This window comes from Coregonus clupeaformis, chromosome 1, assembly GCF_020615455.1.
Source record: "Coregonus clupeaformis isolate EN_2021a chromosome 1, ASM2061545v1, whole genome shotgun sequence".
NCBI classification, from domain to species: Eukaryota; Metazoa; Chordata; class Actinopteri; order Salmoniformes; family Salmonidae; genus Coregonus; species Coregonus clupeaformis.
Genome location: NC_059192.1, coordinates 84,730,292 through 84,874,470, shown reverse-complemented (window position 1 = coordinate 84,874,470; position 144,179 = coordinate 84,730,292). Strand labels below are relative to the sequence as shown.

Sequence of the window (144,179 nt, the reverse complement as noted above, 5' to 3'; positions counted from 1 at the left end):
AAAAAGGAGACAGTTTTGAAAACATGTGTAAGCAGTTGGAAAAAACTGTAATGGCTCTCTGTCTACACACTGATCTACTACACTATCTACATTCCATTCACTCACTGTGATTATTACTATGAATAATCTACTCCTAAATAATAGATGAGTTGGCGTTATGGCCAGATCTACCTGTTACGTCATCAGGGAAAACACAGCACTAAGTAATCTGATAGATTAGATGTCTCTCACACACACACACCTTCATGTCATCGGGGAATAACACCTTGCGGGCCTTCTTGAACATGGGCTGTGGTTTGAGTTCCTCGGGGGCGAACTTGCGTTTGCGGGGGTCGAACATCTCCTGTCCCGGTACGCTGGACAGGGCTAGGTCAGCAGGGTCGGGCTCATAACTCATCGGCACCTGGATGGACTCTGGGTCGATGGGGCTGGGAGTGTTTCTGGATGGCAGGGCTGGAGAGGGGGAGGAGAAGATGACAGCAGGATGTTAGAGACATGGAAGTAGGCTATAGAAATGTATTTGATAGAATTATAGAAATTACCTCTGCATATTTTTTGGTTTGGTGTTTCGGTGCACTATTTTCAAGACATTCATGATAAAAGTTTAGCAAAATCAAAGTGACAAATTGAAAGTAATGTGTTTTTATTCCCAGCGTCAAACAATTGCACTGTTACTATAATGTATCCAGTAGTAGTGACAAATGGTGGCCACTGTGTGGCACAAGACACAAAGCTAACACTCACACCCTAAACCAAAGTTTGCCATTGTGTGAAACATACCAGTGTGAGTACCTACATTTCTCACCCTCTTCCCCCTCCAATTCCCATCCAAAATGAACTCTGAACCAACTACTGGACAGAAGCACATCGGTTAAAAAATGGTTATGTGGACAGGGCTCATATTATAAATCCTTATGCACTTGTCTCTTACTGCAGTCCTTACACAAGCATTATGCATGTAGGTATCTATTTGCATTGAGTGGAGACTGGAGACCAGCTGGTGTGAGATGGAAGAGAGAGATAGAGGCTCTGCTCCAGTTCTCCTTTTCAAATGACATCTGAACCTCAATCTCAAATCAAAGTGTATTGGTCAAGTGCACAGGATACAGAAAAGCCCTACAGATCTGAACCTAATGTGACGACAAGGCCCTTCTCTAACTGAGCTGAGGTAGAATAGTTGTATAGAAAACCTTATAGTTTTCACTTTGCATTTGTATTCAAATTCAGATTTACATTTAATTCATAATCACACTAACAAGCGTCCAGAAGGTGTACTTGTACTTCAACCTGCCTTGCGCTACAGAAACAAGAGATACGCCTCCTGCCCCTTTGGGCTGTTCTGGCTCGGACAGGACTTACTCGGTCAAGACATACTTATCTACTTACTTTACTAACCTCGTCCTCAGGCTCAATTGCTACCAGAGAGAGAGCCGGCTGGTGGACGAGATTAATCACACTGATGCGGTCTGAGATTTACAGTATAGATACAGTGGGGGAAAAAAGTATTTAGTCAGCCACCAATTGTGCAAGTTCTCCCACTTAAAAAGATGAGAGAGGTCTGTAATTTTCATCATAGGTACACGTCAACTATGACAGACAAAATGAGAAAAAGAAATCCAGAAAATCACATTGTAGGATTTTTAATGAATTTATTTGCAAATTATGGTGGAAAATAAGTATTTGGTCAATAACAAAAGTTTCTCAACACTTTGTTATATACCCTTTGTTGGCAATGACACAGGTCAAACGTTTTCTGTAAGTCTTCACAAGGTTTTCACACACTGTTGCTGGTATTTTGGCCCATTCCTCCATGCAGATCTCCTCTAGAGCAGTGATGTTTTGGTGCTGTCGCTGGGCAACACAGACTTTCAACTCCCTCCAAAGATTTTCTATGGGGTTGAGATCTGGAGACTGGCTAGGCCACTCCAGGACCTTGAAATGCTTCTTACGAAGCCAGTCCTTCATTGCCCGGGCGGTGTGTTTGGGATCATTGTCATGCTGAAAGACCCAGCCACGTTTCATCTTCAATGTCCTTGCTGATGGAAGGAGGTTTTCACTCAAAATCTCACAATACATGGCCCCATTCATTCTTTCCTTTACACAGATCAGTCGTCCTGGTCCCTTTGCAGAAAAACAGCCCCAAAGCATGATGTTTCCACCCCATGCTTCACAGTAGGTATGGTGTTCTTTGGATGCAACTCAGCATTCTTTGTCCTCCAAACACGACGAGTTGAGTTTTTACCAAAAAGTTCTATTTTGGTTTCATCTGACCATATGACATTCTCCCAATCCTCTTCTGGATCATCCAAATGCACTCTAGCAAACTTCAGACGGGCCTGGACATGTACTGGCTTAAGCAGGGGGACACGTCTGGCACTGCAGGATTTGAGTCCCTGGTGGCGTAGTGTGTTACTGATGGTAGGCTTTGTTACTTTGGTCCCAGCTCTCTGCAGGTCATTCACTAGGTCCCCCTGTGTGGTTCTGGGATTTTTGCTAACCGTTCTTGTGATCATTTTGACCCCACGGGGTGAGATCTTGCATGGAGCCCCAGATCGAGGGAGATTATCAGTGGTCTTGTATGTCTTCCATTTCCTAATAATTGCTCCCACAGTTGATTTCTTCAAACCAAGCTGCTTACCTATTGCAGATTCAGTCTTCCCAGCCTGGTGCAGGTCTACAATTTAGTTTCTGGTGTCCTTTGACAGCTCTTTGGTCTTGGCCATAGTGGAGTTTGGAGTGTGACTGTTTGAGGTTGTGGACAGGTGTCTTTTTATACTGATAACAAGTTCAAACAGGTGCCATTAATACAGGTAACGAGTGGAGGACAGAGGGGCCTCTTAAAGAAGAAGTTACAGGTCTGTGAGAGCCAGAAATCTTGCTTGTTTGTAGGTGACCAAATACTTATTTTCCACCATAATTTGCAAATAAATTCATTAAAAATCCTACAATGTGATTTTCTGGATTTTTTTTCCTCATTTTGTCTGTCATAGTTGACGTGTACCTATGATGAAAATTACAGGCCTCTCTCATCTTTTTAAGTGGGAGAACTTGCACAATTGGTGGCTGACTAAATACTTTTTTTCCCCACTGTAGATCTATACCTAGCTCAGCGCAGCTATTCAGGGATGTACAGAGACAGATTTGACCTCCAGTGCAGATTAAGATTTCATTTCAATCAAGAGAAGACAACATATGCTTCCTAGAAGTGAGTGTAGCACCTGCTAATCAGAAGTGCCTGAGACGAGTGACTAAGGAACAGAACATTACACCAATTAGCTGAAGGGATGTACTGAGAGAGATTTGACCTCCAGGTGAATATTTCACTTCAATCAAGAGAAGGCAATCTGCTTCTCAGAAATGTGTCTTAGGCTGTGTTTGCACACATAGCCCAATTCAGATCTTTTGTCAATTATTTGCATATCTGATATAAAATAAAATAAACATGGAATCTGATCTTTTTACTTTTGATTTATACCACCTCCATATGTGGATCTGAATACTCATATAAACCTGATCCTCCATATGTGACCTCTGTCTGGATGCTCAGATCAGATTTCTTTGCTCTGAAGTTATTTTTTTTTGCACATGACCTGCTGTTACCATGACAACCACCCCAACATTTTAAGGAATTGTTTACACAGCCACCCTAGGAACCCAATTGAGATTTATTTTCATGTCAAATCTTTTTTTCTGACTGTCCACACAGTTTTACATGTGACCCATATCAGATTTCCGCATTCTCACTGATGTAGCCTCTGAAGTAGCACACAGATGCAGTGCTCATTTCCTGTCACTGTCCTTTAAAATTCTAGGGTGGTTGTCATGTGCAAAAGAAACACTTCAGAGTAAAAAATTAATTCTGACCTGAGCATCCAGACTGAAATGGAGCATCAGAATTGTATCAGGATTGAGATCCACATAGGCTGCGTTTACACAGGCAGCCCAATCCTGATCTTTTTTCACTAATCTGTCTTTTGACCAATCAGTAATAGGGCAAAATATCAAAATTGGGCTGCCTGTGTAAACACAGCCATATAGATGTGGTATAACACCTGCCTCTCAGAAGAGAAGTGCTTCAAATGAGTGACTTACGAACAGAACATTGCACTAATTAGTCAAGCTAATTAAGCCATGTTCACACTGCAGACTTTAATGCTCAAATCAGTTTTGTTTTTCAAATCCGTGTTGGAATACAGCAAGTTACAAGTGACTAAATCGGATCTGTGTGTGTTCAGACAGCAGTCATTTGCTGACATGGCTACGCTAGTTGTCATAGTAATGTCGTGTGTGTGCGCAGTGGTGTAGGCTGATTGGTGGTGGTGCTGAAGGTGACAACAATGTCTGCTTTGAATGTTCAAAATCATAGCGTAAGAACACTTAAAGCCTCAAAGATAAGATAATCCAACTTTCAAATGAGTCATTTTTGGCTAGCCACAGCAGTCAACTAGCTATCTAGGTAGCCGTTTAGCTTTCTAGCACATTCACTAATTTGTTTGTAAACAATTAGCAAGCTAGTTAGCTACCACATGTTCTTGTCAAACTGTCAACAGAGTAGCTAGCAAGCAACAGGATATGCTAAATAACAATCTTAAAACCACTCGAGGGCAAATAAATCAGATTTGACTGTTCAGACACAAGTCGCATGGCCAGGAATCAGATTTGTATCTGATTTCAAACCCCCACCCCCAAACATCTTCCCGCAGTGGTGATAGGGGTTGGAAGAGAGTAGTCTGACTGGCCTACATGCTGTTTACATTGTGTGTGGTTGGGTATTGTTGGTCCATATGGCATATAGATTAGATCATTGGTTCTCAACTCCGGTCCTCGAGTACCCCCAACAGTACACATTTGTATTGTTGCCCCAGACAAGCACACCTGATTCAACTTGTCAACTAATCATCAGGCCCTCAATAAGTTGAATCAGGTGAGTTTGTCTGGGGCTACAACAAAAATGTATGCTGTTGGGGGAACTGGAGGACTGGAGTTGGGGGGAACCACTGCATTAAATTCTACAATGTGTGTTAGCTGGGTTCATGTGAGGGTCCCCTGCTCCTACTTCTGATCATGTCCCAGTTCATTTAAGTACAGCACAGTATGTACCTAAAACACAGATCTTACGCAGAGACAAGCACAAGTACAGGCAGCCTGAAGCGAAGCGCAGCGCACACACACACACAGTGTGTACATCACGTGTGTCTGCATTCTGAAAGAGGATACAGCAGGGCTGCCCAATCCTCTTCCTGGAGATCTACTGTCCTGTGGGTTTTCAGTCCAACCCTAATTTAACACACCTGAATCTACTTATTAGCTGCTCAACAAGACCTTAACTAGCTGAATCAGAAACGCTAAATTAGGGTTGGACTGAAAACCTACAGGACAGTAGATCTCCAGGAAGAGGGTTGGGCAGCCCTGGGATAGAGTGTGTGCAACACACTTACGGGTCACACCATCACAACATCTGTTGTGGTGTTGAATTTCACACCTTTTCCATTCTGGGTTTGAGGCCTCTTCTAAGAAACCTAATAAAGCAGTCCTACACTCTATTCTTACTGGGCCTGCATTTTAATGGGGGCACAGACACTAAGGACTGTGACGGATACATGACTCATCTTTTTCCTTCTCATCTATTTTTATGTTGACATATTTGTTCTGAATCCTGACACCATCAGAATGCATTGGTTGGCTCATCCCAACCCAGGGCCAAGTGTCAAATGAACAGACACCTCTACACTGCATCTATTGATTTACTCAGGGTTGTGGGTTCGAGTCGCATGGGGGACCAGTATGAATGAAAATGTATGCACTCACTACTGTAAGTCGCTCTGGATAAGAGCGTCTGCTAAATTACTAAAATGTAAAAACAGTGTCCGTCTAACACCTTACTGATAAATCATGATATGGACTAGTAGGCGTATTGTATTTTGACTTCAAATGATTGAGATTAGGTTAAGATAAGGATGACATGAGAGCAGTGCTTAGGGGGGAATATTTTCCCTAGTGACAAAAGGCAGGGAATGGATGAGTTTATGGTGTACTGTAGGTGCCCCCACCCCTCCTTGTTTCCCTGTGTGTTGGTGTGTATGTGAGGTGTGTGTGTTTTACACACCTGTTCTGGTGAGGCTAGGGAGACAGTTCTGTGCACCCATGCTTGTGTGTACCAATGTGGATGCGCTGGCGTGGTTGCTAAGGTCGATCACCGAGGGAGACGGTGTGGGCGGGGCTTGTGACCTACTTGACGTCTGGTGCTGGGACTGTGATTGTTGTGATTGGTGCTGGTCGCAGTGGATGGCGGTGGCGAGCTCAGACGGAATGCCATTTTCAGACAGGAACTCGTCCAGATCCATGTACTCCAGCTGGAAGTTGTCCTCATCGTAGGTTAGAGTCTTGTTCCACAGCGTGGGGCCCAGGAAGGCTGACTGTGGGGCACTCCTCTCCTCATCCAAATTCTTCTCCTTCTCTCGCTCCTTCTCAAAACCTAGAGATAAAGCCATAAAAACAATGCCGATCTATCACAAGGCTTGTATGATGATATTGAATATGCAGCATATTTATTTCAGTTTCTTGTATCTGTAATTTGGGAGAAGAAAGTATCCTCTATGGCAGGGCTATTCAACTCTTACCCTATGAGGTCTGGAGCCTGCTGGTTTTCTGTTCTACCGGATAATTAATTGCACACACCTGGTGTCCCAGGTCTAAATCACTCCCTGATTAGAGAGGAACAATGAAGAAAAGCAGTGGCACTAGCTTCGAGGTCCAGAGTTGAATTTTTGAGTTCTCTATGGTATCCACCAGCTCATTTTCAGGCTTAGCTGGTTTGGATAACTGGTTTTTGAGGAGCAAAAAGCTAGTATCTGGAAGTGAATCCCTATACCTGCTTTAATAATGTTACTTCATAACAATATCTATCACCCAAAGTATCATACTTGCAATCAATGAAGCCATTGTACCAACATACATCACTGATAGCCACTGTGTTAGCTATATGATTAAATACATTCATTTAAGAGTAATAAAGAGAAGGGATATTTAATTGCTAGCTAATGAACTTGTCAAGTGTAGTCAGCTGACTAATCCCTGAAAACATAGCTACTGTATTGGTGGGGATGGTTTGGCCACATACACACACCTTGGAATTTCCTCAGAAAATTATTCCAAGTATATACTGACGTTTTATGAACTTATCCATACGCCTTTATTTTACCAGGTAAGGACAATGAAGCAAATCATTATCAATTTGATCAAACATTTCTAAAATCAATGTTTAGCCTGGGCGAAGGGGTATTCAACTCTTACCCAACGAGGTCCGGAGCCTGCTGGTTTTCTGTTCTACCTGATAATTAATTGCACCCACCTGGTGTCCAAGGTCTAAATCAGTCCCTGATTAGAGGGGAACAATGAAAAAATGCAGTGGAACTGGCTTCGAGGTCCAGAGTTGAATTTGAGAGCTTAAAGTATATTTTAAATGCATTCTTGGGGCTATTTACCTGGAGCCAAAACAGGTCATATACTATAAAGGGGTTACTGTGTGAATTTGGCAGTAGCTTACAGGCAGCTCGTAGCAGGTAAAATTATGTATTTCATATTACAGTACACCTACTGTAATTACAGTACACCTACTGTAATATAAATACGGTATCAAAGCAAGTACTGTGTAATGACACACAGTACAATACCGTAAAATTGGCTGTACTATACTGTTAAAATCTGAATTAATAAATGGATGAATGAATGAAATTCATTGAGGGGAGGGGTTGTTTGTATTTCACAGTATTTTACTGTAATTACAAGGGATTGGTGCAAGCAGGTTGGCTGCTAGGTAAAGTACTTACACATTAAAGTAGGTTTATTAATGAATATTTGGTGTTATATCTCTTGTACTTCTGGAGACCTTAAAGGCTTCCAAACTGGCAGTGACTACAGGGCAAAACAGACCAAAAGGACATGGCAAAATGCTCAACCATTTGAGGGTTAAAACTAGCTGCCACTCCAATCTGTCTCCTAGACAAAGTTATGGGGCACTATAACCACATAGGAGTTAAAATGGTACAGCATTCTCACTCACAGGTGCAACAGATATAGCCTCTTACAAGGCACACCTCAAAATATGTTAATGAGCCAGAAACAACAATCCCATGCACCCAATGGTGGTTAAAAGGTTTTTGGGCTCCAAAAATACTGTACTGTACTGTATTCTGTGTGGTGGAATTACAGTACCATTCGAAATAAAGCAATTCTTTGCCCAGCCCATAACATTTTTGTTTTACTGTTGATAATACCCCAAATTACCTTATAATTTACCGTTTTCTGTTACAGTGTAGATACAAGTAGCTGATCCTATAAATAAACTACACAATAATACATAAATAAACAATGGAAATAAAAAAGTGTCTCTTTCTATAAAAATTAAAATAATTTCAATTTAAGATAAGTTGTTCTATAGACTTTCAGAATATAATATATATATTTTTTTAAAGTCTTATTTCTTACCTGCATGTTGTTGTTCATGTTTGAGGAAGGGTAGTTTCATGGGGTTCTCCAATAGAGACTTCAGTACGCAGTGATTCGACGCAGGTAGAAAACTTGGATTCACCGGGAGATGTCTGGACATTATTTTATCCATCACTTCTTCCTTCAGCTATAAAAAATGAACTAAACCTGGTCCTGGGGTATTATTCCTTGCAGATAGGCTAATACAAAATATTAAACAAAACAAATCAATCTAAATCCCAAGAACAGGTCAATTTAACTGCCGATGTATGAAGAATGTTTTTTTAACTCAGTGGGCAGATTGCGTGCAAAGCTGGTTCTAGTGCCACCGGCTATTCCAATATGGGCTGTCGTCTACAGCAGAAGACAGATAGCGTTAAATAAGACAGATAGCGTTCACCCATTCCATTCATACCATATGTGAGAACCGAGGTGTGTGACGTCAAACCCTGAGAGATACCGCCCCTCTTTTCTCTCTTTCTCTCTCTCGTGTGTGTGTGTGTGTTATCTCGCTCGGTGTGTGTGTGTGTGTGTGTGTGTGTGTGTGTGTGCCATCATTACAATGAATGAGGCCAGTGTCTAAAAGTGATTAAATGCCACTCAGAAGTTCATTCTGGTCTTTATTCGGGCTGTCGTGAAAGTTACCTATGTAGGCTACTACAGTATATTATAATAGCCCTAGTCCACTGCCCTACAGACTATAATTTCTCTACATGTCAAACAGGGTTCAAAGAAGCAGACAAAGTAGGGCTATTCATCACATGAATGCGCACAGGGAGTAATAGGTATATTGGCATAATATCCGAGTTTGTGTGTAGAAAATCGAATTAAACTGTTATAACATTGTGTAAGCCTACACTGGCCCTTGTTCATAATAGGTGCAAGGTGCCATCCGTTTTGAATTCCCTGTTCTCTATGAGAAACGCATCCTCATATGTGAAACACATGACAGATTAATTTTAAATTAGGCTACCATTTGTTCCCACATATATACATGAACAAATGCATATTGAGACTAATTAAAAGCGCTTTCGTCATGTTTCAAACGAGGAACTGTGAGAGCGCTTTTTTTATATAGAGCACGTTTTTCGTCTGTCACGCTTTGAACGCACGAAACAAACCCTGTTCACCCTAGAACTGAAAATGAAAAGTGAAATGATCGGTCACGTAAGTGGGCGAGGTTGACCTACTTTTGTCCAATAGCAGAGCGAGATATCCTGTGCTCGCTGCTCACCCCCTCCCTAGCCGGTTCTCACATTGAACCCCTCATGTGCTTTAGCCGGGGAGAAAAACAAGTCAATTTCACACAGTACTGGGGAAGAAAAAAGGGCCTGGACTCCTTGAAATAAGCTGTTTAGGCCTACAAAGTGAACAACTGCAGGATCCTCGACCTGAGTGCTGTCTTCCGCTGCCAACATCCTCAACTGCACCACATCAACTGATCACATCACAGCAGTAGTGGTGCGAGGAAGCCAATACAGAAAAAAAAAAGCCTTATTACAACCTGTTTTGTGATAATTGCGTTGTTTTCTCTATAACCTGTTAATTCATATGCCTTGCGACCGTGATATATAGGCCTGAGGCCGAGAAAATTAGTAGACACAGTGGCAAAATGAATTCAAACACACCTTTGTTTCATCACAAAACCGGCGAGCAACCTCTGTCACATGAAGTCCACAAAGCATATTGCATGTAACAAACAGTTACATGACCTACAGCATGGTCAAGCAAGTTAATGTTTCCGACATTTTCGGGCTACTACACAACTATTGATATATAACCATGGAGAGTTACTGCATGTCGCAAAGAAAACAGGAGCTGCCTCCAGTATTTAAGCATCATTTCAACTTCAACATTTCAACATCATCAAATCTCCTATGCCTAGTGACAACTAAAAGATATCAAAAACTATTTAGTCCAGTCAATGTAAGCTAAATATGTGGTTGTCCATGGCACTGATTTATGTGTATGTGTGTGTGTGTGTGTGCATTCCTGCAAGTAGAAAAAAACATGTTGACTCACTCTACTTATAGAGAAATGCCAATGTCATCCGGCTCTCTTTCATGTTGGCAAAACGGTCTATGACTCTGTCATACAGTACACGCTTTTATGTTTTGTTGTTCCTAGGCTACCTGGCTAAAATGCTTGCTCGCTAGCCTAATTTCCTTTTTTTTCTTGGTCCATTTTTTGGGGATGCCTTGCTTCCCTTGGCATCCATGAATCCACCCTACTGCATCACAGCAATCCTTATTACTGGTGGACTTACACTTAGGCAGAAGAGGCAATTGCCTCAGTCCTCACATCATCAATGGGCCTCATGAGCTGGACATTATTTAAAAGAAATCTCCACTTGAGGCCCCCCCTCCCATGCTCCATTCGAAGCATAATAAATTAAAAATTACAAAAATCCCTATCAAAATCCGTCTGTTTAAAACAGCAATCAGCAGTAGAAACAATAACAAAGCGTTCTCCTGGTTCGGTAAGAAGCTGAGGAATGGGGCTGTAGAAATGTAACCACTCTCAAATTCATAGAGAGTGCTATGGATGCAAGGACTGACCATCCATGATATCAAAATTACAATTTTAACCATGTTTTGAGGCTATATAGTGTTTGTTTACATTTACTTTGTTTACAAACATTGGCGTAAAACAAGCATATATTTTGGGTTCTGTGGGGTAAGACAGTTGAACTAAGCACATATGGCATTTATAAGTTATATTCTTCAAGAATCAATGGGTACATATCATTAACAACAATTTATATAGCTACTGCTGATTGCCCCTTTAAGCTAGAGTTTTTTTGCATGGGCTGCGTCTAAATCCACCGCAGCCGCCAATGTCGGCCTTGGTATTTGTCAGACCAGGAGACATCCTGAAAATCGGTCTTCTCACGAAGAACCCTTTATGAAAAGATGAGACCCTGTGTCACGGGACCCGTCTGAAAGTAACTTGAAAAATTAATGGAAGTGAACGGGTAATTCCATGATAATTAAAAAATATAAATAATTCCTGAGCTTTCTTATATCTCTCAGATATAGGACAGACACTTCAAAACATACTTCCTTTTGATTTAATTTGGGACTATCTGTTTTTCCATGTATGAATCTGTTAATACAATACATATTTATTTAGTAAAAAGACAGGTGCTACTGATAATACTGCCATAGTCGCTGAGGCAGAGGCAGAGGACATGTATGTGTAGCCCATGTATCTGATGCTGTCTGGCCAAAAAGATGATGGCATGTCATACTCTTTTTGGCCAGACAGCATCAGAGACATGGGCTACATACACTGAGTGTACAAAACATTAGGAACACCTTCCTAATATTGAGTTGCACCCCTTTTGCCCTCAGAACAGCCTCAATTCGTTGGGGTTTGGACTCTACAAGGTGTTGAAAGCGTTCCACAGGGATGCTGGCCTATGTTGATTCCAATGCTTCCCACTGTTGTGTCAAGTTGGCTGGATGTCATTCGGGTGGTTGACCATTCTTCATACACACGGAAAACTGTTGAGTGTGAAAGTCCCAGCAGCGTTGCAGTTATTGACAAAATCAAACCGGTGCACCTGGCACCTACTACCATACCCCATTCAAAGGCACTTAAATATGTTGTCTTGCCCACTCACCCTCTGAATGTCACACATACACAAACGTCTCAACTGTCTAAAGGCTTAAAAATCCTTCTTTAACCTGTCTCCTCCCCTTCATCTACACTGATTGAAGTGGATTTAAGAAGTGACATCATTAAGGGATCATAGCTTTTACCTGTATTCTCTTCTGGTCTATGGAGGACTAAAAGTGCCACAATTAAATAAATAAATACACCATTAAATAATTACTTAAATGTGTCATTAATTAATTAAAATTAGAATTAAATACATAAATGTGTTATTAAATGTGTCATTAATTAATTCAAATACCGATTCATTTTATGTAAAATACATATATAATTATTTCACTATTTACATTTACATTTCATGATCCTGCATTGCAGTGATTCATGAATTACTTAAAACTGTCAAACTGACCCATCAAAGTCAGTGGGCGGGGCTAACGCGAATCTAGTCTGATCCATTGCTTTGGTCTGAAGTAGAGTAGGCCAACCTGGATAGAGACAATGGAGGATCTCCGTGAACTTTCCAGGGAGTTGGTTAGAGACATTTTAAACTTAGCAGAGGATGTAGAAGCAGGACCTGCTGACCCAGAGCATGTAGCTAGTAAAGCAGAGGAACTTATTGAAGTTGTTGGAGTCATTTCCGCACTTTCCGACGAAGATATCGACCACAGAGTGATTGCAAATCTAGAAGAAGTTGTCCACCGCTTCTCTGGTACCAGGGCACTTCAGGCCCAACACACACAGGGACCGGGCGTTTGGCGTTTGACATACCGAGTGCAGTTCTGGAGCATCAACTTCTTTGTGGAGTTCCCGCAGTTCAAATTGCAGCGATGTTCGGTGTGTCAAAGAGGACCATCAGGAGGCGCATGCAACAATACAGTTTAAGGTATTTACACTAAATTCATGAGTTTTCTGTTTATGAATTGCTGCTCTCATACACTCGGAAAGAATATGACGTTTAAGGTAACATTACTTGATGTTGTGTTTTTCTTGTTTGTACAGAAAGACAGATCTCTATTCAGCTGTGAATGATGAGGAGTTAGACCGTATTGTAAGTGAAATTCACAGAAGTCATCCAAACACCGGCTACAAGCTAATGCGTGGTCACCTGAATGCAAGAGGTGTGCATGTTCCAAGTGAGTAGATAATAATATGGGCATTATTTAAATGTATTTTTAATTTGGAGCTCTGCCCCTTTGAAAGGTGAAGGAAGCCCGCTTATGGAAAGACATCGCCTCTGAGATGTAGAATGTGTAGAAGAAATGTGAAGAGAAACACACATTTCAGGACGGCTGACTTGTATCATCAGGATAGACATGTCCTGTGATTTTTAGCCTCCTGTTTAATAGAGGTGGAGACAATATCTGACAGTAATATTCTCAGCTGTCCGGATGTGCCCTGCTGTAAAGGGTATAATATAATCATAGAAAAGCAAAATATCATAGGAGGCAAAAAATCTCAGGTCATCTCTGTTCGAGCATGTGGTATCTATCTATCTATCTATCTATCTATCTATCTATCTATCTATCTATCTATCTATCTATCTATCTATCTATCTATCTATCTATCTATCTATCTATCTATCTATCTATATATGTGTGTATATATATGTATATGTGTATATATATGTATATGTGTATATATGTATATATATGTGTGTATGTATATATATATATAAATATATATATATGTATGTATGTATATATATGTATGTATATATATATAAATATATATATGTATGTATGTATATATGTATGTATATGTATGTATGTATGTATGTATGTGTATATATATATATATGTATATGTATATATAATTTTTATATATGTGTATATATATGTGTATGTATATGTACAATATCTGACAGTAAAGTACATTTTTGAAGCTGTGGTGGTTCTGTAATAGTTGACTGTTTTACACACATTATTTATTTTATTATGACACCACTATATCCTCAAAATAAGTAGCCAGTGAGTGTGTGGTTATTCATTTTAAATTCCTCCCCTCAGTCTCAAGACTGCAAGAGTCTTTACGCAGAGTCAATGCAGAGGAGTCTACATGAGACGTCTGAGGCTGCGTGTATTAAGGCGACGGCAGTATTTTGTTCCTGGCCCAAACTCTTTGTGGCATATAGATGGCCACCATAAGCTTATCAGGTCAGTGATATTAGCAGATAAACAATGCATCTTTCTATATGTTTCATTACAATTGTTATACAATAAAGTTATATTTTTCATGTGTTTGCAACAGGTGGAGATTTGTTGTCCACGGTGGGGTGGATGGATTCAGTCGTTTAGTGGTCTACCTGACTGTGGCCGGCAATAATAGAGCTCATACGGTCTTACAGAGCTTTATCGCCGCTGTTGAGCAGTATGGGCTGCCATCAAGGGTACGGTCTGACAAAGGGGGGGAGAATGCAGATGTAGCAGAATTCATGATCAGAAGCAGAGGTACCGACAGGAATTCACACATCACAGGCAGAAGTGTCCACAATCAGCGGTAAAGAAATATGTTTGGCAACTAGGCTCACACAACTAACATACTAGTTGAATGTACTTTAGCATATGTCATAAATTAACAATTTCTCAATTTTATCCTAAACACAGAATAGAGAGGATGTGGAGAGATGTTTATGAACATGCCCTGGACCTCTTCTATCAGATCTTTACTTCATTGGAAGATCAGGAGACACTGAATCCAGACAATGAAGTCCATCTTTTCGCTCTGCACCGGATTTTCCTTCCACTGGTTCAGCAAAGCCTCGACTCTTTTCGAGATGCTTGGAACTTCCACGGTCTTAGAACTGAAAGGAATCAGTCACCACAGCAACTCTGGAGAAGTTACAGAGAGCAAGGCCCTGAGGAGGATCCTACTGAGGTTAACAATGAACTTTAAACACTTTCTTAAAATTGTTTCCCCAAAGGAATTATGGGAGAAAAAAAATGGTGCTAAATGTGATACTTTAAATGAAACATTTACTATAGATTATTGTCTCTTTAAAATCTCCCGAGCTTTTAAAGATCAACCTGTGAGCTGTAGTTTCTACAGTGCATACTATGCAAAGCTGTATTATTTTAAAAAACGGAATAAGTAACATTTCATTTCTCACTGCCTTGGTGACCAAAAATAACAATCTTGTGTAAGGACATGTCAAACTAGTTTTAAGTACAAGACTGATTATGCTTGTCATCCATTCAGGTTCCTGAAGAATATGGGATCGATTGGAACGGACCTCACTGCCTTCATCGAGGCACTGTGTCAGTCCCCGAGGTTCAGCTGGCCCGTGAGCTCTCAGATGAAGAGGTTGCAATTTTGCCAGCTCCAGGAGTTTCTGTTACTGATGCACTTAGACTATATGTAGAGACTGTGGAAGTGTTATCAAGAATCTTAGACTGATGTCCAACCCATGTTTTTATTTGTTGTGTTAGAACAAGCAAGGAAAAACTGAAAGTTTACTTTCCTTTTAAAAGAAAGGAAAAAAAGCTGTTTCTTTGAAGCTTCCTGTCTCATTATGGTCCACAGAATGACTAACATGAATGCTGTACTGTTAGCACTGAAGGTGCAGAACAGTTTGATTTTTAGTAAATGGAAGAAAAAAAGTCAACTACTGCACAGTGTGTTAATGTTTTCAAAGACACTGAACTTGTGTCAATTCATCTGAACTGTGTATGCATTGACATTAGGGCTGGGCAATATGGAGAAAATCAAATATCACATTTTTGACCTAACACCTTGATGTCGATATTGCAACGATATTGTAAGGTTGACAATTGGTGCATTCACAAAATATCTTCCACATTTAGATTTCGGATAAATAACTATCATATTGTGGATATAATGACTAAGTGGTAAAAGGCAAATAATAGAACAGCTAGAACAGTCTGGTAAGTTCAGAAAATGACATCACTTTACTGTAATGCAGCCTTTGAAACCAGGAAAAGACTAAACTTACCATGTAACGATATTACACTTCTTCAAAATCTAATGGTGCTTTTCCATTACATGGTACCTACTCGCCTCGCCTCGCCTTTTTGGTTTTCCATTACGAAAAAAAAGTACCTGGTACCTGCTAACATATACTTTTTTTTAGCACCTGCTCAGTCGAGGTTCCAAGCGAGCTGAGGCGAGCCGAGAAGGTAACTTTTGGACATTTTGTCCTGCACCTCACACAGCGTCTCAACATTGGGGCTAGCAGGACCCGAGTCTTCTCTTGATTTTTAGCCGTTGCAATGAAAGTTCTGTTTAACCGTGTAACTAAACCAACGTAGAGGTGAATAGCGCCACCCAGTGTATTGGAATGTGTTCAGTAGCTCTGCATCAATCCATTATACGGAATTGATTTGTCTTGGCTTGATGCAGAGGGTAACCAATCAGGCGTTAGGTTCCGCCTACCAACTTTTGATGGGTCAGTTTGACAGTTTTAAGTAATTCAGGAAGCACTCCAACGCAGGACCATGAAATGTAAATGTAAATAGTGAAATTATTATATATGTATTTTACATAAAATGAATCGGTATTTGAATTAATTAATGACACATTTAATAACACATTTATGTATTTAATTCTAATTTTAATTAATTAATGACACATTTAAGTAATTATTTAATGGTGTATTTATTTATTTAATTGTGGCACTTTTAGTCCTCCATACTGGTCAGTCTATGTCATGAAAATAGTTTTGTATACTCAGTGTATAGTAAGACAGAGGGGCGCTGTTTCGCTTGCTCAGATGCTTTCTCTGGTGAGATAATTTTAGCCACTTGCGAATTGAAGGAAAGTTGGCGGTGCACAGTGCACTGTTCATAAGCTGGAATTGTTTTATTAATTTGTTTGACAATCAGATGAAAAAATCATGACTGGGTTTGTTCATGGCACATTAAAAGGTAATACATTTTTATGGGTCTCAGCCTGGGGCCTCCAAATCACTAAGTCCGACCCTGATACTCTAATGCTACTTTTAATGTAAGATGTCCATGATTGTCCTGAAAGTCGTCTGTCAATTAATGTATTATGATTATTATTATTATTGAAACTCAATGTAGTATTTTACTAAAGTAGTAGACTCTATTTGTCTCTGTCATATATATATATATATATATATATATATATATATACACACACATATATATCCAAGATGGCATAGCAGTGCGGTCGTGTTCTTTGTTGTGTGTCTGTGTAAATAGCCAGTTTTTTGTATTTTCTTTGTTGTGTGTCTGTGTAAATAGCCTGTTTTTTGTATTTTTTGTATTTTTCATACATATTTCCCTATCACACTTTTCATCCTTCTACAAAATATACTTTCCTGCAACCCGCCTCACTCAATGTGTAACGGATTCTATAATTGACTTACTTTTTATCTAGAATCTAGAATCTCCAGTTGAGACCAGCTAGCCAGCTAACTAGCTACTTGCTATTAGCCACTGTTAGCGGTTTTCACCCAGAACATCGGATTTTCTACCGGAATAATTGAATCACTGGACATTAACACCGGATCGCAACTAGCTAGACGCAACCGAATTGGATGTTACTGTTTGGCTAATCACCACTGCCCCTGAAGCAAGCACCAATTAGCCTTGAGCCAGGCCCATATCCCGGCTATCTACCTCTCTGTCTACTGGACGGGAGTAGCCAGCTAACTAGCTACTTACCGTTAGCCACCGCTAGCGGTTTCTCACCATTGTCCATGGCCTGCACTACCTACCAGCCAGCTCTAGTCTGGACTATTATCGGCCAGTCTGCACTGTCTGCACAGCGCGTTATCGACCCAGAACATATCGGTTTTTCTTCCGGAATCACTGATTCACTGGACCTTTAACACCGGATCATCGTAGCTAGATAGCTGCAATCAAATGGACGTTGTTGTTGGCTAATCAGCCCCGAGCTAGCCGCGAGCCAGGCCCTTCTCCCGGCTATCTACCTCTCTGTCAACCGGACGGGACCTCCTAGTGTTGACATGGAGCCCCGCCGATCCAACACGACTGGTCTGCCGACGAAATTGTCTGATGTGATTACAACAGGTTTCCCGTTATGACATCGACCACGAAGATCCATCTGCTAGCCCCGGCCCGCTAGAACACGCTAGCCGTGGCCTCTTGCTCGCTAGTGCTATAGCAGTCCCCGAACTACCTCCGAACTCTCCTATTGCTGTTCACTGGACCTTATGATAACTACGCTATACAGCTGATGCCTGCTGGACTGTTCCTTTATACGGTACCGCATCCTGTTTATGTTTAGCCTCAGCCCAAACTTTGTCGCCATTACCAGCTGTCGTCTTAGCTCTCGAATAACACCTGTGATTGCTTTATGCCTCTCTCCCATTTCAATATGCCTTGCTTATTGCTGTTTCGGTTATTTCTTATTGTACTATTTCACTGTAGATCCCCCAGCCCAGCTCAACCTGCCATAGATAGCTCCTTTGTCCCACACCCCATACACGTGGAGACCGACTCAATCGGTGCCTTCAGTGATGCTATCTCTTTCATCATTACCCAACGCTTAGGTTTACCTCCACTGTACTCATACATCCATATCCTTTTCTGTACATAATGCCCTGAATCTATTCTACAACGCCCGGAAACCTGCCCCTTTTTTTCTCTGTACCCAACGCACTAGAAGACCAGTACTTAAAGTGGTCAGATGACGCAGATGCTAAGCACTCCTTCCGTAGCCTCCAACTGCTCTTAAACACTAGTAAAACTAAATGCATGCTCTTCAAACAAACGCTGCTTGCACCCGCCCACCCTACTAGAATCACTACAAAATAGCCTCCAACACTCTACTCAGCAAATTGGATGTAGTCTATCACAGTGCCATCCGTTTTGTCACCAAAGCCCCATATAATACCCACCATTGTGACCAGTACGCTCTTGTTGGCTGGCCCTCACTACATATTCGTCGCCAAACCCACTGGCTCCAGGTCATCTATAAATCACTGCTAGGCAAATCCCCGTCTTACCTTAGCTTACTGGTCACCATAGCAACACCCACCCGTAGTCTGCGCTCCAGCAGGTATATCTCACTGGTCATCCCCAAAGCCAACACCTCCTTTGGCCGCCATTCCTTCCTTTGGCCGCCATTCCTTCCAGTTCTCTGCTGCCAATGACTGGAACGAACTGCAAAAATCTCTGAAGCTGGAGACTCTTATCTCCCTCACGAACTTTAAGCGTCAGTTGTCAGAGCAGCTTACCGATCACTGCACCTGTACACAGCCATTCTGAAATTAGCCCACCCAACTACCTGATCCCCATATTGTTATTTATTTTGCTAATTTGCACCCCAGTATCTCTATTTGCACATCATCTTTTGCACATCTATCATTCCAGTGTTAATACGAAATTGTAACTATTTTGCACTATGGCCTATTTATTGCCTTACCTCCATAACTTACTACATTCGCACACACTGTATATATATTTTCTGTTTGTATTTTTGACTTTATGTTTTGTTTACGCCATATGTAACTCTGTGTTGTGGTTTTTATCGCACTGCTTTGCTTTATCTTGGCCTAGTCGCAGTTGTAAATGAGAACTTGTTCTCAACTGGCTTACCTGGTTAAATAAAGGTAAAATAAAATAAAATAATAAAATAGACAGAGTTAAAATAGGGCTAAAAGTAAAACAAATTGACCAGCAGATGTTTTACAAATCCTGAGATATACTGTATTTATGTTCAGGTAGCATATCACAACTACACATTTTCTTATTGTGGAAGCTGTAGTCCTCCGATGGAACACTTGCAGGCACATGCACAGATAGGGTTCAACCAGCGCCCGAGATCTTGCCAGTGATGATGTCAATCAAATGTCTCTGTAAGGAGTCAGTGGCACTACTCTTGCTTAAAATGTGTGACAAGTGTTGTATATAGGCCTATCGCCTATGCAAAAAAATGAAAACATTTTCACTACAGATGCAGTTGGAATATTCATAGGGGGTGGTCATTTTTAGCACCTTCCCCTCACAAAGATCTTTGCATGGCGCTGAACACTTGAAACAGTGAGTGGGCGATTCACAGCATGTACAATATTCCTCTGAGCGCTCGGTCTCTCTCGCTCTCGCTCTCTACAAAATGCAAATTCAGAAAGTTGGTCAGATTTCAGCTTTAAGCAGACTATAAATAATTTCAGACAGAGAGAGAGCCCTTTCACATGACTTTGTTTTAATCAATCATGAGATATTGCAATTCAGAACAATGCAATCTATTAGGAATGTCCTATATATCCTTAAGGTCAAAACGGTCTTGTTTTTATGATAGTATATCTTCCTAGTACACATACTCTAATCCACTATATTGTGTGCGCGTGCGTGTGTGTACCAATAACAGATTGAAAATAAGATTAGCATGAACAGCACTGACCTAAATCAGCCAGTTTTTTATGTACTCCAAGATCTTGATCCTACTTTGCCCCGCACACACACACTTTATCTGACAACCCTTTGTTGTGCAATGAAATTAACTGAAAACACAGATTTGGCTTCTCTATTTGACAATAAAACATAGCTGGCTGAAGCCCGGCGCTCACGCTACATTTGGTTAATTTTGTATTAAAGTTATCTTTACCTACCTTTTCTGTCTCTGAGGGCAACTAATTGATCTCTACTTTCATTCACTAATTTTATGGTTCATTTTTCCATAACAGAAACTATGTGAAGAGAAGGAAAATGTTGTGCCAGTAATATAACAGAAGGCTAAACAGCAGCAGTCTGACTTTAAAGGTGTCCCAAATGGCACTCAGTTTCCTATATAGTCCACTACTTTTGATCAGGCACTGTAGGGTGACATTTGGGAGGCAACTCTGGGTTTTAGTGGAATCTCTAGTAAAGCAAGACCAGATGTGTCTCCTCCCAACTAAAGCAGTCAGTCAGTCAGTCAGTCAGTCAGTCAGTCAGTCAGTCGTCAGTCAGTCGTCAGTCAGTCAGCAGCCATAACACTCTCACTATAGAACTATGGAGCTGTGGGAAGACGTGATCACAGATAGCACACACTTACATATACACACACACACACACACACACACACTTGTTTTTTCTATCCTCGTGGGGACCTAAAATGTATTTCCATTTCAAATCCTATTTTCCCTAACACCTAACCATAACCGTTACCCATAACCCAAACCCTAAACCTTAACCCCCTTACCCTAATTCTAACCCTAACCCTAATTCCAACCCTAACCCTAAACCTAAGTTTAAAATAGCCTTGGGGACGTGGGAAAGGGATCATTTTCATTGTTTTACTATCCTTGTGGGGATTTTAGGTCCCATCAAGGATAAAAGAACAAGACCACACACACAAGTTCTCTCCCTCGCTTTCTCTCTCATTCAAAGTTCTGTGTTGCATAGAGCCGTGATGAGGAGTAATTCAAGGTTTTATTTGATTAACTTCAATTACAAAAGTCACCTAGACAACAAACAAACCACAATTGCTTTAAAGTCCCAGTTAAATGGAGATGAGAGGTCATCGTAAAGATCTGTATCCATCTACTATGAAGTTAGAGAAGATCTGTATCCATCTACTATGAAGTTAGAGAAAGTTTAGGCCACAGGTAGCACACAGTATGACAAGTAATAATATGCAGAACACTGGTAATGGTTGGTTGGACATGAACACAACACAATTGACATGTTGTATTAGGCTGTGTTTACACAGGCAGCCCAATGATGATCTTTTGCTTAATTATTGGCAAAAGATCTGATCTGATTGGTCAAAAGACCAATTAGTGGCAAAAGATCAGAATTGAGCTGCCAGTGTAAACACAGTCTTATAGATCTTTGAAATACTGTTTTATTGATTACATAATGAGTTGGCAGCACTACAGGACTCTGAACGGACATGTTATTGCAGTATTTTGAGCAACTGGATAAAGATAGCAATGCTGGGCTCAATTAGTGAGTACTGGTTAAAGAACAGGTTAACTAACAACAGCAAATATGATGATGTTCGATAACTACCCTCGCTATTATATGCTTTTGTTGCATAACTCTTATTAAAACATTAGTTATTTGTTACATTATTACAACCCAAAGACACCTCGCAACGATCTGTCAGACTCTTGTTATCTAACGAATATAAATGTTGCCAGCTAGCTCTTTTTTTCAATCCTTTGTCTTTCCACCAAAACAGTTCTTGTGAAGGGAAAACATATGGCATGTTAGGCTGAGCTTTCAACAGCGAACTCTGGTCTATTGTGACTCAGAAGACAATTCTGAGTTCGCAATGTGGACCTCTCGGAATGGCATTTATAGGTGCAGCTCAGGGAGCAAACAGAAAAAAAAAAATGTCCCCCTCCAGACGACAGCAAAGATAAAGTCACTTCATTCACTGACCAACCTTTGCTGCTTTGGAATAGAAAAATACACATTCTGAACCTGGTATCGAAGGATGAAAAAGGGTTATGACATTGTTTGAATTATTTGAAAGGTTGGATGGTGGAGGTGGAAGGAGAGATGAAGAGAGTGAGTGTTTGGTCATTGTTCCTAAAAGAGTTAATGGGAAAAGAAAGAAGAACATCAATAATAGAGAGGAAGGAGGAGAGGCAATTCCAGTAACTCCATAGAAAAACACAGAGGGAGATAATAAAGAGTTCTGATTCAACTCCATAGAACCAGGAAGCTAGCCTTGTTTTGTACCGCTCAGCCCACTTACGGCTAGTTTCACTGTAAAAAAATGTTTTGTTTCAAACCGCATATTCACCAGAACAGCTAATGTAATGCCATTTAATGAAACACTATGTATAGCTAGTTATATGATTTTAAAGACACAAGGTGTTTGTTGGGGCTCCTAAAGGGTTCCAGCTAGTTGTCTCTGTATCCACTTCAATGGTTCTACTGAGTCTCTATTTGTACAGGAGGACAGGCTGAATGACAGGTGTTGTTTCACAGCTGGCTGAGGGGTATACCATGAAGCAAGTTTGAGTAGTTAGTGAGCTAACTATGGTCAACTCTGAGTTCAACTCGGGATAACCGGTCATACGAATGTGGCTCACCTTTTAGCCAGGTCAATTTCTATGGCAACGAATCCGTCAGAACTAACCTGCTCTGGGGCAGGCTAACTCACGGGTAACGCCACTTATCCTGAATGAAATGACTGAGCCACGAGTTGAGAACCAATGAAATCAGATTCCCTCCCTCTTGCAAAGATTGCGTCATCGTCCCCTTCATTTGAGGAAGATGACTGATTAAATATTTTATTAATCAAATATTTTTTGTTGTAAAAAAATAGTAATGTTAAAATATATCACATTACACATTTAGTAATGGCAGAATGCATTTTAAATGTCACACACAGTAACAGTTTTGTATGACTTAGCTAATACAATTATTTTATTGATAGGAGTGGGGAAAAGGTGCTTGTGGTTGTGCATTGATAAGCACACCAAAGCACACCGAGTCGGCATTAACGATAAGTAATCAAATAAGGATGGCACTTCTAAAAGTCTATTTCACGCCATAGCCTGCTGAATGTGTAAGATAACTTTTCTTTCATTTTGATTTCGGCAGAAATTAAAATGTGGCACTGACTCGCCCATGGATTGATGTTTCAGCATTGTCTCAATGAAGAGTTCCACGTTCAACTAGCCATGTGCGACATGCACGCGCAGTTACACGCCTGCTAGAGTTAGCGGCAGGCAGACGAGCAATATCAAATTACATTTTATTGGTCACATACACATATTTAGCGATGTTATTGTGGGTGTAGCGAAATCCTTGTATCCACAATGGTAGTACAGATGAAGCCTGAGCTGTTAGCAATCCGGAGTAGATCTAGCTTGCTTCGTAGGATACCCTTCAGGTGTGTTCTTTTCTTCTCTATGTACAGGGATGCCTGCCAGGCCTGTCTATTCTCCAACTCCAAGACACACACGATATCTAGTCTATGCATCGCAATACACGTCTATCTAAAGATTCTGTAATGTTATACCCTATTGAATCTGTCCCAGGTCTAAGTCTTGATCTTGGTGGGGTCGGGGATGGGGGTGGCAGTGTTGTCTGCCTGTCCCTCGGCTGGTCCCCCCACCCTTTCTCTCGGGCAGCCCCATCCCCAGAGCCAGGCTGCAGGTCACCGGATGGGTCCACGACGTTGTCTGCGTCACATGACTGGCACGAGGCAAAAATAAGACACAGAGAAACACATCACTCTCAGGTCATCACCCCTGAACCCTGACCCCTGTTCTATTGAAGGGATCAACCTGCTTAACGTCTACGAGCTTCTAATCCTAAATTATATTATTTTAGTGGGTGGCAGTGTGTCAGTGTGCACTGCTCATGTGGGCTGTGTAATGTTGTGGGTTCGATAGATACTGGTTGTTTGACACGGACAGACAGAAGGACACATTCAGAATGATAGAATGCATAGGTGTCATTGAACAATGGTAAAAATGCACAGGTGTCATTGGACAATGTTAATGAATAATGTTGGTTAGACATAATACTGGTGTTCACAAGCCTGGGCACCTGACAGTTCCTGTAATCAACAATGCAACTGTATATCCCTGTTAGGCAAGACAACAACAAGTAGACTAAAGTGGAAACAGACTGGCACCCAGTGTTAACCATAGCCGTGAAGTAATCTTGTTGCCCCCGCTGGCGCTGCAGACAGATATATCCGCTAATACAGGACTATTAACCCTAGGATGCATAGTAAACATGACGCCCCAAGAATGCATATGCCGGGTCAAAATGACCCGATAATGTAATATCTGTGTTTTATTTATATGAGTCTAAAATATTATCCATTTTGTGGAACATAATTATTTTGAGTGATGATTTGGACCTTTCAATAATTATTTTATTGTTTTAAATGTTTTTAGTCGCTCTTCAACAGTTTGATACACATTTCAATGATAACATATTATGAAAATTCATAACAGCTATTGAAAATATTAGCATATTTTTCTTACAATCAATCTTACAATCAAAGTTTCACATTCAACCTTTTAGTGTGAAGAACAAAATAAAACCACCTGCATGTTTTATAATATTTTTAAAAAAATATTTGAAAATCCAAAGTTTATCATCAATATAAATGACAACACTAACAATTGTGAATTTAGAAAACATAAACACTAAAAGGAACAAAGTGTGTGTGCGTGTGTGTGTGTCATGCTTACTTATGCTGTCTTAGTCCATGCATTTGTTACAAACCACAAGCATGTGACTGTGCTCTTTGCAGACGGGCGCATTGCACTGAGAACACCAGCAGCTGACTTTTCTATCCTTTGCACTTGGGCAGAGCTGGCACCTCTTCCTCTTCTGACCCTGGCTGCTCTGAGTGGTGGTGGCATGGCTCTCTTTCATCACCCCACATCTTTCCATTGCCTCAGTTATTCTGTGGAGATGGGAGAACCTTCCAGAAGGACAACCATCTCTGCAGCACTCCAACAATCAGGCCTTTATGGTAAAGTGGCCAGACAGAAGCCACTCCTCAGTAAAAGGCACATGACAGCCCGCTTGGAGTTTGCCAAAAGGCACCTAAAGGACTCTCAGACCATGAGAAACAAGATTCGCTGGTCTGATGAAACCAAGACTGAACTCTTTGGCCGGAATGCCAAGCGTCACGTCTAGAGGAAACCTGCTCATCCACTGTGACGCAGTCGCTGGGGATGAACCTTCCTCTACAGTATGCTAGGAAAAGGTCCCACACATACCAGAAGGCTGCCAGGTGGTCCGTTGCCTCTCTGAACACTCTGGTCCTCTTGTCATCAAGCCTCAGGTAGCGACGGATATCCTCATATCTTCCGACCAACATGGTGGCCTTATACATTGGATTCTGCAGTGGATCCAAAAATAGCTCCCGTGTGGAGACATCCCAGCTTTTCTCCATGCCGGCGAGGAGGGTTAAACCAATAAAGGCCTTTAGTTCCTCTTTGTTGACCTCTCTGCACTCTTTCCCTTTTGCTGTCGCTGTTCTCCATCCTTCTAAATTTGTATACTTTAGGACCTCCTCACTGATGTTGTCACTAATGAACAGCTCCCAGGCATCTTTTGGTGACACAGGCCCTGGGCAGCTCCTCAGGATGTTATGGCTTCTGGTCCTGCCTTTAGTCGGGGGGATGTTCACTCCAGTAAGACCCCTTTTTACTCAGTCTATTTGACAGGTTTTCACTCTCCTCCTCAGAGGAGTCCTCCCCATCTGTAGAATCATCTAGGATAGCTGGACTACCAGGTGCATCCACAACTCCAACTTGACCCACAGGCACATGGTCTGTGTCATCTGAATTGGATACCTCAGATTCTGAGTCAGAGGCACCAATGGCTTCCTCATCCAGCATCTGTAAAACCATTTTGGTTGTATATCTGGCAACATTCTTATGAGCCTCCTTATGAAACTCATTTTACTCAATGAGTTAAAAAGGAGAAATGAAAACAGTGATTAATGAACATTAAAAACAATATATTTAATAAATACTTTATTAATTACATTAATTGTATTGTTGTAGCAAAAAGAAAAGTCAGTTTGACAAGTGCAATGCAGTGAATTCCATAGGAAATACATACGGGTCATATTGGCCCACATATGAAAACTTGGGGTAGTGATGCAAAAACTATTTTTACTTAAAAACAAGAAATGTAAAAACAAAACTAGGATGTTGGAACATTAAAGACACATAATTTAAGGAATTCCTGGAATATTACATTATGACATTTTGGGGGGGATCAATACAGAAAAAAAAAACATTAGGCTGGGTCATTTTGACCCTGCATATGCATTCTAGGGTTAAAGGCCCAGTGCACTACTTTTGTGAATAATTTTTTATTCTCCAGTTTTTTCAAGGGGTGCTGCAGCACTCTCAGCACCCCTACTTCCTGCAGCTATGGTGTAACCCTGTTCAATAGTGTACTAAGGAAATGACCCAATCTCCAGGGCATGTCACTACCTGTGATACCCACATTACTTCCTGGTCTTTCATTTAGTTATCAAACCCAATACGACACATCCCACGATTCCCTGCATGTTTTATGCACAGCCAGCAGGGCTAAGTGCGTGTAAGACTGAGATCAAAGCAGATCTATGTTTGAGTGAGTATATTCTGTGGTTTACTGGAGTTGCCGCTCAATGGCAGCAGTTGAATGTTTCTGTCTGTAGTATTGGAAGTTCCCATTAATGGAATAGAAAAGGGGTGTGACTTTATGGAAATGTGTCACAACATTGATAGGCATTGATTGATTCTGTAGCTGGTATTCAATGGCTTCTTTGATGATGTATGTTCGTTGTGGTTAACCCTCAAGCTACCAACATATTTTACATACATCGATTACCAACTGGGGTCATTTTGACCCCAAGAAGAAACTATTGGAAAAGCAACAATCATAGCAAAATATAAACTTAAAGTATGTAATCAAAACATCCTTAGACGTGATAAAATTTATGTCAAATAAAAAATTACCAAAACACTGTTATTTTATCTAAATTACCGTTAATTTGCATATGCTTTAAAATGAAAATATGAAGAAAATAAATGTATGGTTCTTTTGTATTTTGTACATGATCATCAGAATCACCTTTATTCTCTGCAGGTAATCTGTCTATTTGGTCAAAATCACTGATACAGGTCCCCCTCCACCCTATGGTGGTATGGATAACTTGTAATGATGTCTCCAGAGAAACCTAGATTCAAATAAAGGCCCTATTTATCAAATTACTATAGGCGGAATTAGGTGTTTTTGGCTGGGGTCAGAATTACCCCAAAGGTCTTGATTTTAAAAAAAAATCATATATATAACATATTGATACAGAAACACTAAACAATAATTTAGATTTGTTAAGAACAAGTTGATTGACAAAATCATGAAACATTTGAAGAATTTAAAAAAGTACCGTTGGGCTACGATCAAAAATATGTCTCTGGGGTCAAAATGACCCCCAGTCGGTAGTTTGAGAGTTAATAAGGACATGAGCCTAGAGCGTTTAGAAAATTATCCCTGTAGTTGTTTTGACTTACTTGATGAAGTATTTGACTCCTTCTGCTGTGTAAGCATTTTCCCATCCATATGGTAGACCTGGAAAGAGAGAGCGAGAAAGAGAGAAAGTTTATAAATCCGGGGCACAACTTTCACTGGGGACGGGGGGACATTTTTATCATTGGAATGTGGTACAAAACAAGGCAACAGTGTGCTTTAGGACCATGCGGACGCCTCCGAGCAGTCAGGCAGGCTGTTTGGAGTGTTTATCTGACTGCTGGATAAAAAATGTAATATATCTATATATGTCCACGTTATAAATACAGTATGTTCTTTGTCAAAGCTAGTCAATGATGGTGATCAAGGTCTTTTGGGGGATTTCTAAGCTTATCGTTTTTTTCAGAATATGAAGATCCTTCACACCGCTAACTTGCAAAGTTTCACCTTGTAATTTCATTCATTCAAGTCGAAGTTTCAGTCATCAAACTTCGTCAGAGTTTAGTGAAACTTGCTGTGCAGGTGTGCTTTCTGTTCCAGTGCATCTGCAACAGTCTCTAACTAGATGTTCCTTTCTAGAAAAAACATTTTCCCAGAATGGGTAATATTACTCCCTGGGCTACCTATACTCCAATTTGGGTCATTTGGTAACCCAGTGCTGGTTAAATAGTGGACAGAACACGTTGGGTTATTTTGACCCAGCCAGTTGGATTGCGTTTATACTCTCATCCTGGGTTGGCATAGCAGCGTGGCTTTCAGCTAGATCTTATTGGCCACCCATGAGAGTAATTGTCATTCCTGTTCATCATGTTAACTTTACATACTGCAAATATATATATTTTTTACATTCTTCAATAATATTAAGATAATTTATTACATATTATAATAAGGTATACCACCTTATTGTATCCCAACAATTAGATTTACATAGGCTTTAAGGGAACTCCTAATCTTCTGTAAGTGCCATTGAAGCTAAAAAAATGTCTACGTTCAAACATACCATGTGATAACTATGCAACAGAACAGATTAACAGGAATTACATTTACTCTCATAGGTGGCTAAAAATAACTGTCTGAATGCCATGCCCCAATTAAACTACGCCTCCAGTCTTCTGATCTGACCCGCTGGGTCTAATCTCAAGCACCCATGACAGTAAATGTCATTTTTGTTAATCTGTTCTGTTGTATATTAAGCACATGTTAAGTTTGAACATTTTTTGTAGCTTCAATGAGGCTTACAGATGTGTATGAGTTCCTTAAAATGCAAATCCTAATGTCAGGATAGATACCAATTTATTATAATATGTAATAAATAATTGTAATATTCTATAAGAATGTGTAAAATGCTAAACATTTCAAGGAAACATTTACATTTGCAGTATGTAAACTTAAAGCCCCCTTGCAGTCTTTGTAATTTTATTTTTAAATCATCACTCTATGTCTAGTAAATCACTGTATGTGTTTATTCAAAGCTCATGAACAGTTAAAATCACATTTTCATGAGATTGGATGATATTTGGATGAAACCAGATCAAAGTATGATAAATTATTGTTGCTTCTACATTGTTCAAGTTTGATCATAAAGTTACCTCCCGAGTAGCGCAGTGGTCTAAGGCTGTGCCACTAGAGATCCTGGTTCGAATCCAGGCTCTGTAGTAGCTTGCCGCGACCGGGAGACCCATGGGGTGGTGCACAATTGGTCCAGGGTAGGGCACTGGACCAGTAACTTTTTTACATTTTTAGTCATTTAGCAGACGCTCTTATCCAGAGCGACTTACAGTTAGTGAGTGCATACATTATTTTTTTATTTTTCATAACCCCCGTGGGAATCGAACCCACAACCCTGCCGTTGCAAACGCTATGCTCTACCAACTGAGCTACATCCTTGCTGGCCATTCCCTCCCCTACCCTGGACCAATTGTGCACCACCCCATGGGTCTCCCAGGGTGGTGCACACTTGGCTTCAGGAGGCGGGATTATTAAGGGAATATGGTGACATCACCCTAACTTTTATTTTAATACACCAATGGAAACATGACATTATCTTATCTAATTTAAAAAGTACCGCCTTGTAACCAACATCGGAGAAGGCATGTTTGTGGAGGGTTGTGGTTTATACAGCTAGATAGCTACTCTACTGGGGCCAACATTTGACTGTTGGGTGTCAGCAAGATACGTATACACTGAAAAGATACGTATACACTGAGTGTACAAAACATTAGGAACACCTAATATTGAGTTGCACCCCCTTTTGACCTCAGAACAGCCTCAATTCGTCAGGCATAGACTCTACAAGGTGTCAAGCGCATTCCACAGGGATGCTTCCCACAGTTGTGTCAAGTTGGCTGGATGTCCTTTGGGTGGTGGACCATTCTTGGTACACATGGGAATCTGTTGAGTGTGAAAAACCCAGCAGTGGTGCAGTGGTGCAGTTCTTGACACAATCAAACTGGTGTGCCTGGCACCTACTACCATACCCCGTTCAAAGGCTCTTTTGTCTAGCCCATTCACCCTCTGAATGGTACTCGTACACAATCCATGTCTCAATTGTCTCAAGGCTAATACATCCTTCTTTAACCTGTCTCCTCCCCTTTGTCTACACTGATTGAAGTGGATTTATCAGGTGACATTAATAAGGCATCATAGCTTTCACCTGAATTTACCTGGTCAGTCTATGTCATGAAAAGCAGGTGTTCCTATTGTTTTGTACACTCAGTGTATGTCTCCCCTTTCATCTGTGTCTGGTGTTAGCTAGTTACTGGCTAGCTAGGTTTTCAGCCAGCATGGAACAAAAGGGGGGGACCGGTCATTCAAAACTCTGACGCAGTTAAGTTATCATGTCAACACATCCGTCAGTGTTGCTGTGAACCACGTCACAAGAGACATGGCAAACGGGAGAGAAAAACCTTGACATCATTGATTTATTAAAAAAATATATATATAATAATAATAATAATAATAATCTTCTATATTGTTTGAGTTGCTTTGTTTATCACCAAATTTGCTTGATATTATTTTATTGCAACACTACCCACTGCATCCAAGTTTCTTGACATAGGTGTTTGAAAGAGCTGTGAGTCAAGGCGAGCTCATTAATATATCAATCCTGCAAAAATATTATTGGTGAAATTTTAGTCATTCAACAGGCAATTTTACATGGGAATCAAAATGACTGTTCGGGACCTTTAATGAAAATAACCCTTAAATATATTTGTTATTATTTATTTCCCTGAGCCTCCTTTGGCCCTTGAAATGCTCAGTGTTAAGAAACAAATTTGAAGATATTTACATACACAACCCTGATTGGCTGGTCTAGAGCACACCCCCTTTCACAATTTCAGAGTGCCCCTTTAACATGATGAACAGGAATGACATTTACTCTCATGGGTGGCCAATAAGATCTACTTGAAAGCCACACCCCTAATAAGACACGCCTCCGGGAAATTATCTAAGGATTACATTAAAAAAGACCCAGCTGCTAGGTCAACCCAGCATGAAAGTTAAAAATAACCAACTGATGGTTAAATTAACCCATGTTTGGGTAAACCCAATAACCAATATTTACCCAGTGCTGGGTTACCAAATAACATTCTCACTCGGAATTCAGTATCTCTCTCAGCGTTCTACACCTGAAATGATGACTGGATTGTGAGAAATCCAATGAATCTTCGGAGCCGTGTCCAATCTATTGGTTCTGATTCTATAGTTACAGTCGCCTCTCACCGAATATAATCCTGTCACTCTTGCTGTAAACAGCGAATAGGTGAATAGTTATGCACACTCAAGTTTTATTTTTATTTTTTTGTCTTATTTCTTGTTTGTTTCAACAACAAAAATATATTTTGCATCTTCAAAGTGGCATGTTGTGTAAGTCAAATAATACAAACCCAAAAAAAATCCATTTTAATTCCAGGTTGTAAGGCAACAAAATAGGAAAAATCCAAGGGAGGTGAATACTTTCGCAAGCCACTGTATACACATCACAATAACACAATGCACATACACGGCAACGTCACACAAGTTCTCACCCTCGGAACAAAGAAACACAGGGCACACACTGGTTGAATCATCATTGCTTCCACGTCATTTACAGTGAGGGAATTAAGTATTTGATCCCCTGCTGATTCTGTACGTTTGCCTACTGACAAAGACATGATCAGTCTATAATTTTAATGGTAGGTTTATTTGAACAGTGAGAGACAGAATAACAACAAAAAAATCCAGAAAAACGCATGTCAAAAATGTTATAAATTGATTTGCATTTGAGGGAAATAAGTATTTGACCCCTCTGCAAAACATGACTTAGTACTTGGTGGCAAAACCCTTATTGGCAATCACAGAGGACAGACGTTTCTTGTAGTTGGCCACCAGGTTTGCACACATCTCAGGAGGGATTTTGTTCCACTCCTCTTTGCAGATCTTCTCCAAGTCATTAAGGTTTCGAGGCTGACGAACCTTCAGCTCCCTCCACAGATTCTCTATGGGATTAAGGTCTGGAGACTGGCTAGGCCACTCCAGGACCTTAATGTGCTTCTTCTTGAGCCACTCCTTTGTTGCCTTGGCCATGTGTTTTGGGTCATTGTCATGCTGGAATACCCATCCACGACCCCTTTTCAATGCCCTGGCTGAGGGAAGGAGGTTCTCACCCAAGATTTGACGGTACATGGCCCCGTCCATCGTCCCTTTGATGCGGTGAAGTTGTCCTGTCCCCTAAGCAGAAAAACACCCCCAAAGCATAATGTTTCCACCTCCATGTTTGACGGTGGGGATGGTGTTCTTGGGGTCATAGGCAGCATTCCTCCTCCTCCAAACACGGCGAGTTGAGTTGATGCCAAAGACCTCGATTTTGGTCTCATCTGACCACAACACTTTCACCCAGTTCTCCTCGGAATCATTCAGATATTCATTGGCAAACTTCAGACGGGCCTGTATATGTGCTTTCTTGAGCAGGGGGACCTTGCGGGTGCTGCAGGATTTCAGTCCTTCACGGCGTAGTGTGTTACCAATTGTTTTCTTGGTGACTATTGTCCCAGCTGCCTTGAGATCATTGACAAGATCCTCCCGTGTAGTTCTGGGCTGATTCCTCACCGTTCTCATGATCATTGCAACTCCACGAGGTGAGATCTTGCATGGAGCCCCAGGCCGAGGGAGATTGACAGTTATTTTGTGTTTCTTCCATTGCAAATAATCGCACCAACTGTTGTCACCTTCTCACCAAGCTGCTTGGCGATGGTCTTGTAGCCCATTCCAGCCTTGTGTAGGTCTACAATCTTGTCCCTGACATCCTTGGAGAGCTCTTTGGTCTTGGCCATGGTGGAGAGTTTGGAATCTGATTGATTGATTGCTTCTGTGGACAGGTGTCTTTTATACAGGTAACAAGCTGAGATTAGGAGCACTCCCTTTAAGAGTGTACTCCTAATCTCAGCTCGTTACCTGTATAAAAGACACCTGGGAGCCAGAAATCTTTCTGATTGAGAGGGGGTCAAATACTTATTTCCCTCCTTAAAAAGCAAATCAATTTATAACATTTTTATATGCGTTTTTCTGGATTTTGGATTCTGTCTCTCACTGTTCAAATAAACCTACCATTACAATTATAGACTGATCATTTCTTTGTCAGTGGGCAAACGTACAAAATCAGCAGGGGATCAAATACTTTTTTCCCTCACTGTATACTGAACAAAAATATAAATGCAACATGCAACAATTTCATTGATTTTACTGAGTTACAGTTTATATGAGGACATCAGTTAATTGAAATAAATTCCTTAGGCCCTAATCTATCGATTTCACATGACTGGGAATACAGATATGCATCTGTTGGTCACAGATACCTTTTGTGCATTGAAATTGCCATCGATAAAATGCAATTGTGTTCGTTGTCTGTAGCTTATACCTGCCCATACCATAACCCCACCACCATCATGGGGTACTCTGTTCACAACGTTGACATCAGCAAACCGTTCGCCCACACAACGCCATACACGTGGTCTGCGGTTGTGAGGCCGGTTTGACCTACTGCTAAATTCTCTAAAACATTGGAGGCGGCTTATGGTAGAGAAATGAACATTCAATTATCTGGCAACAGCTATGGTGGACATTCCTGCAGTCAGCATGCCAATTGCACGCTCCCTCAAAACTTGAGACATCTGTGGTATTGTGTTGTGTGACAAAATTACACATTTTAGAGTGGCCTTTTATTGCCCCCAGCACAAGTTGTACCTGTGTAATGATCATGCTGTTTAATCATCTTCTTGAATGCCACACCTGTCAGGTGGATGGATTATCTTGGCAAATGAGAAATGCTCACTAACAGGGATGTAAACAAATTTGGGCACAACATTTGAGAGAAATAGGTTTTTTGTGCATATGGAAAATTTCTGGGATCTTTTATTTCAGCTCATGAAACATGGGTCCAGCACTTTACATGTATTTAAAAAAATAAAAATTTAGGGGGTAGATCAGCTTTAATATTTCAGATAGATTGTAACTTCCATCAATGTAATTGTCTGCATCACTTCCAATCCCCCATATGTTTTTTTTCTCTCTCGCAAATATATATATATATATATATATATATATATATATATATATATATATATATATATATATTTTACATATTAGTCATTTAGCAGACGCTCTTATCCAGAGCGACTTATAGTTAGTGAGTGCATATATTATTTTTATTTATTTTTCATACTGTCCCCCCGTGGAAATCGAACCCACAACCCTGGCATTGCAAACGCCATGCTCTACCAACTGAGCTACATCTCTGCTGGCCATTCCCTCCCCTACTCTGGAAGACGCTGGGCCAACTGTACACCGCCCCATGCGTCTCCCGGTTGCGGCCGGCTACGACAGAGCCTGGATTCGAACCAGGATCTCTAGTGGCACAGCTAGCCTTAGACCACTGCGCCATACATACAGCGGGGAGAAGAAGTATTTGATACACTGCCGATTTTGCAGGTTTTCCTACTTACAAAGCATGTAGAGGTCTGTAATTTTTATCATAGGTACACTTCAACTGTGAGAGACTGAATCACATTGTATGATTTTTAAGTAATTAATTTGCATTTTATTGCATGACATAAGTATTTGATACATCAGAAAAGCAGAACCTAATATTTGGTACAGAAACCTTTGTTTGCAATTACAGAGATCATATGTTTACTGTAGGTCTTGACCAGGTTTGCACACACTGCAGCAGGGATTTTGGCCCACTCCTCCATACAGACCTTCTCCAGATCCTTCAGGTTTCGGGGCTGTCGCTGGGCAATACAGACTTTCAGCTCCCTCCAAAGATTTTCTATTGGGTTCAGGTCTGGAGACTGGCTAGGCCACTCCAGGACCTTGAGATGCTTCTTAAGGAGCCACTCCTTAGTTGCCCTGGCTGTGTGTTTCGGGTAGTTGTCATGCTGGAAGACCCAGCCACGACCCATCTTCAATGCTCTTACTGAGGGAAGGAGGTTGTTGGCCAAGATCTCGCGATACATGGCCCCATCCATCCTCCCCTCAATACGGTGCAGTCGTCCTGTCCCCTTTGCAGAAAAGCATCCCCAAAGAATGATGTTTCCACCTACATGCTTCACGGTTGGGATGGTGTTCTTGGGGTTGTACTCATCCTTCTTCTTCCTCCAAACACGGCAAGTGGAGTTTAGACCAAAAAGCTCTATTTTTGTCTCATCAGACCACATGACCTACTCCCATTCCTCCTCTGGATCATCCAGATGGTCATTGGCAAACTTCAGATGGGCCTGGACATGCGCTGGCTTGAACAGGGGGACCTTGCGTGCGCTGCAGGATTTTAATCTATGATGGCGTAGTGTGTTACTAATGGTTTTCTTTGAGACTGTGGTCCCAGCTCTCTTCAGGTCATTGACCAGGTCCTGCCGTGTAGTTCTGGGCTGATCCCTCACCTTCCTCATGATCATTGATGCCCCACGAGGTGAGAGCTTGCATGGAGCCCCAGACCGAGGGTGATTGACCGTCATCTTGAACTTCTTCCATTTTCTAATAATTGCACCAACAGTTGTTGCCTTCTCACCAAGCTGCTTGCCTATTGTCCTGTAGCCCATCCCAGCCTTGTGCAGGTCTACAATTTTATCCCTGATGTCCTTACACAGCTCTCTGGTCTTGGCCATTGTGGAGAGGTTGGAGTCTGTTTGATTGAGTGTGTGGACAGGTGTCTTTTATACAGGTAACGAGTTCAAACAGGTGCAGTTAATACAGGTAATGAGTGGAGAACAGGAGGGCTTCTTAAAGAAAAACTAACAGGTCTGTGAGAGCCGGAATTCTTACTGGTTGGTAGGTGATCAAATACTTATGTCATGCATTCAAATGCAAATTAATTATTTAAAAATCATACAATGTGATTTTCTGGATTTTTTTTCACATACACATATAGACATATATATACATACATACATACATACATACATACATACATACACACACACATATCCTTTTTTAAATTATATTTCCCTTCATTACTTTCCAACCCCACCACCCCTTCCCCAATTGGAGTAAACCAGTGAAATTCGACAATAATTATATTTTGTTTGTTTTTACTCCTGAACTTCCTCCGATCATTTTCATGATGTCCATCTGGTTTGCTTCTATATGCCATATTTTTCTAACTGTGCTCTTTCACAAAAGCTCTCAACCTATAACCTATATACGTATTATGGACACAGTATGCTTTACATTAGTTATCTTGTTGTTATTAGTTGTTGTTATTAGTCCCATCCTTCAGCTCCATTCAACACCTCCCATCTATCTCTTAACACCATCCATATTGGATTTCTATTTGCCATATATTTTTCAACTGTACTGTGATGTTTTACAAAAGTTCTGAACCTTTCTATTCTCATTGTTTCTACAGATCGTAAATTGAAAATAAACTTTTTTGCTAAAATAATTATTATATTATTGATCGATTGACTATGACTTTTCAGATCACCCAGTAGTGCTATCTGCAGGGTTAGCTCCAGGTAAATATTGCAATCCTTTAGCCATTCCTGGACCTGTGTCCAAAAACAAGCTACAAATGGACAGTACCAAAACAAATGATCTAATGATTCTGTCTCTTGGCAGCAAAATCTGCAGAGCTGGGAAGATTGTATCCCCCATATAAATAACATTCTATTGGTAGCAAGAATTTTATATAATAATTTAAATTGAAAAATTCTAAGTTTTGAATCCGGCGTCGTTTTGCGTATCAATTCATAAACACTATGCCATGGATTCGGTACGTCAAAAATCTCTTCCCAACTATTTTGCAATCTATATGGGACGGCTGTCAATCCTTTGGTCCTTAAATTAAACTGGTATACTTTTTTAGGTATCACAATTTTCTTTAACTAATTATATTCTTTAATGCAAGGCCGACAGACAAGTTCGTTACTTTTTCTCACTTCCACTTTCCTTTTCCATTTTTGCGGTAATGCTGCAATTATTTGGTTGTAATTTTGGGTAGAGCAGACATTTCCATATGTTTTTGTGTTGCGGTAATATTTTTGTTCAGTGTAAATGAAATTACTTTCAACCAACAGGGAAAAGACGTTGAATTGACGTCTGTGCCCAGTGGGATGATATCAGTCAGAAAATCCCTTTGTGTTCCACCGAAAGTAAGATGTGTACATTAGCGATACATTGCACAGACTGGATTTTACTCTGTCAATTAAATGTTGACAGGCATGGCCAGGGGATAAACTGTCTGGTCTCAGGTTTTAGTCAACACATCAGTAACAGAAAATAAAGTGTACTGTAGCTGGTCCACTAACAGTATGTCTGTTTTGTGGAGTAGATTTTATCCAAGTAATTAACTGCTTGGTTAGCCAATGATCTTGAACTGATCTGATTGAACTTGGCTTGACATGTCAAATGGCGCCGGAGGGGATGGCTGCCATTTTATGGACTCTTAACCAACCGTGCTATTTTGTGTGTTTTTTTCGCATTGTTTGAAAATTATTTTGTACATAATGTTGCTGCTACCGTCTCTTATGACCGAAAAGAGCTTCTGGACATCAGAACAGCGATTACTCACCTTGAACTGGACTAATAATTTTTCTTTAATGAGTCGGACGAGAGGGATTTGCTCCAGACACTCGACAGGGCCCTCATCCCCGTCATTCGCAGTAGAAAGAAAAGGAGATATCGCGGAAGGAGATCGGGGTGCTTGTTAAGGAGCCGGTGATGAGTGGCTAATCTGCCTTTGCCATCGGAACTATTGGCCAATTTACAATCGCTTGACAATAAAGTGGACGAACTACAAGCACGTATATCCTACCAATGGGACATTAAAAATTGTAATATCTTATGTTTCAACGAGTCGTGGCTGAACGAAGACATGAATAACATACAGCTGGCAGGTTATACACTGTATCAGCAAGAAAGAACAGCAGCCTCTGGTAAGACAAGGGGTGGCGGTCTATGTATATTTGTAAACAACAGCTGGTGCACGATATCTAAGGAAGTCTCGAGGTTTTGCTCGCCTGAGGTAGAGTATCTCATGATAAGCTGTAGACCACAGTATCTACCAAGAGAGTTTTCATCTACATTTTTCGTAGCTGTCTATTTACCACCACAAACCAATGCTGGCACTAAGACCGCACTCAAGGAACTGTAAACGGCCATAAGCAAACAGGAAAACGCTCATCCAGAGGAGGCACTCCTAGTGGCCGGGGACTTTAATACAGGGAAACTTAAATCCGTTTTACCTAATTTCTACCAGCATGTTAAATGTGCAACCAGAGGGAAAAAAAACTCTAGACCACCTTTACTCCACACACATAGATGCGTACAAAGCTCTCCCTCGCTCTCCATTTGGCAAATCTGACCATAATTCTATCCTCATGATTTCTGCTTACAAGCAAAAACTTAAGCAGGAAGCACCAGTGACTCGGTCAATAAAAAAGTGGTCAGATGACGCAGATGCTAAGCCACAGGACTGTTTTGCTAGAACAGACTGGAATATGTTCCGGATTCTTCCGACGGCATTGAGGAGTACACCACATCAGTCACTTGCTTCATCAATAAGTGCATCGATGACGTCGTCCCCACAGTGACTGTACGTACATACCCCAACCAGAAGCCATGGATTACAGGAAACATCCGCACTGAGCTAAAGGGTAGAGCTGCCGCTTTCAAGGAGCGGGACTCTAACCCGGACGCTTATAAGAAATCCCGCTATGCCCTCCGACAAACCATCAAACAGGCAAAGCGTCAATACAGGAATAAGATCGAATCGTACTACACCGGCTCCGACGCTCGTCGGATGTGGCAGGGCTTGCAAACTATTACAGACTACAAAGGGAAGCACAGCCGCAAGCTGCCCAGTGACATGAGCCTACCAGACAACCTAAATTACTTCTATGCTCGCTTCGAGGCAAGTAACACTGAAACATGCATTAGAGCATCAGCTGTTCCGGACGATTATGTTATCACGCTCTCCGTAGCCGATGTGAGTAAGACCTTTAAACAGGTCAACATTCACAAGGCCGCAGGGCCAGACGGATTACCAGGACGTGACTTCAATGATATTTTCAACCTCTCCCTGTCGAAGTTTGTAATATCAACTTGTTTCAAGCAGACCACCATAGTCCCTGTGCCCTAGAACACTAAGGTAACCTGCCTAAATGACTACCGACCCGTAGCACTCACGTCTGTGGCCATGAAGTGCTTTGAAAGGCTGGTCATGGCTCACATCAACACCATTATCCCAGAAACCCTAGACCCACCCTAATTTGCATACCACCCCAACAGATCCACAGATGATGCAATCCCTATTGCGCTCCACACTGCCCTTTCACACCTGGACAAAAGGAACATCTATGTGAGAATGCTATTCATTGACTACAGCTCAGCGTTCAACACCATAGTGCCCTCAAAGCTCATCACTAAGCTAAGGACCCTGGGACTAAACACCTCCCTCTGCAACTGGATCCTGGACTTCCTGACGGGCCGCCCCCAGGTGATAAGGGTAGGTAACAACACATCCGCCACGCTGATCCTCAACACGAGGGCCCCTCAGGGGTGCGTGCTGAGTCCCCTCCTGTACTCCTTGTTCACTCATGACTACATGGCCAGGCACGACTCTAACACCATCATTAAGTTTGCCGATGACACAACAGTGGTAGGCCTGATCACCGACAACGACGAGACAGCCTATAGGGAGGAGGTCAGAGACCTGTCCGTGTGGTGCCAGGACAACAACCTCTCTCTAAACGTGATCAAGACAAAGGAGATGATTGTGGACGACAGGAAAAAGAAGAGGACCGAGCACGCCCCCATTCTCATCGACGGGGCTGTAGTGGAGCAGGTTGAGAGCTTCAAGTTCCTTGGTGTCCACATCACAAACTAACATGGTCCAAGCACACCAAGACAGTCGTGAAGAGGGCACGACAAAACCTATTCCCCTTCAGGAGACTGAAAAGATTTGGCATGGGTCCTCAGATCCTCAAAAGGTTCTACAGCTGCACCATCGAGAGCATCCTGACTGGTTGCATCATTGCCTGGTATGGCAACTGCTCGGCCTCCGACCGCAAGGCACTACAGAGGGTAGTGCGTACAGCCCAGTACATCACTGGGGCCAAGCATCCTGCCATCCAGGACCTCTATACCAGGTGGTGTCAGAGGAAATCCCTAAAAACTGTCAAAGACTCCAGCCACCCTAGTCATAGCCATGTCTAGGTCCAAGAGGCTCCTAAACAGCTTCTACCCCCAAGCAATAAGACTCCTGAACATCTAATCAAATGGCTACCCAGACTATTTGCATTGCAATACGCAGTGCGTATTTCAGAAATACTTTCTGGCTTTCTATTTCTGTTTCTGCACCTGGTTCTAACGTAGAGAACCAGAAGAGTGTGTGAGTCCCTCGTGCCCTTAGACAGAGCACAAGCTCTGGCCTCGGAAAGAGCAGTGAGAGGGGTCTTGCCACATGAAGCAGGGAGGGCTGAATGCCAGCTTTGTCAGGGGCCTTTGCCCCTAACATCCCGGGGCAGTGGACTGAATTAATTTGACTGTTTCTGAGAAATAAAGCATTAAATAAAGCATTAAAGCTGCTTACAACAAACCCCTCAGAATTTCATAGAGAGAGATTCATCTAGAAAATAAGGGAGAGAGGGAGAGGAGAAAGAGGAGGGATGTGAAATGATCAATAGAGGATAATTGTGCTAGGTTCAGGTCAAGGAGATAATTGTGAAGTGTGTGTGTATATGTGTGTATGTTTGTGTGTAGTGGCTGTAAGTACGTCACTCATTGAACGCTTAAGCCAATATTACAGCTAATAACCCTGCTGGCTCCCCCGGGCCCTTACCAATCCCCAGTCCCTCTGCTCCTCCTCACTCCCTTACCAATCCTCAGTCCCTCCTCACTCCCTTACCGATCTTCAGTCCCTCCTCACTCCCTTACCGATCCTCAGTCCCTCCTCACTCCCTTACCGATCCTCAGTCCCTCCTCACTCCCTTACCGATCCCGTCCCTCTGCTCCTCCTCACTCCTTCCCTTTCCAACTGCCTCTCCTGTGAGAGGAATCAGCCTAATCCAGCCCTGGATAGCTCCTCTCCTCCGTCACCCTGGTGTCACTGTGGGCTCACGTGGCTCACCGTGCGCTGGCCAACCCTCCACAGGTGGCAGCATGGGCCTGACTAATGTGCTGCTCCAGAAGAATATGAACAGCTGCCATACATACTAAGTTAGAACACACACACACACACACACACACTTGGCATCACAGGATGAGTGTGATGAAAATGTGAGAATCTCCTTCGCTCCTCGGTCACGCTCTGCCCAGCCTGCAAGATACGTTTCAGCTTCAGCATGCAGCTAATACCCTTGCACACGCATGCACGCATGCACGCACACACACAGCATGCTGCTTGACACACAGTCAGCATGCTGCTTGTACACACACACACTCTCTCTCTACTTTCTTGTCGCATTGCCAAGTAAAACGATGCCAAAACATGATTACAATATTTCATCTGAGGGAGGAGGGAGTAGAAGTGACACAGTAGGCCTAAAACATAAAGCCAGCCTTGTGTTTTGTTGTTATTAGTGTCGTTATTTAATTCTGACTCTATAAAGGAAGCGCGGCATGGAACATATTAAAGGGGTGCAGCAGGATCTAACATGGGAGTGTTTAACGATAAAGATGTCTGTGTTAGGATGGACACAAAGCTATTCAAATGACAGTACTACACCTGAGCACTACAGAGAGAAAAAACAGGAAGAGAACTGAAAGAGGAAGAGCTAGAGATAGAGACAGGAAGATATATAGAGAGTGAAATACAGAGAAATAGATACAAATACAGAGGGACAGAGGGAGAGATGACTACCTGTAGACGACAGCTCCTCCGTGTGTTAAACCTCCTGTGGGGTTTGGGTCCCTGCCCTTGCATTCTACCTCTGTGTTCGGAGGAGTGGTGCCCCATCCATCAACATCACTCTGGGCCAAAAGAGCTAAAGCTGCCAAGTGACAACTCACCCACAGCTTTCACCCACAGCTTAGAGACAGAAACTACACCCCAAATGACACCCTATTCCCTATATAGTGCACTACTACTAGTCTGGTCAAAAGTAGTACACTTTATAGGGAATAGGGTGCCATTTGGGACACACACTGACAGACAGACTGGGGATTGTCAGGCAGCAGGGTGGTAATACCAGTAACAACACCAAACAAAGCAGGAAATGTCTGACCTTAATCCTTGAACTCTACTTTATATTTTTATTCATATTTCCTGGGCGACAGACAGGGTTGGGAAAAGAGTATCTATGGATTCTAATGACGTTTCATTCTCTCTGGTTGTGTCCCAAATGGCATCCTATTCCCTATGTAGTGCACTACTTTTGAACAGAGCCATATGTGTCCTGGTCAAAAGTAGCGCACTATATAGGGAATAGGGTGCCATTTGGGACAGATACTCTGTCTGCCTCCTGCCTTTTCTGCTGATTGCACACTTGGGCAGGGCTCTACAGTGCGACCATTTTACTCGCATATGCGCCTAAATATTTTGCTGTGCGACCTGGAATTTTTATTTAGGAACCGCCTAGAAAAACATAACCCAGATGATAATTGTTTCAATGATTACTTCCCTGTACCGCAGCCCCTGAGTGCCATGGAGAATACACTGAGCGCATATTCATGTCATGCTTGCACCATTACTACAAAGAAAATGGCTTGTTACCTCAAATACTTTTTATTGTGCTCCTAAATTTATTTCTGTGCTCCTAAATTGTTCTACTTAGGTGCACACGTAGAGCCCTGTGGGCTTAGGGTTAGGCCTCGTATGTAAATATTTGAATAAGACTGATAGATGGAGGATACTTTTTTGGGCATCAACCCATACACACACATACGTAAGCAGTGTGTGTGTTTGGCTAGAGGGAGAGAGGAAGTGGTTGTGGCTGGCATGCAAACACACCAGGATTACTAACCACCACAAGGGATTGGGGTAACACTGCAGCGCACAGTGGACTTATTATTGGCTGGTGATATCCAATAAATGTATACATGATTAGTCAACAAAGTACTTGAATAACAAATTTGACAGACAGGGAGTGGCTGGCGTGCCAAAACTCATGACTACTATACTACTAACCAACCAGCACAGGATCGGAGAGAACTAACCTGTATCGTCTGGGATGCTACAGGACCTCCATTCCAAATCTAACCCTAGCCCTAGATACTTCTTGCATCTAAAATCTATCACATGATATCATTAATAACAGATGGTAGAAGTCATGGACTGACAGGATCGACAACCCATTTAGAGGGAGAACTTATTGTAGTTTATTTGCATCATGTACAACTTCGTGATACAGTCATACAGAGTCATTAAAACTTGTATTTCAACCACTCCACACATTTCTTGTTAACAAACTATAGTTTTGGCAAGTCGGTTAGGACATCTACTTTGTGCATGACACAAGTCATTTTTCCAACAATTGTTTACAGACAGATTATTTCACTTATAATTCACTGTATCACAATTCCAGTGGGTCAGAAGTTTACATACACTAAGTTGACTGTGCCTTTAAACAGCTTGGAAAATTCCAGAAAATGATGTCATGGCTTTAGAAGCTTCTGATAGGCTAATTGACATCATTTGAGTCAATTGGAGGTGTACCTATGGATGTATTTCAAGGCCTACCTTCAAACTCAGTGCCTCTTTGCTTGACATCATGGGAAAGTCAAAAGAAATCAGCCAAGTCTGGTTCATCCTTGGGAGCAATTTCCAAACGCCTGAAGGTACCACGTTCATCTGTACAAACAATAGTACACAAGTATAAACACCATGCAGCCATCATACCGCTCAGGAAGGAGACGCGTTCTGTCTCCTAGAGATGAACGTACTTTGGTGTGAAAAGTGCAAATCAATCCCAAAACAACAGCAAAGAACCTTGTGAAGATGCTGGAGGAAACAGGTACAAAAGTATATATATCCACAGTAAAATGAGTCCTATATCGACATAACCTGAAAGGCCGCTCAGCAAGGAAGAAGCCACTGCTCCAAAACCGCCATAAAAAAGCCAGACTACGGTTTGCAACTGCACATGGGGACAAAGATCTTACTTTTTGGAGAAATGTCCTCTGGTCTGATGAAACAAAAATAGATCTGTTTGGCCATAATTACCATCGTTATGTTTGGAGGAAAAAGGGGGACGCTTGCAAGCCGAAGAACACCATCCCAACCGTGAAGCACGGGGGTGGCAACATCATGCTGTGGGGTTGCTTTGCTGCAGGAGGGACTGGTGCACTTCACAAATTAGTTGGCTTCATGAGGAAGGAAAATTATGTGGCTATATTGAAGCAACATCTCAAGACATCAGTCAGGAAGTTAAAGCTTGGTCGCAAATGGGTCTTCCAAATGCACAATGACCCCAAGCATACTTCCAAAGTTGTGGCAAAATGGCTTAAGGACAAAAAAGTCAAGGTATTGGCGTGGCCATCACAAGCCCTGACCTCAAACCTATAGAACATTTGTGGGCAGAACTGAAAAAGCATGTGCGAGCAAGGAGGCCTACAAACCTGACTCAGTTACACCTGCTCTGTCAGGAGGAATGGGCCAAAATTCACCCAACTTACCAAATACTAATTGAGTGTATGTAAACTTCTGACCCACTGGGAATGTGATGAAAGAAATAAAAGCTGAAATAAATCATTCTCTCTACTATTATTCTGACATTTCACATTATTAAAATAAAGTGGTGATCATAACTGACCTAAGACAGGGAATGTTTACTAGGATTAAATGTCAGGAAATGTGAAAAACTGAGTTTAAATGTATTTGGCTAAGGTGTATGTAAACTTCCGACTTCAACTGTACGTACTTTCAACATACTGTACAGCCTAACCTTTCATCAATATAGCATACAGTACAAGGCAAATATACATTACCTACATTAACAACTTTAGTCATCAAAATAATTTCAGCACTTAAACATGTTTTAATACCAAAGGTATTGTATAGAATATATTGTAATCTTCAAAAATTCCAATGTGAAATGAAATTGGTCAATATCTTGATAAATGCTTTAGCCTGTGGAGTGATCAGAAAGGGTTGTTCATGTTGTTTCATGCAAATTAACTTTTTATTGGGAGGATTTTTGTTCATTTTGACAGTTTTGAAAGCAAATGTAAAATGTAAACAATATAACATTTAACAATGCTAAATCAAAGTGGTTGACTGAGTGTTTGATTAGTAACAAAGACTGGGTTTGTTACAGTTATTGGACCTATGTAGCTACTAGCAGAATGCCATTGAGCCCCCATAATACATTGCTCTTTACAGTACATTACTGTAATATAGAATTCCAGTAGCTATCTTTAAAATGTTGCTGTAAATTTACATCAATTTGTAACAGTTTACATAGGTTTTATGACACTTCATGCAAACTGCGGGTGCTATTACCCTAAACCTCAACCATTACTTTAAAACACACAGCAAGTGTACTGTAGAAAACATTTATTGCTGAGGATACGATATATGAAGGATGTATAAACAAGGACTTTGTATATTGTGTGTGACATAGTAGTCCTGTATGGCTCAGTTGGTAGAGCATAGCACTTACCGCGCCAGGATTGTGGATTTGATTCCTGGCGCCACCCATAAGTAAAATGTGTGCACACATGACTAAGTCTCTTTGGATAAAAAGATTCTGCTAAATGGCAAAATTATTATTATGTGATGTAAGTCTAGGGGGGCCAGTATGAAAAATGTATGCACTCAGTAACTGTAAGTCGCTCTGGATAAGAGCGTCTGCTAAATGACTAAAATGTAAATGTAAATGTAAATAGACAGAATGAGTACCAGGTCAATTCCAGAGGGGTATACTACGAAGCAAGCTAGATCTACTCAGGGGTTTCTAAATTAACCAGCTTCAGTTAGCTTCACATTCCAGCTCAGGCTTCATCCGTACTACGACGGTGGATATTGCTCGTCCACCTGCCACTAACTCTAGCAGGCTTGTAACAGCGCATGCATGAGGCTATTCGAACGCCAAACTCTTAATTGAGAAAATGCTGAAATGCCACATTTTCATTTGTGCCAAAATCTAAATCAAATACAAGTTATCTTGCAAATTCAGCAGGCTATCGTGTGAAATAGACTTTAAGAAGTGTGGTCTTTATTTTCTTACTTTGGTGTGCTTTGGTGTGTTTATCAATGCACAAGCACTTTTTTCCTTCAATCCTGTCGATAAAATAATTTCATAAAGTCATACAAAAGTTTTACTGTGCGTGAACTTTCAAATGCATCTTGTCATTACTAAATCTGTAATGTGACAGTTTAATATTAAACATTTTAACCAAAAATAATAATACATTTGATTAATAAAATATTTAAAATCAGTAGTCTTCCTCAAGTTAAGGGAATGATGATCTTTGCGAGAGGGTGGGCAATCTGATTCCATTGGTCCTCAACTCGCAGCTCAGTCATTTCATTCAGGGTAAGTGGAGTTAGTCATGAGTTAGATTGCCCCAGAGCAGGTTAGTTCTGAAGGGTTCATTGCCATAGAAATTGACCTGGCTAAAAGGTGAGCCACTTTCGTATGACAGGTTATCCCGAGTTGAACTCAGAGTTGACCAAAGTTAGCTTGCTAACTCCTCAAACCTGCTTCGTAGTATAGGGCTCAGGTCAATTCCATTCAATTACAACCTTTGCGCAAACAAAACAGTGTGATTAGGTTGAGTGTGTGTGTTTAGGAGGACTAGGTAAGTAGGTCAATCCAATATCAGGCGACCCAAAGAATGTGTGTGTGTTTGTGTGTCTCAGAAAGAGCATATGGTTGAAACCTAAGGTAAGATGGTTTTATCTCAGCAGTACATACTGTAACCAAGCAACACTGACCCCAGTGAAAATTACTAAGATTTGGATCAGGGGAGAGGAAGAGATTGTCCAAAAGTGCAAACACACACTTACACAAACACTTACATAAACGTCTGTTGTTTTTGTAACGATAGATCCAATGAAACAGAAGCTCATGCCTTGCTTTACTATGGGTTACACAACCACAATAGGGATGATTATTGTCCAGCCATGGTAAAACATTTCACGTTCTAGATGGAAATAATAAATTGGGCAACATTTTATTAGGTAAACATTATGTGAAAGCCTGCCACCTTATCGTCCAATGGAGATGCTTCTGTATAAATGCCTAAATGTCATTTTGTCTACTGTACTGTTTTTGTTTATGCATACATGTGTATACAGATGTAGGATCTTAATTTGAGCCAGGTTGCTACAGCAGGAAAAGAATCCTGCAGCAACAGGAAATGTGAATTATTATGTGGATTATAATTAATGGACATTTTTGTAGGGTTTGATAAATTTTTTGAAAGGGAAAATCAAGTCTGAAATTTCAAAGTGGAAATGACAAACTTCAGAAGCCTTTTAAAACATAAAATACACTACAAGTTATACTTTTCCAGCATTGCAGGAAAGTTCACCTTCAACAGGGTGATCAAATTAAGACCCTACACCTCTAGATGACATAATGTATATTAACTGATACCAATAATGTATAAATGTTGTAATGCATTATACACTGGGTGGTTCGAGCCCTGAATGCTGATTGGCTGACAGCTGTGGTATATCAGAACGTATACCACGGGTATGACAAAACATTTATTTTTACTGCTCTAATTACGTTGGTAACCAGTTTATAATAGCAATAAGGCACCTCGGGGGGGTTTGTAGTATATGGCCAATATACCACGGCTAAGGACTGTATCCAGGCACACCGCATTGCGTCATGCATAAGAACAGCCCTTAGCTGTGGTATATTGGCCATATACCACACCCCCTTGGGCCTTATTGCTTAATTATAGATTACTCCAAATCAAATACTGTACCATGTCAGTCTATGACTGGTTTTAGTGTCTTAAAACTCTATTTGAGTGGTCCACAATGTGGTAATTAAAATAACACTTTGGGTCGCCCGATATCGGATTGACCTAGTTACTGACCTACTTACCTACCCCTCTACAACACACACACACACACACACACACACACACACACACACACACACACACACACACACACACACACACACACACACACACACTTACATGACACAAAATGATAAAAAAAACAGAAAGGACCTCCTTTCACATAACTTTTGCAGGACTTTCTTTCATTTCACAGAATCAATTCATATCATTACCGCCCTCAGAATGCATACTGAGATGATAAAATAAATGAAAAATGGCAGGAGTGTAACATAACAGTCTGGCAGCCTCTATTACTACCATATCATTTCTAGTTCACTGACTCATTTCATCAAGGACAGTACATTTGTATTTGTTTTGTTTAATCTGAAATTCACCTGTGATTACCAGAAATGAAAACAGAAAGAGAGAAAGACTGCGTCCCAATGGGCACCCTATTCCCTATGTAGTGCACTATATAGGGATGAGGGTGCCATTTGGGACTCACAAGAGAGAGACACGTCCAAAGCTAAAGTGATGAAACACCGGCTTGGCTAGCATGTTGTGTTTTGTTCAGATGACAGTCTGAGTTGACACACCCCAGAGTCACCATGACACGTTAGCCTCAGGTGAGAGCATAGAGATAGTTAGAGGAACAACATTGTATCTGTCTCATTAAGGTGTCTGTGAGAGCATGAGCGGCGCCATTGACCCCATCTCTATTTTACATTTTCTTATTCTACTACTTCTATGAGTTAGTAAACAAACTGAAAGGGTGCATACTGCCACCTGGAGTGTGTTTGAACAGGTATAAAGCCAATGTGGCGATTTACTGCCACCTGCAATTATGGAATGTTTGCTCACAAATATAATTCATTGGCTGATCCCTCCTGATTATCTGGATGGAATTATGTGATCCTTCCTTAACACATAGGAAGTCCCACCCAGTTGACTACTTAAAAATGGTGAAAGTCCTCAATGGTGCTGCCCATACTTAAACAAACTTTGGGGCACTAGAGTCCTCTATCTATCTCTATGGGTGAGAGTTAGATCACCTAGCTGATTGGCTGCTTCACCTCTGACTGGGAAAGTTCAAGAGTGGTCAAGTGCCTTGTTGAAAACAGGATGCATGTATAGATACTGGAAGTCTATGGGTATCTGCTAGCATTGAAACGCATGCTAGCAGATACCCATAGACTTCGAGTCATTGCGCTAACGCTAGTTAGCATTGTCTCGCGAAAAAACCTCTAACTTCCTTCATACTGGACACAGAGATAAATGGTATCCATACATTTATCTGACTCTGGCCAACATCCCGAAGTATCCCTTTAACACAGGCTTAACACCTTACAAACATTTTGTACTTTTTAAAACACTTTTAACACAGGCCAGGTCTTGTTGTTACCTCATATCCCAGCGATAATGGCTTGCATTACACCTGGGAAGAAAACACTTCAATTTGCTCAACTTGCCATTGGCTCAACCATTGGCTTAACTTACCCCAAGGCAAACATTTTGACTATATTAGCCCACACAGCTACAAGGATGCACTTTCATGCTAGGTTTAGGACCTCATATTGAAGCTTATAGAGACCCCAACTGATGTATAAAACAATTTTTTTTATTATCTACTTTAGTTTAGATACAAGCATGAAACCTCTAACACAATAAATTAATTTGACTTCGTGAAAATCAGTTTCTTGGACCCAACTTGCTTACCTTTTTTTCCATGTGGTTTCCTCCTTCACAGACCTCATGAAATAATGACCTTTTCCTAAATATTTGGTCAAATTATTAATTTTGCGTATTGTTTCCTAGAAACAAGGGTGGTTCAACTTACCCCTTGGCTCAAATTATACCACTCTCCCCTGCCGCTTTTGATACACATTATCCCAAATGCTAATCAATAAAAAAGTATGTTAAATTCGCTGCTCTGTTTTGCTTGTTTACAGTGGGTCATTCCATAGGGAACTGTCAGAGGCGCTCTCCTATTGTTACATCACCAACATTTGGAGAATAAATGTGCTAACATGGCGTCCATTCTAAAAACCTGGCCAAACTCTCTTAATATACTGTATAGTCCCGTGTAGCTCAGTTGGTAGAGCATGGCGTTTGCAACGCCAGGGTTGTGGGTTCGTTTCCCACGGGGGGCCAGTATGAAAATGTATGCACTCACTAACTGTAAGTCACGCTGGATAAGAGTATCTGCTAAATGACTAAAATGTATGGCTCTGCTTCTCCCTGCTCATAACCTGACAACAACACATGGCGCTTGAATGGAACAATCGGAAACAGTTGGCTCCTGATGCAGGTACTGTATATTGTACTTCCTGAAGAATCTTGTTAGTCAATATCTAATCCCTTTCCATCTCAATCATCTTGTTGGCTTAGTTCTTCCTTCCCTGTGGTTTTGATGTCCTTATACAGAGGGTCCCAATGTGGAATGTTTTTTCACTTTTTATATATTTTGCTGCATCCCATCCCCACTACATCCAAGGCTACAGTATGGTTAGCAGTGTTGGGGAAGCTACTCTGAAAATATAGTTTACCAAGCTACCATTTACTTCACAGTGGAGGAAATTAAGCTACACTAAAGCTACCGATCACTTTGGGGTGATGTGTTAATGAGCAACTAAACACAAAAAACAACTTCTCTGGTTCAAAACAGCCTGTGTGGCATCGATATTAGTCAGAAACATTTATTCCAGTTCCAAAATGGACCAAAAAGTCTAAGTAGTATATTTTTGGTCATAAAGTCAGTATATTCCAAAACTGATTTTTTTCAATTTGTGTAACTGAGGTTGTCATGACTTACACAAGGGTTGGGTTTCGAATACAATCATGCCCACTTGCACACGCTGATTGCACTCTATCCAATCGTATGGCAGACCTGCCAACATAGAGTACCACAGTATCATAATACCAATAACACCAAGCGGTCAAACAGTGAAACGGTTCCAATAGTTTTTCCACCATTCATTTTTCCCATAGGGGTTTTTAGAAACACCAAAAATAAGGGCTATGTTTCGTGTAGGCTTACCCGGTGTGACGTTTTGATAGCCGTGTAAATCTCTCTAGGACAAGGTGACTTTTATCAATATATTCGCCTGTATTTACCCCCCAAAAATGAAACACTAATTAGCTGCTAATGTGGCTATCATTAAGAACTATAAATGCCATGACGATCTGGACGAGACTGTCGAATCGAGGCAAAGGTAAGAATCTCTGGATTAACTATCGAATGTTAGCTAAATGTAGTAATGAATAAATTGCCTACATTTCTTTAAATTGACACAATACCTTTTAGCAAAGGTGTCAGCTAGGGATGACGTGCAGGAGCTTGCAGGGATTTGTAGTTTTGCATGATGTCTACTTTGATGCTCATTAGCATTTTCGAATCTGAGAGTAAATATATCTAAATATATTGATAAGTCACCTTGTCCGATAGAGATTTACATGGCTAACCCCACTGTGGGGCTCTATTACGCAGCACCTCAGACTTGTTTACATAAGACAACACTTCGTCAATGTTACGTTGAAAGAACACTTGGCCCCTAAGCCCATTATGGAGTTGCCACTTGTTTATGTGTTTGATAGTGATCACTCAAGTATGCCACTGTTTGAGACGATGCACACTTGCATCCCAACTGCCACTTGTCAATATAAAAAAAAATCTAAACCCATTCGCAAAGGATCGTATGTTTTGTAACATGATTCGCTATGAAACACTGCCAGAAAGACGCACACTCTGGTAATAGATAGTGAGAAAGTTCTAAAAAGAAAACGGCACTCACCAGTGACTTGATAAGCTGATTTAGCTAACGTGGCCTGCCTGCTCAATGTGCCTGCTAGCTACTACTATCTAGCTTAATTGACAAACACAGAGATGGAACATAGCTAGCTGGCTAGTGATTCTGAGCACTGATAAACAACGTGTAGCAGCTTGTGCTTTAAATACGATAGTTTGACAGCTTGCTGATGATGAAGTTGTAGACTAGTTCTCAGAAATCAGTCCTGAGCGCAGCCAGCAGCAGCTGACTTGACGATACTATCTGCAGTGCACTGACTTGTTTTTCATGTATGTTTTGTAACTTGAGAAATACTGCACCAAACACCTTATTTAGGGGTAAAATTGTGTGACTAACACTTCCTCTGCAAAAACTCCTAAATTAATTACAGATTTCTTGATTTATCTTAGATTAATTCTGACTATTTTGAGGAAGTGATAGTGTCTATGTTGTTGCTATCGTGAATCAAAAGGGACAAACAACAGTAACTGACAGGGTGCGATAAAGCGAACATAACACACCCACATCGAACCACACCCCCAAGACCCAAATCTAGTTTTTCTTGATGAGCAGCAGAACTACACATTCAGCCCCCCTTTAAAGTTGGAATCCTTTGCGATGAAACTGCCACGTCTATTTGCGATATTACAACAGCAAAGACATTACTTCACACCATTTTATTCTCGCGGACATCAATGAACATCATTGCAGGCGTGATAGAACAGCAGAGTATGTACTTATTACGTTGTTGGATGCTCATTTCCTCTTTTTTTTTTACTAAACAAAAAATATCCCAGAAATGTTCCATACGCACAAAAAGCTTATTTTTCTCAAATGTTGTGCACACATTTGTTTACATCCCTGTTAGTGAGCATTTCTCCTTTGCCAAGATAATCCATCCACCTGACAGGTGTGGCATATCAACAAGCTGATTAAACAGCATGATTATTACACAGGTGCACCTTGTGCTGGGGACAATAAAAGGCCACTCTAAAATGTGAAGTTTTGTCACACAACACAATGCCACAGATATCTCAAGTTTTGAGGGAGTGTGCAATTGGCATGCTGACTGCAGGAATGTCCACCAGAGCTGTTGCCAGATAATTTAATTTTAATTTCTCTACATCATTTTAGAGAATTTGGCAGTACGTCCAACCGGCCTCACAACCGCAGACCACGTGTATGGTGTCATGTGGGCGAGCGATTTGCTGATGTCAACTTTGTGAACAGAGTGCCTAATGGTGGCGGTGGGGTTATGGTATGGGCAGGCATAAGCTATGGACAACGAACACAATTGCATTTTATCGATGGCAATTTGAATGCACAAAAATACAGTGATGAGATACTGTGGCCTATTGTGAGGCCCATTTTCTTTATGGTTACCATGACCAACACATGCATATCTGTATTCCCAGTCATGTGAAATCCATAGGTAGGGCCTAATGAATTTATTTCCTCACTGTAACTCAGTAAAATCAATGAAATTGTTGCATGTTGCTTTTATATACATGTAGTTCACCACTCAGTTGTCCCCACTTGCTTCAAGATGGCCAGGATTGTTCCTGTACCCAAGCAAGCCAAGGTCACTGCACTAAATGTCTCAATCAAGCTAGTCATCTTGACTACTTTCTTATGTCATTTTCGCTGGCACCAAAACTTAAGGGTGTTGATAGGGGACAGAATGTGGTCGGACCATCAAATAATTGGTATGCACATTACTCTTACAGAATTTCCGTGAGGGCGAGGATATTGGAAATTTTATCAAAGCCTATTGGATGACAACTTGTTTTTAACCAAGACAGAATAATTTATAACTTACTTTTTCCTACATAACATAGGTACAGCAGATCCCCTTATTGTATGCAACACTTTTACATTTTCCTTTAGAGGCCATGCAATTCAATACTCATCTTTAAAACTAAAACTATTTATGTCAAGAGTTCATCTCAAAAAAGTAAATAGAAGGTCTAACAGAACAGATAGATAACAATAAAATCTGTATCATAGAGGCTCAGAATAAGTTAGAGAAAAAACAAAAAGAAATGGAGGAACTTATTCAAGAAAGATCAAGTGTAATATATTATAAAAATAAACCGAACTGGATGGAATATTGGGAAAAATGCACCCAATTATTTTTTGATCGTCAACATAGAAATGCTACCAAAAAGAATTTCATTTCAGTCTCCTCCATCTCCACTAACTGAAGTTAATTGTAAGGATTTTTTTTCTATAAATAGTGTAAAATTAACAGCTGTACAGAAATACTCATGTGAAGGCCTAATTATAGAGGAGGAACTTCTACATGCAATTAAAGCCTTTAAGTCTGGGAAAACTCCAGGGCTGGGTGGCATAAAAGTTGAGGTATTTCAAATATTTTTCGATGTACTCAAAGGTCCATTATTAACATGTTTGAACCACTCCTATAAAAATGGTAGGCTATCAGATAGTCAGCAAGAAGGTATGATTTCACTATTACTGAAACAGAACCCAGGTAGTAAATATAAATATCCAGTCAACCTAAAAAACTGGAGAACCTTTACACTTCAGTGTTGTGATGGCAAAATCCTAGCAAAATGCATAGCGCATAGAATTTAAAAGGTATTCTCTGATATTATTCATCCTAATCAGACAGGTTTTTTACATGGACCATACATTAGAGATAATATAACACAAGTACTGGAAACAATAGAAAACTATGAAAAATCAGGGGAATCAGGCCTGGTATTTTTAGCTGACTTTGATAAGGCCTTTGATAAAGTACGACTGGAATTTATATATAAATGCCTGGACTATTTTAATTTAGGATAATCTCTTATACAATGGGTTAAAGTTATATATAGTAACCCCCAGGTGTAAAATAGTAAATAATGGCTACTTCTCAGAAAGTATTAAATTGTCAAGAGGAGTAAAACAAGGTTGGACATCGAAATTCTAGCTATTAAAATCAGATACAACAATAATATCAGGGGGCTAGAAATCCAGGGTTTAAAAACAAAGGTGTCATTGTACGCTGATGATTCATGTTTTCTTTTAAATCCATAATTTGGATCCCTGCACAGCCTCATAGAGGATCTAGATAATGTTTCTAACCTCTCTGGATTAAAACCGAATTATGATAAGTGCACCACATTACTTATGTATTGGATCGCTAAAAAATACAACTTTTACATTACCGTGTAGTTTACCAACAAAGTGGTCCGACGGTGAAGTGGACATACTCGGTATCCATATCCCTAAATAAATAAATGATCTCACTGCAATACATTTTAATAGAAAGTTAGCCAAATTAGATAAGATCTTGATACCGTGGAAAGGTAAATACCTGTCTATTTGTGGAAAAATCACCCTGATTAACTCTTTAGTCATATCCCAGTTTACCTATTTGCTTATGGCCTTGCCTACACCTAGCGACTTGTTTTTTAAATTATATGAGCAAGAAATATTCCATTTTATTTGGAAAGGGAAGCCAGACAAAATTAAACGGGCCTATTTATATAATGAATATGAAATCGGAGGGCAGAAATTATTAAATATTAAAGCATTGGACCTCTCACTAAAGGCTTCAGTCAAACAAAAACTATACTGGTTCTCAATCAGATTACAACCTCTCCAAAATATAGATATTTTTATAACAAGCAATTGAAAGCTTGTTGCAATTTCAGTTGAATACACCAGAAAAGACAGAACAAATATTATGGTTAAACTCAAATATACTAATTGATTAAAAAAACATTATTTTTGGAAGACATTTTTAAATAGCCCTGGTGGAGTTATGTCAAACATGCAGTTAACAAAAATATATGGAAATGTCTGCTCTATCCAAAATTACAACCAACTGTTTGCAGCATTACAGCAAAATTGGAGGAGGCAAGTGGAAAGGGGAGAAGGTAAGGAACTTGTCTGTCGGCCCTGCATTAAAGACCAAAATTGTCTAAAGAAAATTGTGATAAATAAAAAAGTATACCAGTTTAATTTAAGGACCAACAAATGTACAGCTGCACCATACAGGTTGCAAAATAGTTGTGAGGAGATTTTCGATGTACCGATTCCATGGCACATGGTCTATGAACTGATACACAAAACGATGCCAGATTTAAAACTTAGAGTTTTTCAATTTAAATTATACAAAATTCTTGCACCAATAGAATGTTATATATATATATATATATGGGGGATACAACCATCCCAGCTCTCCAGATTTTGCTGAGAAGAGACAATCATTAGATCACCTGTTTTGGTACTACCCATATGTAGCTTGTTTTTGGTCGAAGGTTCAGGAATGGCTGAAAAATTTAAACATTTACTTGGAGCTAACTCTGCAAATAGCACTGCTGGATGATTTGAAGTCATAGTCAATCGATCAATAATATAATAATACTCAATAATACTCAGCAAAGGTGTTTATCTTTCATTTACAATCTGTAGAAACTATGAGAATAGAAAGGTTCAGCACCTCCCAAGTGGAGCAGCGGTCTAAGGCACTGCATCGCAGTGCTAGAGGCGTCACTACAAACCCGGGTTCGATCCCAGGCTGTGTCACAGCCGGCCGCGACCAAGAGACCCATGAGGCGGCACACAATTGGCCCAGCGTCGTCCGCGTTATGGGAGGGTTCGGCAGGCAGGGATGTCCTTGTCCCATCGTGCAGTAGCGACTCCTGCGGCAGGCCGGGTACATGCATGCTGACTTTGGTCGCCAGTTGTATGGTGTTTAGTCATATCCCAGTTTACCCATTTATTTATGGCCCTGCCTACACCTAACGACTTGTTTAAAAAAATAATATATTCCACTTTATTTGGAACGGCAAGCCAGACAAAATTAAACGAGCCTATTTATATAATAAATATGAAATCGGAGGGCAGAAATGATTAAATATTCTGGGTTAAGCGGGCAGTGTGTCAAGAAGCAGTGCGGCTTGGCAGGGCCGTGTTTCCGGGGACGGATGGCTCTCGATCTTCGCCTCTCCCGACTGTAACTAACAATTGGATATCATGAAATTGGGGAGAAGAATGTGCTTTTTTTTACAATTATTTTTATTATAAAGAAAGGTTCAGCACAGTGGAAAAATACATGGCAGCTAGAAATCAAAACTGGATCGTCTTCAGAGATAGATGGGAGGGGTTGAGTGTAGCTGAAAGCTGGGACAAAAAAAAAAAAGATTACTAATGTAAAATATACTGTCCATGAAATGTATGTACACTGCTCAAAAAAAATAAAGGGAACACTTAAACAACACATCCTAGATCTGAATGAATGAAATAATCTTATTAAATACTTTTTTCTTTACATAGTTGAATGTGCTGACAACAAAATCACACAAAAATTATCAATGGAAATCAAATGTATCAACCCATGGAGGTCTGGATTTGGAGTCACCCTCAAAATTAAAGTGGAAAACCACACTACAGGCTGATCCAACTTTGATGTAATGTCCTTAAAACAAGTCAAAATGAGGCTCAGTAGTGTGTGTGGCCTCCACGTGCCTGTATGACCTCCCTACAACACCTGGGCATGCTCCTGATGAGGTGGCGGATGGTCTCCTGAGGGATCTCCTCCCAGACCTGGACTAAAGCATCCGCCAACTCCTGGACAGTCTGTGGTGCAACGTGGCGTTGGTGGATGGAGCGAGACATGATGTCCCAGATGTGCTCAATTGGATTCAGGTCTGGGGAACGGGCGGGCCAGCCAATAGCATCAATGCCTTCCTCTTGCAGGAACTGCTGACACACTCCAGCCACATGAGGTCTTGCATTAGGAGGAACCCAGGGCCAACCGCACCAGCATATGGTCTCACAAGGGGTCTGAGGATCTCATCTCGGTACCTAATGGCAGTCAGGCTACCTCTGGCGAGCACATGGAGGGCTGTGCAGCCCTCCAAAGAAATGCCACCCCACACCATGACTGACCCACCGCCAAACCGGTCATGCTGGAGGATGTTGCAGGCAGCAGAACGTTCTCCACGGCGTCTCCAGACTCTGTCACGTCTGTCACATGTGCTCAGTGTGAACCTGCTTTCATCTGTGAAGAGCACAGGGCGCCAGTGGCGAATTTGCCAATCTTGGTGTTCTCTGGCAAATGCCAACGTCCTGCACGGTGTTGGGCTGTAAGCACAACCCCCACCTGTGGACGTCGGGCCCTCATACCACCCTCATGGAGTCTGTTTCTGACCGTTTGAGCAGACACATGCACATTTGTGGCCTGCTGGAGGTCATTTTGCAGGGCTCTGGCAGTGCTCCTCCTGCTCCTCCTTGCACAAAGGCGGAGGTAGCGGTCCTGCTGCTGGGTTGTTGCCCTCCTACGGCCTCCTCCACGTCTCCTGATGTACTGGCCTGTCTCCTGGTAGCGCCTCCATGCTCTGGACACTACGCTGACAGACACAGCAAACCTTCTTGCCACAGCTCGCATTGATGTGCCATCCTGGATGAGCTGCACTACCTGAGCCACTTGTGTGGGTTGTAGACTCCGTCTCATGCTACCACTAGAGTGAAAGCACCGCCAGCATTCAAAAGTGACCAAAACATCAGCCAGGAAGCATAGGAACTGAGAAGTGGTCTGTGGTCACCACCTGCAGAACCACTTCTTTATTTGGGGTGTCTTGCTAATTGCCTATAATTTCCACCTGTTGTCTATTCCATTTGCACAACAGCATGTGAAATGTATTGTCAATCAGTGTTGCTTCCTAAGTGGACAGTTTGATTTCACAGAAGTGTGATTGACTTGGAGTTACATTGTGTTGTTTAAGTGTTCCCTTTATTGTTTTGAGCAGTGTAGTATGTATAGGTATTATTTTCCATTAGTTTACTCCAATTACGGGAGGTGTGGTAGGGTTAGGGGAAAATGATAAAGAAGGAAAATATATTTAATTAGTTTACTCCAATTAGGGTAGGGGTGGTTTGGCTAGGGGAAAAGAATAACATAAAAAATATATAGATATGGGGGATTGCAGACAATTACATTGATAGAAGCCAGAATCTATATGCAATATTAAAGCTGATATTTTTTCTTTTTTCTTATAATAAATAAACCACTGCACTAAATTATTATCGCCCCGTAGCAATCACTTCTGTCATTATGAAGTGCTTCGAAAGGCTAGTCAAGGACCATATTACCTCCACCAAACCCGACAACCAAGAGGAACACCTATGTGAGAATACTGTTCAACGACTACAGCTCAGCTTTTAACACCATAGTGCCCTCCAAGCTGGTCACTAAGCTCAGGGCCTTGGGTCTGAACTCCTCCCTGTGCAACTGGATCCTAGATTTCCTGACGGGCCGACACCAGGTGGTGAGGGTAGGCAGCAACACCTCCGCAACCCTGATCCTCAACACGGGGGCCCCCTAGGGGTGTGTGCTCCGCCCCCTACTGTACTCCCTGTTCACAACTCCAACTCAATCATCAAGTTTGCTGACGACACGACAGTGGTAGGCCTGATTACCAACACCAACGAGACATCCTACAGGGAGGAGGTTAGAGCCCTGGCGGAGTGGTGCCAGGAAAATAACCTCTCCCTCAACAAAACAAAGGAGCTTATCTTGGACTACAGTAGACAGAAGAGGGAGGATGCCCTCATCCTCATCGACAGGGCCGCAATGGATAAGGTCAAAACCGCAATTGATAGGGTCAAAAGCTTCAAGTTCCTCGTGGTGCAAATCACTGAGGACCTAAGACCCTCACAAACTGCACCATTGAGAGCATTCTGTCGGGCTGCATCACCACCTGGTATGGCAACTGCTCCGCCCACAACCCTATGGCTCTCCAGAGGGTGGTGCGGACAGCCCAACGCATCACAGGGGCCACACTGCCTGACCTCCAGGATTGCTCGTCCTCTGACCGCAAGGCACTACAGAGGGTAGTGCGTACGGCCCAGTACATCACTGGGGCCAAGCTTCCTGCCATCCAGGACCTCTATACCAGGCGGTGTCAGAGGAAGGCCCTCAAAATTGTCAAAGACTCCAGCCTACCTAGTCATAGACTGTTCTCTCTGCTACCGCACGGCAAGCGGTACCGGAGCACCAAGTCTAGGTCCAAAAGGCTTCTCAACAGCTTCTACCCCCAAGCCATAAGACTCCTGAACAGCTAATCATGGCTACCCGGACAATTTGCACTGCCCCCCCACCCCCACCCCGTCCCCCTTTTTTACTCTGCTGCTACTCTGTTTATTATTTATGCATAGTCACTTTAACTCTACCCACATGTACATATTACCTCAATTAACTCGACTAGCCGGTGCCCCCGCATATTGACTCTGCATATTGACTCTGCACCGGTATATAGCACCGGTATATAGCCTCCCTACTGTTATTTTATTTTACTGCTGCTCTTTAGTTATTTGCTTTTATTTTTTTTGCTTAACACTTTTTTTTATTTGTTTAACTTTGCATTGTTGGTTAAGGGCTTGTAAGTAAGCATTTCACTGTAATGTCTACACCTGTTGTATTCGGCGCATGTGGCAAATAACATTTGATTTGATTTGATTTATTACCATGATATCAGACTGTTGAACAGCCATCACTAGCTGTCTACCAGGTGATGCACACTCACTCACACAAATCACACACACACACCTCATACTCACAAACACACCACATGCACATCGACACACACACACACACACACACACGCGCTCAGCCAACGCTGCTGTATCATGTTATAGAGACATTGAACCACTGGTCACTTCCCATTTCACACTGTGTATTTAAATACTGTAATCCCAACATAGCTTATTCTAATAGTTCTACTACTGTACAGTGTATTTTAGTTACACTGATTATACGCACCGCATATTTATTTATATACTGGATTCTTGACATAGTTCACTATATATTGTATCTACTGCTGTACATTCTTAGTTTATCTGGAGTAAATACCCCAGGTGTACATACAGTATGTATAGTTCCATTTTGTGCTATTTGGGTTGTTAATTGGATTCGTCCCGCCCTTCTTAATTTCTTGTATTTTTTTGTATTTTTCTTTACATTGTATTTTTCTTTACATTGTGATTGCTTGACATTTGACTGCATTGTTAGGAGCTAACAACATAAGCATTTCGCTGCACCGCTATTACACCTGCTAAACTGTGTACGCGACCAATACACTTTTATTTGATTTACTACCCAACACTGCTGGTTAGCTACTGACTTGACCACAGGTGTATGTATGATGACCACAGGTGTATGTATGATGACCACAGGTGTATGTATGATGATGTTTTTGTATTGACTAAGGTCTTATTGTACATTTCTAGATACACTGGTACAATTCTGGAGAAAAAATATCATTCAAAACACATCTATAGGAAGTAGAACATTGCGAACATTGCATTGTATTGCATTTCATGTCGCATGAAAGATCAGTCTGTCCGTCCACTAGACGATGACTACAGAGAAAATGTGAGTAAATATGGACGGAACACTCAACTCCACTGGTCACAGAGGCTGAACATCTCGAGATTGCTTAGCACTCAGTCAGCCCCTGGTTCATTCAACTCCACTAGACACAGAGACTGGAACATCTCGAAGTTGCTTAACACTCAGTCAGTCCCTGGTTCATTCAACTCCACTGGACACAGAGGCTGGAACATCTCGAGGTTGCTTAACACTGAGTCAGTCCCTGGTTCATTCAACTCCACTGGACATAGAGGCTGGAACATCTCGAGGTTGCTTAACACTGAGTCAGTCCCTGGTTCATTCAACTCCACTGGACACAGAGGCTGGAACATCTCGAGGTTGCTTAGCTGCTGTATTGTCTCTTATTCTGCTGTCTGATACTCCAGTGCAAGGATGTCGTTCATTTTCTTACAGGCTGCTCCACTAAAAAACAACTATTGAGGTTGTGTGTATAGTAACTACAGAGGTGGTTTGGTATCTGTTTTCCAGTTGGTTTTGGTTGGCTTGGTAACTATGGAGGTTGGCTTGGTGTATGATGAGCTGATTGGTTTTGGTTATCCGGTTGGTTTTACTTGGCTTAGCAACTAGGTGGTTTGATGTCGGTTATGCAGTTGGTTTTGGTTGGCTTAGTAACTATGGAGGTGATTTGGTTGGTTTGGTGTCTGTTATCCAGTTCGTTTTAGTTGGTTTTGAAACTACGGTGGTGATTCGGTGTCTGTTGAGCTGATTGGATTTGCATGCTAGACCAGGGATAGAGACGACATGCAGGCATGCAGCAAGTCGATTCGTAACACGACGAGTCGAGATGACAGATCACTTACAGTCCACCTCCAGGATGGCTCTAACAGTCCGTGTGAGTTCTTTAGCCTCTGCGGCTAGCGTAGCCGTCGTCCACTGGGACTTCTTCCCCACGCAGGCTCCCAGGGGCTGAGAGGAGGCGCCGGTCTTCACGTCACCAGAGCTGCAGAGAAACAGACAGGTAGAGAGTTAACCTCTCAAGCTGACAGCACTTTTACACTGTTTTTATCATGGCTGTATTCATCAATCTAGCAAGAGAAAATGCTATGGATATTGGCTTTCACCTGGAATTGTCTTTTTATGTCTGACACAAAATAATGATGAGATAATAAGGATATGGATAGGCTATATAGGATGAAGTCAGAAGTGTTGCAGGAAAATAATGCACTCTTTCTTAGGGATGTTATCGTAATGAGTAGATGACTTGGCTGTACTACAGTTGGTTGGGAATATGGTGGGACGATGGCAGGTCATGACACATGTCATACCTAATACTTCATAACTGAGAGTATAACCTTGTCTCAAGTTAAGCGGTTGGTTACAACTGTAAACATTGTGGAGACCTAACACAACTAGCAGAGTTGTATTGTGGGTGCGTCTACTCTCCCTATTTGACCTAGATAGTTTGTGTGTATGTATTGATATGTAGGCTACGTGTGTTTAAATGATGTAGTTCTGTCCTTGAGCTGTTCGTGTCTATAAAATGTTTCATGTTTTGTGTGGACCCCAGGAAGAGTAGCTGCTGCTTTTGCAACAGCTAATTGGGATCCTAATAAAATACCCTCCACCCACACATTTTTTTTTTTTACCATAGTCTGAATTCAATTCAATAGTGTTGCTAGAAAATACTGCAATGCTGCCGACCTTGCCACCTAAATTGATGGAAATAATGTTGCTGTAAGAATTGTTATTGCCACAGTTAACGGGCTATATCAATATTAGAGAAACAAATTATTGTCTGACAGTGACTGATGGAGTAATTATATATTATGACAATGAGTAATGGATATAATTCTCTTTGTCTACCATTACCGAGGTGTAAACAACATGTCAACCTACATTTCATCTGTTACAACTACTGCCCTACAAACGGCCAGGAACACATGCAGTTCTAGGAAGAAAACGTCTTGTCAAAAGTGTTGTTTATCTAACATATGGTCTGGTTACTTAAGACAGAAGGTTACTTAAAAGTCCAATGCAGCCATTTTTATCTCAATATCAAATCCTTTCTGGGTAACAATTAAGTACCTTACTGTGATTGTTTTAAATTAAAATGGTCAAAAAAGAAAAAAAGCTTCTTAGCAAAGAGCAATTTCTCAAGCAAGAATTTATCTAGGACTATCTGGGAGTGATCTGGCAGTGACAGGTAGCCTAGTGGTTAAGAGTGTTGGACCACTAACTGAAAGGTCGCTGGTTTGAATCCCAGAGCTGACTAGGTGAACAATCTGTTGGGCAAGGCATTTAACTCTAATTGTGCCTGTAAGATAAGAGAGTCTGTTAAATGACTAAAATGGTCTGAGTGGGGAGGGGAAAACTGGATGTTATTGGCAGAGAGGTTTGGAATTCTCTTTCTTATTGGTCTATTAACACATTTACCATTTGGTGATGTCACTAGGCAGGCCAGTACTCCATCCCACCAAAACAGGCTGAAATTTCAGGCGGTCTTTTCAAACAATTCTTATATTAAAAGGGCATAATCATCATTTTCACAATTTCACAGTATTATTCCAACCTCAGTGTTGAAATATATATATAAAACACAAGAAAATCACATTTTTGACTGCACTGGGTCTTTATAGAAACGGAAGTTGGGAGGTTGGTCAGGGACGCGAACGTCTTCGAATCGTGTCGGGGACAACTTTAGCATCTTAGCTAATTAGCAACTTCAGCTAACATCAACCAAAAGCATTTTACAACTACTTAGCATGTTAGCTAATCCTTACCCTAACCCCTAACCTACCTAAAGTTAGCCACAATTTCTAAGCAAATGTTTACCACAAATGATAACACAAAAAGACGTATGATCCTGTACGACTGCTAATATGTATGATACTGTACAACCACTGGACCATTTGTAACATATCATACAAAATGAAGGGACAAAAAAAAAAAAAGAATATCATACAAATGGATGTGAGACAGCATTGTTATGTCACAAATCCATGTGAGACTGACTGGACAGCTATATTGAGGTTTTCCAGTGACCTACAGATTGACAATAGAACACTGGGTTGGGGGTAGCACAGGGGGTCTTTGTAAAAAGGGTTTCAAACTGACACAGACTAATGCATGTTACTCACTGACACAGACTAATACATGTTACTGAGTCAGATTTACAAAACAGGATGTTTTCTAGGTCTTCAGCGTGCCAGAACTAATCGTCACCCCACGTTGTTTGTTAAAAACTGCACAAACTGCATCTCAATACCCAAGTGGAAAATAAATATATTTAAATATACTTAAATCATACTTCATTAATATATGTAAGTATATAGAATTATGTCCGTGATAAATATACTTTAGTATATTTAAAATAATCTAAATCTAAATTGGAAAACATTTTAATACATTTAATGTAAACTTTAATAGTGTTTTTTTTAGCATTTAAGTATATTAAATACTTTTAAAATTATCTAAATTGTAACACTTTTTTGGTACTTAAGTATATTCTTAGTATATTAGATAAAGAACAAAGCAAAGTACATTTTATGTATATTTCTCATAAATTAGAAGTATACAAAAATTCAAATTCAGTGTAAATGTAAGTTTGATGTAGCTGACCAATCAAGGTCATAGTATCAGCGGCGGATGCCCATTAGAGCGTTAGGGGCAGCGCCTCACTTGTGATTGGTCAACCCAAAAAACATATATCATTCATGGTTTATGTTTTAAATTCTCATAAAAGTGTGATAAATGTATATATTTTACTGTTTCAAAAATACATATTGTTCAAAACAAGCTGTTCAGTTACTTACTACTCTGCCCTTAAGTGACTGCCAGCAGTGGCAGCTCCGCCTCCGTGGGTTCACAGGCCGTGCGAACATTACTTGGATTGTGTTGCCAGCTATTTGCTATGAGGGAGAACAGCCCCAATGAAATCACAGGTTTTCATAGCATAAATTATAACAGCACAAAGTAAATGGGCCGTACTGAGGCGATCAAATGTGCATCGGTTCAGTCAGAACTTCTGGGTCTGCTCTAGTCTCCTCCTCCCAATGAGTCTCTCGCGCCAGACGGCTTACTTCCTTCTGCACATGAGACTACAGTAGATCTGCTCTGTCAGGTACAGATGGCGCTAAAGCAAATTGTAATAAACGTTTAAATAAATAATCATAATGGTCATAGGAGTCTGGGATCTAATAAACCCGGACAACTATACTGAACAAAACCATAAACGCAACAATCACAAAGATTTTACTGAGTTACAGTTCATAAAAGGAAATCAGTCAATTTAAATAAATTAATTTGGTCCTAATCTATGGATTTCACATGACTGGGCAGGGGTGCAGCCAGGACCACCCATTTTTAAATTCATTAAAAATCCTACAATGTGATTTTCTGGATTTTTTCTCCTCAATTTGTCTGTCATAGTTGACGTGTACCTATGATGAAAATTACAGGCCTCTCTCATTTTTTTAAGTGGGAGAACTTGCACAATTGGTGGCTGACTAAATACTTTTTTCCCCCACAGTATCTACCTTTGATAAGCAGCTAGCTGTAGCTGGTACTGTAGCTTGCTAGCTAGTTAACGCCCATGCCAATTTCAAGACTATTATCTGACTAACTCGGACATATGAAGTTATTTCAGAATTAATGTTAACTGGCTAGCGCATCATGCTTTGTGACATTATGTTAGCTAGCTATCCCCAGCATCTTTGTTGCGTTCTTCCTGGTTCACTCGTTCGTTCATGATCTTGGCTGCTCATTCTAAATAGTATAATCTAATCTGTTCAAAACAGTGGTGGCATGTGCAGCAGTGGTCATTCGGTTTTTGACATGCAAAAGTGAAATAGGTGTATTTATGCTGTTGTTCAAATGCACAGATTGCTTTATACAGTGAGGGAAAAAAGTATTTGATCCCCTGCTGATTTTGTACGTTTGCCCACTGACACATAATTTTAATGGTAGGTTTATTTGAACAGTGAGAGACAGAATAACAACAAAAAAAATGATTTTTTTTTTGTTATAAATTGATTTGCATTTTAATGAGGGAAATACGTTTTTGACCCCCTCTCAATCAGAAAGATTTCTGGCTCCCAGGTGTCTTTTATACAGGTAACGAGCTGAGATTAGGAGCACACTCTTAAAGGGAGTGCTCCTAATCTCAGCTTGTTACCTGTATAAAAGACACCTGTCCACAGAAGCAATCAATCAATCAGATTCCAAACTCTCCACCATGGCCAAGAACAAAGAGCTCTCCAAGGATGTCAGGGACAAGATTGTAGACCTACACAAGGCTGGAATGGACTACAAGACCATCGCCAAGCAACTTGGTGAGAAGGTGATAACAGTTGGTGCGATTATTCGCAAATGGAAGAAACACAAAATAACTGTCAATCTCCCTCGGCCTGGGGCTCCATGCAAGATCTCACCTTGTGGAGTTGCAATGATCATGAGAACGGTGAGGAATCAGCCCAGAACTACACGGGAGGATCTTGTCAATGATCTCAAGGCAGCTGGGACCATAGTCACCATGAAAACAATTGGTAACACATTACGCTGTGAAGGACTGAAATCCTGCAGCGCCTGCAAGGTCCCCCTGCTCAAGAAAGCACATATACAGGCCCGTCTGAAGTTTGCCAATGAACATCTGAATGATTCAGAGGAGAACTGGGTGAAAGTGTTGTGGTCAGATGAGACCAAAATCGAGCTCTTTGGCATCAACTCAACTCACCGTGTTTGTAGGAGGAGGAATGCTGCCTATGACCCCATAGAACACCATCGCCACCGTCAAACATGGAGGTGGAAACATTATGCTTTGGGGGTGTTTTTCTGCTAAGGGGACAGGACAACTTCACCGCATCAAAGGGACGATGGACAGGGCCATGTACCGTCAAATCTTGGGTGAGAACCTCCTTCCCTCAGCCAGGGCATTGAAAATGGGTCGTGGATGGGTATTCCAGCATGACAATGACCCAAAACATACGGCCAAGGCAACAAAGGAGTGGCTCAAGAAGAAGCACATTAAGGTCCTGGAGTGGCCTAGCCAGTCTCCAGACCTTAATCCCATAGAAAATCTGTGGAGGGAGCTGAAGGTTCGAGTTGCCAAACGTCAGGCTCGAAACCTTAATGACTTGGAGAAGATCTGCAAAGATGAGTGGGACAAAATCCCTCCTGAGATGTAGTTGGCCACCAGGTTTGCACACAAGAAACGTCTGACCTCTGTGATTGCCAACAAGGGTTTTGCCACCAAGTACTAAGTCATGTTTTGCAGAGGGGTCAAATACTTATTTCCCTCATTAAAATGCAAATCAATTTATAACATTTTTGACATGCGTTTTTTCTGGATTTTTTGTTGTTGTTATTCTGTCTCTCACTGTTCAAATAAACCTACCATTAAAATTATAGACTGACCATGTCTTTGTCAGTGGGCAAACGTACAAAATCAGCAGGGGATCAAATACTTTTTTCCCCTCACTGTACATCTTCACAAAGAAACTACCAGTAGTTTGAAAACTTGTCTTCATATTTCTGTCATTCTGCTTTGTTGACAAATCCAACCATCTCGCGCCCCAGTTGTGGCTGGAATGACAATTTACAAGTAACATTTTTGATTTCGCACTTTAGTTGTTCACATTATGGTGAAAAATTAACATTATAAAAAAATAAAAGTACATTATTCAGTTGGAAAATGAACATCAAAACATTTGAATAAGCTAAATATGAGGAACAACATATAAATCAAAATTTCAGCTGCAGAAAAGGATGCTGGGTAATATGCAATTTCTTTTGCTATTTTTTTTGTAAGTATACCTAAATATATTTGTGGACACTTAAGTAAAATATACTTTTTGAAAGTATACTTAAGTATATTTTCTTGAGATATTAAAAAGTATACTCAAGAAGCATGTTCCTCAGCTGTGCATGTCCCTAACGTGGAATAAGCAATCATTATCATTGTCAACTTTCTCTTTCTCTGCACTCTTCTGAACAGGAATTCAGAAAGTACCTCAAAACTCATTATTGGCATTGAAACTATACGTATAGTGTAATTGATCACTCACAAGCAGAATTTCATAAAACAAATCTATGCTTCAGCTTAAAAACAACTCCAAGTGTATTTTGAATGAACGTACTAAATTACAATTAAAGTGTATGAAATTGAACAGTGGTGTAACGTACTTAAGTAATAATACTTTATAGTACTACTTAAGTCGTATTTTGGGTATCTATACTTTGCTATTTATATTTTTGACTACTTTTACTTTTACTTCACTACATTCCTAAAGAAAATTATGTACTTTTTACTCCATACATTTTCCCTGACACCCAAAAGTACTCGTTACATTTTGAATGCTTAGCAGGACAGGAAAATGGTCTAATTCACACACTTATCAAGAGAACATCCCTGGTCATCCCTACTGCCTGATCTGGCGGACTGTGTTGGAGTGTTGGAGCGTGCCCCTGGCTATCCATAAAAGAAAAGAAAAAAGGAAATTGTTCTGTCTGGTTTGCTTAATATAAAGAATTTGAAATGATATATACTTTAACTTTTTATACTAATGTATATTTAAAACCAAACACGTTTAGACTTTTACTCAAGTAGGTTATTACTGGGTGACTTTCACTTTTACTTCAGTAATTTTCTATTAAGATATCTTTCCTTTTACTCAAGTATGACAATTGGGTAGTTTTTCCACCACTGAAATGTAAGAACACTTTTAATGAGTGTGTTTAACTGTAATGATAGTGAACATATTGTTTATTAAAGACTGAAAAACAATTAAATTCAAGTAAACTTTTCATAATAATGAAAAAGAACATACAGTGCCTTCGGAAAGTATTCAGACCCTTTCACTTTTTCCACATTTTGATACTTTACAGCCTTATTCTAAAATTGATTAAATAAATAAAAATCCTCAGCAATCTACACACAATACCCCATAATGACAAAGCGAAAACAGACTTATAAACATTTTTGCAAATTTATTACCACCAAGACTCTTCCTAGAGCTGGCCGCCCGGCCAAACTGAGTAATCGGGGGAGAAGGGCCTTGGTCAGGGAGGTGACCAAGAACCCGATGGTCACTCTAAAAGAGCTCCAGAGTTCCTCTGTGGAGATGTGAGAACCTTCCAGAAGGACAACCAACTCTGTAGCACTCCACCAATCAGGCCTTTATGGTAGAGTGGCCAGACGGAAGCCACTCCTCAGTAAAAGGTACATGACAGCCCACTTGGAGTTTTCCAAAAGGCACCTAAAGGCTCTCAGACCATGAGAAACAAGATTCCCTGGTCTGATGAAACCAAGATTGAACTCCTTGGCCTAAATGCCACGCGTTACGTCTGGAGGAAACCTGGCACCATCCCTACGGTGAAGCATGGTGGTGGCAGCATCATGCTGTGGGGATGTTTTTCAGCGGCAGGGACTGGGAGAAGAGTCAGGATCGAGGGAAAGATGAACGGAGCAAAGTACAGCGAGATCCTTGATGAAAACCGGCTCCAGAGCACGCAGGACCTCAGACTGGGGCGAAGGTTCACCTTCCAACAGGACAACGACCCTAAGCACACAGCCAAGACAACGCAGGAGTGGCTTCTGGACAAGTCTCTGAATGTCCTTGAGTGGGCCAGCCAGAGCCCGGACTTGAACCCGATCGAACATCTCTGGAGAGACCTGAAAATAGCTGTGCAACAATGCTCCCCATCCAACCTGACAGAGCTTGAGAGGATCTGCAGAGAATGGGAGAAACTCCCCAAATACAGGTGTAAATTTGAGTAAATTAATTTTTTCACTTGTGTATCACACTACAGTAGTGTAGATTGTAACAAAAGTAAAAATGGGCCGCAACACACCTGAGCCTTCAATGTCATTTATCTACCGTATCATCGTGGTATATCAGGTACGGCCAGGGGTTTTTCCAGGTCAGGTCACTTTGAACAGTTTTTCTATCTCAACACCTCATAATAAGGCCTCATCTAATAAGTTCAGAGCTGTATGTTTTATAACCAGGCAGGAATGGAAACAGTGGGGAACCCTTAGCAACAATAATTATTATCATTCTGCGGAGTCTGATTCAGAGCTATACTTGAGCATGTTGGAGGAGTGGGAGATGAGAGGAGAACTCTACTAATGGGCTCTGCTGTCTGCAGGGTCCCTCATTACAGACATACCCACTGACATAGGTCATGCTGAGGTGTCTTGGTCAAGCACACGCATACACACACACAGACAGGAGTAGGCACGCAGACACAAATGTACAAGCACACACAATGATAGATGAAGACACACATATACACGAGGGAAATCTACAGGAGGTCTTAGAGACTGGAGCTAGTTAGAGACTGCTAACAAGGTCCACTCGCGTGCGCACACACACACGAGGGAAGCTACAGGAGGTCTCACAAATTAGGTCTTAATAGATACACTGCTTAGGGCTGATGGGACTGCCATTACACATAAGAACATACTATATTTTTAACTTCACTGAACGATATACTGAAAAGGTCTAAGGAAAAACTGTCTGTTTTAAAACAGGATAAGCTTGTATACTTTCTTTAAAATTTGAAGTGGGTAAGATTGGTCTGAGAGCTCTGCTGTGTCTGACAACCTGTTGCTACTAGCAACAAGTTAAATGGCACGTCGTCTTTTGTCACCACACCAAATTTCCTGCCCTTACGGAAAAACCACATGAATTTCATATGTGATCACGTGTGAACATGTGATCTCATGTGATCACGTGACAACACGTGAAGCAACATGTGATAACCTACAATTACACATAACAACATGTGAGCACATGTGAGAACATGATCTCATGTGAAATGAATGTGAAATAAATGTGATGACATGGGGATGCAAAATGTCAACGTGATACTTGTCTAACAGAACACAGAGGGTGTTCTTTAATGGAAGCCTCTCAAACTTAATCCAGGTAGAATCAGGAATTCCCCAGGGCAGCTGTTTAGGCCCCTTACGTTTTTCCATCTTTACTAACGACATGCCACTGGCTTTGAGTAAAGCCAGTGTGTCTATGTATGCGGATGACTCAACACTATACACGTCAGCTGCTACAGCAACTGAAATAACTGCAACACTTAATAAAGAGTTGCAGTTAGTTTCGGAATGGGTGGCAAGGAATAAGTCCAAATATTTCCAAATCTAAAAGCATTGTATTTGGGTCAAATCATTCACTAAACCCTAAACCTCAACTACATCTCGTAATGAATAATGTGGAAATTGAGCAAGTTGAGGTGACTAAACTGCTTGGAGTAACCCTGGATTGTAAACTGTCATGGTCAAAGCATATTGATACAACAGTAGCTAAGAAGTATGTCCATAACTAAGCGCTGCTCTGCCTTCCTAACAACACTATCAACAAGGCAGGTCCTACAGGCCCTAGTTTTGTCGCACCTATACTACTGTTCAGTAGTGTGGTCAGGTGCCACAAGGAGGGACTTGAGAAAATTGCAGTTGGCTCAGAACAGGGCAGCACGGCTGGCCCTTAAAAGTACACGGAGAGCTAACATTAATGACATGCATGTTAGTCTCTCCTGGCTTAGAGTGGAAGAGAGATTGACTTCATCACTGATTGTTTTTTTAAGAGGTGTAGACAAGCTGAATGTACCGAGCTGTCTGTTTGGAATGCTGGCACACAGCTCGGACACCCATGCATACCCCACGAGACATGCCACCAGAGGTCCAGAACAGACTATGGGAAACGCACAGTACTACATAGAGCCATGACTACATGGAACTCTATTCCACATCATGTAACTCAGTCAAGCAGTAAAATCAGATTTAAAAAACAGATAAAACTACACTTTATGGAACAGCGCAGACTGTGAAGAGACACACACACACACACAGGCACACACACAGCATTCGCAAACACATGCTAACACACGCACTCTACACACACACATTTTAATATTGTTATTTTGCTGTATTATTGATTTTGTATTGTAAATATGTTATGGTAGAGTAGTGTGTAATAAGGTGTTGTGTTATGTATTGTTTTATTGTATGTCAATTGTGGTTGGACCCCAGGAAGAGTAGCTGCTGCCTTGGCAGCCGCTAATGGGGATCCGTAATAAATACAAATACAAATATTCCTCCAATGACGACATCCTCCCAGCAGCTAGCTAGCAAGCTAACGTTAGGCTCCATGTTTTTAGCTTGCTAAATAAATAGCTAGCTGCATAAATAGATACGCTAGGACAGGGCTGTCAAACTCAATCAGCGCACGGCCATTTTGAAAAACAACAAATTCACGGGCCATTGTTTTATTAGAAAAAATATGTCCCTTTATAATGTCCACTTATGTACATAGGATGCTGTATATAGCATTTTAACATACTAAAACAAAATAAAATAACATTCGTCCATCCTTTGCTGCTATGCTTGCAGATGTGCATAATATGCTGCGACCCTAATCAAAAAGTATTTAACAACTCCAAATAACAAAAACTTAGCTATAGGTTAAACATGTTTTAAATTTTTTTGCACCGCATGGATCACCGTTTTTCTCTCTCAGAACGATCTTCTTGACCCTAATCAATCAGACTTCAAGACGGGTCACTCAACTGAAACTGCTCTTCTCTTTGTCACGGAGGCTCTCCGCACTGCCAGAGCTGACGCTCTCTCCTCTGTTCTCATCCTCCTAGGTTTTATCCTCTGCCTTCGACACAGTGAACCATCAGATCCTCCTCTCCACCCTCAGGGCTGGGCGTCTCAGGCTCTGCACACTCTTGGATTGCATCCTACCTGGCAGGCCACTCCTACCAGGTGACGTGGAGAGGATCTGTGTCTGCACCACATATTCTCACTACTGGTGTCCCCCAGGGCTCGGTTCTAGGCCCTCTCCTCTTCTCGCTATACATCAAGTGACTTGGCTCCGTCATATCCTCACATGGTCTCTCCTATCATTGCTATGCGGATGACACTCAACTACTTTTCTCCGCCCCCCCTTCTGACACCCAGGTGGCGACACACATCTCTGCAGATATATCAGCTTGTATGTCGGCCCACCACCTCAAGCTCAACCTCGACAAGATAGAGCTGCTCTTCCTCCTGGGGAAGGCCTGCCAGCTGAAAGACCTCTCCATCACGGTTGACAACTCCACAGTGTCACCCTCCCAGAGTGCAAAGAACCTTGGCGTGACCCTGGACAACACCCTGTTGTTCTCGGAAAACATCAAAGTAGTGACTCGCTCCTTCAGGTTCATGCTCTACAACATCCGTAGAGTACGACCCTACCTCACACAGAAAGCGGCGCAGGTCCTAATCCAGGCACTTGTCAACTCACCGTCTGGACTACTGCAACTCGCTGTTGGCTGGGCTCCCCGCTTGTGCCATCAAACCCCTGTAACTTAACCTGGCGGGCTGCAGCGTTCTGGATTTCAACCTTCCCAAGTTCTCCCATGTCACCCCGCTCCTCCGCACACTCCACTGGCTTCCAGTCGAAGCGGGCATCCACCACAACAGTGTTTCCCAACCCTGGTCCTTGAGTACCCCCAACAGTACACATTTTCATTGTATCCCTGGACAAGCACACCTGATTCAACTTGTCAACTAATCATCAAGACCTCAATGAGTTGAATGAGCTACAACAAAAATGTGTACTGTTGGGGGTACTGGAGGACTGGAGTTGGGAAACCCTGCACTACAAGACCATGGTGCTTGCCTACAGAGCAGCAAGATGAACTGCCCCTCCCTACCTTCAGGCTATGCTCAAACCCTACACCCTAACCTGAGCACTCCTCCTCTGGTCTCTTGGCCCTCCCACCCCTACAGGAGGGCAGCTCCCGCTCAGTCCAGTCCAAGCTGTTCTTGTCCTGGCACCCCAATGGTGGAACCAGCTTCCCCTTGAAGCTAGGACAGCAGAGTCAAGTCACTTGGCTCAGTCACCTCACCTTTCTGGTAGAAATAGTTATAAATTGTTGAAGTTTAGTCACTTTTGAGGACACAAGCTCAAGTACACAGTACAAATATGATAAAAATATGAAACTATTAAATATTTGATATGATGTATTTCCTATTCACCAAAACTGTATGAATAAGGCTTGAAATAACTTCTTTTTTCTAAATGTAGTATAATACATTTATAAAATGATTAACTATAACATTCCACCTTGCTTATAACTGTAAAATACATATTTGTATATTTAGTGTTAGAGAAAATGTGCATATTTTCGAAAGGTCTCTCTTGATCAAAACGGCTGCCTCAAATCAAATCGTATTTGTCACATGCGCCGAATACAACAGGTGTAGACCTTACAGTGAAATGCTTACTTACAAGCCCTTAACCAACAATACAGTTTTAAGAAAGAATACCAAGATGTAATTAAAGGATAAAAAAAATAAAAAAAACAATTCATAAACAAATACAATATAAAATAATACGAAATAAAAGTAACAAATAATTAAAGAGCAGATTTTGGTTTTCACTGAATCTCCATTTGGATATTTCACAGCCTCCATCGCTGTGAACATCTTACGGAGCTGTAGCTTGGCTTCCTGAACTCGTTAGGAACTCGACTTTCATCTCATATTAATCTTGTCCATCTATGACCAACAGAACGTTTTATTTGTTTGAAAACTATGAATTATTTTAGATTACTGGCTATACTGTATGAGCAAAAAAGATTATCATTAGCACTCACCTCAGTTGAGCTAACATTTCCCCAGCCTAATCGCTACCAAATTTCCAAATGGAGATTCAGTGAAAACCAAAATCTGATATTGATTGATTTATCTAGACGAGTCCCCCACGATTGTCTCAAAGCGGCGCGATTGCACTGTCCCAATCAAAATGGTGCTGAAATGATATAATCTAGGTGACCACACTACCATTGCTTTAAATTAGTATAGCGGTTGGATATGACTTTGGGAGTTTGAGTATAAGCAATAATTTGATACATGCCTTCAACTGCATTAACCTACTGTATTCCATTATTTCACCAAGTTGTTTTCCTCTCTGCGCCTTTTCTAGGCCCAATGGCTGTTTCGTCATCTCCTCACTCCGCTCCCTCCCGCCTCCACCGCGTTGTTCTTAACACCAGTTTATAGAAATCTGGCTTTTTTTCAAGTTCGGGCTCATTTAATTTCTGTGATGTCGGACCAGGGCTCGGGCTTCAGCTCACCTGGCTTTGGTCGGACGGGGATGGAATTTTCAGTTCAGTTGAGAACTGCATTCGGGTCTCGTGTGCAGTCCGGCAGTCTCAATTATGCATGTGCCTTGAACTTTGTGTTAAGTAAATACGCTAGGCTAAAGGCTTCCATGCGACAACCTGTTTGGATAATGTGCTATTTAAGTGTTTTGCCAATCTGATGATGCTCATGTTGTGTATTTTGTGCAATTGCATTAGTGCGACATTGGGGGAAAATGTTGTAATTTCCCGGGTCTTGTAATTACATTTTTCGTGAAATGTGAAGAGTGGTCCCGGGACAGTCCCAGGATCCCGGTTACTGGTGTTAATCCCTAGTGTGGATTTACAGTATGTTCTTGGTAACAAATCACCATCTTGTGCACTCTAGACCAAATATTAATGCACTCCAGACCAAAAGGTTGTAAATTCAAATCCCGAGAGCATTTCTGCACATTAGATTCTATCTGATCTGCGCTAGCAGACATCAGGGACTATCCAAATAGCCTGGTTTTGAAGGAGAGAGGTAATCTCCTCTCTCAAGACAGGCGCTTGGACCTCGGAGACCATTGACGTAATGATGCTACGAAAAGGAGGAGGACGCACAGCGAACTGCAGACCCGTACCCCCTCGTCACCGTCCTTATCACCCATGGTGAAACTGTGCATGCCTGCCACTGGACTGAGCACACTGCCAGTCTCCCATATGTCATCTTCCGAAGGGGCAGAGTGCCACCCTGAGGACTGGGATGATTCGTTCATGCTTGTTTTCATATCCACCACTCTCGAGAACCGTGTGTCTGAATGTGGGGCAGGAACTGTGTTTATTATGCCCACACCTGGACGATACAACACTCTCGATACCCATGAACACTGAGGAACCTTGGGTTGTAACAATGTGCTTTCGTGGTACCGCTGTTCTGATAACTGGACCACACCGGGTTCGGGGACCTCTGCAACCAGTAACTTCCCCCATTGACCGAGCCACTTGGGAGCACTGTAAATGCCACAGTAAATGCTTGGGGAGGAGGGCCCTGAAAACACGCACCCTCCCCCGGCCTCCAGTTAGGGTCACGAGGTCTGCTTCTTGCCCCGCGCCGCGGAATAATCCACTTTCACCCCGCTCTCCTTCGACCCAGCACAGTGTTTTTGCCAAGATGTCTGCCGCTGCCCAGAAGCACCAATACGGTCAGAAAACGCCTCTGGCCTGGAACCTTTCCATTACGCCTCAGAAACTGCCAAGCCACCCCTGCGAAGGACTTTTGTTTGTCCTTGAAACAGGCCTGTAAGGACTCCATAGCCGAGCCAAACAACCTTGTTGGTGAAACTGGCTCATCCAAATACATCCGCCTGTCCCTCTCAGGAATCCAGGACAACGTCAACTAGAGGTGGCGCTGAGCCTCCATACTTTTCCACACAGCCAGGATAGCACAGCAGGACAGACACAGCACAAAATCAGCCGTAGCATGGATTTTGTCGAAAAGCTCTGAAGTTGGCTTCCCCACCTCCATGGTCTTATTCAGTTCCTGCAGCAAATCGATATGATACATCTGCAGCATTGTGACCACATTCAACGACCGGGCCATCACACCCTTTGCCTGGTACACTTTGTCCAGCTGATCCGCCGAGAACTGGCACTGTTTATTCGGAAGCACAGTGCTAGGATTAGCCCCTTTGTTAGCCTCTGGAGCTAAGTAACTTGCCAGCTTTCCATCCATTGGCGGTGTGCAAACGAGCCCTGTCTCCTCCATACCCTCTACATTCATGAACTCGCCATAACCTGATAGCACCAGCCTGGCTGATTGAGGGGAATCCCAGGTCGCCTTTAGCTCATCGGCGAAATCTTTAAACAGGGGTAAGTGACGCTTCACCGCTGCAGGGACATGAGGTAAATACCTACCCCCAAACCTGGCAGAACTCCGCTGCGGGGGAGAAGATGACCAATCCACCCCAAGGTGATCTGCCGCCCCACGACACAGCTCCATCAAAGGCGCATTAACCACAAATGGTTCAATCTCCCCCGCCGAATGCAAAAAAAACATTGTTTCCCATGGAAAATCCACATCATCACATGTGAAGTGTTCCAAAAACACATGTACAAAACATGTGGAAATGTCACGTGAAATCATGTGATTTTCCACATGTGAAATCATGTGGGTTTTTCGTAAGGGTGTATACACTGTGAATTAATTAGATTCTCTGAAAGATAGCCCACTCTTGAAGAAAGAAGTACGGAAGCAGACATGATTCCCTCTCTATTCATTAGAAAACTGTGCACAATACACATTCTTACCTATAGCTCTTCACGGGACCTTGGTTTTCAATGAGGAAGTCTTGGACATTCTGAATGGGAATGAATGAAAAGATCAGTATTATTTGAGTTGATAGATGCGTCTCAAATGGCACTCTATTTCCTATATGGTGTACAACTTTTAACCAGGGCCGATACATAGGGCTCTGGTCAAAAGTGGTGTACTATATAGGGAATAGGGCGCCATTTGGGACGCATCTGATAAGACCGCTTTTCTGTACACTACAAACCTATTTATCAGACCTGGGTTCAAATACTATTAAGGTATTTCAATTACTTTCACATACATTTCAAAGTAAATATTTGGATTTTAATATTTTGAAATATAGTTGGAAAGTATTGGCATGTATTTGAAAATCCTCAAATACACAGACAAGTGTATTTTCAAATACAAATATTAAAATACTCCCATGCATTTAAACCCAGGTCTGTTTGGTTCTAGGGGTATTTGCAATGTTTTTGGAAACAAGTATTTGAAAATTCAGCTACATTATTTGAAAATACTCAAATACACCAGAAAATAAGTCTTTAAAAATACAAATCCTTAAATAAGCATGTATTTCAACCCAGGTCTGCTATTTATAAACTTGTCATTATTCAGAGATGTAAATGCTCATTTCAGTTTGTCTTTATATTTCATTATTTTATTTTTGAGGATGTGAATGATCTGAATTCAAATCTGTTTCTCCTTCTCAAATCTGTTTCTCTTCACACATTGTAGCCTACATATGAAGTAATGTTCTTCGAGAAAGATTTAGTTTTGACATTCAGTAATCACAGTACACACATACAGTACCTCCACGAAGTTGAGCAGTTTACCCATGGACACCTCAAAGCCCTTTTTAATCCCCTCGTTCTTCCGTAGTTGACACTCCAGAACGGCCACTCTCTTCTTCAGCTCCTCCGCCTCATCCTATCAGGAAGGACAACAACACAGGGATGACTAGGTCAGCAGCATTGATTTTACTGAATGGCCTGCATCTGTATGGGTTTTCATTCATAAGTTGAAAGATTGGTTGTATTTTTAATAGGGCACGCTTTTATTTAAATTTTTTGATTAATCGCATTGTCTGAAAGCGTTCAAAATACACTGAAAACATCCAAAATGTATACAGCTAAAAACAACAATGCGAAGTCAAAACAAGTTGACATTGAGGTTAAAGAAAGTGTGCTTTATCAATTTACCAGATTTTGCTAACTGTTACTTTGGACAGCATCAAGGCGTCAATATTTTTGCAATGCTTTTTGTATAACAAATCTTGAATTACAGCTCAATTTGAGATAATTCTGAATTTGTGATTCATCCTGGGATTAACAGCCCAAATTTTCAATAACGTTACATATTTTCAATGAAGTGTCATTCATTGATGATAGTTTATTTTAAAACTATAGCAAAAGTTTCTATTGACTTTTCTGTGACTGCCAAAAGTGTGATACTTCTGTTTCATTTATTTATAAATTATCACACACTTTTCCCATTGACTCAGAGTACTATGTACAGTGGCTTGCGAAAGTATTCACCCCCCTTGGCATTTTTCCAATTTTGTTGAATTTTGGGGGGGGGGGGGAGTTGTATCATTTGATTTACACAACATGCCTACCACTTTAAAAATGCAACATATTTTTTGGGGTGAAACAAACAAGAAATAAGATAAGCTTGACACATCTAGCCACTGGGATTTTTGCCCATTCTTCAAGGCAAAACTGCTCCAGCTCCTTCAAGTTGGATGGGTTCCGCTGGTGTACAGCAATCTTTAAGTCATACCACAGATTCTCAATTGGATTGAGGTCTGGGCTTTGACTAGGCCATTCCAAGACATTTAAATGTTTCCCCTTAAATCACTCAAGTGTTGCTTTAGCAGTATGCTTAGGGTCATTGTCCTGCTGGAAGGTGAACCTCTGTCCCAGTCTCAAATCTCTGGAAGACTGAAACAGGTTTCCCTCAAGAATTTCCCTGTATTTAGCGCCATCCATCATTCCTTCAATTTTGACCAGTTTCCCATTCCCTGCTGATGGAAAAACATCCCCACAGCATGATGCTGCCACCACCATGCTTCACTGTGGGGATGGTGTTCTCGGGGTGATGAGAGGTGTTGGGTTTGCGCCAGACATTTTTTTTTTTGCGCCAGGCGTTTTCCTTGATGGTCAAAAAGCCCAATTTTAGTCTTATCTGACCAGAGTACCTTCTTTCATTTGTTTGGGGAGTCTCCTACATGCCTTTTGGCAAACACCAAACGTCTTTGCTTAATTTTTTCTGTAAGCAATGGCTTTTTTCTGGCCACTCTTCCGTAAAGCCCAGCTCTGTGGAGTGTATGGCTTAAAGTGGTCCTATGGTCAGATACTCTAATCTCCGCTGTGGAGCTTTGCAGCTCCTTCAGGGTTATCTTTGGTCTCTTTGTTGCCTCTCTGATTAATGCCCTCCTTGCCTGGTCCGTGAGTTTTGGTGGGCAGCCCTCTCTTGGCAGGTTTGTTTGTTGTGGTGCCATATTCTTTCCATTTTTTAATAATGGATTTAATGGTGCTCCGTGGGATGTTCAAAGTTTCTGATATTTTTTTATAACCCAACCCTGATCTGTACTTCTCCACAACTTTGTCCCTGACCTGTTTGGAGAGCTCCTTGGTCTTCATGGTGACGCTTGCTTGGTGATGCCCCTTGCTTAGTGGTGTTGCAGACTCTGGGTCCTTTCAGAACAGGTGTATATATACTGAGATCATGTGACACTTAGATTGCACACAGGCAGACTTTATCTAATTATGTGACTTCTGGTTGCACCAGATGTTATTTAGGGGCTTCATAGCAAAGGGGGTGAATACATATGCACGCACTACTTTTCCATTATTTATTTTACAGGTTGTAATACAACAAAATAGGAAAAACGCCAAGGGGGATGAATAATTTTGCAAGGCACTGTAGGCTACGTGCCAAAAGTGCAACTGGTGATATAATCATGGTTCAGGTACAGGTCTCCCGAACAGGATGGAGAAAACCTGGAACGGATTCACAGACAAGATGATTGGGGATCTGGTGCGGACTCACAGTATGGAAGGGTGGGGAGTGACAGGAGAGAGAGGGAAAGCAAGGGGGAGAAGGAATTAAGAATGATGGGAGGGGTCTAAACTTATTTTACTCACACAGTGAAGCAGTAAATCCTGCAGACTCGGACAGGGAGAGGGGGGAAATCAGGAGCAGAGTTTTCTCAGCACAGGAGAGAGGGAGGCACCTGGAACGGACTCACACGGGGAGGAAAGGAAGGAACCAGGAGCAGGGTCCAGCAGGGTTTGGGTGGGCTCGACACACTGGATGACAGGATGGACAGAAGGAAATACAGATAAATGGAAGGAAGGGAGAGGAAGGTACTACTTCCTATGAAGACAGGGGAAGTGAGAGAGAGAGAGAGAGAGAGAGAGAGAGAGAGAGAGAGAGAGAGAGAGAGAGAGAGAGAGAGAGAGAGAGAGAGAGAGAGAGAGAGAGAGAGAGAGAGAGAGAGAAATAAAGTCATTGTCATCCTACAAGAAACATGGTATAGAGGAGACGGACCCACTGGTTGCCCTCTAGGTTACAGAGAGCTGGTAGTCCTATCCACCAAACTACCAGCTGTGAAACAGGGAAGGGACTCAGGGGGTATGCTAATTTGGTATAGAGCAGACCTAACTCACCCTATTAAATTAATCAAAACAGGAACATTTTACATTTGGCCATAAATTCAAAAGGAAATTATCTCAACAGAGAAAAATGTCCTCCTGTGTGCTACCTATATGCCCCCACTAGAATCCCCATACTTTAATGAAGACAGCTTTTCCATCCTGGAGGGGGAAATTATTCATTTCTAGACAATCATTCATTTCATTTCTGGTCCTCTGTAGCTCAGCTGGTAGAGCACGGCGCTTGTAACGCCAAGGTAGTGGGTTCGATCCCCGGGACCACCCATACACAAAAAAAATAAACATGTATGCACGCATGACTGTAAGTCGCTTTGGATAAAAGCATCTGCTAAATGGCATATTATTATTATATTATAGACCCAGGGACATGTACTAGTCTGTGGCGACCTAAATGCCAGAACTGTACAGGAACCTGACACCCTCAGCACACAGGGGGACAAACACCTACCTGGAGGTGACAGCATTCCCTCCCCCATATGACCCCCTAGGCACAACTACGACAACATAACCAACAAAAACGGGTCACAACTCCTGCAGCTCTGTCGCACACTGGGTATGTACATAGTAAAAGGTAGGCTTTGAGGGGACTCCTATGGAAGGTACACCTATAGCTCATCTCTTGGCAGTAGTACTGTAGACTACTTTATCACTGACCTCAACCCAGAGTCTCTCAGAACGTTCACAGTCAGCCCACTGACACCCCTATTAGACCACAGCAAAATCACAGTCTATTTGAACAGAGCAATACTCAATCATGAGAAATCAAAGAAATGCTATAGATGGAAGGAAAGTAGTGTCGAAACATACCAAAAAACAATTAGGCAACAACAAATTCAATCCCTTTTAGACAACTTCCTGGACAAAACGTTCCACTGTAATAGTGAAGGTGTAAACTTGGCAGTAGAAAACCTAAACAGTATATTTGACCTCTCAGCTTTTCTATCAAATCTAAAAATATCTAACAGAAAACCGAAGAAAAGTAACAACAGTGACAAATGGTTTGATGAAGAATGCAAAAACCTAAGAAAGAAATTGAGAAACCTATCCAACCAAAAACATAGAGACCCAGAAAACCTTAGCCTACGCCTTCACTATGGTGAATCACTAAAACAATACAGAAATACACTACGGAAAAATAAGGAACAGCATGTCAGAAATCAGCTCAATGTAATTGAAGAATCCATAAACTAACCACTTCTGGGAAAATTGGAAAACACTAAACAAACAACAACACGAAGAGCCATCTATCCAAAACGGAGATGTATGGGTAAACCACTTCTCCAATCTTTTTGGTACTATAACAAAGGACAAACAGCAACAAAATATACATGATCAAATGCAAATCTTAGAATCAACCACTAAAGACTACCAGAACCCACTGGATTCTCCAATTACATTGAATGAACTACAGGACAAAATACAAACCCTCCAACCCAAAAAGGCCTGTGGTGTTGATGGTATCCTAAATGAAATGATAAAATATACAGACCACAAATTCCAATTGGCTATACTAAAACTCTTGAACATTTACATTTACATTTACATTTACGTTATTTAGCAGACGCTCTTATCCAGAGCGACTTACAGTTAGTGAATACATATATATATATATATTTACTGGCCCCCCATGGGAATCGAACCCACAACCCTGGCGTTGCAAACGCCATGCTCTATCAACTGAGCTACATCCCTGCCGGCCATTCCCTCCCCTACCCTGGACGACGCTGGGCCAATTGTGCGCCGCCCATGAGTCTCCCGGTCGCGGCCGGCTGCGACAGAGCCTGGATTCGAACCAGGATCTCTAGTGGCACAGTTTGCACTGCGATGCAGTGGCTTAGACCACTGCGCCACTCAGGAGACTCTATCCTTAGCTCAGGAGAACATAATCCTTAGCTCTGGCATCTTCCCCAATATTTGGAACCAAGGACTGATCACCCCAATCCACAAAAGTGGAGACAAATTTGACCCCAATAACTACCGTGGGATATGCGTCAACAGCAACCTTGGGAAAATCCTCTGCATTATCATTAACAGCAGACTAGTTCATTTCCTCAGTGAAAACAATGTACTGAGCAAATGTCAAATTGGCTTTTTACCACATTACCGTACGACAGATCACGTATTCACCCTGCACACCCTTATTGACAAACAAACAAACCAAAACAAAGGCAAAGTCTTCTCATGCTTTGTTGATTTCAAAAAAGCTTTTGACTCAATTTGGCATGAGGGTCTGCTATACAAATTGATGGAAAGTGGGGTTGGGGGAAAAACATACGACATAAAAAAATCCATGTACACAAACAACAAGTGTGTGGTAAAAATTGGCAAAAAACACACACATTTCTTTCCACAGGGCCGTGGGGTGAGACAGGGATGCAGCTTAAGCCCCACCCTCTTCAACATATATATCAACGAATTGGCGAGGGCACTAGAACAATCTGCAGCACCCAGCCTCACCCTACTAGAATCTGAAGTCAAATGTCTACTGTTTGCAGATGATCTGGTGCTTCTGTCACCAACCAAGGAGGGCCTACAGCAGCACCTAGATCTTCTGCACAGATTCTGTCAGACCTGGGCCCTGACAGTAAATCTCAGTAAGACAAAAATAATGGTGTTCCAAAAAAGGTCCAGTTGCCAGGACCACTAAAACAAATTCCATCTAGACACCGTTGCCCTAGAGCACACCAAAAACGATACAAACCTCGGCCTAAACATCAGCGCCACAAATAACTTCCACAAAGCTGTGAACGATCTGAGAGACAAGGCAAGAAGGGCCTTCTATGCCATCAAAAGGAACATAAAATTTGACATACCAATTAGGATCTGGCTAAAAATACTTGAATCAGTTATAGAACCTATTGCCCTTTATGGTTGTGTGGTCTGGGGTCCGCTCACCAACCAAGAATTCACAAAATGGGACAAACACCAAATTGAGACTCTGCATGCAGAATTCTGCAAAAATATCCTCTGTGTACAACGAAAAACACCAAATAATGCATGCAGAGCCGAATTAGGCCGATACCCACCAGTTATCAAAATCCAGAAAAGAGCCATTAAATTCTATAACCACTTAAAAGGAAGCGATTCCAAAACCTTCCATAACAAAGCCATCACCTACAAAGAGATGAACTTGGAGAAGAGTCCCCTAAGTAAGCTGGTCCTGGGGATGTAGCTCAGTTGGTAGAGCATGGCGTTTGCAACGCCAGGGTTGTGGGTTCGATTCCCAAAGGGGGTCCAGTATGAAAAATTAAAACAAAATAATGTATGCACTCACTAACTGTAAGTCGCTCTGGATAAGAGCGTCTGCTAAATGACTAAAATGTAAAAAAATGTAAATGTCCTGGGGCTCTGTTCACAAACACAAACAGACCCCACAGAGCCCCAGGACAACAACAACAACACAATTAGACCCAACCAAATCATGAGAAAATAAAAAGAGAATTACTTGACACATTGGAAAGAATTAACAAAAAAACAGAGCAAACTAGAATGTTATTTGGCTCTAAACAGAGTACACAGTGGCAGAATACCTGACCACTGTGACTGACCCAAACTTAAGGAAAGCTTTGACTATGTACAGACTCAGTGAGCATAGCCTTGCTATTGAGAAAGGCCGCCGTAGGCAGACCTGGCTCTCAAGAGAAGACAGGCTATGTGCAAACTGCCCACAAATTGAGGTGGAAACTGAGCTGCACTTCCTAACCTCCTGCCAAATGTATGACCATATTAGAGACACATATTTCCCTTAGATTACACAGATCCACAAAGAATTTGAAAACAAACCCAATTTTGATCAACTCCCTTATTTATTTGTGACCTGTTGCCACAAGAAAAGGGCAACCAGTGAAGAACAAACACCATTGTAAATACAACCCATATTTATGTTGATTTATTTTCCCATTTGTACTTTAACTATTTGCACATTGTTACAACACTGTATATATACATAATATGACATTTTAAATGTCTTTATTCTTTTGGAACTTCTGAGTGTAATGTTTACTGTTAATATTTATTGTTTATTTCACTTTTGTTTACTATCTACTTCACTTGCTATGGCAATGTTAACATACGTTTCCCATGCCAATAAAGCCCTTAAATTGAAATTGAAATTGAATTGAGAGAGAGAGAACAGAGGGTATAGTAGAGCCCCTCAGATCTAGCAGAGCTCCCTGTGGTTGATACCTTACACCAAGATAATAATACATGCGTTTGAGGAGTAGACTGTTATTTATTCCAACAGGGGAATGTTGTGTAGTCTGTTACCTAAGACTGGGCAGGGGTTTTAGGCTCGACAGAGAAAGAGGAAAGAGAGAAGGGGGTCTCAAATCCGAGAATGGCGGTTGACAGGTTTAATGGCAATTCTACTTCTCAAAAGTAGTCTCTGGTCCAAAGTAGTGCATTATGGGGGAAAATAGCTATGTTTAAAAGTGTGTAGGCTACAGTAGCTCTGGTCTAAAGAAGTGCACTACATTGGGAATAGTTGCTCTGGTCAAAAGCAGTGGTGGAAAAAGTACCCAATTGTCATACTTAAAAGTATAGATACCTTAACAGAAAGTTAGTCACGTAAAAGTGAAAGTTACCCAGTAAAATATTACTTGAGTAAAAGTCTAAAAGTATTTGGTTCTAAATATACTTAAGTATCAAAAGTAAATGTAATTGATAAAATATACTAAAAGTATAAATAATTTCAAATTCCTTATATTAAGCAAAGCAGACGGCACCATTTTCTTGTTTTTAAAAAATTTATGGAGAGCCAGGGGCACACTCCAACACTCAGAAATAATTTACAAATGATGCATTTGTGTTTAGTGAGTCCGCCAGATCAGAGGCAGTAGGGATAACCATGTATTCTCTTGATAAGTGCGTGAATTTGACAATTTTCCTGTCCTGCTAAGCATTCAAAATGTAACGAGTACTCAAGGAAAATGTAGGGAGTAAAAAGTACATTATTTTCTTTAGGAATGTAATAAAGTATAAGTAAAAGTTGTCAAAAATATAAATAGTAAAGTATATAAATAGTAAAGTAAAGTACAGATACCCAAAAAAATTACTTAAGTTGTACTTTAAAGTATTTCTACTTAAGTATTTTCCGCAACTGGTCAAAAGTAGTACAATACATGGGGAATAGTGCCCCTGGTCAAAAGCAGTGCTATAGGGATTATAGGGTATGACTTGAGACCCAGTCTGTTACCTTAGCCTGGCCCGGCTGCTGCTGTTCGGTCCTCTGGGTCTTGAGCTCGGCTATCTCAGCCTCCAGGAGATGGATCACCTCCTCATAATCCATCTCCATCCCCCTGGCCTGCTTCTGGGCTGCTACAGCCAGGTGGATCCGGCTCCGCAGAGCACGGCTCTCATCCGTCCCAGACCTTACCTCCTACCAGGAAGAGTGACGAGAAGAGGACAGGAGAGTCAAACAGGCACAGGAATATGCTGTAGGTAAAAGTTCAGTGCATTTTGAACTTGTGATGGAACATTTTACTGCTTGAATGAATGAATGAAATAAACAATTAATGAATAAATGAATGAAAAGAAGGATGCTACATTATTTAATATTTTAGAAACGGTGCTTTGCATTAATATCTTTCTTCAATTATTTTGGCCTATTCCAGAGGAATTTTAGCTGTCTTTTGTCATTCTCTGCTAGAGGATAACAGTGTTCTGAGGTGTGTGACAATGACCAGCACAAACAGGTCTCCAGTGGTAGAAAAAGTTATAATTTGTCATACTTGAGTAAAACTAAAGATACCTTAATAGAAAATGAATCAAGTAAAGGTGAAAGTCACCCAGTAAAATATTACTTGAGTAAAAGTCTAAAAGTATCTGGTTTAAAATGTACTTAAATACAGTGGTGGAAAAATTGTGATACTTCAGCAAAAGTAAAAAGTACAAGTAAGTGCAATACATCAAAATCCTTATATTAAGCAAACCAGGCGCCACCATTTTTTTTTTAACGGACAGACAGGGACACACTCCCACACTTTTGTGTGTCATCCCTGATGTATGGAGTATAAATTACCTTAATTTCTTTAGGATTGTAGTGGAGTAAAAGTACAAGTTGTGAAAAATATGAATAGTAAAGTAATGTACAGATATCCCGAAAAATTACTTAAGTAGTACTTCAAAGTATTTTTACTTCAGTACTTTACACCGCTGCAGGTCTCCCTCACTCATCATCACACGCTAGAGAAAACGAGCTAGAGTAAAGTAACACGCAAAAATAGAGACTCAATACGCTAGAGTGGTCAACACGCTAGAGGAGAGTCAACACGCTAGAGTAGTCAACATGCTAAAGTAGAGTCAACACGTTAGAGTAGTGTCAACATGCTAGAGTAGTCAACACTAGAGTAGTGTCAACACGCTAGAGTAGTCAACACACTAGATTAGAGTAGTCAACACGCTAGAGTAGTCAACACGCTAGAGTAGAGTCAACATGCTAGAGTAGTCAACACGCTAGAGTAGAGTCAACACGCTAGAGTAGTTTCAACACGCTAGAGTATAGTCAACATGCTAGAGTAGAGTCAACATGCTAGAGTAGAGTTAACACGCTAGAATAGAGTAAACACGCTAGAGTAGAGTCAACATGCTAGAGTAGTCAACACGCTAGAAAATAGTCAACACACGAGTAGAGTCAACATGCTAGAGTAGAGTCAACACGCTAGAGTAGAGTCAACACGATAGAATAGAGTCAACATGCTAGAGTAGTCAACACGCTAGAGTTGTCAACATGCTAGAGTAGAGTCAACACACTAGAGTAGAGTCAACACATTAGAGTAGTGTCAACACGCTAGAGTAGAGTCAACACGCTAGAGTAGTCAACACGCTAGAGTAGAGTAGTCAACACGCTAGATTAGAGTAGTAAACACACTAGAATAGAGTCAACACACTAGAGTAGTCAACACACTAGAGTAGAGTCAACACGCTAGAGTAGAGTCAACATGCTAGAGTAGAGTCAACACACTAGAATAGAGTCAACACGCTAGAATAGTCAACACACTAGAGTAGAGTCAACACGCTAGAGTAGAGTCAACACGATAGATTAGTGTCAACACGCTAGAGTAGTGTCAACACGCTAGAGTAGTGTCAACACGATAGAGTAGTCAACACGCTAGAGTAGTCAACATGATAGAGTAGAGTCAACACACTGGAGTATTGTCAACACACTAGAGTAGTGTCAACACGCTAAAGTAGTCAACACACTAGATTAGAGTAGTCAACACGCTAGAGTAGAGTCAACACGCTAGAGTAGTCAACACGCTAGAGTAGAGTCAACACGCTAGAGTAGTTTCAACACACTAGAGTAGAGTCAACATGCTAGAGTAGTCAACACGCTAGAGTAGAGTCAACACACTAGAATAGAGTCAACACGCTATAATAGTCAACACGCTAGAATAGAGTCAACACGCTAGAATAGAGTCAACACGCTAGAATAGAGTAAACACGCTAGAGTAGAGTCAACACGCTAGAGTAGAGTCAACACGCTAGAGTAGTCAACACGCTAGATTAGAGTAGTCAACACGCTAGAATAGAGTCAACACACTAGAGTAGAGTCAACACGCTAGAGTAGAGTCAACACGCTAGAGTAGAGTCAACATGCTAGAGTAGAGTCAACACGCTAGAGTAGAGTCAACACGCTAGAGTAGAGTCAACATGCTAGAGTCAACACGCTAGATTAGAGTAGTCAACACGCTAGATTAGAGTAGTCAACACACTAGAATAGAGTCAACACACTAGAGTAGTCAACACACTAGAGTAGAGTCAACACGCTAGAGTAGAGTCAACATGCTAGAGTAGAGTCAACACGCTAGAATAGAGTCAACACGCTAGAATAGTCAACACGCTAGAGGAGAGTCAACACACTAGAGTAGAGTCAACACGCTAGAGTAGAGTCAACACGATAGATTAGTGTCAACACGCTAGAGTAGTGTCAACACGATAGAGTAGTCAACACGCTAGAGTAGTCAACACGATAGAGTAGAGTCAACACACTAGAGTATTGTCAACACACTAGAGTAGTGTCAACACGCTAAAGTAGTCAACACACTAGATTAGAGTAGTCAACACGCTAGAGTAGTCAACACGCTAGAGTAGAGTCAACACGCTAGATCATTTTCAACACGCTAGAGTAGAGTCAACATGCTAGAGTAGTCAACATGCTAGAGTAGAGTCAACACGCTAGAATAGAGTCAACACACTAGAATAGAGTCAACACGCTAGAATAGAGTAAACACGCTAGAGTAGAGTCAACACGCTAGAGTAGAGTCAACACGCTATATTAGAGTAGTCAACACGCTAGAATAGAGTCAACACACTAGAGTAGTCAACACACTAGAGTAGAGTCAACACGCTAGAGTAGAGTCAACACGCTAGAGTAGAGTCAACACGCTAGAGTAGTCAACACGCTAGAGTAGTCAACACACTAGAATAGAGTCAACACGCTAGAGTAAAGTCAACACGCTAGATTGACCTACAGCTAGGTACGGCTAGGAGTTTTTCCAGGTCAGGTCAGGTCACATGGTCAGGAAAAACTACTGGGCATTTTCTATGCAGAGCATTACATAATCTTATGTAGGTTAGTCTGTCAGGTTGTCTCTCTCTCTCTCCAGGGTAGGCCCATCATCCATCATGTGTCACTAGTGTGTTGACTCTACTCTAGCGTGTTGACTCTACTCTACCTGATACTATGATAATATGGTAGATAACCAACACAGAAGGCTCACGTTTGTTGTGGCCAATCTATACAAGCTGTAGCGTGATACTGAGGTGCAGTTCATGGTTTTAACAAAAAACGTGGGGTGACGACGCCTCTGAAGACCTAAAAAACATCCTGTTTCGTAAGCCTAGTGGCATAAAATGCATTAGTCTGTCAGTGAGTTCGAAGTTCAAACCCCCTACCCAGTGTTCTATTGTAAATCTGTAGTTATGTGGAAAACCTCAATATAGCCGTCCAGTTATAACAAAGTCTCAGATGTCTTTATAAAAAAAGTTTTCTGTGTGTGTGTGTGTGTGTCAACACGCTAGAGTAGTCAACACGCTAGAGTAGAGTCAACACACTAGAATAGAGTCAACACACTAGAAGAGTCAACACGCTAGAATAGTCAACACGTTAGAGGAGAGTCAACACACTAGAGTAGAGTCAACACGCTAGAGTAGAGTCAACATGCTAGAGTAGTGTCAACACGCTAGAGTAGAGTCAACACGCTAGAGTAGAGTCAACACGCTAGAGTAGTCAACACGATAGAAAAGAGTCAACACGCTAGAGTAGAGTCAACACGCTAGAGTAGAGTCAACACACTAGAATAGAGTCAACACACTAGAAGAGTCAACACACTAGAATAGTCAACACGTTAGAGGAGAGTCAACACACTAGAGTAGAGTCAACACACTAGAGTAGAGTCAACACGATAGATTAGTGTCAACACGATAGATTAGTGTCAACACGCTAGAGTAGTGTCAACACGCTAGAGTAGAGTCAACACGCTAGAGTAGAGTCAACACGCTAGAGTAGTCAACATGCTAGAAAATAGTCAACACGCTAGAGTAGAGTCAACATGCTGTAGTAGAGTCAACACGCTAGAGTAGAGTCAACACGCTAGAATAGAGTCAACACGCTAGAGTAGTCAACACACTAGAATAGAGTCAACACACTAAAATAGTCAACACGCAATAGTAGTCAACACACTAGATTAATGTCAACACGCTAGAGTAGAGTCAACACGCTAGAGTAGCGTCAACACGCTAGAGTAGAGTCAACATGCTGTAGTAGAGTCAACACGCTAGAGTAGAGTCAACACGCTAGAATAGAGTCAACACGCTAGAGTAGTCAACACACTAGAATAGAGTCAACACACTAGAATAGTCAACACGCTATAGTAGTCAACACACTAGAGTAGTGTCAACACGCTAGAGTAGAGTCAACACGCTAGAGTAGCGTCAACACGCTAGAGTAGCGTCAACATGCTAGAGTAGCGTCAACACGCTAGAGTAGTCAACACGCTAGAGTAGAGTCAACACGCTAGAGTAGAGTCAACACGCTAGAGTAGTTTCAACACGCTAGAGTAGAGTCAACATGCTAGAGTAGTCAACATGCTAGAGTAGTCAACACGCTAGAGTAGAGTCAACACGCTAGAGTAGAGTCAACACGCTAGAGTAGTCAACACGCTAGAGTAGAGTCAACACGCTAGAGTAGTCAACACGCTAGAATAGAGTCAACACACTAGAGTAGTCAACACACTAGAGTAGAATCAACACGCTAGAGTAGTCAACACGCTAGAGTAGAGTCAACACGCTAGAGTAGAGTCAACACGCTATAGTAGGCAACACGCTAGAGTAGAGGCAACACGCTAGAGTAGAGGCAACACGCTAGAATAGAGGCAACACGCTAGAATAGAGGCAACACGCTAGAGTAGTCAACACGCTAGAGTAGTCAAAACGCTAGAAAAGAGTCAACACGCTAGAGTAGAGTCAACATGCTGTAGTAGAGTCAACACGCTAGAGTAGTCAACACGCTAGAGTAGTCAACACGCTAGAATAGAGTCAACACACTAGAGTAGTCAACACGCTAGAGTAGAGTCAACACGCTAGAGTAGAGTCAACACGCTATAGTAGGCAACACGCTAGAGTAGAGGCAACACGCTAGAATAGAGGCAACACGCTAGAATAGAGGCAACACGCTAGAGTAGAGTCAACACGCCAGTGACACATGATGGATGATGGGACTACCCTGGAGAGAGAGACAACCTGACAGACTAATCTACATAAGATTATGTAATGCTCTGCATAGAAAATGCCCAGTAGTTTTTCCTGACCACGTGACCTGACCTGGAAAAACTCCTAGCCGTACCTGATACTATGATAATCCGGTAGATAACCGACACAGAAGGCTCACGTGTGTTGTGGCCAATCTATACAAGCTGTAGCGTGATACTGAGGTGCAGTTCATGGTTTTAACAAAAAACGTGGGGTGACGATGCCTCTGAAGACCTAAAAAACATCCTGTTTCGTAAGCCTAGTGGCATTAAATGCATTAGTCTGTCAGTGAGTTCGAAGTTCAAACCCCCTACCCAGTGTTCTATTGTCAATCTGTAGGTATGTGGAAAACCTCAATATAGCCGTCCAGTTATAAAAAAGTCTCAGATGTCTTTATAAAAAAAAGTACATGTTTTCTTCCACAAGCTATTTCTCTGTCTGTGTCTGTGTGTGGTCAATGCTGATCCCTGCTGTTGGCTAAAAATAAACACCTAACTCTCTGTGACCTACATCTCCCCTGGTGTTCCCTACATGGAACATGCACACACACACACACACACACACACACACACACACACACACACACACACACACCAGTAAATGGACACATACGCATAGGTACATTCACTGGCCCCACACACACACACCAGACCATCTGTTCCTGTGGCTGGAATACTGGGGATTCTATATATTCTTCGAACCGACGTTCAGAGAACAGAAGGAGAGAGAGCGAGAGAGAGAGAGAAAGAGAGCGAGGCATAAGACCACTTAAGCTGGGATACATCTCACAGTCATGTGAATGAGTTGCCTGAGTTAGCAATGACCAACAGCATCAGTACACAAAGTACACAGGAAGGACACAATAGGGCAGAGCAACATACAAGCCGTAACTGTAAACACTGAGTAAGCCCTCAATATTGTATCTTTACATACTGTTAGTCTGTGTCTCTCCTTTCCCCCTCAGCTCAACAAAATAGCCTTAATAAAAAATCTAACAGCAGGACTTTTCCCTGGCTCTATTCAATACATAATTCAGTTATTTTTCTAGTAAATTATGTATTTTCTTGATCCGCTTGTGTCATGTTTTCTGTGTGCTGGCTGGGGTGACAGTAGGGATTTAGTTATGTAATGCTTCTACCCTCTGAGCCTGAAGCTGCTGAGTCTGCTCTTAAAGGTAGCATCCCAAATGGCACCCTATTCCTTATATCGTGCACTTAGCAACTGTCATCGAAATTGTTTAAAAGGTTTTAAAAACATTTAAATATTCAATCCCAGGCTGTGTTGCAGCCGGCCGAGACCGGGAGACCCATGAGGTGGCGCACAATTGGCCCAGCGTCGTCCGGGTTAGAGGAGGGTTTTTGCCGGCCAGGATGTCCTTGTCCCATCGCGCTCTAGCGACTCCTTGTGGCGGGCCGGGCGCATGCACGCTGACTTTGGTCACCAGTTGTACGGTGTTTCCTCCGACACATTGGTGCGGCTGGGAGTTGCAGCGATGGGACAAGACTGTAACTACCAATTGGATATCACAAAATTGGGAAGAAAAAGGGGTAATAAGTAAAAATAAAAAACATTCTAATTAATGCCTATGCCCTCCAAGGACCACCCATGGCTGCATCCCTGCCCAGTCATGTGAAATCCATAGATTAGGGCCTAATTCATTTATTTTAATTGACTGATTTCCCTTATATGAACTGTAACTCAGTAAAACCTTTGAAATTGTTGCATGTTCCGTTTATATTTTTGTTCAGTGTCAATGTTAAGTGTAGCCTACACCTCTATGTAATATAGTAGCAACGATTATTTATGTAGCAGAGGCAGTAGCCTATGTCGGTCTGCAAGAGGGACTCCGACAAGAAGCTCCTCATAAAATGTATTTGTAATCTTTATTTACAGGGGTTTGCCTGTACTTCTCTCCACAACACACTATCACAATTAGTGATAGCCTACATTTGAATGGTAGCCTAAGTCTACAGTGTGCCACCCTGCCAAGCCTTGTGAAGTGAGTGATTTAAGTTTTTTCGCAAATATGGTTTTGCATAGGCTATTACGGTGCTTGTAATAAAAGCTTCTCCGGTGAAAGCACCTGCATGTGATTGGGATGGCGAATAGAACGTGCCATTTTACTTTTGTCATTATATCAAATGTAAGGTCAACTACAAGATGTAGGTTACAATTGTAGCAAGTGATATGCTAATGTCTCCTCATCAGGAGAGGGCGTAGTCACTCTATGGGTAGCCTCTACCAAGCTTTCACCTCACCGGCCTGAAAGTCCAGGCTATTCTATGGAATACTTGACCTGGGGAAAGGTTATTGGGGTTCATGCATGTTCCTGGGTTGTCATGTTCTATGTAGAATTAGCAGTTGGATTAAATATTAATAATCAAAGAGAGAAGTTGTTTGGCCCATCTTTATTTCCAAGCCTTACACAATCAAGGCAAAACACTTGACCAACGAGGCAAGAAATGACATGCTGTAAAAGATGTGCAGGCTAAACGGCGTTTGCTGTTGATTTGCTACAATTAAATACGAGTTTAGATAATTTTTCATTGTATGTACATTGAAGTATTATTTGAGTTGATTGACAGGTGTACTTAGAACGATAAACTTTCCTCTAGTGTGGATGCTCACCAACGTGGTTTAGAGTCCGGACTCGCGATAAACTTCTTTAAAATAACTAACAATGTTACTGCAATACTGCCATCTGTAGGATGATAACGAGAGTGCTTTACTTGGCTAAGGACACTCTTATGGAAAAGTGTTTGTTCACGTCCATCTACGTCAACATTTGCAATTGGCTGATGCAGAACTTGTTCCAGGAAAGAATCACTGTCATCTGGTGATGTTGCCATAGGGCTAACGCGTGCCAGGTTATCTGATGGGACCAGCTACAATAGCGTTCTATCACGTACAAGTAAATCAATTATTTTAATTGACTGAGTCACATTTTGAGACGGAGAAACTGTTTAAATTTAAAAACTGTTTCTAATGTTCGCAAGTATGACCCCACTGTGTTTGTGTGTATGTGTGTGTGCATTTGTCTGCATGCGTGTGTGTGTTACAGTGTAGAGCAGGGCTGCCCAATCCTGGTCCCGGAGGGCCGAAACACTTCTGGTTTCCATCACCTCCTTCTAATCAGGGACTAATTCAGACCTGGGACAACAGGTGAGTACAATTAACTACCAGGTAGAAACAAAAACCAGAAATGTTTTGGCCCCTCTAGGACCAGGATTGGGCACGCCTGGTGTAGAGCTTAACCTGATAGCCAGGCAGTGACTACATAATATGCAATCAGTGTTGTGACGAACATGATGTACAGGAGGAAGATAGAGGGATACGGAGCAACCAAATAAATATGTTACTATCCCAGTGCCTGTTGGGATATATTACACTTGGATATTGATCTGTGTGCTTTATGCATCATAGGATGCGTCCCAAATGACACCCTATCCCCTAAGTGCACTACTATGGGCCCTGGTCAAAAGTAGTGCACTATATAGGGAATAGAGTGCCATTTGGGACCAATCCTGAGAGGAGAAGAGGTGTGCTGTGTCAATGACTCACAATACAGAGAGGTTCTATTTAGGGTGCATACGGCTCTATGTTCCCTGTAGTCTCACACTTCATACAGTAAGCCTACACTGTAGCGTCCGTTTCTCCCTCCTACACACGGTGAGTGCCGCGGTGCTACTACAATACAGTACGTGCTTAAACCCTGTGCTCTCAACACATTCCGAGAGAAAGGATGCTTAGGGGTGATGACGACATGCATGGAGGGGAAGTTTGAAAGAGAGTGTGACTGCTCTAGGGTCCTGTAGCAGTACGGATTAAGGAGTTCATAATGAGGGGTTTGTTTGTTTCAGTAAGTGATGCTCATGTGGTTTGGTGTATGCAGTATGTGATGCTCATGGGGTTATCAGTTAATCGGGCGTGTCCGAACACCCCTTGTTGCATTCTACCGTAAATAGCAGGGGTTTTGGGTATGCAAAAATAGAAAGTGTTATAGCATGTGAAATGTCCAATTTAGCAAATGCTTTAAAATGCCAGGATGTCATACTAATTTCGGCTTTTCATCTACAAAAATGATCTGCGCACTGTTGAGGAAGAGAATTGCCTTTCTATAATCAGATAAGAGGACGTGCTGTACCAAAACGAACGAATGGTGGGAATTAACACAATTACGCATTAGATTATGCAATCTTGGATGAGCCTAGTTTATATTTGTTGCTTACTGTGTGCTTTTTTACTAAACAGTACGTTCTAAATAGTATGTAGTAAGATTAGTACAGAACACAGTACGTCGTTAGTAAGTAGTAGGCAAGGAAGATTTCGGACATGGTCATCCACAAGACAAACCTGGACAATCTTGTATTATTGTATGAAATCCACAGTCTAAGACCAAGAAAACTCCATCGCTTGTTGAATATAAACTGAAATCTAGATACAGTGCCTTGCAAAAGTATTCATCCCCCTTAGCGTTTTTCCTATTTTGTTGCATTACAACCTGTAATTTAAATGGATTTTTATTTGGATTTCATGTAATGGACATACACAAAATAGTCCAAATTGGTGAAGTGAAATGAAAAAGATAACTTATTTCAAATAATAAATAACGGAAAAGTGGTGTATGCATATGTATCCACCCCCTTTGCTATGAAGCCCCTAAATAAGATCTGGTGCAACCAATTACCTTCAGAAGTCACATAATTAAATAAATAAAGTCCTCCTGTGTGCAATCTAAGTGTCACATGATCTGTCACATGATCTCAGTATATATACACCTGTTCTGAAAGGCCCCAGAGTCTGCAACACCACTAAGCAAGCGGCACCATGAAGATCAAGGAGCTCTCCAAACAGGTCAGGGACAAAGTTGTGGAGAAGTACAGATCAGGGTTGGGTTATAAAAAAATATCAGAAACTTTGAACATCCCACGGAGCACTATTAAATCCATTATTCCAAAATGGAAAGAATATTTTATTTTATTTCACCTTTATTTAACCAGGTAAGCCAGTTGAGAACAAGTTCTCATTTACAACTGCGACCTGGCCAAGATAAAGCAGAGCAGTGCGATAAAAACAACAACACAGAGTTACATATGGGGTAAAAAAACATAGTCAAAAAATACAACAGAAAATATACAGTGTGTGCAAATGTAGCAAGTTATGGAGGTAAGGCAATAAATAGGCTATAGTGCAAAATAATTACAATTAGTATTAACACTGGAATGCTAGATGTGCAAGAGATTATGTGCAAATAGAGATACTGGGGTGCAAAAGAGCAAAATAAATAACAATATAGGGATGAGGTAGTTGGGTGGGCTAATTCAGATGGGCTGTGTACAGGTGCAGTGATCGGTAAGGTGCTCTGACAACTGATGCTTAAAGTTAGTGAGGGAGATAAGAGTCTCCAGCTTCAGAGATTTTTGCAATTCGTTCCAGTCATTGGCAGCAGAGAACTGGAAGGAATGGCGGCCAAAGGAGGTGTTGGCTTTGGGGATGACCAGTGAGATATACCTGCTGGAGCGCAGACTACGGGTGGGTGCTGCTATGGTGACCAATGAGCTAAGATAAGGAGTGGATTTGCCTAGCAGTGATTTATAGATGGCCTGGAGCCAGTGGATTTGACGACGAACATGTAGTGAGGACCAGCCAACAAGAGCGTACAGGTCACAGTGGTGGGTATGGGGCTTTGGAGACAAAACGGATGGCACTGTGATAAGACTACATCCAATTTGCTGAGTAGAGTGTTGGAGGCTATTTTGTAAATGACATCGCCGAAGTCAAGGATCGGTAGGATAGTCACCACCACAACAATATGGCACCACAACAATATGGCACCACAACAAACCTGCCAAGAGAGGGCCGCCAACCAAAACTCACAGACCAGGCAAGGACGGTATTAATCAGAGAGGCAACAAAGAGACCAAAGATAACCCTGAAGGAGCTGCAAAGCTCCACAGCGGAGATTAGAGTATCTGACCATAGGACCACTTTAAGCCATACACTCCACAGAGCTGGGCTTTACGGAAGAGTGGCCAGAAAAGCGCCATTGCTTAAAGAAAGAAATAAGCAAACAAGTTTGGTGTTCGCCAAAAGGCATGTGGGAGACTCCCCAAACATATGGAAGAAGGTACTCTGGTCAGATGAGACTAAAATTGAGCTTTTTGGCCATCAAGGAAAACGCTATGACTGGCGCAAACCCAACACCTCTCATCACCCAGAGAACATCCTCCTGTGGGGATGTTTTTCATCGGCAGGGACTGGGAAACTAGTCAGAATTGAAGGAATGATGGATGGTGCTAAATACAGGGAAATTCATGAGGGAAACTTGTTTCAGTCTTCCAGAGATTTGAGACTGGGACAGAGGTTCACCTTCCAGCAGGACAATGGCCCTAAGCATACTGCTAAAGCAACACTCAAGTGGTTTAAGGGGAAACGTTTGCGGCAGCTGTCCCCAAAATGAAGACTGTCCCTGAAACAAAGACAGTTCTGCCAAGTTGTTCTGCGGGAGTTAGTCGAGGGAGGCCCCGCTCTCTCGCTTACCCAGATGTTTAGTTAATTTCATTCCGATCTCTTTTGCACTATTGTAGCCTTTTCTGTAGCCTGTCAACTATGTGTCTGTCTATCCCTGTTCTCTCCTCTCTGCACAGGCCATACAAACGCTTCACACCGCGTGGCTGCTACCACTCTAATCTGGTGGTCCCTGCACGCACGACCCACGTGGAGTTCCAGGTCTCCGGCAGCCTCTGGAACTGCCGTTCTGCGGCCAACAAGGCAGAGTTCATCTCAGCCTATGCTACCCTCCAGTCTCTCGACTTCTTGGCGCTGAAGGAAACATGGATTACCACAGAAAACACTGCTACTCCTACTGCTCTTTCCTCGTCTGATCATGTGTTCTCGAATACCCCGAGAGCATCTGGTCAGCGCGGCGGTGGCACAGGAATCCTCATCTCTCCCAAGTGGACATTCTCTCTTTTCCCCCTGACCCATCTGTCTATCTCCTCATTTGAATTCCATGCTGTCACAGTCACTAGCCCATTCAAGCTTAACATCCTTGTCATTTATCGCCCTCCAGGTTCCCTTGGAGAGTTCATCAATGAGCTTGATGTCTTGATAAGTTCCTTTCCTGAGGATGGCTCACCCCTCACAGTTCTGGGTGACTTTAACCTGCTAATGTCTGCCTTCAACTCATTTATCTCTGCCTCCTTCTTTCCACTCCTTTCCTCTTTTGACCTCACCCTCTCACCGTCCCCCCCTACTCACAAGGCAGGCAATAAGCTTGACCTCATCTTTACTAGATGCTGTTCATCTACTAACCTCACTGCAACTCCCCTCCAAGTCTACGACCACTACTTTGTATCCTTTTCTCTCTCGCTCTCCTCCAACACTACTCACTCTGCCCCTACTCAGATGGTAATGTGCGTCGCAACCTTCGCTCTCTCTCTCTCCCGCTACTCTCTCCTCTTCCATCCTATCATCTCTACCCTCTGCTAAATCCTTCTTCCTCCGGTCTCCTGATTCTGCCTCCTCGACCCTCCTATCTTCCCTTTCTGCATCTTTTGACTCTCTATGTCCTCTATCCTCCCGGCCGGCTCGGTCCTCCACTCCTGCTCCGTGGCTTGATGACTCATTGCGAGCTCACAGAACAGGGCTCCGGGCAGCCGAGCGGAAATGGAGGAAAAATAGACTCCCTGCGGACCTGTCATCTTTTCACTCCCTCCTCTCTACTTTTTCTTCCTCTGTTTCTGCTGCTAAAGCCACTTTCTACCACTCTAAATGTGAAGCCTCTGCCTCTAACCCTAGGAAGGTCTTTGCCACCTTCTCCTCCCTGCTGAATCCTCCTCCCCCTCCCTCCTCCCTCACTGTGGATGACTTCGTCAACCATTTTGAAAAGAAGGTTGACGACATCCGATCCTCATTTATTAAGTAAAATGACACCGCTGGTCCTGCTCACACTGCCCTACCCTATGCTTTGACTTCTTTCTCCCCTCTCTCTCCAGATGAAATCTTGCGACTTGTGATGGCTGGCCGCCCAACAACCTGCCCGCTTGACCCTAACCCCTCCTCTCTTCTCCAGACCATTTCCGGAGACCATCTCCCTTACCTCACCTCGCTCATCAACTCATCCTTGACCGCTGGCTATGTCCCTTCCGTCTTCAAGAGGGCGAGAGTTGCACCCCTCCTCAAAAAACCTACACTCGATCCCTCCGATGTCAACAACTAAAGACCAGTTCCCTTCTTTCTTTTCTCTCCAAAACTCTTGAGCGTGCCGTCTCTAGCCAACTCTCCTGCTATCTCTCTCAGAATGACCTTCTTGATCCTAACCAGTCAGGTTTCAAGACTGGTCATTCAACTGAGACTGCTCTTCTCTGTGTCACGGAGGCTCTCCGCACTGCTAAAGCTAACTCTCTCTCCTCTGCTCTTATTATTCTAGACCTATCTGCTGCCTTTGAAACTGTGAACCATCAGATCCTCCTCTCCACCCTCTCCGAGTTGGGCATCTCCGGCCCTGCTCACTCTTGGATTGCGTCCTACCTGACAGGTCGCTCCTACCAGGTGGCATGGCGAGAATCTGTCTCCGCACCACATGCTCTCACCACTGGTGTCCCCCAGGGCTCAGTTCTAGGCCCTCTCCTATTCTCTCTATACACTAAGTCCCTTGGCTCTGTCATATCCTCACATGGTCTCTCCTATCATTGCTATGCAGACGACACACAATTAATTTTCTCCTTTCTCCCTTCTGATAACCAGGTGGCGAATCGCATCTCTGCATGTCTGGCAGACATATCAGTGTGGATGTCGGATCACCACCTCAAGCTGAACCTCGGCAAGACGGAGCTGATCTTCCTCCCGGGGAAGGACTGCCCGCTGCATGATCTTGCCATCACGGTTGACAACTCCATTGTGTCCTCCTCCCAGAGTGCAAAGAACCTTGGCGTGACCCTAGACAACACCCTGTCGTTCTCTGCTAACATCAAAGTGGTGACCCGATCCTGCAGGTTCATGCTCTACAACATTCGCAGAGTACGACCCTACCTTACACAGAAAGCGGCACAGGTCCTAATCCAGGCACTTGTCATCTCCCGTCTGGATTACTGCAACTCGCTGTTGGCTGGGCTCCCTGCATGTGCCATTAAACCCCTGCAACTTATCCAGAACGCTGCTGCCCGTCTGGTGTTCAACCTTCCCAAGTTCTCTCACATCACCCCACTCCTCCACACACTCCACTGGCTTCCAGTTGAAGCTTGGATCTACTACAAAACCATGGTGCTTGCCTACGGAGCTGAGAGGGGAACGGCACCTCCTTACCTTCAGGCTCTGATCAGACCCTACACCCAAACGAGGGCACTACGTTCATCCACATCTGGCCTGCTAGCCCCCCTACCTCTATGGAAGCACAGCTCCCGCTCAGCCCAGTCAAATCTATTCGCTGCTCTGGCACCCCAATGGTGGAACAAGCTCCCCCACGACGCCAGGACAGCGGAGTCACTGACCACCTTCCGGAGACACTTGAAACCCTACCTCTTTAAGGAATACCTGGAATAGTAATCCTTCTACCCCCCCTTTACTACCACTGTCTTGTGTAAACTAACACCTGACTTATTTCACCTGCTAGCACTGACTTGTTTAAAGAAATTTACTTATTGTGATCGAGATGTAGTTGTCCCTGATTGCACTGACTTTGCTCACAGCTGCTTGTTTGAAGAAGTGTACTTACTGTGATCAAGATGTGGTTGTCCCACTGGCTATCCTAAGTTGAACGCACCAATTTGTAAGTCACTCTGGATAAGAGCGTCTGCTAAATGACTTAAATATAAATGTTGAAATGTCTTGGAATGGCCTAGTCAAAGCCCAGACCTCAATCCAATTGAGAATCCGTGGTATGACTTAAAGATTGCTGTACACCAACGGAACCCATCCAACTTGAAGGAGCTGGAGCCGTTTTGCCTTGAAGAATGGGCAAAAATCCCAGTGGCTAGATGTGCCAAGCTTATAGAGACATACCCCAAGATACTTGCAGCTGTAACTGCTGCAAAAGGTGGCTCTACAAAGTATTGACTTTAGGGGGGTTAATAGTTATGCACGCTCAAGTTTTCTGTGTTTTTGTCTTATTTCTTGTTTGTTTCACAATAAAAAATATTTTGCATCTTCAAAGAGGTAGGCATGTTGTGTAAATCAAATGATACAAACCCCCAAAAACAATCCACTTTAATTCCAGGTTGTAAGGCAACAAAATAGGAATAATGCCAAGGCGGGTGAATACTTTCGCAAGCCACTGTACATGTATTTCGAAGATTGTATGTTAGTCGTATGCTACCTCTTCACGACCGGTCGTTAACAAATCTTGAGTTGGACTCAAGCACAGGAGGTTGGTGGCACCTTAATTGGGGAGAACGGGCTTGTGGTAATGACTGGAGCGGAATCAGTGGAATGGTATCAAATACATCAAACACATGGTTTGCAGGTGTTTGATGCCATTCCATTTGCTCTGTTTCAGCCATTATTATGAGCCGTCCTCCCCTCAGCAGCCTAATGTGGACTCAAGTGTCTGGTTTGTTCTCTGCATCTTCATAAACACCAAGACTCAGAACCCTTCAGAATAAAACGCATGCATGTACAGTGAGAGAAAAAAGTATTTGATCCCCTGCTGATTTTGTACATTTGCCCACTGACAAATAAATAACCAGTCTATATATTTAATGGTAAGTTTATTTGAACAGTGAGAGACAGAATAACAACAAAAAAATCCAGAAAAACACATGTCAAAAATGTTATAAATTGATTTGCATTTTAATGAGGGAAATAAGTATTTGACCCCCTCTCAATCAGAAAGATTTCTGGCTCCCAGGTGTCTTTTATACAGGTAACAAGCTGAGACTAGGAGCACACTCTTAAAGGAAGTGCTCCTAATCTCAGCTTGTTACCTGAATAAAAGAGACCTGTCCACAGAAGCAATCAATCAATCAGATTCCAAACTCTCCACCATGGCCAAGACCAAAGAGCTCTCCAAGGATGTCAGGGACAAGATTGTAGACCTACACAAGGCTGGATGGGCTACAAGACCATCGCCAAGCAGCTTGGTGAGAAGGTGACAACAGTTGGTGTGATTATTCGCAAATGGAAGAAACACAAATGAACTGTCAATCTCCCTCGGCCTGGGGCTCCATGCAAGATCTCACCTCGTGGAGTTGCAATGATCATGAGAACGGTGAGGAATCAGCCCAGAACTACACGGGAGGATCTTGTCAATGATCTCAAGGCAGCTGGGACCATAGTCACCAAGAAAACAATTGGTAACACACTACGCCGTGAAGGACTGAAATCCTGCAGCGCCCGCAAGGTCCCCCTGCTCAAAAAAGCACATATACAGGGCCGTCTGAAGTTTGCCAATGAACATCTGAATGATTCAGAGGAGAACTGGGTGAAAGTGTTGTGGTCAGAGGAGACCAAAATCGAGCTCTTTGGCATCAACTCAACTCGCCCTGTTTGGAGGAGGAGGAATGCTGCCTATGACCCCAAGAACAACATCCCCACCGTCAAACATGGAGGTGGAAACATTATGATTTGGGGGTGTTTTTCTGCTAAGGGGACAGGACAACTTCACCGCATCAAAGGGACGATGGACGGGGCCATGTACCGTCAAATCTTGGGAGAGAACCTCCTTCCCTCAGCCAGGGCATTGAAAATGGGTCATGGATGGGTATTCCAGCATGACAATGACCCAAAACACACGGCCAAGGCAACAAAGGAGTGGCTCAAGAAGAAGCACATTAAGGTCCTGAAGTGGCGTAGCCAGTCTCCAGACCTTAATCCCATAGAAAATCTGTGGAGGGAGCTGAAGGTTCGAGTTGCCAAACATCAGCCTCGAAACCTTAATGACTTGGAGAAGATCTGCAAAGAGGAGTGGGACAAAATCCTTCCTGAGATGTGTGCAAACCTGGTGGCCAACTACAAGAAACGTCTGACCTCTGTGATTGCCATCAAGGGATTTGCCACCAAGTACTAAGTCATGTTTTGCAGAGGGGTCAAATACTTATTTCCCTCATTAAAATGCAAATCAATTTATAACATTTTTGACATGCGTTTTTCTGGATTTTGTTGTTGTTATTCTGTCTCTCACTGTTCAAATAAACCTACCATTAAAATTATAGACTGATCATGTCTTTGTCAGTGGGCAAACGTACAAAATCAGCAGGGGATCAAAACTTTTTTCCCTCACTGTAAGTGTGCATGCTTGTGCAGAGCTCCCTCTGGTGAATGGGCAAACAACTAGGCACCCCCCAAAAAATCGAAACAAAACCAGCTAACTTCCAGTAAGTATGCTTCAGATGTACAGTGGGGAGAACAAGTATTTGATACACTGCCGATTTTGCAGGTTTTCCTACTTACAAAGCATGTAGAGGTCTGTAATTTTTATCATCGGTACACTTCAACTGTGAGAGACGGAATCTAAAACAAAAATCCAGAAAATCACATTGTATGATTTTTAAGTAATTAATTTGCATTTTATTGCATGACATAAGTATTTGATACATCAGAAAAGCAGAACTTAATATTTGGTACAGAAACCTTTGTTTGCAATTACAGAGATCATACGTTTCCTGTAGGTCTTGACCAGGTTTGCACACACTGCAGCAGGGATTTTGGCCCACTCCTCCATACAGACCTTCTCCAGATCCTTCAGGTTTCGGGGCTGTCGCAGGGCAATACGGACTTTCAGCTCCCTCCAAATATTTTCTATTGGGTTCAGGTCTGGAGACTGGCTAGGCCACTCCAGGACCTTGAGATGCTTCTTACGGAGCCACTCCTTAGTTGCCCTGGCTATGTGTTTCGGGTCATTGTCATGCTAGAAGACCCAGCCACGACCCATCTTCAATGCTCTTACTGAGGGAAGAAGGTTGTTGGCCAAGATCTCACGATACATGGCCCCATCCATCCTCCCCTCATCCTGCAGTCGTCCTGTCCCCTTTGCAGAAAAGCATCCCCAAAGAATGATGTTTCCAACTCCATGCTTCACGGTTGGGATGGTGTTCTTGGGGTTGTACTCATCCTTCTTCTTCCTCCAAACACAGCGAGTGGAGTTTTGACCAAAAAGCTCTATTTTTGTCTCATCAGACCACATGACCTTCTCCCATTCCTCCTCTGGATCATCTAGATGGTCATTGGCAAACTTCAGACGGGCCTGGACATGCGCTGGCTTGAGCAGGGGGACCTTGCGTGCGCTGCAGGATTTTAATCCATGACGGCGTAGTGTGTTACTAATGGTTTTCTTTGAGACTGTGGTCCCAGCTCTCTTCAGGTCATTGACCAGGTCCTGCCGTGTAGTTCTGGGCTGATCCCTCACCTTCCTCATGATCATTGATGCCCCACGAGGTGAGATCTTGCATGGAGCCCCAGACCGAGGGTGATTGACCGTCATCTTGAACTTCTTCCATTTTCTAATAATTGCGCCAACAGTTGTTGCCTTCTCACCAAGCTGCTTGCCTATTGTCCTGTAGCCCATCCCAGCCTTGTGCAGGTCTACAATTTTATCCCTGATGTCCTTACACAGCTCTCTGGTCTTGGCCATTGTAGAGAGGTTGGAGTCTGTTTTGAGTGTGTGGACAGGTGTCTTTTATACAGGTAACGAGTTCAAACAGGTGCAGTTAATACAGGTAATGAGTGGAGAACAGGAGGGCTTCTTAAAGAAAAACTAACAGGTCTGTGAGAGCCGGAATTCTTACTGGTTGGTAGGTGATCAAATACTTATGTCATGCAATAAAATGCAAATTAATTACTTAAAAAATCATACAATGTGATATTCTGGATTTTGGTTTTAGATTCCATCTCTCACTGTTGAAGTGTACCTATGATAAAAATTACAGACCTCTACATGCTTTGTAAGTAGGAAAACCTGCAAAATCGGCAGTGTATCAAATACTTGTTCTCCCCACTGTATGTGTAAGGTCAGATAAACTATACTAAAATCACCTGTTTGACCCTGTTCAGTTCTTCCTGCATCTGCAGGTGAAGTCTCTCTGACTCTGCCAACTGCTCCTGGAGAATGTAGAGACACAGGAAGAAAATTATATATATTCTCTACAGTCGTGGTCAAAGGTTTTGAGAATGACACAAATATTAATTTTCACAAAGTCTGCTGCCTCAGTTTTTATGATGGCAGTTTGCATATACTCCAGAATGTCATGAAGAGTGATCAGATGAATTGCAATTAACTGCAAAGTCCCTCTTTGCCATGAAAATGAACTTATTCCCCAAAAAACATTTCCACTGCATTTCAGCCCTGCCACAAAAGGACCAGCTGCCATCATGTCAGTGATTCTATCATTTACACAGGTGAGAGTGTTGACGAGGACAAGGCTGGAGATCACTCTGTCATGCTGATTGAGTTAGAATAACAGACTGGAAGCTTTAAAAGGAGGGTGGTTCTTGAAATCATTGTTCTTCCTCTATTAACCATTGTTACCTACAAGGAAACACGTGCCGTCATCATTGCTTTGCACAAAAAGGATATTGCTGCTAGTAAGATTGCACCTAAATCAACCATTTATCGGATCATCAAGAACTTCAAGGAGAGAGGTTTAATTGTTGTGAAGAAGGCGGCAGGGCGCCCAAGAAAGTCCAGCAAGCGCCAGGACCGTCTCCTAAAGTTGATTCTGCTGCGGGATCGGGGCACCACCAGTGCAGAGCTTGCTCAGCAATGGCAGCAGGCAGGTGTGAGTGCATCTGCACGCACAGTGAGGCGAAGACTTTTGGAGGATGGCCTGGTGCCAAGAAGGGCAGCAAAGAAGCCACTTCTCTCCAGGAAAAACATCAGGGACAGACTGATATTCTGAAAAAGGTACAGGGATTGGAGTGCTGAGGACTGGGGTAAAGTCATTTTCTCTGATGAATCCCCTTTCCGATTGTTTGGGGGATCCGGAAAACAACTTGTCCGGAGAAGACAAGGTGAGCGCTACCATCAGTCCTGTGTCATTCCAACAGTAAAGCATCCTGAGACCATTCATGAGTGGGATTGCTTCTCAGCCAAGGGAGTGGGCTCACTCACAATTTTGCCTAAGAACACAGCCATGAATAAAGAATGGTACCAACACATCCTCCGAGAGCAACTTCTCCCAACCATCCAGGAACAGTTTGGTGATGACCAATGCCTTTTCCAGCATGATGGAGCACCTTGCCATAAGGCAAAAGTGATAAATAAGTGGCTCGGGGAACAAAACATCGACATTTTGGGTCCATGGCCAGGAAACTCCCCAGACCTTAATCCCATTGAGAACTTGTGGTCGATCCTCAAGAGGCGGGTGGACAAACAAAAACCCACAAATTCTGACAAACTCCAAGCATTGATTATGCAAGAATGGGCTGCCATCAGTCAGGATGTGGCCCAGAAGTTAATTGACAGCATGCCAGGGCGGATTGCAGAGGTCTTGAAAAAGAAGGGTCAACACTGCAAATATTGACTCTTTGCATAAACTTAATGTAATTGTCAATAAAAGCCTTTGACACTTATGGAATGCTTGTAATTATACTTCAGTATACCATAGTAACATCTGACAAAAATATCTCATAACACTGAAGCAGCGAACTTTGTGAAGACCAATAATTGTGTCATTCTCAAAACTTTTGACCACGACTGTACACACAAATGTTCCTGTTTTCTGACCTACTAGTGTTTGATTTCTCTAACTCCTGTGATACAGTATGTACCTGTAGTTTCTTGATCTCTCTCAGAGCCTCGATGTGGTCTTTCCTCAGTCTCTCCATCTCTTCCAGGTCATCAGAGTCAGACAGTGAAGGCTGATAGATACAGGACGACAGGGACAAAGGGACATTATTAGACAGACAGACAGACAGACAGATCTGACACTGAAGGCTGATTTGACAGTGAAGGATTATACGGAGAGACAGGAAGACAGAGGGACATGAATAAAGGCTCTACTTCACACAATCACAGCAACCGCACCGGAACATGTCACTAACACCTTGTCAAAGGCTTTACATCAAACAGGAATTACCATCATTTATAGCATCAATACAGGAACACAACATCATAATTAAAGGAACATGTTACTAAATGATTTAGTTACAGCCTGTATTACACACACACACACACACACACACACACACACACACACACACACACACACACACACACACTCTACAACATAGGAACACATGCATATAGGCCAGTGATTTTCAAACTTATCCTCGGGGACCCCTAGACATTTCACAATTTTGTTGTAGCTCTGAACTAGCTCACCTGATGCACCTAACATGGTATTGATACTTACAGTAGTTGACAAGTTGAATCAGGTGTGCTAGCTCTGGAACAGTTCAAATACATGGAACAGCTGGGAGTCCCAGAAGAGAGGATTGAAAACCCCTAATATAGAGTGTTACTGAGGGCTTTACTGCAAACATATATTGTACAATCACACTACTACACACATTAAACACCTTCAAGCAGACATCCATAACCACTACTACACTTTACACATAGATGTTTACTACAGCAAACAGCAATGCAACATCAGAAAAACACTCTTTGTGTTAGCGCAGGGATGGGCAACTCCAGTCCTCGGGGGCCTGATTGGTGTCACACATTCCCCCAGACATATGCAGTAGCTAACACACCTGATGAAACGAATTGCCTTCTAAACTAAAGACCATGATTAGTTGATTATTGGAGTCAGGCGTGTTTGCTGCGGCTGGGGCAAAAGTATGTCACCAATCAGGCCCCGAGGACTAGAGTTGCCCATTGCCGCGTTAGGATAAGACAGATCTGCAAATCATCATACCCATTTCAAATTTTGCAGTCTGATGTGCACCTAACCAACTACAGTACATTAGCTTTGACGTATTTACAGAAGAAAACTCTTGAGGCTGAAGTGTACAGTATTAATATCTCCTACCGTGTTGGTGGGTGACTCTAGGAGACTGGAGAGGTCATCTGACATGAACCTTGAGCCTTGACCTCCGACCCCTGACTCCTCAAACTGCAGCTTGAACAGCTCCCGCGTCAGTGTCTCAAAGTCTGCACACAGAGTAATAACATGTGTTTTATAATCACAATCTATAAATATAGATGCTCATTGCACATTTTGTATGGTTTAAAAAAACATAAGAAAAGACTGTTACCTGTTGTTATGGTTTCAATACAAACATGCTACAATATACATATGTATTGTAGAGGTAGTTCTCTGGATGAAAGAACATTTATTATAATGTCTTCTTTCAATAAAATCAACAGACTTGTTTAGATAAACTTGTGTGGTCAAGATAACCCACATTAAAAAATACTAGAAGTATACTATGGTATAAATACTATAGTATTCACTGTAGTGTTTTTGCATACTTTACTGTAGTATTCACTGCAATGTTTTTGCGGATACTGTAGTATTTACTGTAGTATTTAGTTAACTATTGTATAAATACTGTAGTAAAGAAAACTGTAGTATATAATATAGTAATTCATGTAGTGTTTTTGCAGACTGTACTACACTGTAGTATTTACTGTGGTGTTTTTCCAGGCATTACTGTAGTATTTACTATAGTGTTTGTGTTGTATTATCTTTGACACAGAAGTGGAGGCTTTCTCCTTCAGGAAACCTACTGGAAAAATACTAAAAGAGCACATTTTCCATAACCTGTAAGTAGGACTGGACTCTGAACAGATAATTCAGCGCTTCTGCTATTTTTTATAACCTGTAGGGAATACAATATGGTCTATACTTGCCATGTAGGTTTCTCACTTATGGGTGGCACAAATTGCAATATGGAGGAAGGGAATGGGCAGGGTATATGCAAATTAAATACTGTAGTATTTACTATAATAAAAAAAGTGTAGTGTTTTTGCAGACTGTAGTGTTTTTCCGGACATTATTGTAGTATTTGCTACAGTGTTTTTTTGTGTGGATAATACTATAGTATTTACTGTAGTATTCCACAAAATTCTATAGTAAGTACTACACATGATTGAGAGATACTACAGAGTGTATTATAGTATTCTACAATATACTACAGTTTACTATAGAATTCTATAGTAAGTGCTGTAGTATTCTATAGTAAACTGTAGTATTTTTTCATGTGGTTGCTGACGCATGGCAGATCTTACAATGCCTGGATAGGTATTTTACGTATTAGCTAACCACATCATATGTTATAGCAATCTGGTGCCCGACGGCACAGTCGATGATGTGACATGCAATCATGGATTGATGCATGCAATGTCTGAGTAGGAGAACGTGACCACAGACAGCGAACGGGTTAGCTAAGGAAAAGGAGTAAGGTACAGTAAATGTCAGAGTTAGAAAGCTAAGGTAAAGGTTAAGGAGCTAGTGTAATGTTGGATTTGTTCAGGTTAGTCAGCGTAAAGATCTGGGTTAAAATGAGGGTACACTGTAAAAAAATATTCTGGATCAATCAAAAATAATGTTTGCATCAACTAGTTTTGAGTGAGGTTTTCTCATTTGAAAAAAACTACATTTGTTGAAACCAAATATATATGATTCAATGCCGACTTTTATATTTGATTACTAACAAACCTAGTTGCAACCTATTTATTTCAACACGCAACTTACTTTTCCCCTTTGGTTAAACCTAATAAATAACATAAATACTAACTAATATTATATATATATATATATATATATATATATATATATATATATATATATATATATATATATATATATATATATACACATACATACACATACAACCAATTTTTTTTCTTAAAGTTGTACCAAGTTGATTTTCACTTAGGAATTACCTATCCACATTTCTTCAATTGTGTTACAAGCAATTCAATCTAAAAACCTGTCAATCAAGATATTAAGTTGGTTCCATAACATGAAATAATGACTCCAAACACTTTCTTTACATAAGACTTTCACAGTAAAGGGACATTTCACCGCTGCTCTTTCACTGTATATGTCCATTAATGTGATCGGACCTTGCATCCACGAACGTGCGTGTGCTTGGCCGGTGAGCGCGTTCCTGTAAGACGTTGAGTTGTAGGCTAGCGCGAGGACGCGCACTTTGAAAGGAGGGAGTTATGTAACGACCCTCTGTTTATAAGCGCGGATATCGACTCTGCCACGGGAGCATGCTTTTGGGGCACAGTCGAAGGCGCGCTGGACTTCGGGCTAGAAGGTTGTCAGCAAACCACAATATCCAGAATTTATAGCAATTTCAGGACAGAGTACCGCTCCTGTCGAGGTGGATCCAGCTGAGAATGGGTGTCAACAGGTAGCTAACGTTACTCACTGGACCACCCACTCGTTCATAGTACATCAGCTTGCGAGGCACTATTTATTTTTGTGTCGACAACAACTGTAAAGTTTAGTCATGGATTGGTGCTCAGTACCTGGATGTGCAAACTACAAGCATGAACAGACTGCTGAGGTAACGTTTCATTGATTACCTTACTAAGGTGTCGAGCAGAGGTAATGTAGCTAACTTAGCTAGCGAACTACATTTGTTTATCTAAACCAAAATCTAGCTAGCTAGCTAGCTTTCATAATACTCTGGCTAGACATTCCAAGGCAAATCAATGTAATTAGCCAGCTGCTATCTGACAATGTGATTTGTAACGTTGCAAGATAACGTTAGCTAAAGCCTACCGGACCATATCTAACCATTTGCTAGCTAGCTAACTAACTACCACAGAGGTTAACGTGACTGGCCTATGTGTTCTATTTACGGAGTCCGATCCCATCAAGATCCGCAACGGTATCAGGCTCAGCACCAGGAACTATTGTCACACTCCAGCCATTGGGCTTCCGGCATTGCCATTAGCAATTGAGGGAACGCTTCCTTTGAAATCAATGAAAGCTGCTATATTGCCCACGTTACGTCACGTCCAATAGATAGGTTAACTGACAACGTCACGAAAATGATGCGCTCGCTTAAGTTGGGCAGAAGTCCGTGTTATTGTGATTTTGGATGGCCAGATGATTAGCAACAATGACAATAAGCTGCCATGTGGGGAATCGTAGGTGACTCGTTTCAGCTAGTTTTATCTTGTTCTTGATACCATGTCTTGTTTTGACTGATGTCACATCTATGCTAATATGGCAAACATTTGCTAGCTAGCTAACAACAAATGTAACGATGTATTTGAGAGACAATAAACATTGGAGACGAAATATAGTTTACATGTCAACAATCTAAGACAACCCTGTCTGTTTTGCCCGATAGCGCACGTGTCGGATATGTTGCTAAAAACCAACCTGTCTACAGCAGCCTCCAAGCTCAATAATCGAGGTTCAATTCTCGATGACTGACGCGTGCATTTGGAAAAAAATTTAATAAAGTTGATTTCGGTTGGTTTCTGGTGTAGTAGGTAGAACGTCACATTGACACAATGCTGATGGCAATGTGTGTAGTGTAGCTGACTTGTAAGTCACCTTTGCTAAATCTTTCCATGACTCCATGATGAGCAAATAAATATACTGGAGCTAGGCATAAACATGGTCCGTGTCTTGTTGTCATAGTTGGTGTGTTTATAATTAGGCTACAACTTCTACTGTAGTTTTCTCTGTATGGAGGCTTAGTTTATTGTCTAAATTGGAGAAAAGCAGAGTTATTAGTAAGGATGGGATGGTGTGGGTGACTGACTGGTGTCTGTTGGGGGTGGGTATTGTGTGTGAAGGTTAGTATGCATGATCTATTGACACAGGGGAGATGGGTGGATATAGTACCTTGTTTTAATGTGTATTGATGGGGACAAAGTAGTAAAATGTTGGCTAATCACCTACTACTGCTGCTGATGATGACCTTGACACCAGCTTCAGTAGTAGATTCTTTAGACCCATTGGATGAAACCTTTCCGCAGGGAACAAGTTCAAGCTCAACATCATCTGACTCGGAAGAGCCTGAGTGTCTATGAGTCCAAGGTCATGGAGCTCATGAAGTTCTGCCAGACCAGTTGCCATTGCCCAACACAAGATGAGGTTCACCAGCTGAATAACATTTTGCAAACACCTCATACATATTCAGTTAGACTGATGTTGTAGTACAATACAGAGCACCCCCAACAGTACACACTTGTATTTTAACCCTGGACAACCACACCTGATTCAACTTGTCAACTAATCATGAAGCCCTTAATGAGTTGAATGAGATGTGCAACTCGAACCTTCAGCTCCCTCCACAGATTTTCTATGGGATTAAGGTCTGGAGACTGGCTACGCCACTCCAGGACCTTAATGTGCTTCTTCTTGAGCCACTCCTTTGTTGCCTTGGCCGTGTGTTTTGGGTCATTGTCATGCTGGAATACCCATCCATGACCCATTTTCAATGCCCTGGCTGAGGGAAGGTGGTTCTCACCCAAGATTTGACAGTACATGGGCCCGTCCATCGTCCCTTTGATGCGGTGAAGTTGTCCTGTCTCCTTAGCAGGAAAAACACCCCCAAAGCATAATGTTTCCACCTCCATGTTTGACGGTGGGGATGTTGTTCTTGGGGTCATAGGCAGCATTCCTCCTCCTCCAAACACGGCGAGTTGAGTTGATGCCAAAGAGCTCGATTTTGGTCTCATCTGACCACAACACTTTCACCCAGTTCTCCTCTGAATCATTCAGATGTTCATTGGCAAACTTCAGACTGCCCTGTATATGTGCTTTCTTGAGCAGGGGGACCTTGCGGGCGCTGCAGGATTTCAGTCCTTCACGGCGTAGTGTGTTACCAATAGTTTTTCTTGGTGACTATGGTCCCAGCTGCCTTGAGATCATTGACAAGATCCTCACGTGTAGTTCTGGGCTGATTCCTCACCGTGCTCATGATCATTGCAACTCCAAGAGGTGAGATCTTGCATGGAGCCCCAGGCCGAGGGAGATTGAAAGGTCTTTTGTGTTTCTTCCATTTGCGAATAATCGCACCAACTGTTGTCACCTTCTCACCAAGCTGCTTGGCGATGGTCTTGTAGCCCATTCCAGCCTTGTGTAGGTCTACAATCTTGTCCCTGACATCCTTGGAGAGCTCTTTGGTCTTGGCCATGGTGGAGAGTTTGGAATCTGATTGATTGCTTCTGTGGACAGGTGTCTTTTATACAGGTAACAAGCTGAGATTAGGTGCACTCCCTTTAAGAGTGTGCTCCTAATCTCAGCTCGTTACCTGTATAAAAGACACCTGGGAGCCAGAAATCTTTCTGATTGAGAGGGGATCAAATACTTATTTCCCTCATTAAAATGCAAATCAATTTATAACATTTTTGACATGTGTTTTTAAGGATTTTTTTGTTGTTATTCTGTCTCTCACTGTTCAAATAAACCTACCATTAAAATTATAGACTGATCATTTCTTTGTCAGTGGGTAAACGTACAAAATCAGCAGGGGATCAAATACTTTTTTCCCCTCACTGTATATATATATTTTTTACAAGTGTACTAAATGATTCCAGCTGCATTAGAAACCAATAAAGTGTTGACTTCAACTTCTGGATCAATTTATGTGATATTCATTCAATGTATTTGGAAGTAACTAGCTACAATCTTACTGCTAAAACAAATGATGCAGGGAGTTGGTGTAACATCTCAAATTTCATTTGTTGGCAAGTAAATGTTTCAATAAAACAGCACATTACTCTGTCAATGTAGCAAATAAGTAGACAAATCAAATCCAATTTTATTGGTCACACATATTTTAGCAGATGTTATTGCGGGTGTAGCGAAATGCTTGTGTTTCTAGCTCCAAAAGTGCAGTAGTATCTAACAATCACAACACACAAATCTAAAAGTAAAAGAATGGAATTAAGAAATACAGTGCATTCGGAACGTATTCAGACCCCTTAACTTTTTCCACATTTTGTTACGTTACAACCTTATTCTAAAATTGATTAAATCGCTTTTTCCCCCTCATCAATCTACACACAATACCCCATAATGACAAAGCAAACACAGATGTCGATTTTCTTTGCACATTTATAAAAAAATTAAAAACAGAAATATGACAAATATGACAAGTATTCAGACCCTTTACTCAGTACTTTTTTGAAGCACCTTTGGCAGCGATTACAGCCTCAAGTCTTCTTGGGTATGATGCTACAAGCTTGGCACACCTGTATTTGGGGAGTTTCTCCCATTCTTCTCTGCAGATCCTCTCAAGCTCTGTCAGGTTGGATGGGGAGCGTCGCTGCACAACTATTTTCAGGTCTCTCCAGAGATGTTCGATCAGGTTCAAGTCCGGGCTCTGGCTGGGCCACTCAGACTAGGGTCGTTGTCCTGTTGGAAGGTGAACCTTTGCCCCAGTCTGAGGTCCTCAGTGCTCTGGAGCAGATTTTCATCAAGGATCTCTCTGTACTTTGCTCCGTTCATCTTTCCCTCGATCCTGACTAGTCTCCCAGTCCCTGCCGCTGAAAAACATCCCCACAGCATGATCCTGCCACCACCATGCTTCACCGTAGGGATGGTGCCAGGTTTCCTCCAGACGTGACGCTTGGCATTCAGGCCAAATAGTTCAATCTTGGTTTCATCAGACCAGAGAGTCTTGTTTCTTATGGTCTGAGTCCTTTAGGTGCCTTTTGGCAAACTCCAAGCGGGCTGTTATGTGCCTTTTCTGAGGAGTGGCTTCCGTCTGGCCACTGGTGGAGTGCTGCAGAGATGGTTGTCCTTCTGGAAGGTTCTCCCATCTCCACAGAGGAACTCTGGAGCTCTATCAGAGAGACCATTGGGTTCTTGGTCACCTCCCTGACCAAGGCCCTTCTTCCCCGATTGCTCAGTTTGGCAGAGTCTTGGTGGTTCCAAACTTCTTCCATATAAGAATGATGGAGGCCACTGTGTTCTCGGGGACCTTCAATACTGAAGACATGTTTTGGTACCCTTCCCCAGATCTGGGCCTCGACACAATCCTGTCTCGGTGCTCTACGGACAATTCCTTCAACCTCATGGCTTGGTTTTTGCTGTGACATGCACTGTCAACTGTGGGACCTTATATAGACAGGTGTGTTCCTTTCCAAATCATGTCCAATCAATTTAATTTACCACAGGTGGACTCCAATCAAGTTGTAGAAACAGCTCAAGGATGATCAATGGAAACAGGATGCACCTGAGCTCAAAATCAAGTCTCATTGCAAAGGGTCTGAATACTTATGTAAATAAGGTATTTCTGTTAAAAATAATAATAATCTAAAAACCTGTTTTCGCTTTGTTATTTTGGGGTAGTGTGTAGATTGATGAGGAAAAAAATATTTAATCAATTTTAAAATAAGGCTGTAAAGTAACAAAATGTGGAAAAAGTAAAGGGGTCTGAATCCTTTCCGAATGCACTGTATATAAATATTAGGACAAGCAATGTCAGAGTGGCATTGACTAAAATACAGTAGAATACAGTATATACATATGAAATGGGTAAAGCAGTATGTAAACATTTTTAAAGTGACTACTGTTCCATTATTCAAGTGACCAGTGATTCCATGTCTATGTACATAGGGTAACAGCCTCTAAGGTGCAGGGTTGAGTAACCGGGTGGTAGAAGCAGAGCTGCCATGTCTGTCGGCTCCATCTTGCTATATCATGGCTTGTATTCAAGACAAAGTGAATTTGCTCTGGTGACCGAAATGAGTTCACACAGCAGTATGCTGGAACAGTTACGGCAATGTATGACATATATACAGTAGAAGAAAAATATACTACTATCGCCTATATTAAACACTACAGTTCTACTAAGTGAGAACTTGCATATGGTGTGTTTGGGTGGTGCAGTGAGGTGTTCGGAATCACTTTCATACAAAGGGCAGATTGTTGTTATGGGAACTTTCACATCTTCCCTTGTGTCATCAACTTCTTTGTATCCAACAGACTGTCCATCATGTGAGGGATAAATTGTTTGAATGGCCCCAACAACACAAGCAGGCAAGGGGATTCGATGCCCTCTGCCTAGCTTCCCCCACGTAGAACTCCAAAAATAACCTGTAAGCCAGCAAGCTGTATTGTCTGTAAGAGAATGACTAAAACGCTATTAGACTTTTATGGGCAATAGTTGTGTACTGTCTGTATTCCTACTGTGCTGCTGAACACCGTATGCTGGAAACGCTTGGTTTGTTATTTTACCTAAAACATAACCAATCTTTGTTAAACATAAATAGCGAACGTGTTTTTGCATGGATTCCGCATCACGGTTAGCTTTTACCAGCTAGGACCACTATCTCTTGTCCCGAAATCTCGCTTAACTAACAGGTTTAAGTCTGCTTGAAAGAGCCGCTAACCTAGCTAAGCTGCTAGCCATCAAGAGACAGGTTGAAGCCTGCTTAACAGAGATGCTAAGCTTCTAGCCATCAAGCTAACGAAGTTGGTACCTGATGAGTTTTGCAATGGAGCCCTCTTTGTCTGGAGAACTAAATGAACGGTTCCAGTGCTGTAGGAGCTGTATCTATTACGCTTTGTTTCGGGACAAATCGAATCACTCAGAGTTCCAATGCGGCAATTGTTTACTTGCCAAGGATTATAGGCTTGAGGTGGCTTCCTTGAGCACGCAAGTAGCCAGCCTACGTAAGAAACTGTGGAAAACGCAGAGTGGAATGTTTACATTTTCTACGCTGGTGGCTGGACGGCATTTGCGCTTGTTGGATACATCTCCGCCTTGTCATTTGTCGTTATCCGACTGGCCGGTGTTGCCCGGAGCTCCACCATCTGATAGCGCCATCGAAGGAGCACAGCATGAGCAGAAAGGCAATCAACGATGGTCGCATGTCACGAGCCGTGGAAGCCGAAGACAGCGACCTCCCGCAAAGCAGTCTACACTCCCAACGAGAGGCCTGGAGCGGATACAAATAACGAATAGTTTCGCCGTTCTGGAGCCTGATCTTCCTGCACCTTCGTAGCTGGGGGTGCCTGTGTCTGCGGCCGAAGTGCCTACTACTACGATTTCGAAGTCGACGTCGGCAACCTTCCAGTCCCTGCTCTGGATCGAACGGGGCTTCTCCATCTGTCAGAGGCCTGCATCCTGCGAAGCGTGGGAGTGGGCGAATTTCCTCGTCCTTCTCGCCAGCTGTGATTTTGGGCAGCTCCATGGTAAGAAATGTGACCGTTCCTGGTGCTCGAGTAAATGACATTACTAAGCTGCTCCCGAATGTACTATGTAAGGACATGGAAATCGATTCTATCGTGGTCCATGTGGGTTTTAATGACATTATGAAGGGCAGCTCTGAACAGTTGAAACTGGATTTTAAAGAGCTGATTGACTCTCTGCTAAACACTAACAAAAAACCCATAATATCTGGCCCTGTGCCCTCTCTGAATCGTGGCATTGAACGCTTTAGTAGGATTCTTGCTCTTCACAACTGGCTACGTGATTATTGCAGCTCAATGGGTGTAACTTTTGTTAACAATTTCGATACCTTTTGGAAACAAAACACGTTTTATAAGGAGGATGGGATCTACCCAAATCATTTGGGTTCCTGGATCCTTTCACAGCATTATAAGGCTGCGTTGAGACAATGACTTAGCAATGACCCAAGCCTAGCTCAGCTAATCCCTACCATTGTGACGCAGAGTTGTCAAAATGCTTCAGCAAATGTACATTACATCAGGGGCGTCGGTAGTCACAATATAAGTAACCTAATTTATGTCCCTCTAACTGCCCTGAATGCCACCGCTGATCCTACAGCTATTGTGTGCAGAACCAGATTTATACTGTTGGCACTGAGCCGATGTACCCGAGGAGGCAGTCCACTGTGTGCAGCTCACTGTGCACTAACATAAAGAACATGAGCACATCTACTGCTGCTAAGCTTCCCAGTAAAGCAATAAAAACAAGTAAGCCCACATTAACATATGTAGCTTAAGAAACAAGGTTCATTAAATCAATAATTTGCTAGTAACAGATGACATTCATATTCTGACTATCTCTAAAACTCACTTAGATAATACCTTTGATGATACAGTGGTAGCAATACAAGGTTATAACATTTACAGAAAATATAAAAATGCCAATGGTGGAGGTGTTGCTGTGCATATACAGAACCACATTCCTGTGAAGATTAGAGAGGATTTCATGTTAAATACTGTTGAAGTAATATGGCTACAGGTTCATCTGCCTCACCTAAAGCCAATTCTGGTGGGAAGCTGCTATAGACCACCAAGTGCTAACAGTCAGTATCTGGATAATGTGTGTGAAATGCTTGATAATGTATGTGATATCAATAGAGAGGTATACTTTCTGGGTGATTTTAATATTGACTGGCTGTCATCAGGCTGCCCACTGAAGAGAAAGCTTCAAACTGTAACCAGTGCCTGCAACCTGGTTCAGGTAATCCGTCAACCTACCAGGGTGGTTACAAACAGTACAGGAATTAAATCATCAACATGTATTGCTCATATCTTTACTAATGCTGCAGAGATTTGTTTGAAAGCAGTATCCAAATCCATTGGATGTAGTGATCACAATATAGTAGCCATATCTAGGAAAACCAAAGTTCCAAAGGCTGGGCCTAATATTGTGTATAAGAGGTCATACAATACGTTTTGTAGTGATTCCTATGTTGTTGATGTAAAGAATATATGTTGGTCCGTGGTGTGTAATGAGGAGCAAACAGACACTTGACACATTTATGAAATTGCTTATTCCAGTTACTAATAAGCATGCACCCATTAAGTAAAGGACTAAAAACTGTTAAATCCCAGTGGATTGATGAGGAATTGAAAATGTGTATGGTTGAGAGGGATGAGGCAAAAGGAATGGCAAAAAAGTCTGGCTGCACAACCGATTGGCAAACGTATTGCAAATTGAGAAATCATGTGACTAAACTGAATAAAAATAAGAAGAAACTACACTATGAAACAAGGATAAATGACAAAGAATGATAGTAAAAAGCCTTGGAGCACCTTAAATGAAATGTTGGGTAAAAAGGCAAACTCAGCTCCATCATTCATGGAATCAGATGGCTCATTCATCACGAAACCAACTGATATTGCCAACTACTTTTAATAATTTTTTCATTGGCAAGATTAGCAAACTTAGGCATGACATGCCAGCAACAATTGCTGACACTACACATCCAAGTATATCTGACCAAATTATGAAAGACAAGCATTGTAATTTTTGAATTCCGTAAAGTGAGTGTGGAAGAGGTGAACAAATTATTGTTGTCTATTAACAATGACAAGCCACCGGGGTCTGACAACTTGGATGGAAAATTGCTGAGGATAATAGCGGACGATATTGCCACTCCTATTTGCCATATTTTCAATTTAAGCCTACTATAATGTGTGTGCCCCTAGGCTTGGAGGGAAGCAAAAGTCATTCCGCTACCTAAGAATAGTAAAGCCCCCTTTACTGGCTCAAACAGCCGACCAATTAGCCTGTTACCAACCCTTAGTAAACTATTGGAAAAAATTGTGTTGGACCAGATACAATGCTATTTTACTGTAAACAAATTGACAACAAACTTTCAGCATGCTTATAGAAAATGACATTCAACAAGCACAGCACTTACACAAATGACTGATGATTGGCTGAGAGAAATTGATGATAAAAATATTGTGGGGGCTGTTTTGTTAGACTTCAGTGCGGCTTTTGACATTATCGATAATAGTCTGCTGTTGGAAAAACATATGTGTTATGGCTATACACCCCCTGCTATAATGTGGATAAAGAGTTACTTGTCTAACAGAACACAGAGGGTTTTCTTTAATGGAAGCCTCTCAAACATAATCCAGGTAGAATCATGAATTCCCCAGGGCAGCTGTCTCGGCCCCTTGCTTTTTTCCATCTTTAATAACGACATGCCACTGGCTTTGAGTAAAGCCAGTGTGTCTATGTATGCGGATGACTCAACACTACACACGTCAGCTACTACAGCAACTGAAATAACTGCAACACTTAACAAAGAGTTGCAGTTAGTTTCGGAATGGGTGGCAAGGAATAAGTTAGTCCTGAATATTTCCAAAACTAAAAGCATTGTATTTTGGTCAAATCATTCACTAAACCCTAAACCTCAACTACATTCGTAATGAATAATGTGGAAATTGAGCAAGTTGAGGTGACTAAACTGCTTGGAGTAACCCTGGATTGTAGACTGTCATGGTCAAAGCTGGGGAGAAGTATGTCCATAATTAAGCACTGCTCTGCCTTCTTAACAACACTATCAACAAGGCAGGTCCTACAGGCCCTAGTTTTGTTGCACCTAGACTACTGTTCAGTAGTGTGGTCAGGTGCCACAAAGAGGGACTTGGGAAAATTGCAGTTGGCTCAGAACAGGGCAGCACGGCTGGCCCTTAAAAGTACAGAGAGAGCTAACATTGATGACATGCATGTCAGTCTCTCCTGGCTCAGAGTGGAAGAGAGATTGACTTCATCACTGCTTGTTTTTGTGAGAGGTGTCGACGAACTGACTGTACCGAGCTGTCTGTTTGGAATACTGGCACACAGCTCAGACACCCATGCATACCCCACAAGACATGCCACCAGAGGTCTCTTCACAGTCCCCAAGTCCAGAATGGACAATGGGAGGTGCACAGTACTACATAGAGCCATGACTACATGGAACTCTATTCCACATCAGGTAACTGATGCAAACAGTAGAATCAGATTTTTTTTAAACAGTTAAAAATACACCTTGTGGAACAGCGGGGACTGTGAAGAGACGCACACACAGGTACATACATATAGACACTCACTCTACACACACGTACACATGGATGTTATATTGTAAATATGTGATAGTGGAGTAGTGGCCTGAGGGAACACACTAAATGTATTGGGTAAAGTGTTATGAAATATAATTTCATGTAATATTTTAAATTGTATATAACTGCCTTAATGTTGGAGGACCCCAGGAAGAGTAGGGCAGCAGCTAATCGGGATCCTTAATAAATACAAAAAATAGAAATACAAATGGTGTAGAATACGAGACATCTCACAGACACGTGAGCTAGCTAGTTAGCTACAACACACAGGTATAGTTACTCCCCAAAAAAAGCCAAAGTCATTCCTTTACTCTTCGTCATCATCATCAAAACATTTATCCAGTTTTGCTCCTAATGAGATGCACTGAGGCTAGCTAAGCTAGCTAGCTATAACGTTAGGCTAAAGTACATTTTGTGTATAGCAATCAAAGCTAGCTAGCTCAACTTGGCTAGCTTGGCTTGTAGTGATACTAGCAAGCCCGGTTATGGCCGAATCGATCACAAAATGATACTGTACTGAACAACACTGCCTCGTGTAAAAAGAGAGATTATATTGCCATCTAGCTACCGACTACAAAACAACTTACTCGTTTGTCATTTGCCCTCCTGGTCCAGCTGGTCTATGCTGCCGTCACCAGTTGATATTGGAGGTTCTGAAGGACATCTCCAGCACCCCTCTATCCATATGTGCATAGAAACTTTGATGGTCTGTCACACACACACACACATGATTCATGGGGTTTGCAGTGACCCTCTCCAGTAAGAACTGTCCGCGATCTAATTTGTTGCAGCACAGACTTATTTTTCTGTCAGCATGGCTGGACAGCACTCGCAATTCTTGCTCTCTCTCTCTCTCTCTCAACTCCTCTTCAGCATATTCCAGCTCAAATTAATAGCCCTGTATGTCCCTATGTAAAAGAAATCAAAGACTGTTTTGTAGTCCAGCTCTTGTTGTAAAAATAATCATCTGAAGCAGCCATTGTAATTATTTAGCAATCTCGGATATACAGTGCACGTGAACATAGCTCCTTTGAACCCCTAGAAACTAGTACTGCCCCCGTTTTGAAAAGCCTGCCTTCGAGAGTGGGAACACAATTGGACAAGCAACTAGGGCTACCGTCAGGCTGCAGTCTTTACAAAGCCAGGTAAAATGAGTCAACCTAGACATCCTGCAATGTCGTGGCATATAGGAACATCATTGAGACAAGTCCAATGGCTCTATTGAACAAGGCCAACCATATCTACTCACTGCAAGCATTTTCGTCCAATCGGCGAACACAAAGGCCACAATAATTGTTACAAAACACGTTGTCATTCACTTTTAGATCAGACAGCAGGCTCAATCAAACAATGTAATTGGTTGAACTCTCCGAGCGCGAAAATATACAAATACCACTATGGTGCATAATTATGTCTGAAACGCCTCTCATCAATTATAATTATGTAGGGAGACTGGAAGAACACCCCAAATAGTGTCTAGCAGTGAAGTTTCACTTCATCTGGTTACAAGATTGTAACCAAATGGTGACCATCTCATCAATGGAAACCTTTCCAGGCTCTTTAGGATCACAATACTTACACAGATATACTGTAATTTAAGATTCAGTGCAGGCAGTGAACATACAATTTTTTTTTTTTTTTTTATCTAAACAGAACACATTCACTCCCACCGGTGGCCAAAAAATAAAGTGAAAGCCACCCCCCCCCCAATAGGCCACGCCGCCAACTCTTCTGGTAGGCTGCCGCCACTACATTGCACCCACCACTATTCAATGTGAATGCGCATGAGGTGTTGAAAGTGTTATAGGCTTTGAGGTTTTGATTGATTTGGTTTTCGACTTCAATGTTGGTTCTGTTTGGGTGTGGTTTGCCCTGATTTGGAATCATCTTCATTGGTCAGGATGTGTTGCACCTGTCGCCTGGTTAGTCAGTTGTTAGTTTCCCCTGTGCTGGCACAGGTGATATTTAAGAGTGGCTGGCCCAGTGCACCAGTTAGCAGGAGAGATGTTGGAAGAGCGACACCGCTGTTTAGCGCTTTCTCTTTAAGTTGTGAAACAAACCCTTTTATCTTGTCTCACCTGCTTGGTTTGTTCCACGGTTATTTGCACTCCCCTACCTAAGTTGGTGTGGGTTTTCTTTTCCTTTAGTTTCTGATATCAGGCTAATCTAGTGGGCATCCATTGTGGGTGTGTGTTAAGACCCTACTTGAGTTTGCTTGGTCAGAACCCAGTCAGTAGGCACCCCCATGGATGCCTTTCAGAACCAATTTTAAACCCCTGCGTGTTTCGTTCTGGTTTTCAACGTCATTTGGTAGTTCCCTATTTCTGTTGAGCCACGATTTTTGGCTTCTTATTGGGGAACGTAACAAAAGCAATTTAGAAGCTTTCATTCAATAAAAAAAAAAATCACATTGATCTGTCAAATTCGTTATTTGATTTCAGACAAATTGAATAGAATAAGGTGAACGAACCAAAGTGTAATTTTGGATCATACCAATCAGAAAAAGCACTTCAGATGAACAACAGTGCCGTCCCACTTTTACAGTGCAGCTTAGGATCAGGATTTGTTGGTCTAAGCATCAGAAATAGCTGGAGATTATCTGTGTTACCTGTGTATGGTTAGAGTTAAGGGTCAGGTAAGGTAAGGGGTTATCTTGCCTGTGTAGAATAATAGTTAGGGTGAGGTAAGGTTATGGTGAAGTGTAGTCTTACCTGCATAGGCCACTGTCAGAGCAGAGTTAGGGTTAGAGCTAGGGTCAGGTAAGGTTTTGGTGAAGTGTAGTCTTACCTGCATAGGCCACTGTCAGAGCAGGGTTAGAGCTATGGTCAGGTAAGGTTATGGTGAAGTGTAGTCTTACCTGCATAGGCCACTGTCCCAGCAGGGTCTGTTCGTAGTCTGGCCCTCAACGTCTGTCTCTGTGCCTCTGTAGGATTCAGTCCCAATGCATCCAGAGCCTGCCAACACACACACAGAGCTTGCACACACCGTATCAAAGACACACACCCTACCCTCACACATTTATACACACACAGAGTAGTAAACACACACACACCTAGCGTGACTGAGCATGCTGGATGCGAATACTGCCTATCGATTTTGCCATGATGTTGTGGGAGAGGGATTGGAGCAGCTTGGACAACATGCGCACGCACACACACACGCACACTGGCTTGACTGTACACTCTTAGAAAAAAGGGTTCCAAGTAAAACCCTTTTGGGTTCCATGTAGAACCCTCTGTGGAAAGGGTTTTACATGGAAGCCAAAAGGGTTTTACCTGGAACCAAAAAGGGTTCTTCAAAGTGGTCTTCTATGGGCACAGCCAAAGAATCCTTTGAGGTTCTAGATAGCACCTTTTTTAATAAGAGTGTAGGCATCAGTGTGATTAGGCCAGAGCAAATGACATCCCAGCAGCAGTAAAAGCTTATTGAGCAGTGTCTCTGCAGGGAGGGGTCAAAGTCAACACAATCATTACACTGCAATGACCCTAGTGTCAACCATACTGTACACACACATCTACAGACACACCAAGACAATTCCAAACATTCCAACGCACACTCACAAATCCTCAGGTACAGGCACATACAGTCATACCAGTGGAGGCTGCTGAGGGGAGGACGGCTCATAATAATGGATGGAACGGAGCAAATGGAATGGCATCAAACACATAGAAACCATGTGTTTGATACCATTACACTTATTCCACTCCAGCCATTACCACAAGCCCGTCCTCCCCAATTAAGGTGCCACCAGCCTCCTGTGAGTCATACAGTTATTACTTGTTAAACAAAAGCTCTTTCTCTGAGCAATTGTATTAGTATAAAATCATTATTTATTTTCTGCATACATTATAGCTCAGTATTTGTGTTATTTATTTTATACAGTATATTTTGCTTTTTATCAAGGGTGCCAATCATTATGGACCTGACTGTACAGTACACCAATACACGCTAATAAATACACACACTGACCTGCTCCAGCCTCTCCAGTTTGAGGCGACAGATGGAGCTGAGGGAGCACTTCCTGTGTGGTGTGTGCTGGCTGCTGATTGGCTGACAGGTAGGGTAGGATTCTGAGTAGCGGGACACAGGTAAGCAGGTGGATCAGTGACTGGCTATGTTAATGTTTATCTTCTTTGATGTTTACGACAAGTGACTTATGTTTATTGCATTTACATGTGGAAATAGAAAAGCTTATAAAATGGAGAGAGAAAGAAAGAAAGAAACAGGTCTGCGTTCAGTACATAAAAGCATAATAGAACGCTCAACTGAACGGAAATGCTGTACTGAATGACCAGTTGAAAAACAGGGAGGGGTTAGGTTGTGGGTTCAAAATGCACAGCTGCCCTTTAAATGCGTCACTCATTCCTTCAAGCAACACCCCGGCACACCCACCAAAAGGAGCAAATGTATCTCAAAGTCTGTTCAAGAAAGTTTTGGGAAAATACGTAGTTCAGTAAAAACCGCTCAGCAATGTAGCAAACATTTAAGCAAACTGAACGCACCCCAGGTGAGCTACAGGGGTAAACAGACAGCTTCACAGAGTCTGGAGCGAGGCATAATTAGAGAGGAAGGCACAGAGAAAAGACAGAAAGAACGAGGGAGGAAATTACTGTTGTGATGGACGGCTCTGCTTCACAGCTTTTCAACCCCCAAAATTGTATTTGTTAAAAAATCTACCAAGTTCACGACATAGCAAGATGATAGACAGATGCAGTCCTCTGTACAGTCCTCTGACAGACAGATATAGTCCTCTTTAGCTCTGTTGGTATAGCATGGTGTTTGCAACGCCAGGATAATGGGTTTGATTCCCGGGACCACCTGAAAGTAAAATGTATGCAAGCATGAATGTAAGTCACTTTGGATAAAAGCATCTGCTAAATGGCATATGTTGTTATTATTATAACAAATTGAAAGTTTGGAAGTGGTGAATCGAGGTAGTTCAGGTAGTTAGTGTAGGTAAAGCAGGTAGTTAATTTAGGTAAAACAGTTTTAGGTTACGTTGACAAATGCAGTAAACGTGTCGAGGTAAAATGTAAAGGAGTCATATCTGATTATACTGCTGCACCAACTGAACATTAACATGCTGGGCAACACTTGAAGGAAGCCTATGTGCCAATCATTCACATCTCTGTGTCAACTGATCATTAACATGTTGAGCAACACAAAACATCCAGACAACACCACTCATCATCATCCCAAAGTCGCTCGAATAACATTATTCTGAGAAGGGATTCCATCTGGAAGAAGACAGCGTGTTGTTGAGACGGAGGCAGACAGGATGTCTTGTTTTTGACACCTTCAGATACAAGCGTGGGATGAAATGTCCCCTAGACATCCAAGGCCAGATTAGCATTTTTCCACCTACTAGACAGGTCTTGTTTTGACACCTTCAGATTAAGCGTCTCCTGCCTACCTATATCTCCTCCTTCCCGGCTGCACGCCACACCACGCTACATCTGTCCCTCTCTACCAGTCTACACGGCAAAATCTCCAAAGTGTTAAAAAACAAACACATTTTATTCAGAGTTCAATCAACACTGAATGTGTTGAGTCTTTGGACCCATTTAGGCATCGGAACAGTGTTAAATTAACACACTGCTAAGTGTAAAGCCTTATTCAAATATTAACACTCAGTGTAAAATTGAATATTTTTTACACTGGAGAATTTGCTGTGTATCTTTTCTTCGTACCAACGCAACAGTCTCCGATATATTCATCTGAGCTCAGGTTCCCAAATGTTTCCCTATTCCCTATATAGTTGATTACTTTTGACCAGGGCTCATATGGCCTACTATAGAGAACAACATAGGGCGGTATAGAGCAGAGTAGAATATACTTAATTTTCTCACCAGAGGGAACTTTGGTACCCCACATAACCTTACAGAATTGCTTTGAACTGCTTAGAGTGGTATAGAACAGAGTAGAGAGTAAATGTAGAGTAAAGTAAATTTCTTTAGAACTGTACAACCCAGCTCAGAGCAGCTTAAAACTGCCTAGAACAATAACACAGAACAGATACACACCAAAGCACAGAACAGTTGAGAACCCTTGAAATTACACAGAGACACACGTGGAGCGAGGTGCGCGTGTGTGCTTGACAAGATATCATGTTAGAACTGGTTTCAAATGTAGGTTTCAAGTATAGGTCACATCATTACTTGGGCTGGTTGTTTGCCTGACTCACTGACTGAGTTTATGACATGGCTCTGTCCTCTGGAGAGAGATAAGGGCTAAGGCACACCCTCATTTGACTATTATCTCTTCTTTACCACCTGCTGTCACCTGTTTCCAAGTATAGTTCCTACCTAGAGGTGTGGTCCCAAAGGGCACCCTATATAGTAAAGTACTTTTAACCAGATCCCTATGGGCCCTGGTCAAAAGTAGTGCACTACATAGGGAATAGAGTGCCATTTGGGATGAATTCAAAGTGAAGGTGTACTGTATGTGAGGGCGGGACTGGGACATGTCCTAAAGCCATGGGACACCATGTTCCCAAATGTACATCAACAACAACTCACTACACCACTTTCTGGTCTGGCTGCTTTAAGAAATGTCCGAATAGTTATATTAGCCCAGAGGCAACTGTGAAGGTGAGAGAGAGAGAGAGAGAGAGAAGGAAGGATAGAGAGAGAGAGAGAGAGAGAGAGAGAGAGAGAGAGAGAGAGAGAGAGAGAGAGAGAGAGGGATAAAGAGGAGAGAGAGAGAGAGAGAGAGAGAGGGAAGGATAAAGAGGAGAGAGAGAGAGAGAGAGAGAGAGAGACCTTAAATTGAAATTGATAGAGAAGTAGACAGGTTTCTCACCAGGCTTGGCATCTGTGGTGCTGGGACTCTGAGCGGGGGAGGAGACACACGTCTGTTCTGTCCTCATTCGAACCTGCAGGACACAACCACACCAACCATTAATACCATATAGGAGGAATAACCATATTCACAGAAGACTTGAGTGGTGTGTGTGTGAGTTGAACGTGTGTTTGAGCCTCAGCCTCTAACCTGGCTAAGGTTGACAGAAGGCAGGGTCTCGCTGGCGGGGTTGGGGGTGGAGGTGATCTTGGGCACCACCAGGAGAGCCCCAGGGAGGGCTGCAGGGAGTGTGGTTCTCCTGTGCTGGAGCAGTGATGCAGGGGGAGGCAGGGCCCCCAACACGGCCAGGGTCTCTCTCCTGGTGGAGGGCACTGCGGGGGCTCCGCTGGCTGGGCCCTGGGGGGTGATAGGGCTCTGGGGGCCACTGCTGGAGGAAGCAGAGCTGGAGGAAGACCTGTGTCTCATAAATGCTATCTCCACCGTAGGGTCTGGTCTGGAGAAGGACAGACAGAGAAGGGAGAATGGATTGGATTACTTTTAATGTAGTTAATAGGGATACATCCCAAACGGCACCCTGTTCCCTATAGAGTGCACTATTTTTTACCAGGGCCCATAGGGATCAAGTCAAAAGTAGTGCACTATTTTAAAAAATATGGTGCCATGAACGCATCCTAGGTTACAGTTCACACAATTACTACAGTAGAGATGGATGTGTTTACTCTCCTTCTACTCTATCTTTATACAGGAACCCCCTTGAAAACAAGATGATGTGGACCTCAGGAGGTTTATCCTGTCAATACATATTCAGGTAAAGTCATACAGGTGCGCCCCACCTGAGTTTGGTGCGTGTCAGGATACTTCTAGCCTCCTCATAGGTCACTCCGATTAACGACTCCTTATTAATCGACACCAGCTGGTCTCCTGGCTGTAGTCTACCGTCCTGGAATGCAGATAGATAATATTGTTAGGTCATTAGCCTATAGTTTGACTATAAAAAACATGGTTATTGTCAGTTGAACACTTTCCTATTTAAAATATGTCTATTTGAACACCTCTTTTGCGCTTATTAACTAACAAATGTTTCCTGTCTCACATTGTCTCGCACTTTATTATGTCTTCCCACAAAACACTCTGTAAAAACCCATGTATAACACCTGATTCCCCCTATATCAGAAGGTAAACATAGTGACAAGTCACCCTCTGGCAGTCTCCTCCAGGTACTATTTCCTGAATCAACACCATTGGTCCCTCGGCTCGGTTAGCTCCGCCTTTGATGATGAGGCCCAGGCCTGTTCCCTTTGAGACGCATATCAACTGAATGACGCTGTCGCTAAGGAGAGAAGAGGAGAGAGGGAGACAGAGGGAAAGAGAGAGATGTATAAAAATAGGGCAGGGAAAGAGAGAAAGAAAGGGACAGTCACAGAGAGAGGAAGAAGAAGCGAGAGAGGGCAGTGATGAGGGACACTATCTCAGACTAGCACACCGACTGTGAGCATGATTCAATAAATACACAAAGACACACAGGCTTCATTCAGACTGTCCCTGAACGAACCTCTCTTCCTTTGTATTTGTCTCTGTCTATCTCTCTCGCTATAAATGTGGGGGTTTCTCTTCTGTCAGAGAGCAACGGGACTGTTCAGCATCATACACACATTCAATATATTTTTTTGTGTTACACAACTAGATCTTATACAAAAGGATATCAAGGATAAACTGTTACAATCTTTCGATCTATCCGTCTACCAGTTATTTTTCTGACTGTTTTCCACAAAGTGGTCTTGGTGACACAAGGACATCAGGGATATAGAACCTGGCCATATATCCATCTGGTTCTTTGGGAAAAACATTATGTGTGGATTTTAAATTATGAGGACAAACAGACATTTACATTTTTGTCATTTAGCAGACGCTCTTATCCAGAGTGACTTACAGTTAGTGAGTGCATACATTATTTTATATTTTTCATACTGGCCCCCCGTGGGAATCGAACCCACAACCCTGGCGTTTTCAAACGCCATGCTCTACCAACTGAGCTACATCCCTGCCGGCCATTCCCTCCCCTACCCTGGACGACGCTGGGCCGATTGTGCGCCGCCCGAGACAGTGACAACAAGTGCAATATCCCCGGTCCTTCAACTGTCTGGTTCTATTTCTGACTGACACTTACTTGTTGAAGACATGCTGTGTAGGGGTTGTGTTAGGGTTCGACGTATAGGGGGGCCCAGTGGTATAGAGGGGTCCAGGGGTGTAAGGGGGTCCTGTGACCCCCTCTTTAGGGCTGAGGAGCTGGGTGGTGGGACTGGTAGATCTGGAGGAGGAAGAGGAGGAGGCCGTGTCTGTCTTGCCTCCTGAAGAGAGAGAGAAAGGGCAAAGAATGAGAGAGGGGGGGGGGGGCAGAGCATGAGAGAGAGGGGGAGAGAGAGGGAGAGAGAGAGAGGGAGGGCAAATAAAGCGATAGAGAGAGAGAGAGGGCAGGGACAGAAAGAGAAGAGAGCCGAGAGAAAAGGGGTTAGGTGTGAATCACACATTGTGAGGTGTAAAAACAGCTCTTTCTATTAGCATAGAGAAACACCAACACACACGTTAGCCACATTGTTGCCCAAAGTTCTCATTGATGTCAAGTCTATTACACATGCATCTCTCAAGGTAGGATTCAGCGCTCTATTATTTTAAATAATAGCGTGTTGGATTTGAGTGTCGGTGAAAGGATATTTGGAGAGGGAGGCGGATTGTGAGAGGAGCTGGGCTAGCACTCAGCTGGAGAAGGTGAAAACAATTGTGAATATGGATGAGAGTAAGGATTGTGAAAGGGAAAATGGATGAGAATTAGAAGGAGTGCGAAAGTAGGAAGATGATGGTTAATAGACTATAGTGTTACGTGGAGATGAGGAGGGGAAGGGGGGATAACCCGGTCCTAGGTACAGTGGGTGAGTCCCAAATGGCACCTATTCCCTATATAGTCCACTACCTTTAACCAGGGCCCTTTTCCCAAATGGGTGCCATTTGGGACACAAAGGTCCTAGGTAAAGAAACTCACCTGTAGAAAGCTGTGTAGGGGAGACTCTCCCTGAGCTTCCTTTAAAACTGCTGTGGGAGCCATACTTATTCATCAACTCTATGAACTCCCGCCTGGAAGACACACACAAACTGTCAATTTACCCATAGTGCAGTAGATCTCTGTCTCCCTCCCATGGTCACAGAGATACATTGATTTCCAGTGACATCTGACAGGTGTAGACTCATTAAAAGTGGCTTCTTTGTTAGTGGTTTAGATTAGGATTATTTGAGCTACATCAAATCAGGCTGCTAATCCAGTTTAATCTTGCGGTAAAGAGTCTACTGTCTTATGTGTTCAGGTAAAAAGTCTAGGTGCTTGGAGCCCTTGTTGGAGCCCGGCCATAAACTAATAATTATAATATGCCATTTAGCAGACGCTTTTATCCAAAGCGACTTACAGTCATGCGTGCATACATTTTTGTGTACGGGTGGTCCCGGGGATCGAACCCACTACCTTGGCGTTACAAGCGCCGTGCTCTACCAGCTGAGCTACAGAGGACCACAAGTATGTTTTGGACAGCGGGATTGACCTCTTGGCACAAACTGTCTGATCTGGGATTCAGTCTTGTGCCATTCAGACTAAAAGATTAGGGTTCCTCAAGAGTTCTTTGTGGAACCATATTGACCCAAAGAACCATTGAGCCATTCAGTGGTTGTTTGCACTTCAGAAAAGGGTTCTTTCATCTTTTAGTGATAATTAAAATATAGGGGTGGCGGCTCATTTGAATACAGGCGTGGTTTACTCACAACTCTTTTTGTGCAACGGTGAATGACAGTGTCATTCCAGTTGATCTAATCTGTTGTGTTATACTATTATATGTTAAAAATGATATGGCCAGTGACAGTGTCTTGTGAAAGTGTCAATTGAGAACTGTTGTGTAAATCAGTGGTTATCAATTCTCTCCTCAGGGACCCCCAGCTGTACCAGGGTTGGCACACCTGATTCAACTTGTCAATTAACACAATAATAACACCTATGGAATTTTAACAATATAATATGGCTAACCAGACAAAATAAACCTGTATGGTTGATCATATACGGTTCTTTGTAGAACCTTTGAGATGGAGAAAGGTTTTTTCTCCATAAACGTTCTATAAAGAACCATTAAAAGGGGTTCTATACAGCACCAAAAAGGGTTGTAACCATAGCAGAAACTTTTTTGGTGCTATATAGAACCTTTTTTAAATAGTTATTTATATAACTGTAGGAAAGGGTTCTTTATAGCATCATAAAGGTTCCATTTAGAACCGTGTGAGCATGGTTCTTCATAGAACCATCAAAAAAGGGTTTTATATAGCACCAAAAAGGGTTCCGCTATGGTTACAAGCCAAAGAACCCTTATTTGGCACTATATAGAACCATTTGTTTTTAGAGCGTATATAGGGCCCAGAGTATTTCCTGATCACGGGCCCTAGGTATAGATGTCTGGTCTTGATAACTAGTGTTGTAAAATTGGCCCGTGTTGTAAAATTCTGGTAACTTTCCCAAAATGTCCTGGTTGTCCAGAAACCCTGTTTGGTATATTCCTGGAATCAGGAGTTTTGGAAAGCTACCGGAACTTTGCAACCTAACTGTGAACTTGTAGCCAGCCAGCAAAGGATGGACTAGAAGCTACTAGCTTGCCTCCATCATACCAACATGTAGGGTACTGCACTGTACTTGCTGAAGTCTGTAGTTGTTACGTAACTACAGGGAGTGAAGGTTCTTCATCCTAGTTTTTTCTGGGAGAGAAGGGTCCACCTCAGGACACAGTGGGCCCGGCAGACAGATGACAGACAGACAGGGGCCAGTAGAGTGCACAGGGGCCAGTAGAGTGCCAGGTCCCTTTATGTCAGGCCCGGTGTACAAGACAGGGTGAGACGTGACAGAAGACTCGGTCTCGGACAGTGAGGACTTGTAATTTCTTCCCGAGACCAGCAGACTAAAAAACTCATAATTATCTGCTTCCATTTAGTCAGGCATAAAACCGCTTCTTTCTTGAAGCATTATCTGAACAGCCTTTATATCTATTATAGACGTTTGCGCAGTGGCGAACCTATAGGCCTTCAGTGTGTGACAGGTTCATGATTCTGAAAGGAAAGCAACCGTAGTATCAGCACACTCATGTAGGAGAATGCACTTTCTGTAAAACACAAAGGGCCAGTGGTGTAACGTTAGTGGATGGTATACACAGGTATAAACCTATACCCACCTTTTAGAGGTTTTAAAAATAGGCTCTATTTGACTCAACGTTCCATGAGGTACACTAAAGTATTGTTGGCAGAATAGATGGATGCAGTTCAATGCATGATTCATATAATTCACCAATACATTTGGTAGTCCAAAAAATATTGCTATCAGGTTGTAAATCACAGCTGGCCTGTTACATTGTTTGCTGCCTCCATTCAGGATGCTCCATTTCAGTTTTAATGACTCAATATTCTGGACAAAAACGGACGAATGTAACTAACGCTGGGAATGTCAATACAATCAAACTTGCAAGGGCAATGATCACAAGTCAATCATAACGTGGCTAATAGACTAGCTTATCCATTTATGTAGCAAGCTAAAAACACGGAGCCTAACGTTAGCTAGATCACTAGCTAGCTAGCTAGGTGCTAGGAGGATGTAATGTCATGCCATTGGAGGAATGGGTGAGTGTCTGACTTTTTCCCCTCATATCGTTTTTCGGTGGCTATACACAGCTAGAGATGCAGGTGTCATTTGGTTAGCTAGCATGAACTTGAACGACTGTTATCCAGTTAGCATATCTCTTGCGTTCGCAAATGCACTCTGGCTATCTACTTCGATTTCGGAGCAAGCTCGTCTGAGTGTGCCAGAGCGCAGAACAACTGATGAAATCACGAATGCGCAACACCTGCTGAATACGACTGGTGTCAGTAAACGCAGGCAAAAAAAAGTAATAGTTATTCAAGAACGCTCTAGATAACATGTTAACAGCCTAACCAGCTCTGCTGCGGCGAGTAAAATGGTCAGAATGAGGTGTTCTCTCATTTGTGTCTGGAAGTAACTAACTAGCAAGCTAGCCAACTTTAGCCAGTTAGCTTGGGTGCTTGGTTGGGACATGCAGATGGATGAGGAGGCTACAATTCCACATCATTTATCAGTGCAATTTTGACGGCCAACTAGCTGGAAAAGTTTGAGAGGGTTTATCTAATGTTCCTTCTTTAGATTTTAGCTCACCTTGCTCTGGCTAGTATTAGTTGTTGATATTGTATTAGTTGTTGATATTGTTGTTGTGCATAATTGAGGGAGAGAGAGCCTACCTTTTCATGGTTGTTTGATCAATAGGACTGTAAAGTTCCCAAATGTAAGAGGACTCCAGTGGTGTTTACATATTTGCAGAAATCCATTCAGGTGTATTTTGTGGCTTTTGGCGAATGCGTTCTAACGATCTAAAGTTGCACTGTTGCAACTGCCTGTAAACACACAGTAAGATTCAAAGTGAATGATGGCAGGCCCATGTGGCAAATGGCTTGTTTGTATAAAGGCCTACTGTAGCTCTGATTGGCTATAGTGCACCGGTCTGTGTAGACTCCGGTCTTGGACATTTACATTACATTTTAGTCATTTAGCAGAAGCTCTTATCCAGAGCGACTTACAGTTGAACAAGACAGATGTTTTTATTCCATTTTATTTCCTGCAGTGTCTATATTAATTGTCCAAACGCATGTCAGCTTTCCACTCTATATTGCTATAGAATATTCACAAATTCCCAAACATTCTAAGAATTTGTGAAAACGTGACCATATTTAAGTGGTCGCTTGTCAGAAAATGTTTTAAAAAGTGTAATTCTTCCTGGGCTTGTATATGAACAGATTTTAATCAGATTTGATGTTATTTTTATTTATTTTTTATTTTATCTTTTTCGGGGGGAATGGATCAGCTTAATATTGCAGATAGATTGTATCTTCTATCAATGTAATTATCTGCATCACTTCCAATCCCCCATGTTTTATATATATATATATATATATATATATATATATATATATATATATATATATATATATATATATATATATATACTCCCCTTTATTACTTTTCAACCCCACCATCCTTTCCCTACTTGGAGTAAATTAGTGAACAACAATGCCCAGGCCTCTACTTCCGGTCTATACTTACTATCTACACCTTATGGACAGAGTTAATTTTACAATAATTCTATTATATATATTTTTATTTTTATTTTTATTTTTATTGCTCCTGAACTTCTTCTACTCTCAACCTCTCCGATCATTTTCATGATGTCCATCCGGTTTGCTTCTATATGCCATATCTTTCTAACTGTGCTCTTTCCCAAAAGCTCCCAACATACAACCTATATACTTATTATGGACACAGTATGCTTACATTATTAGCTATCTTTGTTATTATTTGTTGTTATTTGTTATTAGTCCCATCCTTCAACTCTATTCAATACCTCCCATCTATCTCTTAACACCATCCATATAGGATTTCTATTTGCCATATATATTTCAACCGTACTGTGATGTTTTACAAAAGTTCTGAACCTTTCTATTCTCATTGCTTCTACAGATTGTAAATTAAAATAAACATTTTTGCTAAAAGTATTATTATATTATTGATTGATTGACTATGACTTTTCAGATCACCCAGTAATGCTATCTGCAAGGTTAGTTCCAGGTAAATATTGCAATCCTTTAGCCATTCCTGGACCTGTGTCCAAAAACAAGCTACAAATGGACAGAACCAAAACAAATGATCTAATGATTCTGTCTCTTCACAGCAAAATCTGCAGAGCTGGGAAGATTGTATCCCCCATATAAATAACATTCTATTGGTAGCAAGAATTTTATATAATAATTTAAATTGAAAGACTCTAATTTTTGAATCCGGTATCGTTTTGCGTGTCAGTTCATAAACAATCTAAATGGGACGGCTGTCAATCCTTTGGTCCTTAAGTGAAACTGATATACTTTTTTATTTATCACAGTTTTCCTTAACCAATTATGTTCTTTAATGCAAGGCCGACAGACAAGTTCCTTACTTTCTCCCCCTTCCACTTTCCTCTTCCACTTTTGCGGTAAGGCTGCAATTATTTGGTTGTAATTTTGGGTAGAGCAGACATTTCCATATGTTTTTGTCAGCTGCATGTGCGACATAACTCCACCAGTCCTACCGATGATATCATTTACGAAGATTATACCTTTTTTAAACATTCTGTCAAAAAATAAAGGTTTTTTGTCAATTAGTATATTTGAATTTAACCACAATATTTGTTGCATTATTTGTTCTGTCGTTTCTGGAGGATTAAATTGAAATTGCAACCAACTTTCTACGGCTTGTTTTAGAAATAGTGACATTTGGGAGATTATTTCCTTTTCAAATAACTGAAAGTGAGAGGTTGTAATCTGAATAAAGGGAAAAAGGCCTTTCTTGAACATTGGGTGAGACAATCTTACTAATTTGCTTGAGAACCAGTTCGGATTTAAGTATAACGTTTGTATGACTGAAGCTTTTAGTGATAGGTCTAATGCTTTAATATTTAATAATAATAATAATTTGGTTGTAATCCAGAGAGGTTAGAAAATGTATCTAGATCCTCTATGAGGCTGTGGAGGGATTCTAGTTGTGGATTTAAAAGAAAACATGAATCATCAGCATACAATGACACCTTTGTTTTTAAGCTCTATATTTCTAATCCTCTGATATTATTATTGGATCTGATTTTAATAGCTAACATCTCGATGGCCACAATAAATAGATATGCCGATAGTGGACAACCTTGTTTCACTCCTCTTGACAGTTTAAAACTTTCTGAGAAATAGCCATTATTTACTATTTTACACCTAGGGTTACTATACATGATGTTGACCCATTTTATAAGAGATTCTCCAAAATTGAAATGCTCCAGGCATTTATATATAAACCCCAGTCGAACTTGATCAAATGCCTTTTCGAAGTCTGCTATGAATAGCAGGCCTGGTTTCCCATATTTTCCATAGTGTTATATTGTTTCCAATACTTGCCTTATATTATCTCCAATGTATCTTCCATGTAAAAAACCTGTCTGATTAGAATGAATAATATCCGACAATACCTTTTTAATTCTATGCGCTATACATTTTGCTAGGATTTTTGCATCACAACACTGAAGTATAAGGGGCCTCCAATTTTGTAAATGGACTGGATCTTTATATTTTCCACTTGTATCCTGTTTCAGTAATAATGAGATCAGACCTTCTTCTTGAGTGTCAGATAATCTACCATTTACATAGGAGTGGTTAAAACATGCTAATAACGGTCCTCTTAGTATATCAAAAAAGGTTTGGTATACCTCGACTGGTATGCCATCCAACCCTGGAGTTTTCCCAGACTTAATTGCATCCAGAAGTTCCTCCTCTGTAATTTCACCTTCACATGAGTCTTTCTGTGTGGCTGTTAATTTGACATTATCAATAGAAAAAAAATCTCTACAATTAGCTTCAGTTAGAGGAGATGGGGGCGACTGAAAATAAAACATATGCTTAAAGTACTTTGTTTCTTCCTTCAAAATATCATTTGGTGAATTATGGGTGACTCCGTCAATTGTAACCAGTTTCATTAAGTTCTTTTTGGTAGCATTCCTATGTTGAAGATTAAAAAAGAATTTTGCGCATTTTTCCCCATATTCCATCCAGTTTGCTTTATTTTATAATATATTACACTTGATCTTTCTTGAATAAGTTTCTCCATTTCTTTTTGTTTTTCCTCTAATTTATTCTGAGCCTCTATGTTACAGTTTTTATTGCCATCTATCTGTTCTGTTAGACTTTCTATTTCCTTTCTTAGTATAAACTATTTTGACCTAAATTGCTTTTGTTTTCGAGATGAGTACTGAATTGCATGACCTCTAAAGGCACATTTAAAGGTGTCCCATACAATAAGGGGATTCGCTGTACCTATGTTATGTTGGAAAAAGTCAGTTATAAATTCCTTTGTTCTAATTATAAATAAATTATCATCCAATAGGCTTTGATTAAATTTCCAATATCCTCGCCCACGTGGAAATTCAGTAAGAGTAATGTATATGCCTATTATATGATGGTCCAACCGCATTCTGTCCCCTATCAACACTTTTTTTTACTTTTGGTGCCAACGAGAATGAGATAAGAAAGAAGTCAAGACGACTAGCTTGATTCAGTCTCCGCCATGTATATCTCACTAGATCAGTATATTTAAGCCTCCATATATCTACTAGTTCTAATGTATCCATGACATTCACAATTTCCTTAAGAGCATGTGGGTGATTGTTTGTGGTGTGATTTCCTTTACGGTCCATTGAGCTATTTAAAACAGTATTATAATCCCCCACCATAATAATATTGTCTTGAGTTGCTTGCAGGCTTGATAATTTATTATATATATTGTCAAAGAATTGTGGATCATCATTATTTGGTCCGTAAAGGTTAATGAGCCATATCTGTTTATGGTCCAATAACATATTTAAAATAATCCATCTACATTGTGTATCTCTTTGTACAATTTGCACATTCGGATCGAAATTACTATTAATTAATATCATCACCCCTTTTGAATTTCTTTGCCCATGGGAGAAGTATATTTCCCCCCCCCATTCTTTTTTCCACGCTACTTCATCTCGAATTATTGAATGAGTTTCCTGTATACAATAGATATTATATTCCTTCTCTTTGAGCCATGTAAATATTGTTCTTCTTTTGTTATTATCAGCTAAGCCATTACAATTATAACTGGCTATACTTATTTCACCATACACCATAATGAGATACAAGTTTCAAGTCTATTTATTATTATATATGTTTGTAAATTTACCAATAAAAAATAGCGTAATGATTGAGTGTCCATATAGCTGTACCGTGATATTTGCATTGCTACGGAGTAACCCTTCAATTGTTCTCCACTAATTCCCCCGCTAAAGCCCCTCCCCATCCCAAGTTGAGCCGTCATTCCAGTGATCAGCATCCCACCCACGTCCCTCCGTATCCCTAAGGCCCCGAGAGGCCAGGACCCATCCATCGAAAACAGCACACAGTACCACCCACAAAACAGAAGCAGATTAACCGCCAAAAGCATTTCCAATGCTTTCACCTCTATATATATATATATATATATAACTATTTTTTTAAATTATGCATATCCTATTTTCCATCATTATCAATTAATATGCGTAATAATGTCGGCAGTTCACGCGTAGGATTCTAACATATAACCCGGATTGCCATTGTATAAGATTTGATGTTGCTAAAATGCTGTCAGTTCCACTTTAAATGTAACAATGTTTCACACGCAAGTTATTTTCAAAGAGATGGCTAACAACATCAAGCATGCTGCAATAAAAAAAACACAGATCATTTGAAACTTAACTTCTTGTTGAAAGTTATTCTTTAAAATGGAGAAGCTAACAAATTAGCAACATCCTTTTTGATAACACCTGCTGGGAAAGATTTTGCGCAGTGACCTGTTCGCCTTCAAGAAGGCATACATTTCCATGTTTTTGTAAAAACGGTTCCACCCATTAAGTCAAAATGTGATTGGTTGATTCCACTGTCACTCCAAAATGTTGCCCTAATACAGCTGAATGGCAGGTGCCTTTATCTAGCTTCTGATGGCCTACCCAATGGCTGATTTAGATAGCTAAACTTATCTCCCCAGAGACCAGCAAAGAAAAATCCTGATTGGATATTTTTTTCTCTTCAGTGTTAACCCTTTCCTTTCCAACAAAAACTGAAGAGATTAAATCAGAACATCATTGAAAATAATAATATAATAATTATTATATTATTATAATCATTATTTTATAAATCCTTAGTCCTTCTCTGAAGACGTAGAAGGCCCATTGTTCCCCACTGTGTTTGGGTTAGTAATAATTTGTAGAGCGTCTCTATTTTCCCTCAGCATGCATCAATATGTTGTTCTGAAATATATACACAGAAATACTGGACATTTTGAACTCTTATTATGGTGGTGATTTGACAAAATTCCAATCATGGTCTTGAATTGGACTCGCATTTTTCTGGTCTCGGTCTTGATTTGGTCTTGGACCCCCTTGTCCCGGTCTCGGTCTTAACTCGGTCTCGCCCCTCCGGTGTTGGTCTTGACACAGACTCGATTTTCTTCGGTCTTGGTCTTGAATCGGTCTCACATTAGGTGGTCTCGAACAAAACACTGCTTTGAGCTCTTTGTTTCAGAGCAGCTCTGCTTTCAGATCAAGTCTTGATTGATGAACTTTAGATGTTTCTATATATCACTTTGGCTATCTCTCATTGGCATAGGTTGGTAACTGCATCATTCTAATATAACTATGAAGTATGCTGAAAAATGTGCCGAATGCAATAGATCAAAAACTAGGGGTTGTGTTACATAATATTTATTTCCTGAAAGACGGCTTACTGTGCTGACTGAGGTCAGAAGCAAACACCATCGCAGCTCTGAATGAATGTGCTTTATCTGTCCTGTCATAAGCAGTTTTCTGAATCTGCACATTTGACACATGACTGTAAGTCACTTTGCATAAAAGCGTCTGCTAAATGGCATATATTATTATATTATTATAGTATTGATACATCAAGGCCTCAAATATTGTTACGCAACACTCTACCTTTCTTCCCTAAGGCTTCGTCAAGACTCTCTGTTTCTGTCACCCTATTCCCTATATAGTGCACTATTTTTGACCAGGGCTCTGGTTAGGAATATAATATTCCTAACATTATAACACAATATATATATATATATATATATATATATATATATATATATATATATATATAAATTATGCATTATATTATTGTATTATACATTATAATACAATAGAAGAATAGGGTGCCATGTCGGACGCCTTGTCTGTTTATGAGTGAACACTACCAAAGCCCCTTAATGTTCTTACTGTATTAGCCCTATTTTTAGATTTATAAAAAACAAATCAAGGGGTTTATCACCACTCAGCTCCTAACAAGATTAACCCTCGTTCAGTAATGACAACAATGATGAAGTACTCTGACGTAGTGCACACTACCGTACGTAGACTACACACAACCTCAGATAGGCTAAGCACTACACTGCAACGGAAAAATGTCATTTATACGGTAATTTTAGATATTATCAACCATTAAAAAAATCTAAAATGTTTAACTACAGCATACTGTAAATTATGGTGCATTGTGAGAAAATATCTGTATTTCTAATGGTACTGTAATTCCCCCCCACAGAACACAGTACAGTGATTATAATAGTGTAACTCCTTCACTCAGTGACACAGCACAAATCTAAACCTGCATCAGACAAGACTGTGTGTTGCATTTTAGTATACTGTACTTTGAGGTCATGAATGGAACTTTTAAGAAGAGTTTGAAATGATTGGTAAAATGCTCCAGAGGATAAATAATTTCAACCAAGACCAAGAATGGTAAAACTTCTGATGAATTTACCTGCTGTCATCGTCCCTGGCAACCATCAGAGATATGTGATTGGAGGCTGACGCTGACCGGAGGATATCAACCGCCCTATAGGACCACAGGAGAGAGGAGAGCAGTTTTAACACTACACCCAGGTTCAGGAAATGATGTGTCTCAAATGGCACCCTATTCCCTTTATAGTGCACTACTTTTGACCAGGGCCCATAGGGAATAGGGTGCCATTTGGGACATACAAAGGTGGTTCTCCAACCGGACATAACACCTTCAGTTGACTTTTTCCACATTTTGTTAAGTTACAGCCTTTTATTCTAAAATTGATTAAACTAAAAAATGTCCTCATCAATCTACACACAATATCCTATAATGACAAAGCAAAAACAGATTTTCAGAAATGTTTGCAATTTATATATATATTTGTTTAAATACCTTATTGACATAAGTATTCAGACCCTTTGCTATGACACTCGAAATTGAGCTCAGGTGCATCCTGTTTCCATTGATCATCCTTGAGATGTTTCTACAACTTGATTGGAGTCCACCTGTGGTAAATTCAATTGATTGGACATGATTTGGAAAGGCACACATCTGTCTATATAAGGTCCCACAGTTGACAGTGCACGTCAGAGCAAAAAAAAACAAGCCATGAGGTCGAAGGAATTGTCCGTAGAGCGCCGAGACAGGATTGTGTCGAGGCACAGATCTGGGGAAGGGTACCAAAAAAAGTCTGCAGCATTGAAGGTCCCCAAGAACACAGTGGCCTCCATCATTCTTAAATGGAAAAAGTTTGGAACCACCAAGACTCTTCCTAGAGCTGGCCGCCTGGCCAAACTGAGCAATCGGGGGAGAAGGGCCTTGGTCAGGGAGGTGACCAAGAACCCAATGGTCACTCTGAAAGAGCTCCAGAGTTCCTCTTTGGAGATAGGAGAACCTTCCAGAAGGACAACCATCTCTGGAGCACTCCACCAATCAGGCCATTATGATAGAGTGGCCAGACGGAAGCCACTCCTCAGTAAAAGGCACATGTCAGCCCACTTGGAGTTTGCCAAAAGGCACCTAAAGGACTCAGACCATGAGAAACAAGATTATCTGGTCTGATGGAATCAAGATTGAACTCTTTGGCCTGAATGCCAAGCGTCATGTCTGTCGGAAACCTGGCACCATCCCTACAGTGAAGCATGGTGGTGGCAGCATCATGCTGTGGAGATGTTTTTCAGCGGCAGGGACTGGGAGACTAGTCAGGATCGAGGGAAAGATGAAGGGAGCAAAGTACAGAGAGATCTTTGATGAAAACCTGCTCCAGAGCTCTCAGGACCTCAGACTGGGGCGAAGGTTCACCTTCCAAAAGGACAACACAGGAGTGGCTTTGGGACAAGTCTCTGAATTGTCCTTGAGTGGCCCAGCCAGAGCCCGGACTTGAACCCAATCAAACATCTCTGGAGAGACCTGAAAATAGCTGTGCAGCAACGCTCCCCATCCAACCTGACAGAGCTTGAGAGGATCTGCAGAGAAAAATGGGAGAAACTCCCCAAATACAGGTGTGCCAAGCTTGTTACGTCATACCCAAGAAGACTGGAGGCTGTAATCGCTGCCAAAGGTGCTTCAACAAAGTACTGAGTAAAGGGTCTGTATACTTCTGTTAATGTGATATTTCCATTTGTTATTTTTAATACATTTGCAAACATTTCACAAAACCTGTTTATGCTTTGTCATTATGGGGTATTGTGTGTAGATTGAAGAGGGGGAGAAAACAATTTCATCAATTTTAGAACAAGGCTGTAACCTAACAAAATGTGGAAAAAGTCAAAGAGTCTGAATACTTTCCGAATGCACTGTAGATACAGTAGACATACACATTCACATCATAGCCCTCTTGTACAAAATC

The 144,179-nt window shown here is 41.7% G+C and overlaps 2 protein-coding genes, 1 long non-coding RNA gene and 1 other non-coding gene across 5 annotated transcripts in view; all 4 read right to left on the bottom strand.

Annotated features, from left to right (window-relative positions):
* The window catches only part of LOC121575643 (hepatic leukemia factor), a 20,064-nt gene extending 11,181 nt beyond the window's left edge, over positions 1 to 8,883 (bottom strand). The window contains exons 1-3 of one of the 2 annotated variants that reach the window (XM_041888869.2): positions 8,488 to 8,883; positions 6,107 to 6,475; positions 242 to 453 (exon numbers count right to left, since the gene is read on the bottom strand). In XM_041888869.2, the coding sequence (XP_041744803.1) occupies positions 242 to 453; positions 6,107 to 6,475; positions 8,488 to 8,620 (714 nt within the window). In that variant the 5' untranslated portion in view covers positions 8,621 to 8,883. The remainder of the gene's footprint in view (positions 1 to 241; positions 454 to 6,106; positions 6,476 to 8,487) is intronic. The other variant, XM_041888879.2, reaches the window with a different exon arrangement.
* Positions 8,884 to 21,401: 12,518 nt separating this feature from the next.
* Positions 21,402 to 42,425, bottom strand: LOC121584277. The gene is made up of 3 exons (XR_006003692.2): positions 42,328 to 42,425; positions 28,037 to 28,094; positions 21,402 to 24,191 (listed from the first exon to the last, which is right to left on the bottom strand). It is a non-coding gene; the product is annotated as an uncharacterized LOC121584277 (long non-coding RNA).
* Positions 42,426 to 61,299: 18,874 nt separating this feature from the next.
* On the bottom strand, positions 61,300 to 131,952 carry LOC121568083 (syntaxin-binding protein 4-like). The gene is made up of 15 exons (XM_041878699.2): positions 131,880 to 131,952; positions 131,010 to 131,190; positions 130,040 to 130,172; positions 129,676 to 129,782; positions 129,032 to 129,335; positions 128,843 to 128,915; positions 126,011 to 126,111; positions 124,899 to 124,995; positions 109,328 to 109,449; positions 108,123 to 108,212; positions 106,389 to 106,454; positions 86,866 to 87,048; positions 78,805 to 78,921; positions 77,991 to 78,040; positions 61,300 to 62,559 (listed from the first exon to the last, which is right to left on the bottom strand). Exons 1-15 carry the CDS (start codon positions 131,950 to 131,952, stop codon positions 62,412 to 62,414), a joined length of 1,845 nt encoding a protein of 614 aa, XP_041734633.2. The 3' UTR covers positions 61,300 to 62,411.
* On the bottom strand, positions 110,002 to 110,054 carry LOC121585123. Its single transcript, XR_006003798.1, has one exon. It is a non-coding gene; the product is annotated as a U7 small nuclear RNA (small nuclear RNA).
* Positions 131,953 to 144,179: the final 12,227 nt, after the last annotated feature.

What these genes read in the sequence shown, in the direction of transcription:
- LOC121568083 (XM_041878699.2), bottom strand. Translation starts at nt 131,952, where the DNA reads ATGAATAAGTATGGCTCCCACAGCAGTTTTAAAGGAAGCTCAGGGAGA. An exon ending in ACACAGCATGTCTTCAACAA is followed by an intron (nt 130,173 to 131,009) that starts GTAAGTGTCAGT and finishes TTCTCTCCTTAG; the next exon opens with CGACAGCGTCATTCAGTTGA. An exon ending in GAGAGATCAAGAAACTACAG is followed by an intron (nt 106,455 to 108,122) that starts GTACATACTGTA and finishes TACATTCTCCAG; the next exon opens with GAGCAGTTGGCAGAGTCAGA.